The 144,179-nt window shown below is 44.7% G+C and overlaps 2 protein-coding genes across 4 annotated transcripts in view; one reads left to right on the top strand and one right to left on the bottom strand.

The window, feature by feature from the left end:
- LOC147634382 (RNA pseudouridine synthase 4, mitochondrial-like) overlaps window positions 1-17,056 on the top strand; it is a 125,721-nt gene extending 108,665 nt beyond the window's left edge. For 2 of the 3 annotated variants that reach the window (XM_086805523.1, XM_086805524.1), the window contains exons 8-10: window positions 15,590-15,701; window positions 15,790-15,836; window positions 16,013-17,056. In XM_086805523.1, coding sequence (XP_086661649.1) covers window positions 15,590-15,701; window positions 15,790-15,836; window positions 16,013-16,468 — 615 coding nt within the window. In that variant the 3' untranslated portion in view covers window positions 16,469-17,056. The remainder of the gene's footprint in view (window positions 1-15,589; window positions 15,702-15,789; window positions 15,837-16,012) is intronic. The other variant, XM_086805525.1, reaches the window with a different exon arrangement.
- A 21,195-nt stretch (window positions 17,057-38,251) lies between these two features.
- Window positions 38,252-99,153, bottom strand: LOC147634381 (putative serine/threonine-protein kinase At1g54610). Its single transcript, XM_086805522.1, has 9 exons — window positions 98,738-99,153; window positions 98,225-98,614; window positions 97,639-97,923; window positions 75,390-75,707; window positions 74,918-75,145; window positions 74,695-74,795; window positions 40,531-40,636; window positions 39,739-40,272; window positions 38,252-39,497 (listed from the first exon to the last, which is right to left on the bottom strand). The coding sequence occupies exons 1-9, from the start codon at window positions 98,774-98,776 to the stop codon at window positions 39,303-39,305; spliced, it is 2,196 nt and encodes a 731-aa protein (XP_086661648.1). The 5' UTR covers window positions 98,777-99,153; the 3' UTR covers window positions 38,252-39,302.
- Window positions 99,154-144,179: the final 45,026 nt, after the last annotated feature.

The raw sequence follows: 144,179 nt of genomic DNA, 5'->3' as shown, positions 1-144,179 counted from the left end.
TTGAGACTTTGCGTGATAGCAAACAGTCTACATTTATGCCAAGTTGTACACAAGCTATGTGGATACACCTCTTGTTGCCACCGCTTGTAATGAGGAACCCATTTCTCATGTTGATGCATTGGAGGGCAGTTGCACGAAACCCAATATTTCATGCCCGCACAAAGCATATTGAGGTTCACTATCATTATGTCAGGGAAAGGCTCCATGCAAGAGAGATTGACTTGGCTTATGTGTCTACTCGTGCCAATATAGCAGATGGGTTTACAAAGCCTCTTTTGAGGGAAAAGTTTGAAGCTCTCCGCAACGCTTTGAGCTTACAGCCTCTACCAGGGTAGTCAACTACACCCTGTCTCCGTTTACACCATTCACTTGAGGGGGGTTTGTTGGTCATGACCACTCTCGGCTAGTTCACGTGTGAACACAGCTTACTCACAGGCACTTTTTCCCTGTGGCTGGACTCAGGTTTTTCCCCGTGTGAATACACTTGTGTGTGTTGGGCACTTTGCCCTAGGCTATATTTTTGTACGCATTGTACTTTTGTACATTCATTATCGTTAGAGTACTTTCCAGCAACTAGCTCTCTCACGTGTGTTGTTCAAGCTGTGTGGTGTGTGTGTGTGTGGTGGTGTACTGGCAAGCTCTCCCCAACCCCAACAGTAGGAAGAACAACTTTCTCAGGGCCAGTGGGAATGGTCTGCCTTTCAGCACCTTTGATGCTGCTTCCCAGCATTGAAGTGCACTTGGAAGAATGTAGCCTCAGATATTGAAGTGGAGTGTGAAGTTGGAGGGCAACGCTGCAAGTACCCAATCATGGGTCTGGAAATGGGATGGATGTGACCTGAAGATTTTGGGAATAATGGTCATCTTGACTCTGATGGGAAGTGTCCCGTGCTGAAGACTGCAGGGGAGGAGGGATAGAAGTAGGGAAGGCAAGAAGGAGAGGGCATGCAGCAGAAGAGGATGGGCGCGGAAGAGGAGGTGGGGCAGTGCGGGCAGCAGGGAGGAGAAGGGTTGGCAGCAGAGGCAAGGGCAGTGAAGTGGCAGAGAGGGCAGCGGGAGAGGAGATGGGCAGGCAGTGAAGGGCGCAGGTGTGCGCAGCAGTCAGGTACAGGGAGTTCCAACCTCATGCAAGATCTTGCTACTTGATTCCTTTGATGTCCCTGATTTGTGATGATGGGACAAGGGTCGGCCACCTTGCTCTTTGGAGCATAGTCACAGGAAACGCCATTACCTGTGGTCTGGAACAGCGGAAACCCTTTCATATGGAATGCAGGAACCATTGGGAATGGATGTTGACCTGGCATGCGTTTGGGAACGGTTTGAGCCGTTTTGGGAACGGCTGTTCCATGTGACGGTCTGGCATGCAACGGCGGTCATGCTGCGATTTAAGGTGCCAAAGGTACTAAAGTACCTTCAAAAGGGTACTTTCCCAGTTGATAAGGGCTGAATGAAAAAAAAACAGGCTGCTTCTTTATGTGTGCTGGCCGTCCCTCCCTGGGATTGAATAGAGATCGAGCTTCTTCAAAGTTCATAGGCCGTACACCATAGTAACATGGAACGCCGTTCCATAGCCTTGGGAACGAGGGAATGCGTTCCATAACCTGTGTCGTTCCTGTTCCTGTTCCCGTTCCACAAATGTGCATCCTTGGCTAAAGGCATTCTGGGTCTAACTTTTTAGTAAATGAGAATTGTATTTTTTCTATGATCATATTATATCATATGAGAGTGGTGTATGGCCTTGCATCTAAAAGGTTTGGCAATATATGCCCTTGCATCTCCTTAGCTTGCAAATGGTAGCCATGTGGTGATGATGTGTCGTTCCCATTTTCTTTCCGGGTTCCTGTCCCTGTTCCAGAACAGACCCCTGTTCCATTTGTCCGTTCCCGTTCCATGTGACTATGCCGTACATAGCAAGCAGTGATCGGTGTTTTTCCTCCTCCTCATCACTTTCATCTTCTTCTCCTTCAATCATCAATCATTCGATGGCACCTAGAGCTTCAGGCAACAAGTGGTCCATGAAGCAAGCTACTTGGTCATGGTGGGAAGAGGTGGACTGTGATGAGGCATGCAAGTGGAGGTGCCAAGAAATGGAAGTGCAAGTATTGCAAGTAAGCAAAGACACGAGGTGCCAATCATGTGTGAGCTCATTTGATGCATGAACCTGGCCATGATGTGGCCTTTTGCCAATCAGTTCCAACAGAGGAGGAATTACAGGAAAGGCTCGATGCACAAGTGTTTCGAGCTCCACCTGCAAGGTTTGGGGCTGTAAATCCCTCTTTTTTTGCTTCTAGTGCATCTAGTGGTACTTACGCAACACAAGCTGGGAGTTCTAGCTCTACTCTGGTAATCCTTTTGGGCCTTTTGTTGTTCCCACGACACCATCATCACAAGGTGGCTAGAGAACTACTCTTGGTTCATGGGATCCTCGGAAGCGAGAAGCTGTGGATGTTGTAATGGCCAAGTTTTTCTTTCATGATCACACTGCATTCAATGTGGCAAGATCATCATATATCCAAGAGATGATCCATGCAGTTGCTGGGCTTGGATCCACATATACTCCATCATCAGAGACTTTGAGGACCACTTTGCTGAAAAAGGAGAAAGAGGCCATTGATGCAGCATCAGAGAATATTTGTGTTGGGTGGAAGAGAAATGGGGTGTCTCTTATCTCTAATGGCTGGAGTGACTCGTTCTCACACCATCCATGGTATTGTGGCTTGCTTATTCATGAGGTAGTGTGCATTTCTCATCCTCACATGATGCATCTGAAACAGGGAAGAGCTCTGATGTGCTTGTGGAGGAGTGGGCAAATGCTGTTGACATCATTGGTCTAGAAGATGTGATTGTGGAATCGTGATTTATTTCTATTTTTTACGAGTACTCAAGTCTCATGATCAATGGCTATGTATAATGTATCGTGTTTTGTCATGTTTTAAATGAAAGATCAATAGCTTTATATATATATATATATATATATATATACATCCCATTCCCGTTCCCTAATCTCTATTTGCCGTTCCCGTTTTGGGCAGCATGGGCCGTTCCCGTTGCGTTGTGGACTATGCTTTGGAGAGAGTGTGCGTCCTCTCTTTGGTTGGTCGCCCTGTTTTTAGCTACAACAGAGGATTGTACCACTTCTTTATTGTTGTACAACCTCTGTATTGGCTGCACCAGTCTTTGTACTTTGTGTACCGACTGTAGTGTCCTCTCTATGGATGAGGTTATGTGGGACTTTATATCATGGTTATTATTTGTCATTTTTCATAGTTGATTATTTGCAAAGGTTGGCCTATGTATGTTTTGGAAAAGAATCAATACATGCACTCGATAGTTGGCCATGATTCATGGAATCGTTTGTATATGGTATTGTATGTGGGTAATCTGGCTCGCCCGAATTTGGGAAGCCCCCAAAGCCCGTACAGTTGAAATACTTCTTGGAAATAAACATATCGTTTTTTTTTTGAAGGGGGGGGAGGGGGGATGTCAGCCCATGTCGGCCTGTGTGATGTCCTCTCGCCATAGTTGTCACGGTACGAAAATACGATACCGTACGGGAATTTTCGGTACGATATGAAATTTTTGGATACTGTACGATAAAATACGTTTTTTTTTAATAACACTTACAGCCTATGGAGCTTCAAGCTTGAATGTGAGGGAAGGTTGGGAGGGGAGGAGTCTACAGTGCTTGAGGAACTAGAACATGGATATGTGTCTCTCCCAGTTGGATCTCCCGATTGTCTCCAAAAAAGAACCTGGATGGGTAATGCAATACCAAAGGTCTCCCAGTGTAGCATTTATGACTAAGGGACCGTCCTTGCACAAATACGAGCAGGGCATCTAGGGTGATAGGTTTAGGGACTCCTCTCTAGATCAAAATGGCCATGTCCAAATCTTCTCCCTCGTACATAACTTGAGAATCTAATTGTCTAGCCTACCTATACCAGGGATCTCTAAGTGATGTAGCAAGATTCTCTCATCCTACCAATCAAGTGTACACTATAAGTCTACCTTGCCAGATTTTTTAGGTCTCTCAACAACCCCATATGGAATACCGAGTGGACACGAAAGCTGCGAAGTATTGTGAGCATTTGGGATCTTTGTTAAGCAGGGTTTCTATATTTTTTTAAAGCATTTGGAAATTTTTTTTCAAAAATTTTTTTTAAAGGGGGGGGGGACTTGTACCGTACGGTACGAGTGGGTTCGTACCAGTACGAGAAACAACTATGCCTCTCGCATATGTTTCATTTTCAACATTGTGAATATTTTCTTATGTTGAATATGGTTAATTGGCTGTGGTCAATGTTTAATGTTTATTATGTAAGTGTGGTGTCAAAGGCCCTAGTCCCCTGGGAAAGTTTGCCTGCAAGGCAATTTGAGTGCTTGACTGAGGTGCTGTCCCACTCCGTCTTGGGGGTGCACTCTCAAGGGAAAAGAGAAAACAACCGCTCCAGCTTCTACGGGGGTTTGGGGGGGGGGGAGGGGGACAACACTAACCAAGAGAGGCACCACCACCTCCACAAGGGAACTGGTGTGGAAGGGATAGTCCACTGGGTGACCCATGAGATGGGGGAGGTGTGCTTGGACTCTGGGGCGAGCATCAAGACCGGGGAGGGACAGATGATGGTCTCAACTGGCTTAGAGTAGTGTACGAATATTGATATCAGGTGGGAAGCGCCCTTGGCATAGTCACAAGGGACGGGGGACGGTGACGGGGACGGGACGGGGGACGGCCATAAGTAGGGAACGGGGACGGGGGAGGGAACGGCACTCAAAAAATACTTTTTTTTAAATTTTTCTACTCTACACTTATTCTACTTTGGAAGTACATCAAAATGAGTACAAATTTACACTAAAATGGTAAGCTTTTGAGTCATATTAATAATTAAGTAGATACAAAATGAGTCATGACTCAAGAGTCAGGACTAAGTCTTAAGGAGGCAAAATACATGGACGGACTCAAATGAGTCAATGACAAAAAAGTGCTGAAGACTAGAGGCTAGAGGCTAGAGCTAAGTAGTAAGGCCCATGAATCATGATCCATGAATGATCATCCACGTGAAGTGCTCGCCTCATGGTCATGGGTAGCTTGTGCCAAAGAAGCATCAAGCTCATCCTCAGTCTCATCCTCACTGGCATGCTGCTCGTGCACCTCATCCTCTTGTTGCTCTTCTTGTTGACTCATCTCCCACTCGGTGAAGGAATGTGCCTTCTTGGTCACGCTCTTGCAAAGCATTCGCAAGTTCGTGCTGACGAAGACAAGGTCATTAGCATGCTCTACCCCGAGTCGGTTCCTCTTCCTAGAGGCAATGTGGCTGTAGGTACTCCAAAGTTGCTCCAAGCAAGAGGAGCTGACGGCGTGGCTAAGTATGCGGATGGCAAGCTGCTGCAGCTCCGGTCCATCTGAACCAAAGTCCTCCCACCATAGAGCAGCACCAACTTTGGAGCGGTCAACCTGTGCATCATGACAGCCATAGGAGCCATGAAATGACCTGTACATCGAAAGCTGGTCCGTGATCTTGCGCCTAACCGATGCATCAGGCACAAGATGATCCAAGATGATCCTCCATCCAACGCTCACCTCTCGGTCGCTCTCCTGCTTGTTGCCTTGGAATTCTGGGTCCACCACATAAGCTGCTGCATGCAATGGAGAGTAGTAGGAATTCCACCTTCCTAGACACAGATCTCCTCGTATCTGTCTTCGTCAGGCACGAAGTCTTTCAACTTCTCTATCATGCGATCCATGGCCTCGTAGACCTTGCCTATGCATGGTTGCATAGCGTCTACAATCCTCAATAGGTGGACTATGGGCCTCACCATAGCATCTGTGGTCTTCACACGCTCCCACCAAGAGGCGTCATCCGCCCGTAGCCTACACTCTTGGCCAGTGTTTGTATGGGACTCTTGCATGGCGACAAACTCGTCGTCGCTAAGGAAAAGCCACCTCAAAGCACCGCTACAATCCTTCAACCGGCCCAACATGAGAAAGTCGTAGGCAAACCGGGTGTCGGAATATTTGAGGAGAGAGAGACAGGACCTCTTGTTGAACTCATGCCGAAGTCTTTGGTGGTTGAGGACAAAGGAGACCATGGTGTTGGCCTCCTCAATGAGCGGGCTGATCCATGGTAATGCCCCGATGTCCTTGAGGAGGTTGTTTAGGCAATGAGCCATACAAAAGGACACCGTGACATGTCCATACATACTTTGGAGAATAGCTCCCGCCGCCCTATTGGAAGGCTCTCATCCGCAACAAAGCCCACTACATGCTCGGGGCCAACGATCTCCATGGTGGTAGCCCACTCCGCCGCAAGCACATCCGCGCTCTTCCCAGTGCCGGATGCATCATGAGATGAGATGAAGTACATCTCTCCGCGGGAATATGCAACCATGCCGTGAATACTCCTCTTGCGGGTGTCACTCCATCCATCCACAATGAGGGAGACTCCATTCCTCTCCCATTGCCTCTTTGTGTTGTCGGCCGCTTGCTCTACAATGCGCTTCTCCTTGTCGAGCAATGTAGTGCGCAAGCTCTCGGATGAGGGGGGCGTATAGGTTGAGCCATACTCCCCAATCTTCTTAACCATGATCTTGAAGTATTCCGACCTATTCAAGAAAGTAATTTACTAATGAGAAGGGGACATGAAAACATGAATGATGAATTGGCAATGATCGATTGCACTTACCTAGCCGCTTGAAAGGCAATGTGGTCGTGGAAGAAGAAGCGGGCCACCGACATATCCACCTCCTCCTTCAACTTGGGGTTCCAATTCTCCCCAAGTGTAGATTGTCGCCGTGGGCCACGTAATGATTGCGAGGCCGTGGAGATTGAGGGTGCCGGTGTCGTGGATGGAGTAACATTCCGACTTGATGGTGAAGGTGATGGTGTGCATGATCCCGATCCACCACATGACTCCATTGTAGAGGCTTGAGTTCCTCTCCCCATCGTCGCGGGATCCACGGCCACTCGTGGTGTCCTTCTTGTCGCTTCGACCGCTTCGTAGACGCTAAGCTTGTCAAGAAGTTCCCGTCTCTTCTCGGGCGTGACATTCGTGCAAAACCTTACCTCATGCCCACTCTCATGCAAGAGGTGGGCTCGCACTTTGTCGGCGCCACCCGTTCGCCGGTACGGGCAAAGCTTGCATACCCATGGCCGAGAACCGCCTCCATGAACGGATGTGGTGTAGTTAACCTCCTCCCACCATGTCCATCCCGTTGTCCTTCTACGAGAAGCCCCGGCACGTGAGGAGGATGCCATGGTTGAAGATGGCTTGACTCTTGAGCCTTGAGGAATGAGAGAGAGAGAGAGAGAGAGAGAGAGAGAGAGAGAGCCTAGAGGCTTGGAAGTTGGAAGACTCGAAGAGTCAAGACTCAAGAGGCTTGAGGGAGAGGTGAGAGCCTAGGCCCTAGAGCTTGGAACTTGGAAGTTGGAAGAGAGAAGATTCAAGAAGCTTGAGCAATGAGCCTTGAGAGTTGTGAACTTCTGTGTGCTTGTAGCCTTGTAGAGGCTTGTTCTTATATAGATAAGCAAGAGAGAGAGAGGGCCAAGCCTCAAAGAGCCAAGGCCCAACAGCCATAAACGGCTAGAAGAGCGGCAGGCAGGCGCAATGGCCAAAAACGCAGCAACGGTAGGCGCAACGGCTCTCTGTCGTCCCCGCACAGCGCCGTCCCCGACAGGCGTCCCCCATCCTTGCGACGTCCCCGTTGCCGTCCCCTGTGAGAAACGTCCGTCCGTCCCCATCCCTGCGCCGTCCCGTTTCGCGATCCCGGCGTTCCAAGGCTCCGTCCCCTCCGTCCCCTGTGACTATGGTCCTTGGACTCGGGGGTGAACATCAGAACTGGAGAGGAACAGATAATGGCCGTAACTGGCTCTGAGTACTGCTACCAAGATTGGTAACATGTGTGCTGGGGTTTGGTGCTTTGGGTGGACAATCCCCACCTCCTTGTGGAGGGCAAGAGATGTGGGCGGAAGGGGGGGTGGTTGTAAGAGAGGAGGGTGAGGCGGTGGAGAGGCTGAGCAGATGGGGACCTGATTTGGAGTCAGGTCTGACGGGCGGAAGAAACTGGAGGGGGATGGGGAGGAAAACCCGAGGTGGGGGACGATTTTCAGGACCTTGCCCAAAGAGTGCCTCAATACTAGGAACGCATGATATATTTTGGGAAGGCTAGGGAAGTGTACTGTCACAGAGAAGCTGGTAGTGCCCGCTCGGAATTCGCCGGGGAGAACCTGTATTTCCATGGTGTGAAGTAAACTTGGGAGCTCCAAAAAAGAGGACCCCCGCTCGCTGAAGCTCCCGCCCCCCCCTAGCTCTGCGCACCTTCGTTCCCCCCCCCCCCCCCCCCCTTTGCCGCTGCGCCCCCCCCTCTCCTACCTCGCTGCTGCGCCGCCCCCCCCTTCTCGCCTGTTTCGCCCCCTCCCCTCTGCGCCATTGCGCCTGCCCCCCCCCCGCTGCTGCCTGCTCGCCATCCCCCCCCGCTTCCGCCTGTTCCCCCCCCCCGCTGCCGCCTTTTCGCCATCCCCCCCGCTTCCACCTGCTCGCCATCCCCCCCCCGCTTCCGCCTGCTGACCCCCCCGCCGCCTCGCTCTCATCTCGCCCGCCTCCATTCAGCAGCGCCCCCCCCCCTCTCCTTCTCGCGTTCGCCGCCCCCCCCCCTTCCCTCCTCTGTCGCGCTGCCTTCCCCCCCTTGGGGGTTTGTGGTTTTTTCTTTCCTCTTCGTCATCCGTCTTCCGCCTCTTGGTGTGCAGCCCGCTTCTTGCTGGGGTTTTTCGCTTTCGCCTCGCCTTCGCTTGAGCTTCAGACTCTGATGGAGACTCCTCCCGCCTCGCCTCAGAGGGACTCTTCCGCAGCCCCCTCGCCCGCCCCCGAGGTCATCCCCATCAGGCTTTCTCTTTCGCCGGAAGAGGAAGCGAGCCTCACCGCAGAGGTGGAACGCCTTCAGGCTCACTCCACCATCTGCCGTATAGTCGGCACTCGCCCCAGCAGAGGGGAGATCAGGGATCTACTTCAGGCTCGCCTTCTTGCAGATGTGGGCAAGATCCTTGATGTACAGCTCTTGGGCCGGGGACATTATCAGATCGAGTTCGAGGCTGCCCAGAGCGTTGCCAAGGTCCTTGCCATGAGTCCTCTGGATATCAGGGGTGCTCGGGCTTTCTTCAGGCCTTGGCAGCATGGATTTGACCCAGCTGCGGCGGAGCAGGGAGAGCGCCTCTTCCATATTACAGTTTGTTTCCCTGGTCTCCGCCGGGAGTATCTTCCGCTCCTCTCCAGGCTCGGAGCATTGGTGGGCTCGGTTCTTGAGACGGGCCCCTCAGCAGCTTCAGTGGTGGCCAGAGCAGCTGGGCTACCTTCGGTCAGAGTGTTGGTATCTGACATCTCCTCCCTTCCTAAGGTCATTCAGCTACCTAGGATAGGGGGGGGGTGGATTGATCAGAGAGTGGAGTTCTCGGGGCTCCCGAACCAGTGCTTCATTTGCAGGCAGGTCGGTCATTTGGCCAAGGCCTGCCCTCGCAGGAGACCTCGGCCCTCACCACAGCAGCAGGCCACGGATGGCCCGCCCACAGATTCGGCTCGGCAGGCTGCCTCAGGGACACCTGCTCAGGCCACAGAGACCTCGGAGTGGCAGCCTGGACAGGGGCGCCGTCGAGGGAGACAGCCACAGCAGCACGCCCCGGTACCGCTGCAGCAGCAGCAACAGTCTCAGCCTCACTGGGTTCCCGTGAGGAACAGATTTGCTCCCCTTCAGGAGGAGACCCCTGCAGCGACCGAGGACCAGGAGATGCCAGCTCCCCCTCCTTCACCTCCCCCACACCCATCCCCTCCCACCGCCTCGCTTCCACCTTCGCCTCCTCCCGTCCCCGCTCCGGCCTCGGCAGCGGCTCCCTCTCCTCCTCCCTCACCTCCCCCTCCTCCCCCTCCGCCCGCCTCGCCTTCCCGGGAGGTTCTGGCAGCTCCCTGGCGCTCACCTGCAGTCCGGAGGGCGCTGAGCACTGACCTCGCTCGAGCATCACAGAGGAGACCTATGCCGATTAGGGCCTCACGGATTTCATCTATCCGCAGTCGGCTGAGTCGTCTCGGCATTCGACAGCGCTCGGCGGCGTTTGATTATACCTTTACACGGCTTTTTGGAGCAGAGGGCCCCCATGAGCCAGCACCCATCCGAGTGCATGTAGTGATACCCCCGGCCCGCGGGGAGGAGGCACTAGACTCAGCGGTGGCCTTCTCGTTCCCTCTATGTGGACCTTGTGATCGGGAGTGGACTCTAGAGCTCGCTCTCAGCACGTTGAAGACTCAGGCAGTTGAGTTTTCTCACCACATGAGCGACTTGGAGGTTACAGATGTGCTAGGCCGACTTTGGGAGTTGGCTCATTTTGTCTTGGATCCCGAGGGAGTGGATACATCCGGGATTCGGCATTTGGTCGTGCGCATAGTTGCAGATTTGGCACGCGACCCAGGATATGTGAGTATTCACGAGGTTACTATGTCCGAGCAGGAGGCAGTCGTCATGGGTCACAGCCACTGGCGCCTGATCCGGGATACTTGCAGTACACCGGGTGGGCAGACTCGCAGCCGTTCGGATGGGGACTACTCTCCATCCAAGCCGCTTGCGAAGGCCCGCCGCACGGCTGAGACAGCCTCCACCTCAGTAGGACATCCATGAGGATCATCTCATGGAATGTACAGGGCCTTGGCGGAGCACACTTTATACGCTATCGAGGCTGCTTGAGGCAGGAGCTACAGAGATGCCTGGTTGGTGGCAGCATTGACATTCTGATGATGCAGGAGCATCACTTGGGTGAGAGCAGGATCCGGAGATATGGTTCGGTGATGCCTGGTAGATGGGATACTTTCTGGTCTGCAGGGTTTGGTCCTTTGGGAGGACAGGGAGGAGTATGCATGGTTATTGCAGATGCATGGCGGCAGGCCATTGTGGATCGAGGGATCATTGTGCCTGGTAGAGCACAGTATGTCATTCTGAGGATGCATGATGAGCTATTGGGTGTGCTCAACATCTATGCGCCCAATCATGCTAGTGCCAGAGCAGAGTTCTGGACTCAGGTTACAGATGCATTGCCAGAGGCCGCACATTGGTGTGTTGGGGGAGACTTCAACATGCTTGAGGACCCGGCAGATAGGGTGGGAGGCAGTCATGTTACAGTGCACGGCACGGAGCTTGCAGCTTGGGACCGGTTTTGTATGACATTGAGGATCACTGATGCATGGCAGCATGGGGCTTTCTCCCGGTCTCAGGACAGTCTTAGTTTCTCTCGGTCGGACCGCCGGCAGGGAGGGACTAATCTATCTCGGATTGATCGCTTTTATGTGGGCGATTGGTTGGGGGAGCGAGGGGGCTCCGTCGGCATTCTTGCTGGCACCTCATTTTCAGATCATGCGCCAGTTATACTGACTTTGGAGGAGGGGACACGGGAGCCCAGCTTGCAGTTGAGGATCCCAGAGAGGGTACTTGCAGACCCCAGTCTCGCTGAGGACATTGAGAGGATCTGGCATGATAGTCAGTGCTCTGACCAGGATGCAGCGGGCCAGTGTGCCCAGGGACTCATTGATCTTAGCTCTTTTCTTCACGCTGCAGCTTTGACACGACTGGGAGAGATTCGCGAGCGGGAGCAACGGCTGAGACGCAGCCTTGCTTCGCTACAGCGCCTTCAGGAGCAGCAGCCTGCATGTGAGTGGGTGGCGTCCCAGCTGAGCCAGGCACGCCAGGAGGTTAGAGAGGCAGAGGAGCAGAGACATGAGTTTTATTATCGTCGTCAGGCCTCTCAGTGGACGCAGCTTGGTGATAGAGTGACTGGGGAGTTTTTTGAGATCACTGGACCCCGTCATGCGCGAGCAGGGGTTCGCCAGCTTGGTAGACCGGATGGATCGATAGCTACTGAGCTCGGGGAGATCAGAGCCATTGCCACTGCTTTTTATCGTGACTTGCTTTCAGCGGAGCCAGCCACTGAGGATCGAGATGTATGCAGACAGACAGTGTGGGCCCATGTGCAGAGGAGGGTCACAGACCATATGCGCACAGTTCTAGGTGCGCCTCTGTCAGAGATTGAGCTTGCCGAGGCCTTGAGGGTCCTGCCGCGACATGGTTGCCCAGGGGAGGACGGACTGACGCCGGCCTTTTTTATGCGCTATTGGGACCTTTTGGGGCCAGGCCTCCGCAGGGGCTTTCAGCATGTTTTGGACACTGGGGTGATGCCGCAGAGCTTTTCAGAGGGCTTGATCTATCTTATCCCCAAGGGGGAGGGAGTATCGGATGACATTCGGCATTGGAGGCCTATTACGATCCTCAATACTGTATACAAGGTCTTGGCAAAGGCCTTGAGTTTGAGGATCCAGCCCTTCCTGGGGGAGTTGATTCATGCTACTCAGACAGGATTTGTCAAGGAGCGCAGTATCCTTGACAACATCTTTACTTTTTGGGAGGCGACGGCCCGAGCTAGGTTTCTTGGCGAGGACTTGGTCGTGATGCTTCTCGATTTTGAGAAGGCATACGATAGAGTTGATTGGGGATTCTTAGAGGGCACTATGCTGCGCCTGGGCTTTGAGCCAGGATGGATCAGAGGGGTGGCAGCTTTGTATTCCACAGCTCGCAGCCAGGTGCTGATTGCAGGAGGTCGGGGGCCGAGTTTTGAGCTGACCAGATCAGTCCGTCAGGGGTGTCCTCTCGCCCCTTTCCTTTTTCTCTTCTTTGCGGAGGCTATGAGTATGTATTTGACGGCAGAGGAGGTTGGTTTGAGAGGACTTCAGCTCCCAGTCCGGGGGGAGGATTTGCTTGATGCAGAGTTTGCAGACGACACGGGCTTATTTTTGCATGGCCAAGAGGCCAATCTTATTCGGGCAGAGCAGTCGCTCCAGGTTTTTAGTGCAGCTTCGGGAGCATTGATCAATTGGCGCAAGACAGTGGCCTTTTGGATCAGTAGTGCTCCCACTCCGGCATGGAGTCCGGACCCCGGTTTTAGATGGATTCCTTCCGGCACAGCAGTGCGGTATTTGGGATGCCAGATTGGCCTCGATTTGTCACCCGAGCAGCAGATTGCCCCGCTTCTTCTGAGCATTCGGAAGAAGCTATTGTATTGGAGTACAGCTCGACTATCCTTGGCTGGGAGGGTGGTGGTGGCAAATCAGGTGCTGTTAGCGACTATGTGGTACATTACGTCTTGCTGGATTTTCTCGAGCTCTTGCATCAGCCAGGTACAGAGGCTGATCAGGAACTTTCTGTGGTCTGGGCGGGACGGTCAGCCAGCCCGGGCAAAGGTTGCATGGGCAGTTATTACACTTCCGTTGGCTCAGGGCGGTTTGGGCATTATAGATCCAGTCGATCAGAGTAGAGCCTTATTGGGGAAGCTTATTGTTCGGGGGTTGCTTCCAGGCGCTGAGCCTTGGAAAGAGCTCCTCTTGCAGCGACTGCAGGCTCGGGCGCCTCCTGCAGGGGGTACTTGGGCACCAGAGATTCGCTGGATATTCATAGAGATGAGGAGGACAGGCCTCAGTAGAGGATGGGAGGACAGATTTGCTTTGAGTATCCTGCGAGCTTGGGAGCTACTGAGACCGGGGCTCTTTCAGCGGCCTCCGTCTTGTGTTGAGGAGCGGGCCAGGCAGCCGCTCATCTGGAGCCCAGCGGTTCGTACAGAGCAGGGTCATATGCTGGGTTCTCGGCCTCGTCTAGCCTGGGGACCTTTAGCGGCAGGCCCAGCTCGTAGTTTTGGAGACTGGCAGGCTTTCTGCAGTCTACCAGAGGAGACCCAGGTGGAGAGGCTGAGTCACTTCAGAGGGGGGTTGATTATGAGGGATGATATTCGGGAGGCACTTACAGAGGAGTGGTTCACACCTCTCGAGCCAGTGGCCCCACGGTGGATGGGTGCCTTCACACAGTTGGAGATCCTGATTGCTGTCAGAGCTAGCACTGAGGATGGCAGATGCCTCTATTATGAGATTCAGGATGAGGGCCGACTCCAGAGAGTGGAGGTGGAGTCGCCTTTGGTTGCAGAGTGCACCTTTCAGAGGATTCGGGTAGTGGCTGCCGCTTCTCGGAAGTGGCATATTGACCCCGACCCTGCTGACGTGCTCCCGGATTGGCGCATATGGGCATATGCAGCGCGCCCCTTGGCCCGACTGCAGTGGGACCCCGGAGAGTACGAGTGGCATGATCCTTATGCATCCCTTGAGGCCACAGAGATCACATTTTTCCAGTATACTGTTCGGCTGGGACGGCATATCTTGACGGCGAGGAGGACGGTTTCTCCAGCGGCATCGGGGCATTGGCGATTGCAGGGACTATCACAGGAGTTCCTGGAGGATTTCTGGGCTCGGCTCTGGGCTAGTCGACAGGCCCGCAGGATCTCGGCTTTTCAGTGGCTGGTCGCCCACAGGGGCTCAGCAGTTGGCACTTGGCTTGTTTACAGCGGTCTCCCGGCGGCCTGCGTCCGATGCGGCCACCCTATGGAGACACAGCGACATTGCCTTTGGGACTGCCCTCAGGCTCAGCAGATTTGGCTGCGGATGCTGCGTATTCTGGCCCCCCTCTCTCCAGAGGGTATGTTTACGTGGGGTGCCGCTGCTTGGTCGACTTCGTCAGGGCCTGCTATGGGCTATGAGATGGAGCAGGGCAGTCAGGCCATCAGCTTTATTAGGGGCCAGCCTCGCCTGGTTCCGGCACCGGATTACTCGTCCGCCAGCTGGACACAGGAGAGGGATTTACGATGGGAGCTCCTCAGCAGCCTCACCATCTGGTTCACCTGGAGGGCCCGGTGCTTCACGGCCTTTGAGGGGAGATTGGAGCCACCAGCAGAGACTGTTCGAGGGATTTGGCAGGAGTTGATCCACACCCTGCGAGGACAGTACGACCGCATCCGGGGAGACTCGGATGAGGCGATCTTACGGCGCCAGGCCTTTCATACCACTTGGCGCTGCGGCCCGTTCTACACCCTACACACGGGATCCCCCCGTTGGCACTACAGGCCTCCTGTTTGGCTCTTCCCCCCCCCCATTGTATGATTTAGCCGTTCAGTCCTTTAGACTGATGTTTGTATTTTGCAGCACCTAGGGAGAGTCTCCCGGGCTGCCATGATGTATTCACTGCTCTTCTCTCTGTTAGGAGCAGGAGAGATCTCTTTTGTAGCCCTACGGGCGTTTTTTACATAACTAATGAAAGGATCTTTTCTCGAAAAAAAAAAAAAAAAAAAAACTTGGGAGCTCCACACTAGCAGGTTGTAATATAGATACAATTGTCATCCGTAGAGCTCCAATGGGCAGGTTCACCAGCCCTGTGGGGGAGTCAATAAGCCTAGGCAGGGCCAAGGGCCACCTTCGCTACCAGTTGATTTGGCCATTAGGAGATATTTAGAACTATCTCGTCTTTGGCTACAACACAAAACAAACGGGTGAAGCATAGTAGGTAGAACCTAAAAAGCCCTATTGAATTTGGCTGTAATGTTGGGTTGGGCTTTGCATGCTGCTAGATTTGAGAAGTTTTTAAAATTTTTATCAACCAGTAGGGTTCTCCTATTTTTATAGAATGCAATTGGCCCTGCTCATCACACAGTTGCTGTTTCTGAATTTTCTCACCTATATTGGGACACTTGCAGGTGGTGTTGGATGGAGGAAAATCAGAAGCCATTGTGGTTGCTGACGACAGCAGCTCAGAGGATGTACAGCAAGCTGTCACTGAGTACAGAGTCTTGGGCTCTTCTTTGCGTGGTATGACACATGCTTTTTAACTTTCGCATCAGGAAATGCTCCAAGAGAGCGATATTTGAATGGTGTTCTTGGTGCTTTTTGTGGATAGGCTGCACCTGGCTGGAGCTTCACCCTCACACAGGGCGAAAGCATCAGGTGCATGGTTGCTTTGATTCATATGGATTTTAAAGCAAAACAAGAGAATCAGTTGCAAAGATTGAAGTCTTAAAGCCCATTAAGGAAATTGGTTGAAAGTAGGGTGTGTTAGTTTGCCTTGAACAGTTACTCTTCTTTTATCTCAATTGTAACACATTCCTCTCCTATTTTTGCAGATCCGTGTGCACTGTGCACAAGCCCTTGGGATGCCGATTCTGGGTGATTACAAGTATGGAAGGCAAGTTCATGAAAATTGGTTCAGTGAGGCTGATGAAGACGGTGCTCCGCCCGAAAACCTGAGAGAACATGGCCAGGGTGTGAATTCGAAGAGAATCAATCTGTCCACTCTTACAGATGTGAGAGGTAGTGTGACAAGTGAAAGACCATTTCTCCACTTACACAGCCGCCTACTAGCTATACCGAAAATAAGGGAGCTCAAGAAAAAGAAGCCATTGATGACAAGGGGTCGGGTGAGCCAGGCAAAACTTTCGTTCGTGGACAGCTTACGCATTCTTGCGCCATTGCCACCACACATGAAAGCAAGCTGGAGCCTTGTACCTCCCACTCTCAAGAAAGACCTACATAGCAAGTTTGTAGAGAGGTTGTATCTCAAAGATGAACCCAAAACATGAGCAAGTCGTGGTTTGAGGTTGTCTTTTTTTTTTTTTTTTTGCATTGTTATGGTGGAATATGCTCAATGCTAGGCTTCTTTAAGCCAGGAGCAATTCAGATTTGAAAGCTACTCTGCATGCAGGTGGTAGGTAGTCAAGGTTGGTGGGGCTTCTCTTTTCTTATAAATCATCCAAATGAAGCCCACTTATGTAGCAGTGCTGGTTTCAGTTTGAACTTCAAGGCCTACCGTCTAGTATTGGTGACGGAAGGCCAAACCTCTTGGTCATTTGAGTTAACAGTACTTGTGCTCTCATGTGGATTCAGGTCCGCAAAATGGTAGCACTTTATATTTATTGGTGCCACAACCTGCCCAGTGCGGACCATGTAACCAGAGCCAAGAAAGAAGGTTCTTTTTGTTTTGTTTTGTTGGGGAAGAATGTTTGTGTATTTTTTTAAAGATTGGCTGTATGCTCCCCAGACTAATCACAATGGGTTTGACCTCGCTCTGGAATCCTTGTGGCACAAAGATATTGGCCAACATTGGGACCGCCAAGTTAAATACCAGGAACATTAGTGAATTTAATGGTGAGAATTATACATTACAGAAATGGAGAATAAAAATGTTATCAGATGAATGTGGATGGTCCTTGAAGAAGAAATTGAGAGAAAATTTCGAATTGTAGTCTGCACAGTATTTTCTCACATTAAACATATTCTGTACAATGTGTACAATATTTTCTCACCGCTTATGAGATTAAGAGTGAACGACTAATGTTTGTGGGATGTGGTTTTGTAGGCGCAAAGACTCAGTGTTGTGTACCGTGGGGGTACCAGCAGGGACACATGGGCAAATGAGTATTGTGTGTGGCCCCGGTAAGGTACACAATGCTGAGGTCACTAGTACTCCATTGATTGAAGCCTTGTTTGTCCATTTTCGCCAACGTTGGAAACTCTCTATTGTAGTTCGTCCTTTAGTTGTCCCATTCTGTTGAAGCTCCATGTGCTTGTGTGCCACAGCCAACCGCTATGGACAAGGTCTTGGCTAGGCCAACCACAAAGCAAAGAAGTGCTTCTCCATGTGGTCAACCTCTTTTTCTCTTCGTTGTAGTTTAAGTCAAGATCTTACCTTAGCCTTGCTGAATCACGTGTTGTTGGGTCTTGCCGTCGAGTTGCAAGTCAACTCCTCAATGCAGGTGCACTAGCTCGTTTGTTATGTCCGTATTCTATTCACACCAAAACGCTTCTTTGCTAGGGGAATAAGGCTATAGCTCTCTGTGCCTAGATGGAAGCAACAAAAGGATGTACATGGTTGTGGTTTGCTCTCACAAAAGGTGGGGGAGGAAGAAGCCAATGAGGGAGCAATCTACAATCAAATGAATTCAAGCAAGCAACCATTAGCATGCAAGAATCCACTAGTAATAGAGAAGAGAAGAGTTCATAAGTATTCTATTGCAAGGGAATGCTTGTGACTTAAAAATGGTCTGGCCATGATTATAGTCTCAAGTATGTACATGAAGTTCTTAGACTTTTCCTATTTGACATTAAGCTCAAGGTGAGACCGCTTTCATGTTTCAACGTTGTCTTACAAAAGGTAAATGTCTTGGAGTTGGTAAGATAGAAAAGCACCGTTTGGTAGGTCAAGTGTGAAACCATATTGAACTAGGAAGCCGTAAACATCTCTCTCTTCCTAATGGAAAAGGCGTCCTCACGTAACCCAAGCTGGGTGAGAAGCTATTGTCATCGGGGTGAAAAGGTGTGGTGGGTCTTTTGTACGTGATGAAATTGGTGTGTGAGGTTGAGTGACAATGAGATGTAGGGTATATTGGTAATGGGTATTGGGTAGCCTTGGTGGTACACAGCTTGTGATGTAGAATTTTTTCATGCAAGGTCTTCTTTTGTTGTGGAAATAGCTTGAGCCCTTAAAGTTTAGGTGGTTGGTCGAAGCGGGCTGCATCCTTTGAATGGTGAAATGAGCGCTAGGAGTGCCAATGCATGATTGGCATGGGTAGATGACAAATCGGATCTTCTTGGTGTGACATGATATTATTTCTTTATCTCATAGTGTGATGTTTAGAGAGTGGGCTTCTTAGTGGCGGATACGTCAGCCAGAGCAAGGTTTGTGTGTTGAATTTTAGTCGAATCAGAGGTTGCTTGCATTGAAGTTCTTAGGGGTACTTATAAGGTTGATGGTTTTCTAGGTAATGGGTCGTAACATGGGTCAAACTTATGTCCTCCATGGTCTCTCCCATCCAAAGATTTACCTAGAGGGTTCGCGTTGATAAGACTAGTTGTAGGTGCATGGGTCCATGCATGTCGTGATATTGAAAAAAAAATGTGATGCCCATAATGAAATATGCATGTTACGTGTATGCAGAAGAGGTGTGTACTCCAAACTTGAAGATTTCTTCAACTCAAAATTACTTTCTTTGACTCTTTTTGCTTCTTTCCTAGACATTCACTTGACATTCCTCTCCTGGGGAGTCAAGATCGTAATGCGTGACAGCGAGCTTTGCCCATAGTTGTGATAGAGTTGGGTGGTCTCGTTGGCTCAAAGGATTTGGCGCTATCGAGCATTGAGGATAGACACAATGCACATCAAGAGTTGGTGTATAGTTGAAGAAGAGGCCATGGAAGGTTCTTGGTGATTTGAGGAGGATCTATGCGATGGGATGCACCATGGGCCATACTTGCACTTGCCATGGTCTTCTTATTCAAAAATGTGCTTGGACGGTTGACGTTAACAAGGTTAGTTACAAGTGCTTGAGCTAGTGGTGCTTATTTTTGCTAAAACTGTTTACTAAATGTAGAAGTCGTGTGTATATATTGCAGGTGTCGTTGTGCATGGGCATGGGGCTTAAGGTGATGTAGAAGCTCTTGCTAGTGAAAACAACACATGGCTTTCTTTGACTATTTTTTTTCTTTCTTTGACTCTTTTTTATGCAGCTTGTTTTGGTATATCACCTCTGGACGAGGGTTTTGTACCGACTTTGGACCCATAAACAATTGGAAAGTTGTAGATGGGGGGTGGCATGAGGGTGAGACTTATCATCCCGCATTGGTTCCAAAGATACGGTTGGTCTCATAGAAGGATGTGATGAAGGGCTTTGGGGAAAGCCAACGATAGGACTGCCACACACTATATCAAAGAGTTTGCAAAATTCAGTATCTAGCATGTCTTGAAAGTGACCACCTTATGAGCGTTGGGAGTATTTGACTATGTCGTAAAGTTTTATCTGCTGCTGTTGGCGGAAGTTGGGACCTTCATTGAGGTCAAATAAAGACTAGAAGCTCTTTTCTTGTTCATTGGTTCTTGGGCATCTCCTTAAGGATGAGGATGATGATTTGGAAGAAGCGGCATGTGGTCACTATAGCGGGGTCAAGGACCTTGGTGTAGTAGAGGTCATTAAATTTCTTCATTCGGAGTTGCATCTTCGTGGTGGACAAGCCCCTTGCCTTCCATACACAAGCACTTGTGCCAGCACCACCTTCTTTTGGTTGGCATGAACTTAGAGTCGATGCAGACTTCTTTGGGTGCGAACATGTACTCTCGTTACATTTGTTTTTCATTGATGAGATAGGGCATGTGCCACTTGGGTTGGGCTCTTATGTGACCTACGACTAGGTAGTCCTTGGAATCAACAAATTGTCAGCCTCATCTGGTGTATCGTGGGTGATCAATCTTCCACTAGGTAAATAGGTGATCCATATATTGATTCACCAGAGGAATTTTGACCATGTTGAAGGGTGTATCAAGGCTATTAATGAAGTTTTCTCAGAATGTGAGATCTTGAATTTCGGCACTTTGTTTCTCGTGAAAAGGTAAGAGTCTGTGTTAGAGTAAGAGACACTATCAAAGTTGCCACAGCTTGAGGTCCTTGTCAATTTGTATGTGAGGGTTTGTATGTGGGGTGCATTTTGGGCAAGGTGCAACGGACATCATTCCCGAAAGATGGATCAAAAAGGGTTGTCCAAAAATTATAGCTTATACATAGTCATGTATGTGGTCTTATGAGGATACTATATCGATCTGGGGATATCTTGACTCTGTGACTTTTATTGATGACTACTCAAGACATTGAAGGCGAGGTTTTTACATGCTATAGATACTTTGTTTGCATGATAATTATGCCATTTGAAAAATGAATAGGGCCAAGAATCCCAAGGTTTCCTCCCTTAGACAGTGGTCAAAGCATGTCAGAGGCCACAATGTTTCGAACTTTTGATGTGTGGATCCGAAGCTCGAATTAGCCCAAGGAGACCACGACCAACAAGCAATCCAACAACCACAGTTTTATGGCAATTGGGGCATGTTTCTTACTGTACCATTAGGGATACATTTTCCTTAAAACACATAATAGAAGCACACATAGTGCAAACAAGAGTCCTACTTTCTACTGGAGCTCATTATGCATACTAGATAGATTTGTTTGTAGGTTGTCCTCTTGCATTAGCTTCCCCTTCAGCCCTCGCCTTTTGTGAGACAGAACCATCACGAGGTCTTGAGGCACACATTCAGTCGGATTCTCACCCACCACGGGAGCCAGATGGATCCCCATTGCACAAATCTATAACCTCAAGCAAGAGGAGGGTGAAACGATGCAAGACTATATCGCTAGAACCAAGTATTTCCACAAGAGATGTAGCTCCCCTATGAGAAACTAGATGACTTACCACTCACTCATTGCTCGATTTATGATTGGTCTCAAGAGTAAGGGGCTTCATGACCATCTCTACAGGTCTAGACACTACATGTTTGATGAGCGTTGTCTCTCAAGGCAATAGACTTAGTAGAGAATATAGAAGATAAGGATATAGAAGTCATCCACCCGAACCAAGAGATAGGAGACGTGCCATCCAAAGCCTCAATGGCTTAAGGGTACCCTACCAGCACACCAGTAGAGTCCTAGTCAAGGGCATCATCATGGACAAGTTGGCAGAAAATCAGCTTAATTGTTTAGGCTAACAGTGGAAGGTCTCCTAGGGAACCTTCAAGGACAACCTAGTCAATTCCTCAGGCTGGACACCCACACTTATTTCCACGGATATATATGGTGAACCCACACACTTATTTCCATGGAGGTGAACCCACACACTTATTTCCATGGAGGTGTATGGTGTAATGTTCAAACACCCACACTTATTTCCACCAAAAGCATACAAGTACGGAGTGTTAGATATTGAGGTTTGGACAAAAACAATACTATGCTCATTGCCAGCGCCATGGGAACCTTTATATAACTCATTTGTTGGTAACATCGAAACTCGGCACTACAACCTATGCTCCTAGGCAAAGCAACCACAAGCCTGACCACCCACCCATACCGAATTCTTCTCAACCTATGCATAATCTAGTGGCGATTTATATTGAGAGATGTATAGACCACCATGAATGCCATATCCACCTTCGATACTACCACCCCAACCGGTTTCTTCTAGAGTATCATTGATATATATATATACAAGAGTACTCGATGACATTGCTGATGGACTGCGAGAGTCTGGAACAGGAGAGCTATCAGTCATATGAGTAATACAATTCATAAGAATATCCCGAGAAACTCGGAGCCATTGACTATGCCTCATTGTTTGAAGCTATGGTGTAACAACGAGCGAGAGTCTTCAATAACATGTCACGCATGCCATCTCTTCAGTATTTCCATTATAATAAGGGAATACACTCTGCTATTGAGTAGTGTCCTCATAGAGCCACACTAAGTACCCCAACTCCATATTTGAATCCAATGCTAAACCCCAATGTCATTCCATACGGAGGTACATATTACAAGTGTGGATTCGAACAAGCTTTCAAGGATTGTCCCAATAGAGTGACAATCACCCTAGTGGCCAAAGATTTGACGAGTCTTAACTTGTTAAGTGCACAAGGTGGACTTATTCATATAGTCTCCCCTAATGCCATCACAAGGCTTAAGTGCATGTGACGAAGGCAATTGCCAAGGAAACATCCAAGGCAACTAAGAAGAAGAAAGCTTGGGCTTCAACCACAAAGTTACAACCAAAGGCATAAGCCCCAAATACTTAAGATTAAGATGATGAGGATAGTTGTCAAGGAAACATCAAAGGTAGCTTCGAAACAAAAAGCACATGTTTCAACCTCAAAGCCAACAACCAAAGAGCCTGATCCACAAGGTTCAAAGGTCTTAGTAGACCCTGAAAAGGCTAAAGGAATAGATCCATAGGTCCAAAAGAAGAAAACCTTGAAGAGCACGTGTAAACCAATGCATGATGACATCGTGACTATTGAAGTCTAGAAGATAGCTCCAAAGCTTCCTCCCTCGTGTGGAGAGATGAGTGATCTCCAGCTCAAACTAGCTCTTTCCAAAGAGAAGAAACCCATCAACTCTGCAATTTCCAAAGAAACTCAAAGATTACCCCAAACCTATGTTGGAGCGAATGAAACAAGCCTAACAACTTGTGTAAGGAAGGTGCATACCGAACTAGAGCTAGTATGATTCCTTGACCTAGCATGAGAGTATCCTAAACCCTATTCAAACGTCAATCATAGAACCAGTAAGGGAACCTTAGAGCATGCCAAAGGCCGTAGTAGTTGAATTTATGACCATTCTTAAGAAGTAAAAAAAAAGAGCCAGTTTTGGAGCCTTTATCTTTGGAACCAATCCAATTAGATTTCACTTCATAGATGCCATGAAGGACTCACTGCTGTGAGGTGAAAGTTAGTCTTCCACATTATAGTCGCCACAATATCTTCTCCAATGTGATAGGTGACGAATTCATTTCGACCTCATCAGAGGCACTGTCTCCTCTAGTAGGGAAGGATCAATGCACATCCCCTACACACTAGTAGGTCCAATCCCACCTCCAAGTCAGTACGAGGGAGATAAGTGAGCATGAATATTGCACCAGGGACATGGCAAGCCTCATAGGCTTCTTATCCTTGTAAATCTAAGGCTCAATAAGCTCTCTTTTATAAGGAAAACTCTCAACTTTTGAGGGACTTATCAGATTGGATGATTGGAAACCTAAGAGTCCACACACCTAAACGTGAAGAGGAGGATGATGAGCTAGATAGCTAAAAGTGTCCATGAACAAGTTATGAAACTATTTTGAAAGTGAGAAAATGAATGGCATGTTACATGTTGTTTATAATTGCACAATGGTCTCTGTAATCGTGATAGTGGGGGAGCCCACCACTTGTAGGCACGAGCCTCATGGTGAAGCTTGCGAATATGGGAAAACAACTAAACCTTTGGGCATCCTTTAAGATGCAAAGGTTAAGACCATCACCAAAGAATCATAAAAATAAAAAATCTTTTAAAAATACATTTTGATTAGAAAGATAGAGAGAGAGAGAGAGAGAGAGAGAGAGAGGGAAAGAGAAAGAGAATGAAGAGAAAGAGAATGAAGAGAAAGAGAGAAAGAGAATGAAGAGAAAAGGAGAGAGAAAGAGGGCGAGAGTGAATGAGCATAAAAACCTCCTGAGAACCATGGGAAGAGAACCTAAATGGGAAGAAGACCCCGCATTGTCGACAAACTCAACTAGGTTTTGTTTGCCTCTCTCCAAGGCGCAAAGTTTTCCCACAACCTTGCCCACAACCATGCTAATCAAACAAGGTAGAGATGCCCAGGTCATTGGAAAGAGAATGCCATGGTCTTATCATTGTCCTATAAGCTATTCATTGCTCACAGTTTACCAATATGCATGCCATATTGGGTGTCCTAAATTCTTCCACTATTATGGACAACCCAACCTTGTTTACACTTGTCTTATCGGCCATCCTTGCTACACATCAACACTTAATTTCTTATCTCCAACCATGTGTGAGAGTTGAAGAAAGCAGACAAATAAGCGTTCAAGAAAGCAGTGTTGGAGTTTTCACTGGAAGGAGATTTTACACCGTCCCACATTTTGCCTAATGTTGATGCACAACACCTGTAATAAATACACACAAGCTATGCATCTCGGACACATCAATAGGCATTGATATTCCAAGCGCCTGCATCAAGCCTTATTAATGTCCCAACAATAGCCACCTCCATGTATATTTTGAATGGGGGGACCATGGTCCAAAGACCATATTAGAGACTTTGGTAAAATCCCATTACTTTGGAAATTTGATTTTCAATCTACTTTTTGGTGTAGCTTGAGCATACCAATTCCAAAGTTGTTGAAGAATATGGATCTCGAACCGACTCTTCAAGAGCTTTTTAATGATGTCACATGAGGGGTTTTTGACAAAATCTTAAAAGAGTTTACCGTGTCCCGATTTTTTAATCTTCCATAATGGGAATTGGGATTTTTTCAAACTCTCTAATATGGTCTTTGGAGTGGATGTGGCAATCTATTGTGGTATGATAGAGAGAGAAAGGAGCATTTGCTGGTGCTTGATGTGGTCATGAAGCTCTTGCTGAGTGCCTATTAGCTTGGACATGATCTCTAGTTGTATGAGGAAGAAATACGTGAGTAGTGTCCGGAGATTTTTACAGCTAGTGTGCTGAGCATCATCAAGAAACAAACAATCTTCCACATTGGAAGGTCAATTATGATAGCTCTAAGGAAACTTTTACACATGAGGATAAAAGGATGGCCACCAACCACCACCTCAAAGAAGTGAGAGAAAAGAATCATAAGAGAATCTTAACTATGTCTCTATGTTGTGCTATAAATGGAGAAAAAGATCATAACTATGGGACTTTCTTAGATGGGTTTGTAATTTCCACTCTACACCATCACATGGAGATGATGACAAGTCATTCAAATGGGTAAGATGGCCTAGTTGTACACTAGTTATGAGCATTTAGGTGTACTAGCATTATTCGTGGTTATAACTTCAGATTCACACTGGACCAAAAAGTTCTAGGACATTTATTATTGTAGTTATAATTCTTATCAATTTTATCCATCTAATAAAAAATCGTGGGGTTCTCCTACAACTCATGGGGTTATATGTTGAGTGGTTAGAGTTTGCTACAACTCATTTAATCTAATTGCTTATGTTCATGCTCTTCCCACATTGGTCATAACTTTTATTTTTATTGAATCCTTAATATGGACCTCTTATAGTGCATACCTAGTTCAACTAGGGGAAGGTGTCAAAGTTGCAAGCAATTTATAAAGTGAGTTGTAGACCACCTTTCCAAGGGAGCTTGAAGACCATACTGTGCAGTCTTCAAGTACACATAAGGGACTTCATCTAGAGAGAAACCAACTAGCTAGAACATTTAATTATATAGTCCCCTATTCTGATAGTTTTACTGTGCAAGTGGACGACACCTGTATAAAGCTGCATTCCAAAAATAGGTATGCAGTCTGGTAGCAGTAGTGTAGACAGAGTTGAAATAGTGGTTGTATTTGCATTAGCTTGATTGGGAGTCAAGTGGCAAGTGTTTAGTGAGTTGTTTTGCAAGTATATTGCAGAGATCAGATTTGTTGGTGTATGCTCAGTTGAGATGGAAGAGAGGCAACCAATTTGCTCACTAGGAATAAGCTTGACAAAAATAACTATCAAGCCTAGAAGTTCAGGATGAAGAAATTCTTTATGAGCAAGGAACTATGGGAGCTAGTCACAAATGAAGAGCTGCTGTTGAAGGTGAAGAAAAAACAAATGTTAGATTGTACAAGAAGAGATCCATGCAGGTGTTACACTACATATCTATCTTTAGTGTGCTGATGCAATGATTGGACGCAGGACTAAGAGTCCCAAGGTTGCATGGGATGCATTGGCAGCATTGTTTGAGTCCTCTTCCAAACCCAAAAAGCTACAACTCAAATAAGTGCTACATGAAGTTAAGAAGAACAATCTCAACATAAATGACTATGTTCTAAAGATCAAGAAAATTATGTCAGTTGGGATCCTTAGGTGTTACAATTGAAGGTCTAATTAGCAAAATAGTGGTCAAGGTAGATAAGGGCAAGGCCAACAAAGCTGAAGAGGAAGGGGGAGTTTTAGAGGAAGAGGAGCCCGCAAAGGCTTAGAAATTGTAATTATTGTGGGATCAAGGGCCCCCCAAATTCATGACGAGATGAGGACATCTCGATTTCTTTAAGAGGGGAAGGATGTAACATGCCCATCTATGCATCAACAGATCAACAAAAGGATATAGGAAAGAATGGACATCTATTTTTGATGACTCACATGACTACTAATAAAGAAGACCTATGTATCATGTGCGTTCAAGGGGTATTTAAAAAATCCCTCACCTGTGAATTTTTCATGAATAAAATGACCCCTTTTTCTTTATGGACTTACGTGTTTTTAAAAAAATCAATTAAAAAAACCCCTTTTGTAAATGTATTTCTATAAATTAACCTTAAAATTTTTAAATAAAAAAACTCCTTAATTTGAACTCACATGCTATACTTACATACTTTTCGATGAACCCGCCGAGCACGATGAGTAACATGCATGCAGCCCAACAATGAATGGTACATAGATTCAGGGACATTAAATCATATGACTTCACATGGTGACTGGTTCAGTAGCTTGGAACTAATGTCTGTGGGTGTGCTGATGATTCTTCATATGCTATCACTCATGATGTTGGTAAAGTGCCAGTTAAGATGTCGTCCACCACAGGAGATGTAAAGGACGTGTTTGATATATTACATGTTTGTGGGATGAACAAAAATATAATTTCAGTTAGTCAAATGGTTGACTAAGGCTTGCAGATTAAATTCAACTCCGAAGGGATGTTTTATGGAAGATGTAGAACATGGTTGTAGGAGGCTGATTTTGCAAAAGGCGAGAAGGTTGGTAGAATCTTTAAGTTCGATGTGTGTTTTCTTGAGTTAGACACAATAATGTTTGCCCAATATGTTAGGGGCAAGTTTCAAAAATAGAAATGTGGCATAAAAGGATGGGCCACATGGATTTCTAGAGACCAAAATACATGCCATTGTGACTGGGTTGCCCAAGTTCAAGATAATAGTTCCACCAAGTGTATGTGAATCTTATCAGATTAGGAAGTAGACAAGGCAGTCATTTTCTAGGAGTTTTCATAGGGCTAAAAAGGTCCTAGAGTTGGTACATACAGATGTATGGGGTCCTACCAAGCATGCCAGCATAAATGGTAACCATTACTATGTGACATTTATAGATGATCATAGGAGGAAAGTGCGATGATCATACTAGAGTGGGAGTTTAACTGGCATCTGAAAACCAACCACAAGCGAAAAAAATCATTTTTCCTTGGTTGAGTCCCTTCACCAACAAAAGGTAAAGCTCTAATACCACTATAACATGCAGAAGCTTATAAATATGATTATACTTTAATAGGGAATATTCAACAACTTGGTTCTTGATGATTGCACAATGTCGCACAGAGAGAGAGAGAGAGAGAGAGAGAGAGAGAGAGAGAGAGAGAGAAGAAGAAGAAGAAGAAGAAGAAGAAGAAGAAAGACAAGTACACCCAATTGGGTCCCACATACACTCTGAAGGGCCCCCACCAAGGACTTGTGTATTTTCTTTATTGAATGATGAAAAGGATTGACTTTTTGTGGATATTTCTTGGATGTATATTTATAGCCTATAGATGACCTAATTCCTTTACATTTCTTTGAGCATCGAAGCATAATGATTGGTTGTATACCCATTATATCCCAACTTGTCCACTAGGTACCTAACCCTTGTAGACTTGCAATACACCTTGATCACTACCAAGTGTTCTCAAAACGGTTTTGGCTCTTTGTACACGTGATGTAGCAATAGGCGAGATCCCAAACTCTTCATCAAGACTCTATTTAGAGCTACTATCCCCACCATTAACAAATGAATGGCCTATTTTGAAACATTAGGTATTATGAAAAGGCTGCTCCACCTTCTCTTTTCCCTTTTGTGGTACATGTGAATTTGTTAAATTTTTAGCATATGTAGTATCACCAAATGATACGAATTTGTTAAAATTTTGGCATATGTAGTACCACCAAATGATGTGTCAAAAGTCTTGGCATTATGCCCGCCTCAACCTTCCTGACCAAGGTTAGACAATAGACCCATTGCTAGAGGACTCTCTTGACCAAGGTTAGACCCATTGCTAGAGGACTCTCTTGACCAAGGTTAGACAATAGACCCATTGCTCAAGTCCACTAAGTCCATGTGATTGATGCTCTCCATTTGTTACATCCACATTTTTGTTTACATTAGCCTATATGAAATCCTTCAATAGCATATACCAAGTACTCATTCCATAAAAAATAACATCCTTGTTATGAAGTCCCTCCTATAAGTATTTCTAGTATTAATAAATAAATTTAATTATAAAAATAATTTTAGAGAATTATCCAAAATTAAGTTAAAAAATTAATCTAGTAAGGTAAATAATTTATTTTATTAAAAAGTGACCCTAGAAGAAAAAAAATAAACTAACTAGGAATCTTAGTAAAAAGTTTTAAGTGTGAAGGAGAAGGTCTAAATATGTAAAGATGTGCAAAATGTGCACATGTGCACGATGGTGACACACGTGACTATGCCAAATGTGCATGAAAATTATATAATCCTATAAACATATAAAGATTGATATAAAGAAAATTAATGAGAGGAAAAATCAAGGTGCAAAATGTGCACAATGGATTTTCTTAAGAAAATTAACCCATGTGAATTTTACCACACATGTGCATATATATATATATACATATTTATGCATACAAACATGGGCTAAAAATTAATTAAATTAATTAGATCTTATAAAATAAATTAAAATGGGGATTGTCAATTAGAAACTAAGGTTAGAGTCTAGAAATATTAAAAATTAAAAGATGTGTTTGGGAATGGTTAAAAAGGAGCTAAAAAAGTTAAAGGTCAATTTATTCAAATATTAAATTGATGCATGGGAAAATAATGGGAAAAGCTTAAAGTAGTTCAACTGTGCTTGCATGAGATAAGATTTGGACTAGATTTTTTTTAAAAAAAGAATGGTCCAATTCAACCAAAACCATGCAACTACATACTTTTACGTGCATGTAGGAGATAGTTAATCTTTTTTTTGGTGTTAATAGAAGCTCTCTCCCTCCTTTAAATTTCCCAAACTTGCTAGAAATAGGTTTAAGATGGTTTTATTATGCTACTTTTCCTAGTTTTTGTCACAATCAAGTACATATTGTAAGTGCATAATTGTTAGTCTACATCCTATTTAGTTATTCCCAAGGCTCTGTTTCCAAGGAGAAAAACTTATGGATTAGAAGAGGAGAGGATAGAAACTTGTAGATTAGAAGGGGACAGGAGAGTACCCTATATCACTACTGTAGAGCAAATCATATTCAAATTAAATCCCTCTTACAAGGAAGAATTAGCTTATGCTTGAAAATTATCATAAATTTGTATAATTGGTACCTTTCTTCTTGTTTTCTATTACTTTCAAATAAATTTTATCCTCTTAAAATTTTGAACCTCTGTAATTATTTACAAAGATTTAAATTAATACATTTATATAAATATACAAATCCTTAGTTGAGAGCTATTCATATATAGATTAAATGACTATAGAATTGATCAATTCTCTTATTTTTTTAATTGAATAGCTCATTGTATTATTGTATAGAGTTAGTAGTGTCGTAAAATATTTCATTATATCTTCTTATTAAATAGACATGTGATCCTTAGTTAATCTTTTGGAATTGTATAGAGATAGTGTCTGTGATGACATGGCAAAGAGAGGGATTTTTCAAGGCCTCTTGACCATTAGAAGACTTGAAAAATGCACATTGGGTAAAGTTGTTGAAGATGAGCTTGAAGATACGATGTCGAAGATGATGACAGCCCTGTTTGCACACCAAATGTTGCTTTTGCTGTGAAGAATACCTAGAATTCGACAAAAAACATTTCGAACTAACACTCCCTGAGGATGCCTGTGAAGAGCCCCAAAATGCACCCAAAATGCTTTGAAACGTGAAAAAATGATGTTGAAGGTGTTAAAGATGAGCCCAAGGATACAACATTGAAGATGACGATGGTAATATTTGCACAACAAATGCTACTTCTACTGTGAAGAATACCCAAAACCAAACAAAAAATAGTTCGAACTTGAGGATGCCTGTAGAAACCTTACAACATGCAAACGTGTCCGAAACGCTTCGAAACATGTAAAAATATAGTTAATGTAGTTAACATCACACTATAGGGTATATCGACACCACACTATAGAGTATACCCTCGGGGGGTGCACTACTAGAAAACTCTAGGTATCACGTGTGTTCAAGAGGTATTAAAAAAACCCCTTAACTAAAATTTTTCCCCCAATAAAACAACCCCTCTTTACTTATGAACTAACGGATCTTTTTCTAAAGTTGAATTAAAAAAACCCTCCTGTTAATGTAATCTTGTTAATTTTTTTCAATGTATCTAATTAAAAAACCCCTCCTGTTGAACTCACGTGGTACACCAACATTTTTTGAGGTGAACCCCCCGAGACCTTCTCCACCTAAGAGACGAGCTCAATCTGAGACAAACAAAGGAGAAATTCCATGAGAAGATGACAAGGAGACAACAGTCGAGAGAAGCTGCTCTGATACCAATCATTGGAGTGGAGATCAAAGTAGTAACATACACATAGATGCCATAAGCAAGGAGAGATAGATGGAAGCACAACACTCAAAAGTACATTGATGAGAAATAAGTGAAGTACAAGTGAAGTGATATGATAAAGTCACTTACACACACTCATGAGAGTGCATACATACACTCGGGGGAAAAACCTCTTAAAGAGAGAAAAAGTTCCCCGGTCCATTATTAACCTACGTCCACACATCACTACCACATATAAATGGCTACATAAGAAATACACTTAATTTACCTGCTCGGCGTCATCGTGCTCCTACTCTAGCGGCATCCCAAGTTGTTTCTGCCTAGGGTAGATCTACCTTCATCCATCCCCTATGCTAGTATCTAGTGTTGTGGGGTCAAGGTCCAAACAACCCTCCTTGTAGACTCTCAAACTCCACATACATTTAGAAGTATTTGTAAGGAACTTTGTTATCTTACCCATATATGTTGTTAATAGAAGTCTATCTTTTGTAAGAGGGTGTTGGAATATATGAAGCAGCCTCCTTACCTTGTGCTTAATGCCAAATGAAAAAGTCTATGGCTTCGTGTATATACTTTCTTAAGGGTAGGCATAGTGGCCATGGAATATTTGTTAATTATGGCTAGCCAAGTGTGAATGCTAGGCATTTGTGGCCATGGAATATTTGTTAAAAATGGCTAGCCAAGTGTGAATACTAGGCATTTGTATGTAACATAATTTTGACATTAATCAATATGCAATTATTCCCCTTGCAATAAAAGACTTGTGAGCTCTCTATCCTCTTCTCCTTACTCTCTTCTTATACTTTTGTTAAGTCTCCTTGCATAGCTAGATGGATGCATACATGGGTAGGACTGTTTGTAGGATCTTGCTCTCATGAGCATCCCCCCTCTATCCACCTCTTGGGAGATTGATCCATAGTGTAGGAAATTTACTTCTTGCCTTCATCTAGGTAGATAAAGATCTCCCTCCACACCCACGGCTATGGAGCTCTCTATGTGAGAATAGAATGAGAATGCGGATGACGAGCTAGCACACCGAACCAAGAAGTTGCATTTCCCAGCTCTAAGGCAAAGCTCCCACAGTGACACATGTTTCAGCAAGGCTAGGTAAGCTTTTAACTTGAACAGACCTCTATCAAGTTTTATTTTCTTGATTGGGGATGCATGGGCCCCTTCCTAGACACTCATTACTTCATTCTAAAGAGACCACGCTTCAATCCAAGACACTCATTACTTCATCCTTTCAAAATGTAGATTAAAGTGAGTTGGGGAGGACATTGACTCAGGGAGACATTACGAATTCAGGGTATCCCAACCTGTCATATATGCCCCTTGGAGACCTTTTTAATCCACCACCCTAAAGCTGCCTACAAGAGTAAGGATAGAAGATGTCATACTTCTAAAGCTAAGTGCCCACCCACTTACTGGCAAAGATAAGCAACTTAGATCCAAAGTGGGTATCCCACTACTTCATTTGATGGACCTAGGGGAACTTATTATTGAGGCTTATGATAGAAGGCTACGTGATTATATCTAGGTGACCATGTGTTATTCATTTTCTTTTTCAAGGTGTGCTTATGGTTGAGGCTCATGATCAAAGGAAAAATGGAGATACCCTTACTTAGAGCTCCAACAATGAGGAACTTGGCTCCATACATATTTTCAAGAGATAATAAAAATTCATATGAAAAATAAAATAAAATTCCTACTGAAATCTTAAGTCTAAAATCTGAGATTTTGCGACGGATATAACCTAAGAAGAAAAAGGCTTACCCTTGCAAACTCTATCCGAGAAAAAAAAAGTATGCAATCGCCTGTCCTTTTCTTTCTCTAATCAATGCTTAAAAACTTGAATCCCCATTTCTCAGGGGACAAGCTACAAGCAAGAGAGAACTAGTAGCCCCTATTTTTTATCAAAGCGATACTTCATAAGTTGATTACTTTTTTCTCGTGTCAAAATTTCATGAAATGAATAAGGCACTAAAATGTTGTTTTGCATTTCTATTAAATATATTATGTGAGTTTTTCAAGAATTAGAGTGTTTTTCTAAGGTTTCATTTTATTATGTAATAATTAACCCTTGAAAAAGTCAATGAAATGATGACCCTTCATGCCCTTTCTATTTGCATATACTCACCCATATTCTTTCTATTTAAGGTCACACAATTTATTCAATATGCAATGATTAATGCTTAAAAAAGTCAATGAAACAATGACCCTCTATGCCCTTTCTATTTGCATGTATTCACCCATGTCCTTTCTTTTTAAGGTCTCGCAATTATCTATAAAAGGCTCATTCCACGAGAAGAGGGAGGGAGAGAGGAGGACAGGGAGGGAGAGAGAGGAGGAGCACAGGGGGGGAGAGAGAGGAGGAGGAGGCAGACACCTTATGTAGTAAGGTTGTATTAATTAAATGCCATGTCAGTGGCATTTCATACATACACCTACGCTATTTATTGATTTTCCTTTAAAAAAAAAAGGGATAGCTACCCCTATTTATGTGCATACTCTAGGATCAAGCTTTGCATTCTTTTTACAGCTACTTTGCCTAATGTAATCATCGGTTCTTGGTTTTGTTGTATGCCATGATGTATGTTAATGACATATCAATGTCTTATAGACCCCCATATAATTTATACACGTTTTATTTGCCACTGCATATTGAATGTATGTTAATGAATGATCTTATAGACTTTTGTTAAATAGGAATCTTTAACTCTCTCTCTCTCCCTCTCTCCCCATAGACACGTGTCCCACAACATGAGAATTTCCATTGGTCAACTAAGGATATTGTACCACCACCTTCAAATTGAGATAAGGAAAGCAGAGGGCATCCACAAGACAGACACATATGTAAGGTACACAACACTACGGAGATTAAATCTGTGGAGCATTACATACTTAGTTGCCCAAGTAATGTAGTACTGGGGAGATTAAATCTAAGGAGCGTTACATACTTAAATGCCCGATTTACTATGAATCTCATGAACACTACCACTATCTCTTTAGGGAGAGGTTCAAGCCCTTGTTACTAGTGATGCATTACATCGATCAAAGATGCCTAGGACTATATCTACTAGAGTTTAAAGCAGCACAAAGGCAAAATAGTCAGACTTCAAGAGCTCGAGATGCATGATACCACAATAAATATATTTGTCATTGACTTCTTCAATCCCTACTAGTGTGCCTCGCTCAAGCATTCAACCCGTACCAGATTCGTGAAGACGGATGGACCATGACAAAGCTAGTTGTCCCCATCCCCCTCCTAGACTTGTGAAAAGTTAGCACCATGCACCCAGAGAGTCCTCCAAGAGAGCACGGTTCCTCATGAGAGCTAAATGCATTTGGTCTCGAACAACCCACACCCTCCACTTGCCAGCACTCAGGACTAAGTGCCATGGGGTCTCAAAGACCCTTGCAGGTGACACCAATGGATAGCATTGATCAAAATCGCGATGCCTTTTTTCGACTGTCAGCGGATAAAGTAAACTAGGCCGAGTAAACTAGGTTATTAAGCGATCATAGTTTACTTTCTAGTTTACTAAACGAGCATAGTTTACTTCCTAGTTTACTAAGCGATCATAGTTTACATTCGAGTTTATGAAGCGAGCATAGTTTACTTCCTAGTTTACATCATGGAATGAGAGTGAATTTGGGTTTGGGACTTAGAAAATTTTGGAGCAAGATGTTATGTCCAAAAGAGGATTTTAACTTGAGACCTTGGATCACCATTGAAAACATCTTACCACTACAGTATACCTTCAAGCAACAAAACCATGTGGTTTCAAGCTGTTATATTCTATGTTTTTCACCCCTAGTTTACTTGGCCTAGTTTACTTTATCCAATGATCGAAAAAAGGCATCACGATTTTGATGAATGCCATCCATTGATGTCACCTAACAAGGGTCTTTAAGACCCCATGACACTTAGTACTAAGGCTTGCCAGCTTCAGATCTAGGACTCCCTTCAATGACATAAAGAGGCAACCCCACAAGCAATGGTTAGTGAGGTAAGACCCCATGACACTTAGTACTAAGGCTTGCCAGCTTCAGATCTAGGACTCCCTTCAATGACATAAAGAGGCAACCCAACAAGCAATGGTTAGTGAGGCGAAGTACACGGTTCATGAGGAGAAAAGCACATTATGCGATCTAAATACATGACTTAGTAACATGAGGTTCTACTGCTACCTATCCTTTCGACTAGTGTTTTCCTTCTATAATTTTTCCTCTTGTCTGGACATCCAATTTACTCCTGGATCACATGTACCAGCTTTTTGGTCTCATAGACCATTTGGGTCTTTTGTAGACATTAATACGAGGTTTAGAGGGAGCTCCTATTTTCTTGGATGATGATCTCACGAGGATGTAGCTTGAGCATAGGAGAGCTTGCATGCCACGAGTCTTACACGCGAGGAGAGAAGGCTAGAAGGCCTTCTATCGAGATGGTCGGGTCATCATTGATGGCCGGCCCATGGATTAGCGGTTTGGGGCCTATGGGACACAGATCGGGCCACTGACAAAGATACACATGGCAATATGGAACTGTAATGGTTCACTATGGGTGCAGCTTGGACGACTGGAGCATGTTATGGTGGGGAGAGACACCATAGTTCTGACAGAGACACATCAGAGCCCAAAGAGAGGGCTACCTCGAGTAGAGGGATTCCAGTGGGAGTCAGCATACAGGAGGACCACACGCCAGGGTACCTCGAGAGGGTTGGGGGGAGTAGCAGTTCTATTCAGACGGGAGCTATAGGGGAGACTGAGAGTGGTAGCACAGGATCCAGAGGCCAGATACATGTGGATCAACTTACAGCTCTCACAGGACAGGGTTATATACATAGCCCTATGTTACTTTCCTCCATCAGGATCCTCCTATGTCATTACAGAGGACATGCCACAGGAGGAGGAGACAAGAGCCTCGCCATACACTTATATGTCAGAGGAGATTATGCATTATTCTACACTAGGGGAAGTATTTCTTACAGGCGACTTCAATGCCCACACATAGAGCAGACAGTGTGAGGTGTATGACTATGATGACATGGAGATCCTCCATGTGGATCCCGAGGAGATAGGGGCTAGTCAGGCATTAGAGGACACTGGACCAGATAGAGGACATTATGGGGACCACTTACTAGAGTTGAGAGCCAGGCATCGTTTCGTTATTTATAATAGGATGCTACAGTGGCCAGGATCAGGAGGGCTAACATGCTTCCCACATGGGGGTCATACACACGGACCGGAGGCATGGTGGTAGACTACATTATGGGGTCTTTGGAGGCATCACAACTTGTCACCTCATTCTCCATTCCACCTCGTCCTATTGGGACAGATCATACATACTTGGCATTTTCACTAGCCGGATCACCAGTATCATCAGCCCCCCACATACCGACGCCACACACTACCATCTACTTCACACATCACATGGCAGACATATACACTGGCAGAGTAGAGGATGGGCTCCTACTCATGGATCCCCTGGCACCTATGGATACCATTACAGCCCAACTGGCATCACTCCTACACACGGTTGCATTACAGAGCTTCCCACATTGTGTCCACTCAGGAGAGCCTGCGAGATCTGGGACTATGCCCCAGAACAGATGGTATGATGACGAGTGCAGAGCCCTATACTCACGGCTCCACATACAAAGAGCCTTGGGAGCCATCACAGAGCAGGAGTCGAGGAGAGAGATGAGGAGACTTACTCACCGCAAAAGACGAAGGGGTGGCTATTTGACACATTAGTCACACCGCAATTGATGTATGGAGCAGCGGTATGGGCGCCAGGCCTTGCTACCCATTGGTGGACACAGATAGAGAGACCACAAGCCCTCATGATGGCACGCATGATACACAGCAAACCGTCAGTACCTCATGACGTTATCCGAGCAGAGTTTGCTGCACCTCCTATGATGGTAGAGGCCATATTCCAGACTATATGCTTGCTAGACAGATTCAGAGAGATGCCACAAGACAGATTGTCATACAGAGCTTTTGAGGCATCTAGACAGCTGGCTGAGGCAAGAGATAGAGGATCATGGTATGCACAGGTCACACATTGGTTCTCACAGCATGGCCTAGACATGGATCATCTACCACCATTCCAGTATGACAGGGATGCACCACATATCCGTCTCTCTCATAGTGAGAGGAACAGAGTATTGAGACAGGACCTATGGCAACTCTATACACGAGAGACATGGATATCGCCTACACAACTTCTTCCACCGAAGATGTACTACTACAAAAGATCACTTCATGAGTATCACTGATGATGGATTTATAGAGAGGCCTAGATACATGGAGGGCTTTTTACCACACGGCTCCCGAGTAGCTATTGGTCAGCTTAGAGTCTCATCACATCGGTTGGAGATCCAGACTGGCAGAGCAGCACGGATCCCCCGAGAGGAGAGGGTATGCAGATTGTGCAGAGAGGAGGTGGAGAGTGAGGAGCATTATGTATGCAGATGCAGAGCATATACAGCCATCAGAGAGAGATATCCCAATTTATTCAGAGAGCCACATTTCCTACGCCAGCTCTTTGAGTTAATAGACCAGCGCATACTAGGGAGATTCATTCTAGACATACAGAGAGACATCATTACAGGCTCAGACAGCTCCAGAGGGGGGACGACAGACACAGATTACAACAATTTTTTCAGAGATCCACCCCACTCCCAACCCCTACACAGCAGGGAATTACTCTCCAGAGAGTAGAGACACTCAGAGCCCGCAAGAGACAGAGGACACCTGGCTTTCGGACACCATGCCTATACCAGAGAGAGATGATAGAGATCAAAGCTCAGTTCCACAGAGAGGGTGTGAAGCGACTGGCTCGCTTCAGAGCAGACCCAGGCATGTTCTTCAAGGAGCTGTGGACACCCCCTTCATTGATGTATACCATTTTATACCCCCAGTATGGTACAGGATGGAGCTAGCTAGGTTGCATATCATGATTGTATACTCCATGCATATAGCTTTGCATTCTCCTAGTAGTAGAGCTCCATCCCCTCCCCCACTACTTATTGCACACCCAGATTCAGCTTTTTAGTTCAGTACTTTTTCATTTTGTTGGGATGACAGAGGATACCCCATACAAGTACACCGATTTGTCTCATAGGCCGAGCTCGGTCTTTTGGAAGACGTTAATAAAATCTCTCTCTCTCTCTCTCTCTCTCTCTCTCTCACACACACACACACACACACACACACAAAATAAAGTGGTCAATTATAATACAATTTAAGCGCTTTCTTTTCTTATTGCTGATCAATCATAAAACTATTTTAGTGGTAATCAATCATAATCCGATTGCCATGCTGCTTTTTTAAAATCAAGACCACACACCAATCATTTGTTTGCTGACAAAAATTGAACACGTTCTCAATGGCCTTCAAAGGTGAAGGCATGTCACCTTGATTGGAGGGGTTTTTGAATTGATTTCAAACCTCAACTATCAAGAAATATTGTAACTTCTACTTCCCATTTGGTGAAACATTTTCATCCCCCTCAGTTTCTTCCATCAGGACTTGGATTTGCTTGAGACATTGGCTTTTCACATTTACACTAATTTTTTAGCTGATGGTCAAGTATGGCACATGCAAGGCAAGTTTTAATGGAACAGAGATGTGATATTTGTTAGCTCTCCTTGATTGATGCCAAGGTCTTTGTAGTTCGCCCAAATCACTTTGTTAGTGCTACAGCTGCTGTTGCCTGACAGTATCTATGTGGCATCACATGCCTTCTAAAATGCATTGGATCAACATAGATCAAACCCACAATTACATACAGAGGATGCATAACTGAGAAGGGCTCGAAATACCACCATGCTTCAACAGCTGCCAACAAAGGAAGAAGTAACTTGTTTGTTCAAGGTAGATGGGATCCTTGCAATGGTCTGGGCTGCAGATACCTTCAACAAAATTGTTTTGGCTACTGGTTAAGAAAGGATAAATGTTGGCTGGACTTTATCAATGTTTAAGGTTCTTTGCAGACTGTTTCTTTGCCCATCAAATGGTGGGAGATGGGACGTGGGAGATCCCCAGATCCCCTGCTCATGAGGCTTACGAGGAACAAGCCAGAAATATCGCCAGTTTTGTGGGCAGACATGTCTGTCAATCCATCAACTCTTATGCAAGCCACAAAGCTCATTGTGTGCGCAGGAAGGAGATCCAAATTCATTACTGGAGAACTACAATCAAGACTCTGGGATGCAAGGTTGATATCACTGAAACCCCGAAGTACCCGGTAAATAATGTAATTTTTCTGTTCTCAAAAGATCAATGCTAATGATGGTTGGATCATAAATGTCTCCCCCATCAAAAGCTTCTCAACTACCGTTGAGAATTTTTAGCCCGTTGAGTCCGATCCGAGTCCGATCCGTGGAATTGTTACCTCCTGTTGATCCTTACCCTTGTCACGGTGTGCTTGGCGAAGCGCTTTTTGAATGTAGCCTTTGTGGTCATTAATCGTGTCATTAAGATTTACATTTGAATGCAGAAATGGCCTGGAAAAATGCATTCTTGCTGTTGAACCAGCACATCTCTGTATGGACAATTATGGCACCCAAAAAAAATAAAATTAATATCATTTTATAGCTAAACTCATCGTCTCTTTCTCCCCATTAAGTAGTGCCATTTACTATGCATTACATGATGACCCACCCTCACTTCAGTTGAAAAATAATTAAGAGCCAGTGGTTGCAAGGGAAAGTGTATAAGCAATGAGTGCATGCAAGCATTGATGTGTGTGTGTGTGAGAGAGAGGTAGAGAGATAGGTTATTACCAGAGACAAAGTATTCTCCAGGCACACATTGACTTGTGAATCATTATGATTCAGTTCTTTTTTTCCTTGGTGTTTCAGAACCTCAATCTTGTCTGGTTGTTCAGATTTTATTGTTTTAAACCCATTGTAACCTCTGTCCTTTTGCCTACCACTAGCTAAATCCTTATGATCTTGGCTGCCATTGTTTCTTGCGGCAACCAACATTGAGAGCTTTGAAAGATCAGCTGTTTGTTGACTCCCGTATGTCCCTTCACACTTCAGACCAGACACACTAGCATGGCTGCTACTCCTTGGCATTGGTGGAGGACTGATAACGTTAGAACCTTCTACCCATCGCTTCCTGTCCCATGCTCTTGCCCCACTCGCCAGGGAATCAGACTTCACTGAATCTAGGGGTAAGGTGTGTATGTCATTTCCATGAACTCCTGCATCCTTTAGGCCATCTGCAAGCATTACAGTAGCAGGCTCCTTTTTCTGATGACTGAAACTTAAACTTCTAGCCTTGGTGATGGCTTGAACTTTGGTGTGCTGTTTCTGCATAGAAATTAGATGTCTCTTAAAACCAAAGCACTCCTCTCTTAGCAGTTTACAAAGACAATATGAAGAAAAGCCAAACGTCAGTCATCATCAAGTGCAAGTAGTTAACACTTCAGCAAAGATTGACAAAAAAGGGTTTTACTTGCCTAGTGTCAGACGATAAGCATGAAGACAGCCCAACATAGACTACTTAAGCAGTTATGATCTGATTGTGTCTGATTTGGCACTTGCAAATATACTTGAATGCTGTCATACCTCAAATGGCGATACCAAATCAACATTCGTTTCTTTAACAGCAGCACCCTTACTTGAGCTTCCCCTTCTTGGAGCATCTAGTTTATGTGCTTTTCTGCCTTTTCCCCTGCACAGAAGTACCATGTAGTGAAGTGCAACAATAAGAAGAATGTATGTACTTAAGTTAATGCAAAACATAACACATCACCTAAATGACGATTTATACTGTTTGACAACCAATGATGCATTGACTCTTAAAAAATTGGAGCGAAATTATTTGAGAGCTCATATCTGACCCTAAAGCTTAACCCCTCTATGCGTTCGTCAGTCTATGGATTTAAGTGTGTGCCTACAGGTCTCATTCACTGTAGCATAGATCCAAGGCATTTAAGTGTCTATTTTAGATAAGGACAGGACTGATTTCTTATGTGGGTTCCAAGATTGTTTTTCCGGGTCATTGCCAGGGGAACTTCCTCCGGAGAGGCCAGAAGATCATGCCATTGATTTAATTCCTGGTAGTACACCAAATAGACCGCCGTATCGTGTTAGTGCAGCTCAACAAGAAGAAATTAAGAGTCAGGTACAGGAGCTCTTGAATAAAGGGTTGATACAGCCTAGCTCATCACCCTTTTGCTCACCTGTACTCTTAGTGCAAAGAAGGATGGTTCTTGGCGCATGTGTATTGATTACAGGGCGCTGAACAAGAATACCATCAAGAATCGATTCCCCATTCCGAGGATCGATGACATTTTGGACCGCTTTACAGGGCTCCACAGTTTTCAGTCGGATTGATTTGAAAAGCGGGTATCAGCTTTCTAGGATTGTGTTTCTATTACAGGCGGTACATACGGTATTTTGCTGAAATTGCTTCGCCTCTTCATGCCTTAACAAAGAAGGCAACTCCGTTTAGATGGGCTGATCGGGAAATTACAGCCTTCAAAAAGCTTAAAGAAAAGCTTACTTCGGATCCAGTATTAGTGTTACCGGACCTCCGAAAGGCTTTTGTTGTCCAGTGTGATGCATGTGGAAGTAGCATTGGGGCAGTTCTCATGCAGGAAGGACACGTGATAGCCTATGAGAGTAGAATATTGCAAGATGCCGAGAAGCATTTACAGGTTTATGAGAAAGAGATGTTGGCTGTAATTCATGCTCTTTCTACATGGAAACACTATTTGCTTGGGGCTGATTTCACTGTGCAGACAGATCATCAGACCTTGCGTTATTTCCTCACGCAGACTAAGCTTTCGAGAAGCATATGCGATGGGCAAACTTTTTGTCTATGTTTCACTTCCAGATTGTGCATGTGGAAGGCAAAAAGAATGTAGTGGCAGATGCTTTGTCACGCAAGCCACAGGTCTCAGCAGTTTCACTTGCTTATCATCATGAGCTTGATAAAATGAAAGAGCAGTATGCCCATGATGAGGACTTTGAAAGGTTGTATGATCAGATGTCTGAGGGTCAGCGGCATGAGCACTATACTCTCAGAGATGGGTTTTTATTGATGCATGGCAGACTGTGTGTTACCAGTCCATTGCGCCTCAAGGTATTGACGCCACGGTAAAAGCAGTGGAGACTTTCTTTTATTGGCCAACCTTGAAAGTCATGCTCCACCGTATGCAGGTCATAGAGGTATTGACGCCACTGTAAAAGCAGTGGAGACTTACTTTTATTGGCCAACCTTGAGAAGAGATGTTGATGCTTTTGTAAGGCAATGCATCGTATGTCAAAAGGTAAAGTTTGACCGTCAAAAGACACCAGGGTTACTACAGCCTTTACCTATTCCAGATAGACCTTGGGAGAGCATTGCCATGGATTTTATATTTGATCTTCCACGGACACAAACGGGTAATGATGGCATTTGGACTATCATATGCAGGTTCAGTAAGCAGGCTCATTTCATTCCCGTGCGTAAGACGATCAAAGTGGATCATATGGTGAAGTTGTTCATGGCGAACATCTTCAAGTATCATGGCTTGCCTACGTCTATCATTAGTGACCATGATCCACGGATGATGAGTTTATTCTGGAGAGGGTTGTTTGACAACATGCGTAAAACTCTCAAGTTTTCATCGTCATTTCATCCACAAACAGATGGTCAGTCGGAAGAGGCTAACTCTACAATGTTAGATCTTCTTAAGTGTTATGTGTCAAAGCACAAACAACAATGGGAAAAGTATCTTCCTTTGGTGGAGTTTGCATATAACAACACTGTTCATACCTCGACGGGAGCAAGGCGCCTTTTGAGATTGTGGAAGGGGGGAAGAAGGTACCACCCATTTTGCATACAAAGGATAAGATCTTTGAGGCTGATCAGTATGTGGAAAACATGGATGAAGCTTATCGGAGAGTTAAGTTGGCACTCCAGAAAACTCAGCAGAAGCAAAAGAAAGCCGCAGACCATCACAGACGTGCTTTAGAGTTTGCATTGGGTGATTGGGTTCTTTTGCGCTTTGAAAAGGCTAGACTCAAGAAGATGAAGGGTAAAGAGCGCTTATTCCCTAAGTTGAGCATGCGTTATTATGGGCCTTTTCAGGTATTGGAAAAGATTGGTGAGGTAGCCTATCGTTTGAAGCTACCAGATCACTGGAAGATTCACAATGCTTTTCACGTGAGTCTCCTTAGACCTTTCCGTGGGGATGTGCCTGAGGATGTATCAGATGAGGCTCAGCCGGAAGTTGAGGAACTTGATGAGGTTCTTATTCCAGAGCAGATACTGGCACATAAGGAAAGAAAGGTATGACGTAAAGTTTCCCGTCACTATCTTGTGAAGTTCAAGAACTATTCACCGATGGATGCGAAGTGGATGGAGGAAGGTGACTTAACAGATTCACCTCAGGTTTTGCAGCTTTATCTCGATGCCTTTGAGTTAGAGCCGACTCTTGTTGTGGCTCATTCAAGTTCAGCAGAGCATGGGTCTGGAGCATTGCCTAATGCTCAAGAGGGGGGTAGCACCTCCACTCCCTTGATACAAACAGGCTCAGATGACATCTAGAGATCGCTTGGTGCAGTTTTTGTCTCACCCGAAGGTACTGATGGCTGACAGTACATCTGTTTATGGGACTTCTATGATATATGTGAGTCACATGAGATGTTGTGGTTGTGAATAGTTCACAGTGGTATACAACTTGGACTATTACTATGCCATTGGTTTGCAATGAATGTTGATACATGTGCTTGGCTTAGAGAGATTGGGACGCTGATCTTGCCATATTGTATATTTCACTTTGGATATTTTGCTGTATCACCAGAATGCAATCGAGGACGCTTGCCATTTTTCAAGAGGGAGGTATGTCATGACCCTGTGAAAATGGAATAGCACAAGTGTGGGCATGGTGATTGCTGAGCAAAAATATTAAATGATTCACATTTGGAGTGCCCGGACAATGATGTGTGGACATCTCCAGGTGTGAAGGGGGGAACAAGAACATTAATGTTTTAATGTTTTATTCATGGGTTGCCCCTAGGCCTTAGTGGCCCCTAGGGAACTTTAATGTTTATTAAAGTTGGGGCCCTAGGACAATTTTGGAGAGAGGCCACTCCACTTTTGGAGTTACACGCCTCTCTCATCTCTCTCTCTCTAGCTTTTTGGGAGGCGTGCAAGTTCTCATGCGTGGGAGAGAAGCTGGTCGACTGCATATGCTTGCTGTTGTGTGTGAGAAGAACAAGCTGTTTAGACAGGCCGTACAGAGCTGTACGACAGCAAGTACAGGTGTATGGACTGTTGCAAGTACAGGGTACAGTACGACTGCCGCAGGTTCTTCTGCTGGTACAGGCGGTGCTGACAGAGGCTGAGAGCAGGTAGAGGCTGCGCTGCAGGTTCTGGCGGCAGCTGTGCTGCAAGTACGATCGTACGGACAGCAGGTACAGGCGGTTGTACGACTGCTGACACGCGGCTGGTTGCAGGTACAGAATTGTACCAACTGGTACAGTTGGGTACAACAGGCAGACTCAGGCGTGCGCAGAATAGTCCGTACAGTTCTGTACAGACAGATTCAGTCGAGTGTTGAAGATTTGTACGGACAGGTGCAGAGTGTCAAGGACTATACTGTCCAGCAGGTACAGGTGGCAGCAGCTGCTGCACGCGTAGAGACTGTACAGACAGTTGCAGGCAGTGTTGTATCAGAGCTTATTTGGTGCATCAGACAGGTGGTTGCAAGAAGGCAAGTACAGATTGGTATGATTGGCTTCACGAGTGCAGAACCACGAGCTGATTTGGTAAGCTCTGAACTCGTCCATCTATCTTTCTTTCCATTGGCTTATGTCTGCTGCAGAGTTGTGCTATCTGGTCCCTTGTGAGAGGAGGGGTATGGCAGATTGAAAGGGTGGAAACAGAGATTGGACAGTGAATGTACATATATACAACGCTGTGACATTTGTCAAAAGGTGAAAGCGCCTCGTGGAAAGAAGATAGGGTTGTTACACCCCTTGCCAATCCCTAAGGGTCCTTTCTAGGACATTTCGATGGACTTTGTCACAAATCTGCCTCCCAGTCCGAGTAAGCGTAATACGCAGTGCTTAACTATTGTTGATAGGTTTAGTAAATTTGTTAAGCTTATTCCTTGCAAGGCCAATGTGACCACCGAGGATGTTGCCCAGTTGTTCATTCGGCATTGGTACCCGATTGGCGGGATTCCTAGGACCATAGTGTCAGACCGAGATGCCAAGTTTACCAGTCATTTTTGGAGGGCATTCTTTGATAATTTTGGTACTAAGTTGAATTTTTCCAGTGCATTCCACCCACAGACGGATGGCCAGACAAAGATATACAACCAATTGGCCTTTGATGTGCTGAAGTGTTATGTCCACGATCAGCAAGGTAAGTGGCAAATCGTATTTGCCTTTAGTTCAAGCTGTTTTGAATGACTCTTTTTCTTCACTATTGGCAGGACTCCATATGAGGCAGCGTTTAGAAGACCTTTCCAGTCGTTGTTAACCAGGACTTCGTCTTCAGTACCGGAGGCGAATAGAGTGACGGAGTCTTACCAGGAGATCTTAGAGTCAGTAAAAGACAGATTGGCTAAAGCGCAAGAGACCTACACTCGACAGGCCAACAAAGACCGAAGGGATATGAAGTTTTCGGAAGGGGATTGGGTTTATCTTCGGATTATGAAGCAAAGATTGAAACAGGTAGGCAAGCGATGCCCAAAGTTGTCTTTCAGGAGCTTTGAACCTTTTCCCATCAGGAAAAATATTAATGAGGTGTCTATGCAGTTAAAGCTACCTCCGAGTTGGACTATGCACGATGTATTTCATGTCAGTTGGTTAAAGCCATATGCAGGTCCATCCCCTTCAAAGGTCAAAGACGAAACGGAACCAGACATTGTTGATGAAGTAGAAGTTATGGTTCCAGAACAGATCCTTCTGCACCGTTTCAAGCATGGCTCAGGCCGAAGACTATGACAGTTCCTCACAAAGTTTCAAGACCGAGGAACCCATGAAGCGGTATGGCTCGACAAAGAGTTTCTCGAAGACTATCCGACGTTATTGACGGATTATTTGGAGGCTATGCAGCTTCCGTCAAGTTAAGCAGAAGGGGATGTCACGTGCATCCCGCACTTGGATGCCACGTAGACATTTCTATACAGAAGGTGCAGGACCTGGGATGGTGAACTAGTCCCATGTGAGCCCAGTCCAGGACGAGTCAGCCAGGGATCCATCTCAGATGTCCGAGGTCAGGTGTGCATTGTCCTGCGCAAAAGGCTAAGGTCAGGTGTGCACTGTCCTGCACATGAAACAGTGCCAGTCCGCACTGTGAGTCTCTCTCTAGAATGATGTCAGTGATTCTGTATATCAGGTATGGTACCGGATGCCAGATCACTGAGTAGTTAGTGTTTAGGACAAGGGGCCAGCCCATAGGGCTACCCCGGATCTTAGCATGGGCATGGGAATGGTGTGGAACCACCCCCATGAGGCCCAGGCTGAACCCACCAACCATGGAGGGGCTGTGGGATTGCCCTAGGGCAAGACTAAGGCAAATTCCAGGAGTTTACAGCCTTTTCATGGCTGTAGGGCAGGTATGGGGAAGCCCATACAGGCCGCCCAGCCCTTGGAATGTGTGCAAAGGCCTTGCCTAGCCATTGAGAATCAGGCGCACCACCTTTTTCAGCCTGTAGGGAAAAACACAGCATTTTATGGGATTTAATTCAGCATTTATCGCTGAATTTTCAGAGTCGTGGGACATTAAAAGCTGGCCGCCTGGTTCTATGCTGGCCGACTGCTCCTGTGTGGGTAGTATAAATAGAAGTGTCCATAATCCCATTCATTCATCTCATTATTCACCAAGAGCTCAAGCAAATCAAGGGCTAGACAAGCCAAGGGAGTTGCTAAGCAAAGGGGTGGAGAACTGAAGATCAAGGGCAGGGATTTTCCAGCCAAGAAAGGTCAAGAATTCTGTATTTTCTTTTCAGATTCACATCATTCTAATTCAGCAAATACACCATCCGTGGTGGGGGCCCTACAGAGGGTAATTGGGACCCAATACTGTGTCCTCTCCATCTCTCCCTTTCTCTCTCTATTTTCTGCGCATCTCCTTTCAGTTTGTGCGTTAATTTCTGTCGCGAAAAGAGTGCTGAATTCTGAGTATTGAAGTTACCGATTCTTCTCCGAAGCTTCCGCATATTACATCCTTCATGTTATCATACGCTTAGGTCCAGGCTGCTCCAAACCCTGCAAATCTGCCCACTTCTGCTGTGTGTTTTGCCTCCACTTCTCTGGCTGCAGATCAGTCCATAAAGTTGCTGCATTTTCAGTACCTTGCTGTGTTTCTGGTCCAGCCCTCTTCTAGTTGCTGTCGGCCAGCCCTACAGGCTGTGTTTTGCTCTTCAGAGGCAGATCTTGAAGTTTTTTGGCTGCATTTTCTCCTACAGAGGCTATCCGGCCAGTTTTGGTGGCTGCGTTTTCTTCTACAGAGGCAAACGGTGGAGTTGTGGCTGTGTTTTCTGCACAGGCATCAGATTTGGTGAGTTCTCTTGCATGTGGAGTTGCCATACAAGTGGCTATACATTTTCTTCTTCCTCCACGAGTCCTTGCCCTTCCAATAGGAGATTCCCGGTGGATCTTGGACTGTTTTGCTGCTGTCCCGCCTCTTTCTCTCTACGGTTTGAGAGGGGGCTGATTGTTCCTAGTGCCTCGCTTCGTTGGAAAGCACTTGAGAGAAGTGTTTGAGAGCTGAGATTTGTTCTTTGCTGCTTTGGATATGGCTCCCCCTTGTACAAACAAAGATGACAAGTTGAAAGGACCCAACTACGCTCATTGGAAGCTTCAGATGCGGGTCTGGTTCATCCACAAGGGTTTGTGGGACATTGTTCAGGGCACTGAAAGGAAGCCCGAGCGTCCTCAAAACTCCAAGAGGTGGACTCTGGCTTAGGAGGATGAATTTGTTGTGGAATTACAAGACTGGGAGAATCGGGACTCGAAGGCGTGCAAACTCTCACCAGTGGTCATCAGGTATGGTCAAAATTGGAGGATCTCTTTGCTCGAGATTCATCGATGAGGGCAATTACCTTGCAGGGGCAGCTCTACGGCTTGTTATTTCCTGAAGGCAATTCAATGCAATCTTTTCTCATAAAGGCCAAGGTTATCCATGACCAGTTACTCGCTATGGGTGCTACTTTGTCCTCTTCTCAGCTGGCTGCTCTTATACTCACCAAGCTTCCTCCGGATTATGATGTTATTTCTCGATCTTTGCGGTGCTAGGTCACTTCCACTCAGTTGGATTTTGATAATCTTAGCTCCCTACTTTTGGAGAAGGAGTCCGTTCTCATCTCACAGTGTAAGTTGAAGGTGTCAGTCAACAGTTCTGACCATGCACTTTCCTCAGTTCAAAAGAAAGGTTGGAGTCACTGCTTCTCTTGCGGGAAAAGAGGACATCTGTCCAAGGATTGTTTGTCCAAGAAGAAGGACAAGACTAAAGGCAAGGCTTCATCTCAAAGAAAAGGCAAAGACACGACACAGGATAGTAATACAGATTCTAGTACCACTTCTAGGGCTCCTAGGGCGCTTCCGGCTCAGGAGACCCCAGATGCTGTGCTTCCCTAGTACACATGCAGTTTCCGTCCCATGTGCTTCCAGCCAAAAGAGGCTTGTGGGCGGGAGAGGGGACTGATTACAGCTCCACTTACTGGTGCATGGGGACCATGATTCGGAGTTCCAAGCATTAGACATCTGGTAGGACGTGGCTACCTTTGGTACAACAGAGATTATGAACTGGATTTGTTCCAAGTTCATTGTTCAAGGCTTTTGGGACGTGATGTGTTCCGTCCATTGTTGGGGATTATGGGTGCGGTGTGTCCAGCAGCTCATCATCTATTTTTGGAGTTCACTGCACACTTGTGTGGGAATTCGTGGCCAAGCAAAGTTCCTTGTTGTTCGTGGTGGCATTTTTGTTTCGAGGAAACAGGTTGGTGGGTGCTCTCTCCGAGGTGATTCCAGTATTCGCGATGCTGGAGGGTCCATGGTTGCATCTTCATCGACTTATCTTCTTCCGACTCTTACACACTATGAGCTGCAGAGGGGGTGTTCAATGTTCTGGGGCTTCTACTATTTATTTGACATTTTATTGTATTTCTCCTATTTATTTGTCCTGTGAGCAGTTGGCCAGCTCTAAAGGCAGTTGGCCAGCTCACTGAGGCACTATGTCATGACCCTGTGAAATGGGTGCAACATAAGTGTGGGCAGGGTGGTCGGTGAGCAAGATAAATATTTTAAAGATTCATATTTGGGGCTAAGGTTTATTAACCCATGTGTGGACAACCCCAAGTGTGAAGGGGGACCAAGGAATTAAAGCACATAAGGTTTTATAACCTTAAGCGGCCCCTAGGATATTTAGGGGGGGGGGGGGGGGGGAAAGGGGGGGCTACTCCACTTTTGGAGTACACACTTCCCTCTCTCTTTCTATGACTTGCTTTTTAGGAAAAGTAAGGCTGGCGGGCAGTGCAAGTTGGAAGAGGAATTTCTGAAAAAAAAATGCATACAGGCAGGGCTGCAGGGTTGCGCCTCTCTTATGCTTGCTTTTTGGAGGGACTATAGGCGGGGCAGCGCAGATTTCAGGGCTGGGAAGAACAGTTACATGCGCCTGCGCATCTGGTTATACTCCTGTTTTTGGAAGAAGGCTGTGGGCGAGCTGCGCTTCTCTGTCTGGTTACTGTACTACAGAGAGTTCAGGCGCTGGCTGGGCTGGTTTCATGAGGGAGAACACACAGACTGGCTGCTGTGCTGTGCTACAGAACAGAGATACAGGTCTCCTTTCTTTCTCTCTCTCTCTTTAGCTCTTGAAGAACTGGTTGGCTGGCTGCAGAGCATACAGGCGCCTGCTGCAGGTTCTCTCACTGGTTTTTCTCTCTCTCCCGACTGCAAGACAAGAGGACAGGACAGTACGGGGTTTTTCCTCGTGTCTTTTCTCTCTTGTGGAAAGCGACAAAGATTGTAAGTTTCTCTCTTTGTGAGCAAGTGGGACTGCAGGTGATGTCTTATGGAGTCTCTCTTTTCACTGGCTCAAGACTGTTCTAGAGTGGTTCTCTCTGGCCCTTTGTGAGAGGAAGGGTTTGGCAGTTCAGAGGGTGGAAACAAGACAAGATTGTGGGCTGTTTTGGATGAGTTTATGGACTGTTTTCATGGCTGAGTTTATGGCTATGTGCATGGTTCAGCCAGATGCATATTCAAGGCCTCATGGATGTACAGACTTAGCACATTAGAGGAGATAACAATGTGGTGTTCTTGGGACACAAGGCTGTGTAACCTCTATGCTAAGAGGTCCTGAGGATTGGCATATTGGACTTGCAGACATACAAGCCATGAATGGCCATGTTGTAATCATCTAAAACTTTTCGATTGAAATTGAATAAAGAAATACCGAAAGGGGCGCCAAGCTTTGGGGCCAATAGGTGTCGTTCTCTCTCTTGTTTTGGAGCACTCACTCCTGTTTATTTGTTTATTAGCTGGACTACAATTGGATTGGGTGAATGCTAGTCTACCGCACTTTGGTTTCTACCAGAGGCCGCCGGTTTCACACTATATAAGGAGTTCCCCTTTATTCACTTCTTCATCCAATCCACTTGCACATAGTTCAACATCCAGTTGCTAGCCATTGCCATTGCCATTGTAAAGCTTTACTGCTGTTTTTATAAAAGGTGATCTTGTCCAACTCTCTCTATCTCCTTTGCACTCTCTCATATGTTTCCTGTTTATGCTTCCGCCTGTCCTATCTCCTTCACAACGGCGGAAGATTCCGGAGCGCACCACTCCAAGGCTTTCAAAGCACCGCGCCCTAAGAAAGGAGATGCGTGCCACTACATCTAAAAGTGTTTGGCACCTTCCAAAGATAGGAGATGCTCACCAACGGGATCTTCGTGACTCTCCAGAGTTATAAGGCATTCTACCACGTTCAAAGGGGATAGGGGCTATTTTATAGTTCCACCTTGTCCATTCCAAAGCTACGTTGTACTACTCTGTGCTATCCCACTGTACTTGAGTTCTGTGTTCACTGTGTCATTCCGTGTCATGTGCACAGTGGGTATCTACCGTGTGCTATACGCATGCAAGACTAGTTTCGAGGCTTGGGGAAGCTTGGAACTAGGCAGGCTGATTGACGAGCTGAGTTAGGGATATACTGACGGGCGGGCACCCAAGTGTGGACGCCCGATGACCGGCCAAGAGCCTATAAAAGGGTGGCCAAGGTTAGTTATTGAACATAGAGAGTCTCGCGAGTTTGTGAGAGCTCTATGGTCTTGGAGCCTGGATCTAGTGCAGACGTGCACCTGCTTTGTGCAGCCGAGGCCGGCAGCAGTCTCGAGGCCCGCGAGGGCAGCTTCGTGGCGGTATGGGACGTCACGAGGAGGAGATTGGTCGGTACGTCATCCTAGTTAGCTCAGCTCGTGGCTCGGTGGGGACAGCCAAGATTGTGGGCTTGCCCACGGCTGTCATGGTTGGGAGGTGAGTCAGGCCTGCACCCCCTTTGTTGTTTATTGTTCGTTTGTTTGCAGGATTCGAGTTTCGAACCAAGATCGATCACGAGGGAAGATTCGTGGGGATTTGACAGTGGTATCAGAGCAAAAGCTGAGCCTAGCTTTTCGAGTTTTTTTGGCTGTCAAATCCCCACGGATCTTCCCTCGTGATCGATCTTGGTTCGAAACTCGAATCCTGCAAACAAACGAACAAACAAACAAGCAAGGGGGTGCAGGCCTGACTCACCTCCCAACCATGACAGCCGTGGGCGAGCCCACAGTCTTGGCTGTCCCCACCGAGCCACGAGCTGAGCTAACTAGGTTGACGTACCGACCAATCTCCTCCTCACGACGTCCCATACCGCCGCGAAGCTGCCCTCGCGGGCCTCGAGATTGCTGCCGGCCTTGGCTGCATAAAGCAGGTGCACGTCTGCACTAGATCCAGGCTCCAAGACCATAGAGCTCTCACAAACTCGCGAGACTCTCTATATCCAATAACTAACCTTGGCCACCCTTTTATAGGCTCTTGGCCGGTCATCGGGCGTCCACACTTGGCCGCCCGCCCGTCCATACTTGGGTGCCCGCCCGTTAGTATATCCCTAACTCAGCTCGTCAATCAGCCTGCCTAGTTCCAAGCTTCCCCAAGCCTCGAAACTAGTCTTGCATGCGTATAGCACACGGTAGATACCCACTGTGCACATGACATACTCCCCTTCCTCTAAGAGCTCACTCCTGAGCTCACTAAAAAGCCAGGGTAATCTCTCTGAAGAGAAGTCAATGTCTCCCATGTAGCGTCCTCCTCAACACGATCCTTCCACTTGATCTTGTATTCCGTGATAAGTGTATGACGCAATCTTCGTTCCCGAAATCCAAGAATCTTTTCAGGTTCGTGCGGAACAAATGTCATGTCCTGGACATCTATAATTTCTTGAGGAGTAACTAACTGATCTGCTCCACCCAGTACTTCCTTAAGTCTACTGACATGAAATACAGGATGAACTTTCACATGAGAAGGCAAATCCAATCATATGCAACTGAACCAATCCGTCGTGTAAGGGGTCTTTTTCGCTCGCTGAAGCTCCCGCCTCCCCCTGCTCTGCGCGCCATCGCTCCCCCCCCCCCCTCCTCGCGGCCTTTCTTTCCTTCCGCCCCCCGCTTGCTCCCCTCTGCTCGCCGCTGCGTCCCCCCCCTCCTTCCTCGCTGCTGCGCCGCCCCCCCTTCCTTCCTCGCTGCTGCGCCTCCCCCCCCTCTTCGCCAGTTCGCCCCCCTCCCCTCTTCGCCATTTCGCCCTCCCTCCCCGCTGCCGCCTGTTCGCCCTCCCCCCCCCGCTGCCGCCAGTTCGCCCCCCGCCTCTTCGCCTCTTCACGCCCGCCTCCCTTCAGCAGCGCCCCGCCCCGCCCCCCTCCTTCTCGCGTTGTCGCCGCCCCCCCCCTCTGGGCCTCTCCTCCGTTTTTCGCCCCCCCCCCCCCTCCCTCCTCTGTCGTGCTGCTTTTCGCCCCTTGGGGGTTTTTGTTTTTTTTCCTCATCGTCACCCGTCCTTCCGCCTCTTGGTGTGCAGTCCGCTTCTTGCAGGTTTTCCGCTTTCGCCTCGCCTTCGCTTGAGCTTCAGACTCTGATGGAGACTCCTCCCGCCTCGCCTCAGAGGGACTCTTCCGCAGCCCCCTCGCCCGCCCCCGAGGTCATCCCCATCAGGCTTTCTCTTTTGCCGGAAGAGGAAGCGAGCCTCACCGCAGAGGTGGAACGCCTTCAGGCTCACTCCACCATCTGCCGTATAGTCGGCACTCGCCCCAGCAGAGGGGAGATCAGGGATCTACTTCAGGCTCGCCTTCTTGCAGATGTGGGCAAGATCCTGGATGTACAGCTCTTGGGCCGGGGACATTATCAGATCGAGTTCGAGGCCGCCCAGAGCGTTGCCAAGGTCCTTGCCATGAGTCCTCTGGATATCAGGGGTGCTCGGGCTTTCTTCAGGCCTTGGCAGCATGGATTTGACCCAGCTGCGGCGCGGAGCAGGGAGAGCGCCTCTTCCATATTACAGTTTGTTTCCCTGGTCTCCGCCGGGAGTATCTTCCGCTCCTCTCCAGGCTCGGAGCATTGGTGGGCTCGGTTCTTGAGACGGGCCCCTCAGCAGCTTCAGTGGTGGCCAGAGCAGCTGGGCTACCTTCGGTCAGAGTGTTGGTATCTGACATCTCCTCCCTTCCTAATGTCATTCAGCTACCTAGGATAGGGGGGGGGTGGATAGATCAGAGAGTGGAGTTCTCGGGGCTCCCGAACCAGTGCTTCATTTGCAAGCAGGTTGGTCATTTGGCCAAGGCCTGCCCTCGCAGGAGACCTCGGCCCTCACCACAGCAGCAAGCCACGGATGGCCCGCCCACAGATTCGGCTCGGCAGGCTGCCTCAGGGACACCTGCTCAGGCCACAGAGACCTCGGAGTGGCAGCCTGGACAGGGGCGCCGCCGAGGGAGACAGCCACAGCAGCGCGCCCAGATACCGCTGCAGCAGCAGCCACAGTCTCAGCCTCACTGGGTTCCCGTGAGGAACAGATTTGATCCCCTTCAGGAGGAGACCCCTGCAGCGACCGAGGACCAGGAGATGCCAGCTCCCCCTCCTTCACCTCCCCCACACCCACCCCCTCCCACCGCCTCGCGTCCACCATCGCCTCCTCCCGCCCCCGCTCCGGTCTCGGCAGCGGCTCCCTCTCCTCCTCCCTCGCCTCCCCCTCCTCCCCCTCCGCCCGCCTCGCCTTCCCGGGAGGTCCTGGCAGTTCCCTGGCGCTCACCTGCAGTCCGGAGGGCGCTGAGCACTGACCTCGCTCGAGCATCACAGAGGAGACCCATGCCGATTAGGGCCTCACGGATTTCATCTATCCGCAGTCGGCTGAGTCGCCTCGGCATTCGACAGCGCTCGGAGGCGTTTGATTATACCTTTACACGGCTTTTTGGAGCAGAGGGCCCTCATGAGCCAGCACCCATCCGAGTGCATGTAGTGATACCTCCGGCCCGCGGGGAGGAGGCACTAGACTCAGCAGTGGCCTTCTCGTTCCCTCTATGTGGACCTTGTGACCGGGAGTGGACTCTAGAGCTCGCTCTCAGCACGTTGAAGACTCAGGCAGTTGAGTTTTCGCATCACATGAGCGATTTGGAGGTAACAGATGTGATAGGCTGACTTTGGGAGTTGGCTCATTTCTTCTTGGATCCCGGGAGTGTGGATACATCCGGGATTCGGCATTTGGTCGTGCGCATAGTTGCAGATTTGGCACGTGACCCAGGATATGTGAGTATACACGAGGTTACTATGTCAGAGCAGGAGGCAGTCGCCATGGGTCACAGCCACTGGCGCCTGATCCGGGATTCTTGCAGTACACCGGGTGGGCAGACTCGCAGCCGTTCGGATGGGGACTACTCTCCATCCAAGCCGCTTGCGAAGGCTCGCCGCACGGCTGAGACAGCATCCACCTCAGTAGGACATCCATGAGGATCATCTCATGGAATGTACAGGGCCTTGGCGGAGCACACTTTATACGCTATCGAGGCTGCTTGAGGCAGGAGCTACAGAGATGCCTGGTTGGTGGCAGCATTGACATTCTGATGATGCAGGAGCACCACTTGGGTGAGAGCAGGATCCGGAGATATGGTTCGGTGATGCCTGGTAGATGGGACACTTTCTGGTCTGCAGGGTTTGGTCCTTTGGGTGGACAGGGAGGAGTATGCATGGTTATTGCAGATGCATGGCGGCAGGCCATTGTGGATCGAGGGATCATTGTGCCTGGTAGAGCACAGTATATCATTCTGAGGATGCATGATGAGCTATTGGGTGTGCTCAACATCTATGCGCCCAATCATGCTAGTGCCAGAGCAGAGTTCTGGACTCAGGTTACAGATGCATTGCCAGAGGCCGCACATTGGTGTGTTGGGGGAGACTTCAACATGCTTGAGGACCCGGCAGATAGGGTGGGAGGCAGTCATGTTACAGTGCACGGCACGGGGCTAGCAGCTTGGGACCGGTTTTGCATGTCACTGAGGATCACTGATGCATGGCAGCATGGGGCTTTCTCCCGGTCTCAGGACAGTCTTAGTTTCTCTCGGTCGGATCGCCGGCAGGGAGGGACTAATCTATCTCGGATTGATCGCTTTTATGTGGGCGATTGGTTGGGGGAGCGAGGGGGCTCCGTCGGCATTCTTGCTGGCACCTCATTTTCAGATCATGCGCCAGTTATATTGACTTTGGAGGAGGGGACACGGGAGCCCAGCTTGCAGTTGAGGATCCCAGAGCGGGTACTTGCAGACCCCAGTCTCGCTGAGGACATTGAGAGGATCTGGCATGATAGTCAGTGCTCTGACCAGGATGCAGCGGGCCAGTGTGCCCAGGGACTCATTGATCTTAGCTCTTTTCTGCACGCTGCAGCTTTGACACGACTGGGAGAGATTCGCGAGCGGGAGCAACGGCTGAGACGCAGCCTTGCTTCGCTACAGCGCCTTCAGGAGCAGCAGCCAGCATGTGAGTGGGTGGCGTCCCAGCTGAGCCAGGCACGCCAGGAGGTTAGAGAGGCAGAGGAGCAGAGACATGAGTTTTACTATCGTCGTCAGGCCTCTCAGTGGACGCAGCTTGGTGATAGAGTGACTGGGGAGTTTTTTGAGATCACTGGACCCCGTCATGCGCGAGCAGGGGTTCGCCAGCTTGGTAGACCGGATGGATCGATAGCTACTGAGCTCGGGGAGATCAGAGCCATTGCCACTGCTTTTTATAGTGACTTGCTTTCAGCGGAGCCAGCCACTGAGGATCGAGATGTATGCAGACAGACTGTGTGGGCCCATGTGCAGAGGAGGGTCACAGACCATATGCGCACAGTTCTAGGTGCGCCTCTGTCAGAGATTGAGCTTGCCGAGGCCTTGAGGGTCCTGCCGCGACATAGTTGCCCAGGGGAGGACGGACTGACGCCGGCCTTTTTTATGCGCTATTGGGACCTTTTGGGGCCAGGCCTCCGCAGGGGTTTTCAGCATGTTTTGGACACTGGGGTGATGCCGCAGAGCTTTTCAGAGGGCTTGATCTATCTTATCCCCAAGGGAGAGGGAGTATCAGATGATATTCGGCATTGGAGGCCTATTACGATCCTCAATACTGTCTACAAGGTCTTGGCAAAGGCCTTGAGTTTGAGGATCCAGCCCTTCCTGGGGGAGTTGATTCATGCTACTCAGACAGGATTTGTCAAGGAGCGCAGTATCCTTGACAACATCTTTACTTTCTGGGAGGCGACGGCCCGAGCTAGGTTTCTTGGCGAGGACTTGGTCGTGATGCTTCTCGATTTTGAGAAGGCATACGATAGAGTTGATTGGGGATTCTTAGAGGGCACTATGCTACGCCTGGGCTTTGAGCCAGGATGGATCAGAGGGGTGGCAGCTTTGTATTCCACAGCTCGCAGCCAGGTGCTGATTGCAGGAGGTCGGGGGCCGAGTTTTGAGCTGACCAGATCAGTCCGTCAGGGGTGTCCTCTCGCCCCTTTCCTTTTTCTCTTCTTTGCGGAGGCTATGAGTATGTATTTGTCGGCAGAGGAGGTTGGTTTGAGAGGACTTCAGCTCCCAGTCCGGGGGGAGGATTTGCTTGATGCTGAGTTTGCAGACGACACGGGCTTATTTTTGCATGGCCAAGAGGCCAATCTTATTCGGGCAGAGCAGTCGCTCCAGGTTTTTAGTGCAGCTTCGGGAGCATTGATCAATTGGCGCAAGACAGTGGCCTTTTGGATCAGTAGTGCTCCCACTCCGGCATGGAGTCCGGACCCCGGTTTTAGATGGATTCCTCCCGGCACAGCAGTGCGGTATTTGGGATGCCAGATTGGCCTCGATTTGTCACCTGAGCAGCAGATTGCCCCGCTTCTTCTGAGCATTCGGAAGAAGCTATTGTATTGGAGTACAGCTCGACTATCCTTGGCTGGGAGGGTGGTGGTGGCAAATCAGGTGCTGTTAGCGACTATGTGGTACATTACGTCTTGCTGGATTTTCTCGAGCTCTTGCATCAGCCAGGTACAGAGGCTGATCAGGAACTTTCTGTGGTCTGGGCGGGACGGTCAGCCAGCTCGGGCAAAGGTTGCATGGGCAGTTATTACACTTCCGCTGGCTCAGGGCGGTTTGGGCATTATAGATCCAGTCGATCAGAGTAGAGCCTTATTGGGGAAGCTTATTGTTCGGGGGTTGCTTCCAGGCGCTGAGCCTTGGAAAGAGCTCCTCTTGCAGCGACTGCACGCCCGGGCGCCTCCTGCAGGGGGTACTTGGGCACCAGAGATTCGCTGGATCTTCATAGAGATGAGGAGGACAGGCCTCAGTAGAGGATGGGAGGACAGATTTGCTTTGAGTATCCTGAGAGCTTGGGAGCTGCTGAGACCGGGGCTCTCTCAGCGGCCTCCTTCTTGTGTTGAGGAGCGGGCCAGGCAGCCGCTCATTTGGAGCCCAGCGGTTCGTACAGAGCAGGGTCATATGCTGGGTTCTCGGCCTCGTCTAGCCTGGGGACCTTTAGCGGCAGGCCCAGCTCGTAGTTTTGGAGACTGGCAGGCTTTCTGCAGTCTACCAGAGGAGACCCAGGTGGAGAGGCTGAGTCACTTCAGAGGGGGGTTGATTATGAGGGATGATATTCAAGAGGCACTTTCAGAGGAGTGGTTCACACCTCTCGAGCCAGTGGCCCCACGGTGGATGGGAGCCTTTACGCAGTTGGAGATCCTGATTGCTGTCAGAGCTAGCACTGAGGATGGCAGATGCCTCTATTATGAGATTCAGGATGAGGGCAGACTCCAGAGAGTGGAGGTGGAGTCGCCTTTGGTTGCAGAGTGCACCTTTCAAAGGATTCGGGTAGTGGCTGCCGCTTCTCGGAAGTGGCATATTGACCCCGACCCTGCTGACGTGCTCCCGGATTGGCGCATATGGGCATATGCAGCGCGCCCCTTGGCCCGGCTACAGTGGGACCCCGGAGAGTACGAGTGGCATGATCCTTATGCATCCCTTGAGGCCACAGAGATCACATTTTTCCAGTATACTGTTCGGCTGGGACGGCATATTTTGACGGCGAGGAGGACGGTTTCTCCAGCGGCGGCAGCGGGGCATTGGCGATTGCAGGGACTATCACAGGAGTTCCTGGAGGATTTCTGGGCTCGGCTCTGGGCTAGTCGACAGGCCCGCAGGATCTCGGTTTTTCAGTGGCTGGTCGCCCACAGGGGCTCAGCAGTTGGCACTTGGCTTGTTTACAGCGGTCTTCCGGCGGCCTGCGTCCGATGCGGCCACCCTATGGAGACACAGAGACACTGCCTTTGGGACTGCCCTCAGGCACAGCAGATTTGGCTGCGGATGCTGCGTATTCTGGCCCCCCTCTCTCCAGAGGGTATGTTTACGTGGGGTGCCGCTGCTTGGTCGACTTCGTCAGGGCCTGCTATGGGCTATGAGATGGAGCAGGGCAGTCAGGCCATCAGATTTATTAGGGGCCAGCCTCGCTTGGTTCCGGCACCGGATTTCTCGTCCGCCAGCTGGACACAGGAGAGGGATTTACGATGGGAGCTCCTCAGCAGCCTCACCATCTGGTTCACCTGGAGGGCCCGGTGCTTTACGGCCTTTGAGGGGAGATTAGAGCCACCAGCAGAGACTGTTCGGGGGATTTGGCAGGAGTTGATCCACACCCTGCGAGGACAGTACGACCGCATCCGGGGAGACTCGGATGAGGCGATCTTACGGCGCCAGGCCTTTCATACCACTTGGCGCTGCGGCCCGTTCTACACCCTACACACGGGATCCCCCCGTTGGCACTACAGGCCACCTGTTTGGCTCTTTCCCCCCCCCATTGTATGATTTAGCCGCTCAGTCCTTTCGACTGATGCTTGTATTTTGCAGCACCTAGGGAGAGTCTCCCGGGCTGCCATGATGTATTCACTGCTCTTCTCTCTGTTAGGAGCAGGAGAGATCTCTTTTGTAGCCCTACGGGCGTTTTTTACATAACTAATGAAAGGATCTTTTCTCGGAAAAAAAAAAAAAAAAAAAACCAATCCGTCGTGTAACACGAAATGGTCCACAATATCTAGGGGATAATTTCGGAGATCTACCTGTCCGTAAAGTCTCGGAATCTTTTGGAACTCGCAAATACACCATCGTTCCTTCCCAAAAGCCAAAAAACAAAAGCTAAAGCAAAAGCTGAGCCTAGCTTTTCGAGTTTTTTTGGCTTTTGGGAAACCTTTATAAACCCCCTCACGTGGGCTTCTTGCCACACATCTCTCGAGTTCTCAAGTTCTCAAGTTTTCAAGCTCTCAAACTCTCAAGTTCGCTCGCACTTTCATTGTGCAAAGATCGAATTTTCTCTCCACGTACCCTCTTCACGATGTCGACCCAAGAATCAGAGTTGGAGCCCCTCGTGGAACGCGAAGGCTTGCCGGCTACGGAAGGCACTGATGCCGATCTTTTTGACGAGTTTGTGGCAAAATCAGATTTCCAAGAGTTCAAAGTAGCTCTCGAAGCTTCTTCGACGGAACGTCAGGCACAAATCGCAGCCCAGATGCAGGCTTTGCAGAACTCCATCGCTCTATTGACCACTACCCTCTCTACTTTCTCGGGAATGGATACCTTGGCTTCAGCTTTAGGCCCCAATATTACTCCGGAACCGTTCGGGGGCGAGCAAAAGCAGAGAACCAAGGAGATCGTGGACACTTGGCTACACAAGTGGCAAGTTCACTTTCAGTTTCATCCATATGATGATGGAAAGAAGATACAGTTAGCAGCAGGTTTCCTGTCCGGCAAAGCTTTGCTTTGGTGGAAGGAACTAAACCCAAAGCCAACGACTTGGGCACAATTTGAAGACATTTTCAAGAAAGAATTCCTCAAGAAAGAGGATGATTATGATGTTGTTGCCCGGTTTTCAGCTTTGACCATGACCTCGCAGCACCTCACTTATGAGGTCTACCTCCAGAAGTTTCGTGACTTGCAGATGAAGGCTACAAAGATGGATCCCACTACTCTTTTGGGGTTTTTCGTAGCTGGTTTACCCGACTCGTACCGATTATAGGTTAAAAATAATAAATGTAAAACTTTGGACGAGGCCATTCATTCAGCTCGTATCTATGATGATACGATGGTCTCTTCCAAGTCAAAACCCGTTACCGAGCAGGGGAACAAGCATAAAAGAAAGTTCTCCGCACCTATGGCTAACACGACTGAAGGCAAGTCTTCGGACCAACCTTCGAAGAATTCAAGTTCGACACCAGCGAAGAAGAAACGATTCCTTAGGGCTTTGAAGCCCAAGAAGGAAGGACGTTGTTTTATCTGCGAAGAAAAAGGACACATGCGTAATGAGTGCCCAAAGCAAAAGGGTACCAAGTCAAACGCAGGACCCAAGCCAAAGGCAGCTAACCAGTTGTCTTTGACAGGTACGTCAATTACTGTACTTTCTCGCCCTAGTACTTGTTCTGATTGTCTGTTCAATTCTAAGGTATTTGGCATGCATGATCTTCTCCGAGTTTATGGAGAAGTGAATGGCCATAAAATTCACATTCTGTTAGACCCTGGCAGTTCGCATAACTTTGTTAACTACAAACTTGTGCAGAAATTGAGTCTTGATACGACACTCAGCGACCATACCTATGAGGTACGTCTACCTGCGGGCAGACAAGTTTGGGATCGCAAAGTGGAGATGCTTCCAATCCAGATTCAGGACTACAAAGATACTCTGGAATGCTATGTTATGCATCTGGAAAATGTAGACTTGTTATTAGGGATTGAGTGGTTTAAGACTCTTGATGTCCAGATAGATTGGTCTAGTCATATTTTTTCTTTTCAGCATAGGGACACCAAGTATAGTATTTTAGGTGATTGTATCCATCCCTCTCAGGGACCTCTTGTAAATACAATTGATTTTGGAAATATAATGAATTCTTCTTTGTACACCGCTTTCCATTGTGTCTTGATTCCACTTTCTTCTTTTCTCATCCCTTCCATGGATGTGAATGAATTAAGTGTGTTTGAAAGCAAAGAATTACAGAAGATACTTGATTCGTTTCAAGATGTATTTCCTAAGGAATTGCCATCGGGTTTACCACCTGAACGGGCAGTAGATCATCGTATTGACTTGATCCCTGGTGCTTATCCTGTGAGTATTCCACCTTATAGGATGAGCCAAGCTGAGGAAGATGAGTTGGCTAAACAACTCGAAGATTATCTGAGGATGGGCCAGATCCGTCCAAGTAAATCACCTTGGGGTGCACCTGTGTTGCTTAGGAGAAAGAAGGACAATACTTGGAGAATGTGTATAGATTACAAAAGATTGAATAAGCTGACAATTAAGAACCGTTATCCTCTCTCTAGATCAGATGACCTAATTGACCGGTTAGCAGGAGCAAAATATTTCACGAAGATAGATTTGCGTACTGGCTACCACCAGATACGTATTCATGAAAGGCATGTCGAAAGAACCGCCTTTCGGACTAGGTATGGCCATTACGAGTTTCTCGTATTACCTTTTGGGTTAACCAATGCTCCAGCCACTTTCCAGCAAATGATGAACGATCTTTTTCGTGAACATTTGGGAAAATTTGTGGTGGTGTTCCTGGATGATATTTTGATTTATAGTCGTACTCTTGAGGATCATGTCAGACACCTCACGATTGTCTTATCTCTTTTAAGACAGAATCGACTATATGCTAAATTGAGTAAATGTGAGTTCTTTATGACCGACATCATTTACTTGGGACACAAGATCACTAGAGACGGATTGAGCATTGACTATGACCGAGTTCAGAAGGTTTTGGACTGGCCTATACCGCGAACAGTGAAACAACTTCGTTCTTTTCTCGGTTTTGTAGTTTTTCTAAGGAAATCTGTACGGGAGTACTCTCAGCTCACACTACCGATGACCGACTTATTGAAAGGTCGTGGACGTAAGTCCAATCAGCCTATCACTTGGAATAACGATTTGGATATGGCCTTCAGACTTTTGAAAGATAAAGTCAAGGAAGCACCTATCTTAGCATTGCCTGATCCTAGTCGGCCTTATGTTCTTGAAACTGATGCCAGTGACTATGCTATCGGGGCTGCTTTATTTCAAGATGGTAGACCGGTTGCTTTTGAAAGTAAAAAGCTAGACGACACTCAATCTCGTTGGCCAACCCTTGAGAAGGAGCTTTATGCTGTGATTCATGCTCTCAAGGTTTGGAGACATTATTTATATGGCTCCAAGTTTGTGGTATTGACTGATCATCAGTCAATCAAGTATGTGTGTGATGCGGATGATTTGAGAGGCAGGAAAGCTCGTTGGGCAGAGTTAATGCAAGATTTTGATTTTGAGATCCGTTATCGGAAAGGGTCCATGAATAATATTGCAGATGCGCTTAGTCGGATTAGAGAGGTGAATACTTTGTCGTTCACTTATCGAGCAATTGTTTAGACTGTACGGGTTACCGCAGGACATAGTCAGTGATAGGGACTCTAAGTTTACGAGTGACTTTTGGAAACTTGTTTTCGAGAAGTTGGAAACAACTTTGAATTTGAGTTCCTCAGATCATCCTCAATCTGATGGCCAGACTGAAAGAGTGAATCAGATTTTGGAGGATATGCTTCGAGCATATGTATCCAAAAGACAAAGTTCATGGGAGGATTATCTTCCTATGTTAGAATTTGCATATAACTGTACTAAGCATACGAGTACAGGGTTTAGTCCTTTCATGCTTATGTACGGTTTTCAACCAAGATCACCTGTTACAGTAGGATTCTCAGGACTTCAGCATGATGCAGCACGTAATTTTTTGCAAGATATGTAGGAAATGTTACAAGTTGCGAAGGAATCTATTAGAAGTGCTCAAGACCGAGACAGGTTTTATTCTAATAGACATCGTTCACCCAGAGAGTTCTCTGAAGGAACGATGGTATATTTGCGAGTTCCGAAAGATTCCGAGACTTTACGGACAGGTAGATCTCCGAAATTATCTCCTAGATACTGTGGACCATTTCGTGTTACACGACGGATTGGTTCAGTTGCATATGAATTGGATTTGCCTTCTCATGTGAAAGTTCATCCTGTATTTCATGTCAGTAGACTTAAGGAAGTACTGGGTGGAGCAGATCAGTTAGTTACTCCTCAAGAAATTATAGATGTCCAGGATATGACATTTGTTCCGCACGAACCTGAAAAGATTCTTGGCTTTCGTGAACGAAGATTGCGTCATACGCTTATCACGGAATACAAGATCAAGTGGAAGGATCGTGTTGAGGAGGACGCTACATGGGAGACATTGACTTCTCTTCAGAGAGATTACCCTGGCTTTTTAGTGAGCTCAGGAGTGAGCTCTTAGAGGAAGGGGAGTATGTCATGTGCACAGTGGGTATCTACCGTGTGCTATACGCATGCAAGACTAGTTTCGAGGCTTGGGGAAGCTTGGAACTAGGCAGGCTGATTGACGAGCTGAGTTAGGGATATACTAACGGGCGGGCACCCAAGTATGGACGGGCGGGCACCCAAGTGTGGACGCCCGATGACCGGCCAAGAGCCTATAAAAGGGTGGCCAAGGTTAGTTATTGAACATAGAGAGTCTCGCGAGTTTGTGAGAGCTCTATGGTCTTGGAGCCTGGATCTAGTGCAGACGTGCACCTGCTTTGTGCAGCCGAGGCCGGCAGCAGTCTCGAGGCCCGCGAGGGCAGCTTCGTGGCGGTATGGGACGTCACGAGGAGGAGATTGGTCGGTACGTCATCCTAGTTAGCTCAGCTCGTGGCTCGGTGGGGACAGCCAAGATTGTGGGCTTGCCCACGGCTGTCATGGTTGGGAGGTGAGTCAGGCCTGCACCCCTTTGTTGTTTGTTGTTCGTTTGTTTGCAGGATTCGAGTTTCGAACCAAGATCGATCACGAGGGAAGATTCGTGGGGATTTGACATTCCGTCCTAAGCAGAATGTGTATCCCTCACTGTGACCACTGCTGAGTGTGCATGGTGCAATGAGTGGTGTTTGTTAACTGCTGGTTCCTAGTAATACAAGTGGACATTATTATTGTGCACTGTTGCTTACCTGCTCCAATTTAATCAAGTATTGCTTGTTATGCCATCGTTTCTTCCTATGTTTCTTCCTAATGTTCTGTCCTAGGACTCCTGTGTCCAAGAGTGAACCACCATAACCTCTTAGTGTACCTGGGCAACCCAACCTGACAGGTACACTAAAATTTGGCATGCCCGGTGGGACACTCTAACCACAGCGGGAGTTCCTAGCTTTCTTTCTGTGAGCTTACATTGTGTGTTTTCTGCATGCCCAACACTCGTTCTCGTGTCAATCTGGTTGGTCCAATCCGAAGTTCTCTCTCTCCCCATTACTACAATCATAGGAGGCTAATCAACTTTGTACCACCCCAAAATCCTCCTCCACCCCTTCCCATGGCACATGCACATCTAGGAAATCCTACTGGCAACAACCAGGGTGGAAATCCCCCTGTTCAAGAACCATTGACCACTGCGTGCTGGGCTGGGTCAATGTCAAGCTTCAGGTTCTGCCATGGAAGACGTGGATGACCAAATCAAGTGGGGAGTGTGACACGAGCTAAGTATGTTTTTACCTGGGATTTAACTTTACAAAACACCAAAACCCTAAAGTATGCTTTTTTTCTGCCAAAAAAACTGCTTGCCACCTCCTCAGCTTTCTCTCTCTCATTTGGCACTGACCTGCATGCATCAGGCCCTACACGGCCACCTACTGTTGTACGGCCTGCTGAGTAGCGCCGTCTGACTGCTGGACACAACATCTCTGCTGGTCTGTCCTGTGCAGTACTTGCCCCATCAGATGTAGGCATGCCCATTCCAAAGCTCATCTAGCCTAAAATAGCAGCCTGCTGCACTCATGGGAGCCTGCACATGGTTGCTCTTCCTCTGCATGCGTGGCTGCAAACCACGCAACAACCTTGCACACCATGAAACAACCCTAAACTGCAACGCTACCAAGAGAGAAGAAAAGCCAAGCGTTAAGAGTCCAAAAACCAGGGCTTTCCCACGACAATCCTGCCCGCACGCATGCATACAAATCTCCCCATTCTTGCCCTTCTCTCAGAATCAACATGAACCTTACCCTACCAACAAAACCTAAAAAAGCAGCTACTTGCAGATTCAAAACGCAAATATGGTAACTGAGGGATAACTGGTTTAGGCAACCTTGATAAAACACAACGACACAGAAACCTTGCTTTTTTCCGCCTCCGCAAGTAGGCTTGCTCTGATACCAACTATGAGGGACTCCTCCCAAGGATCACCTAATACACAGGCATAAACAAGATTAGAGAAACCAAATAAAAGGGGTGCATGCAAGCTCACCACCCAACAATAGGTTCATGTCCACAAACCTTCCCTGAGCGAGGGGCTAAGGTGCCACTCTCACAACTCCATGCCAGTCAACCTTGGCGTCCCATACCGGCAGTGCCTGCCCATAGGGGCCCTCGGCAAAGATTCATGGTAGGAGTAAGCCTCTTGGTCCAGGTCCAGACCACAATGAATCAATAATAACCCAAGACTCACTTATATAGTGTTTATTGCCGCTATAAATAACAGTCCAATCATAAATAGCCAACCTCAGTTTTATTAAATCTGAACACTAGCCACTTGAATCCGCCTACTTTCGCTAATCCCAGGGTTCCCCTAACCCACTGGATTAGTCCTTAACCCCAAGGGTTAGCACTAGGTACATAACATTTGCAAATGAGTGAAAAGGCCTCAAGGGAGGAGACTCTATATGCCAACAAGAGCTCGAGGTCTGCGTCAAAGAATAGGTAAGGGGCGGTGGCCTCTGTTGGGGATGACGGAGTGGCTGCCATGGAGTCCTCCTCGAAGCCGACTCTTGCGGAAAGATCAACAACCCGAGCGCTAAACCTGCAAAGACAAGAAAGAGGGGGGGGAAGGGGGGGGAGTGTTCGGGCGATATGGAGGGCGGAAGTGAAGAGAAGGGGGGGTGGAGGGGAGTGCAAGAGGCAGAGGGCATGGACGGCCTCACGTGTGATAAGGAGGGGGGAAGGGAGCAGAAGGGGGGTGGAGGGGAGTGCAGGAGGCAGGGGGCAGGGGGCAAGGACGACCTCATGACCAGGAGGGAAGGAGGCGGAGGGGTGCGCGAAGAGGCGCAACGAGAAGGAGGGGCGGCAGGCAGCGCGGAGGGTGGAAATGAAGGTAGAGGGTGGAAGCGGGAGGCGGGCGAAGGTGGGATTAAGTCCCTAGGAAGAGGGAGGAGGGGGGCAGTGCAATGGAAGAGGGCGGAAGCCGGAGGTGAGGGGGGAAGGAGGAGGAAGCACAAATGGGGGGAAGGAGTGGATGGAGACAACGAGGGAGGGAGGGCAATGGCGAGGTCGGGGGGGGGGGGGGCGAAAAAGGACTGAATTAACAAGCTAACACACCTATAAAATCAAACAATAAGGAAAACTCACAAAATAACAAAAACTAACGATTTTTTGTCTAGGAAATACACAAAATTCAACCCTGGGAAAAAAAAGAGACAAAATACTTGGTAAGAATACTTAAGAGCTCCATTTGATCCATTGAGTTGGTCTTGGGGGCTTCAACCTCTTCAATATGAGAGACTGCACCTTGGAAGAGGGTGGAATCAACCGCGCTACCCCTCAATCAAAAACAGAAACGAGAACTCGATGAGCTAGGCAAGCAGGGTGATTCTGAGTAACGGATCTCAGAAAGCATGGCACTGCCCACATCCATCTTTCTAGCTAGTTAATCACCATTCATCTTCCCATCAAACTTGGGGGCTTCAACCTCTTCAACATGTGACACTGCACCTTGGAAGAAGAGGGTGGAATCAACCACGCTACCCCTCAATCAAAAACAGAAATGAGAACTTGATAAGCTAGGCAAGCAGGGTTATTCTGAGTAATGGATCTCAGAAAGCATGGCACTGCCCACATCAAAAACGGAAACGAGAACTCAATGAACTAGGCAACCTGGGTGATTCTGAGTGAAGGAATCACAAAGTATGCTTTCAGGAACTTAATGTCGAGGGTAATGGAAGCGGGCATGGCCCACCTTGCTTCCAAACTATGCCCACAACCTTGCTGATGGTGCTGTGTCACAATCTGTGTGCTTCTCAACATAAGAAAGAAGTTTCTCTTCAGATGTCATGAAAGCCCATGTGCTGGACATCCAGGTATATAAAGCAGGTTGGATTTGGTCAAAAAGGACATCTATTAGCCTAAATTGCCAACTGATGTAGAATAATGTATTGACAATGATGTCAAGTTAACAAGGTTGAATGCTTGAGACAAAGTGGCTTATCGCATCCATTGGAAATTCCCACGAAGAGGGGAATGTATCTCTAAAAACTTTGTGCTTGGATTACCATGGAAGGGCATGATAACACTTGAGTGAACGCCCCATTCCATTCATCAAATATATTCTGCATGCTGGGATAAGCAACTCGGATATATAATGCTACTTGTGAGAAATTTTGCACAATATTTGAAAATTGCTTCTGGTTTGTGAGAGAGAAACGAATTTGAACCTGAATTTCTCTTTCAGTATGATGTTAAAAGACTGGACTAAACCTTGCCCAAGGTGGCAGAAATAAACTTATAAGGTCTGCTTTACCTGGGACAAAGCTTGTACACTCTTCCAGATGTTGGAATTGTAAGGTAAACCATTCAAATAACCTTCAATACACAAGGTAAGTGGTCCTAATTCGCTTAAAATTGAAGACTTTCTAGAGCGACTTGCAACATCTCTTGTTGGTCTTGCAGAAAGTTGGAACATTTTTGCCTTTGATTTTCTGCAAACAAATGGACCATGAATGCTAGGTTCAAGTTTGATATCTAAACATACGTAATTTTCTCAAAAAGACTTGTAGAAGCATAGGCATTTAGAGCATATTCTTCTACATCTATTTAACCTCCTTTGTTTGACCATTTGATTTAGGATGATAAGTCAAACTCATTTTCAATTGTGTATTCATTTTCTTGAATATACTTACCCCAAACGTTGGGATTGTGATTAGTAACAATGTTAGTTCGCAACCCATATAGAGTGAATAACTTTTTAATGAAAAACTAATATACAGCTATTAGTGTTATGACTACGTTAACACTAGATAGATGTCCAACAGAAGTGGTGGTTAGAAACATTGTGGGTACAATACACACAATACGAGTACAGAAAGTACTAATAAGATAAGGTACGCCACTCTTTTTCTAGTTTGAATAGTATAAATATCAAACATGGTATATTGAAAACAATTGTGTACATGTAATGCCTATAGGTTGCATGTGAAAGCATATGGGATGTGCATGGCTGAGGCACAGGGGCGCCCTAATGAGGTCAGGACATACAGGAACTTCCAAATTCATATAGAAGCTTATACATTTTGTAGGACGTATGGAACGTCCTGTACGGTACACGTGCAGTACGCAAAGTATCATACGGATCACAGATTATGAAGTTAAGAATGCCACTATGAAGCGCGCATGCATACACACACACACACATGCACCGATAATTGTAACGTTAATCTTTGTATTATGTACAATGAATGAAAGAACAACTCAACGTTCATTGTTTGAAGGAAGCTCTGAAAGAGTGCACAGAGCGGAAGCAGAGTGGCACTAGAATGTGCTGAACAGAGAGTGCAAGAGAGAGAGAGATATGGAGAGAACTATGCTGAATATATTCAAGCAAAACAGTCCCAAGCAAGAGACACTACAAGTCTCATAAGTGAGGGAGTAAAATATGTACAAGACTGAATGAGAAAAGAGAGGCCAGCACACTATTTATAGTAGGGGAAGGCTGGCTGACTGGAGCTGCAAAACAGGCCGACTGGAACTACTGGACATGGCCGACTAGAAAATGCCAGAAAGGCTGGGAAAAATCCCAAAAAAATACTAGAAAAAGGGGTGGCCAGCCCACAAGCAAGGGCCATGCAAAAAGGACCAAATGGGCACCATAAAAGAGCAGAATTTGGGGATGAATGTGCTAACACCCCCTCTCAGCACCAGATGCTGAACAAACTCCGCGAATCTGAAGATAAGGAGCCAAGGAAGCTTGAGAAACCGGCTTGGTGAACAAATCTGCAGCATTCTCCACGGAAGGACAATACTCCAAACGCAAATCTCCAACAAGAACCCGTTCACGAACATAGTGATACTGAATCTCAATGTGTTTCGTACGAGCATGAAACACTGTTCTTGGCGATGGCGATGCAACTTTGATTGTCACACCAAAGAAGAGTAGATCCGGTAGGAGGACAGCCAAGCTCCTCCAATAATCTCCACAACCATATCGCCTCACATGCAGCATAACAAACTGCACGGTACTCCGCCTCGGTAGAGGAAAGTGCCACAGTAGGCTGCTTTTTACTACTCCAAGAAATGGCTCCAGTGTTAGAAGTCATCTCCTGTCTATTTGTATACACCAGGGCCTCTGTTGTGGGTGTGCCCGCCCGTATATCATTTTTCCACACTCCCCGTATTTTTTCCCTATTTTTTCCCATTTTTCCTAGTGGTGGGAGGGCTGCCAGATGATGCCAGGAGCACCCCATTGCTGGCCGACTGGATCTACATCAGTCGTGGGCTTCAGGGCTGCTGGCCGACTTGTTTTGATCAGTCGTGGGCATCAGAATGCTGGCCGACTGCATTTATTCAGTCGTGGGATTATTTTCTCCAGTCGTGGGCACTCTTGCTGCTGGCCGACTGCCCTCTAGGAGATGTATATATAGCCCCTCAGCCCCCACCACTTTCTCATTCAGTTTTGCCGGGATCTTGTGTATATAGAGAAGAGTTTACACACCTATCTCTCTGTGTTTCTTGTGCTGATTATTTTCTGCAGTCTACTTGCTCTTGTCTACCCAAGTTTGGTTATCGTTTCCGTTGCATATTCTGACATGGTATCAGAGCCCTAGGCTCTAGGAGATCTTGGGCGTTTTTCTGAGCAAGAGGGGGAGCAACAGGTTGCTGATTGGTGGACTGTTTCGGGCTGAACGGGAAGAGAAGGTGCAAGAGGAAGGCGGGCAAAGGTGCTGGACAGCCACTTGCAGATTTTCAGATTTTTTTTTCCCACCCACCCACCCTTTCAGGTTACTCTCCGCGATAGCAGATTTACTAGAGATGGCTGAGAAGCACGTGAAGATTCCGACTCTCCCCACGTTCCCAGTGGATCATTAGTTGGACGGGTCCAATTACGGCATCTGGAAGGTCATGATGGAGTCAGTTCTGGAGTCATATGACCTTGCTGATTTTATTATCATAGGGATGCCACGGCCGGAAGCTGAGGAAGGGGAGTTATTATCTACGAGGAAGGACCAAGAGGCACAGGCACACATGTGGGATCATGTCAACGCCAGGGTCTGGTCCTTTATTTTCCTCAATTGCACACCACAGGTGATCAACCATGTGAAGCACATGACGCTGGCGAGAGGCATATGGGAGCACTTGGCTTCTTTGTATAACAGGGTGTCACCCATGAAGCGGATATCCTTGGAAGTGCAGATGCGGGTTATGAACCCTACAAAGTCTTCGACGATGCGGGAACACATTAACAAGCTGCAGGCCCTTCAGCAGGAAGTCCTTCAAGCTGGGAAAGAGATATCATCCGAAGATATGGCCATCACGTTACTTTCCCACTTGCCTGGTCAGTATTCTGCTTTCTATTCCTCGTTGATCACGAGTGGCAGGCTCAGCACCATTACTTGGGAGGAGCTTGTGCCAATGGTCTTGGACCAGCAGGAACGTTTCACGAACCCTCCTCACGGCGGAGGTTCAGAGGCCTTAACTGGCCAACCGTCGAAAGGCCGTAATACCAACAAGGGCAAAGGGAAGGCTTCACCGGAGAAGTCTTCTGAGAAGAAGCCTGATCCAGAACGAGAGAAGCTGAAGGCCGAAAGATCTTGTAATGATTGTGGCGAGACAGGCCACTACTAGAGGAAGTGCCCTAAGCGAACAGGGAAGAGTGCTGATTCCTCAGCCTCAGCTGCGAAGACTTCGGCATTTGTGCACTTAGAGATGGTGGACTCCGATGCTTCATCATCTTCGAGCGAGGAGGCAGTTGGCTTCACCGCGAAGGATACCCGGGAATGGATTCTCGACAGTGGTGCTTCGAGGCACATGACTCCATCCCGTGACTTCTTTCTGGATCTGAAACGGCAGTCCGGTCGTATCTTTATTGGCGATAACTCCACTATTCCGATACATAGTGAGGACCGGATGGAGATTATTCCTGACGGCAAGGGGAGCAAGCATGCCGCTGCATATTCTGACATCCAGACCCAAGTGAAAAAACACAACCAGTGGTCGAACACTGTGTATTTGGATCTCCAGCCTAGTTTGAGTAGACCATCCAACAAGAGTGCGTCCTTGGCCATAAAAGATGCCAAAATCCAGAGTGCCATGCAAGTACCGAAGAACTCTGAGAGCACACCCCCAATGCTGCTGACGGGGTTTGGATGAGAAGGAACTCAATAAACTGACTGCGAAGCATATGTCCAATCGGGAGTAGGTCCACCATACCAAACAACTGACGAGAACCCGATATTGTCCCTGATCAGTCCCTGGAGAAGCATCAAGTGAAGAAAGCTTCTCACCAATATCCATAGGAGAAGATACTGGTTTGCACCCAGTCATCTGAAATTTGTCGAGAATCTCCCGAGTGTACTTTTGCTGAGAGAAGAAAATGCCCTTCGAGGTTTGCCAAATCTCAAAGCCAAGAAAATAATGCAAGAGGCCAAGATCCGTCATCTCAAACTCTGTCTCCAAAGCATCCATAACAGAACGGATCCGCACAGAATAAGAACCTATAAAGATGAGGTCATCAACATAGACCACAATGATAACAATCAACCCCCTCTCAAGGAGGATATAAAGGTTCGAATCTGCGTGAGAATGGCGCAGGCCGAGCTTCTGAAAGAGCTCATCAATCCGCTCGTACCAAGTCCGCAGAGCCTGCTTTAGACCATATAAAGCCTTCTTCACCCGGTACACATGATCCTGTTTGCCCGGACTAACAAATCCTGGCAGCTGATCAATATAAACCTCCTGTGTAAGCTCTCCATTCAGGAAAGCCGACTTGACGTCCATCTGGAAAACGGGCCATCTATGATGTCCTGCAAGCGCAAGAATGGTGCAAATGGTAGTCATCCGGGCCATCGGAGCGAAGGTCTCATCGAAGTCAACACCAGGGCGCTGAGCATAACCCTTGGCAACCAACCTCGCCTTGTGCTTGTCCAAGCTGCCATAAACTCAGAACTTTGATTTGAAGATCCAACGCACACCAATCACCTTACGCTGCAGTGGCCGAGGCACCGAAATCCAAGTGCCATTCCAGTCGATAGCATCCAGCTCTGCCTGCATAGCACGACGCCAAGGCTCATGTGAAAGAGCCTCGTCTACAGAAGTGGGATCAGAAGGACCATTAATGATAGTAGACATAAGAGCATAATTAACAAACATGTTAACCTTATGAATTTGTTTCCCTGTAACTTTGGAAGAACGCCGAAGAGAACCAGGCGGCTCACGTAACCCAGAATCACTAACTGTCTGATAATACCAACCAGGTACAGATCTGCTCGAACTCGCCGGAGGAGGAGCAGGGTCATCATCATCTAACTGAGTATCCTCAGCTGGAGGTGTAACAGAAGCAGCGGGAGCAGGAGGAGGAGAAGGAGGCGGAGACGGAGTGGAACTGCTTGGGACTGAGGCTGAACTTTTTCTCATGAGATGAATGATTTACTGAGGAATGAAGTGCTTGCTTGTATATGCTCCTAGGCTTCTGGTCGGCCAGCAGATGTTGTCCGCCCCCAATAGCACTTGGACAAAAAAAAGAGAGCATTAAATGCTATTAATAATGCTGCACATAGAAAAATACCTTTTTTAATGCTGCCCGACTAGAAATGTTACCCGGCTGCATGCAAAGCAACATATTATGCTGGCCGATTGAGTACCCATGCTAGCCGACTATTGCTGTGAAGCATATGATGCTGTCGGCTGAGTACCAGTGCTGGCCGACTGTTGCTATGAAGCATTAACTGCTGTCGGCTGATGCTTTTAAGCGTCTAATGCTGTTGGCTGATGGTTGTGGTCATGGACTGGCTTTTCGCTGGCCCATAGGCCTGTCTACTATGCAACTACATGCACTAATGCAACTCTACTGCTAAGGCTTGACTTCTACATGCATGAACTGATGAATTCTCCAAGTGGGTAAAAGAATTGACACATGCAGACTCTCTATGGCTGTGGAGACTGACCTACGTAGCTCGTGCCTGGACTGGGGCTCACAATGGGGCCACGGCATACAACAAAATATTCCTAAAAAGGTAAATCCTACTGGTGAATGATGCACTGATGTAGAGCCAATTTGCCACATAGCACTCCAGTGCAGGGTGCATGTGATAGGGAACATGTTATGCGCCTAAAGGGCATAATAATGCTGTCTTCTATGATGGGAATGGGCTTATAATTATTGGGGCAGTGTAAAGTGACTTAAGGACATTGCTTTATTACTAATCCCATGCCTATATAAGTGAACAGACTGCTCATAACAAGGATTTCACCAATGGGAGGGCTCCCGAGTCCCAAGAAGCAGGACCTGGATCAGACATAGGACAAACTCTAGCCAAACACTTGGGTATGGGTTTCGGTGAGAGCATTCATGCTCTTCACGTGTATGACATAAATAAAGGGTGGGGAATCATGGCTTCATGCTGGAGACAACTCTCAGAGCCCTATTGGTTTTTTGCCTCAGCAACTGCAGATTAGGGGCTACAAAACCCTCGCTCTCCCTCCCACTCTGACATCTGCCCTTTCCTCTACTTTGCATTCCAGCAGCAGCAAGCAGCCCAAACTCCTTAAAGTAGGTGAGACCACCTCCATCATTAACAATCCCGCAAGCCATCTAAGTTCTCATTAAAAGAGCCAACAGCTCAGCCATGTGCAGTACAAGACTTCCAGCAGCAAAAAGCTTATTCTCGAGATATTTCACTAGTGCAACTTTTACAGATAGGTGAAAATTTGTCTTATATCAACTTTTCTTACAGCCTTTAAACTCCAGCATGGATATCAGGCTGTCAAACCTTAGCAGCACATGCACAAACAACTCCGAATTATGTTTCTGCTTGTCCATGATGATAGAAATAGGAGGCTCAGCAAATCATGCTACCTTATGATCTAGTTTACTAGATATGGCCTTTTCCCATAAAAGACCATAATCAGCTTGCAAAACGCCTCAATTCATACCTTATTACTATCTGAATATGATACTATTTACAGGCTTTGTTGAGCAAGTTGGTAAACAATTTACCTCCTGGCTCTGTCAACAGTTACTCTGGTATCACTCTCTTTTTCTGCTGAGCATTTTAGTAGACTGGAAGGATCGCATGCTACGGGCTTGGAAGTAAAAAACTGCCAATTCGGGCATTCAGTTGAGAGCACTTTCATGAAGCACAATGGACAAAAAAAAATACGGTTATTCACATTTTTATCATCTCCTTAGCATGCTTAGTTAAGGGCAAAATGTTACACACTTCACTTTTCAAAGCTTCTGATGAAGTTCCCCGAGCTTGTGGATCAATTGCAAGTAGAGCACCCAACAGATCCAATGCCGTTCGTGGGAGATCCTTGAAAGTTTCTTCCACACTCCTTATGTATGGGTGTTGCGGTTTAAAGATAGTTGCATGAGGAAGCTTATACTTCTGCCAATATTCTTCAGATGGTGAGCCGCACAGCTTAAAAATTTTGTGCAACTGTTCCACCTGTATAAGCAGGCCTTTAGATTATTCAGGTAAACTGCATAGTGAACAGTATTCAGGTAAACTGCATAGTGAACATGAGCATTCATGCAAAACCTCTCATTGTTTGCTGTCTTTTTTCATGACATTGTTTACTGTCTTTTCTCATGTAGATGGTAATTATGAAGCAACAAATTTATCTAAAAACCTTGAAAAGAAGGGGTTTCTGTGGAGTAGCAAATTGGAATGGAGGCGCTCTAAAAGTTACCTCTGTTCGACCAGGCATGATCGGCCTGCCAGTAAACAGCTCGCCCAAAATGCATCCTGTGCTCCAGAGGTCTACTGCCACCCCGTACTCTGTGGCTCCAAGAAGAAGCTCTGGAGGGCGATACCATAAGGTAACTACCTGAGCGGTCAGTTGTTGCTTTCTCCCCGATTGAAAGAACGTGGCCAGACCAAAATCAGCAATCTTCAGGTTCCCCTCACCATCCAAAAGAAGGTTGGATCCTTTCAGGTCACGATGGAGCACACCTCGGCTATGGCAGTGATCCAGACCCCTTAAAATCTGTGATAAGCAGCACTTCACCTGTAGCATACAAGCGATTAAACCTGAAATTTTTGAAACAGGAAGAAGCATTTGAATATTGCAGGGCTAATCCAAAATTGCCCTGGCTAGGCAGGACTATGTCAAATCTGTTGTTTTTGGTCCTGCTAGGAAGGATCATGACGTTTACTTTGTTCAATAACCATTGAAGCTTTACATTCACAAATTTCATGGCCAGGAAACCGCCTTATGGACGATGTCAACCTGTCAAGCCCACTGGACGACTCTACCTACCTCCATTGCAAGCCCGACCACCTACCTCCTTGTTTGAAAGAAGTAGAAACCTCATGGTTACGCACAATAGGTTTAATTCAAGAGTCAGGGTTTGAACCTCGCGTGAAGCTTCGCTGCTGTTTCATCGAGCCGTTGTTTTGTAAGTTCGCTGCTATTTCTACGAGTCGACAACCTGTTGTCGACCAAATAGGCCCAGCTGGTTTTTTGTCCGTTCTTTTCCATGCAATTCTTTTTTTTTAAAATTGGCTAGAATTAGAAAGTACAACACAACACATACCACCCTTGGAGAGGGAGGGTTTGAACACATGACCTTGGGACTCTGAAACAACACCACTTCACTAACTTGTGGCGGTCAGTTTCCAATGCAATTCTGTTGTTCTTCACTTCCAGAGCATGTAGGATAGGGCTCTCTTTGGGTCACCCAACCCACTTGTTTTTTTTTCACATTCTACCTTATTTTTGATGACCGCTCTAAATTATTTTACGACAAAAATACATAAAAACAATAACTGACTATATTTTACGACCAAAATACCCAAAAACGGGTTTGACGTCAGTCACAAAAAGCAACCTTGCTCTTGACCATGTCTATCTAGTCACCCATTCCTATCCAGAAACCATGTGACATGTATGTGTGTGTGCATGTGCATGCGTCCTAATAGAGAGAAAGACCCGAGAGAGAACCTTGCTCCGCAGATCCTGGAACGAACAAGGGGGTGCTAATGAGGATTTCTTTAAAGATATAACCTTTCATTAAATATCAACGTGTAAGCACAAACATTTAATGAAAGGTATAAAGAGAACAACAATTTTAGTGAATAGTTTAACATAACAATTGAGAGCAGGTGTGGGCCAACCAATTTTGAGTGCCCGATATGGGGGTAGGCAACCTTCATGATAAGGTTATAAATTATAATGGGTTGGAACGATTTAATCAACCAACCACAATCTAGTGAAAAACACTCTTGATGAACCCTTCATGATAAGGTTGTAGATTATAATGGTTGGAACAATTTAATCAACCAACCACAATCGTGGGCTAGAACACTTTAATTAACCAACCATAATCAAGTGAAAAACAATATATATATATATATATACCTTCATAAGGTCAGAAAAATCTGAACTTGCGAATTGAGAGATTTGAGAAAGAAATAATGGTGAAGAAAGACAAAGACTTTTACAAAGCATTTGAAAGATAAAAAATAAATAAACTAACAAACCTAGCTACTAAGGAGAGGAAATCAAAAGATAATATCAAACGAAGACTTTTAATTAAGACATTAACCCAAAAAAACAAAACAAAACAAAATAAAACAAATAACAAATAACAAAAAACAAAAACAAAACAAAACAAAACAAAAAACAAAAAACAAAATAGCAAAACAGAGAACTGTAAACTCTAGACCTAAAGCACTAAGAGCTAGAACCAAACATTAAGCTAAACTTTAAAAAAGACTTCGACTCAAAAGTGTAACCATTAACTCCAATGTCTGTCCAAACAATCTTGATGAACCCTATAAAGAGACCTCTAACTCTCCACAATTGACCATCAATATTTTTTAGTTCAAGGCTTCTCAATGCACTTGGAGAACACATGTTTGAAAAGCAAGGACAGATCTAAAGCTGTCATTTGCTATGAGTGTTTGCTTTAGCATATGGGATTAACAGCAACCTGGGCTAAGAGACCAACAAGTAGTTGATCATCTTCGTACTTTGAATAATTTGGTTATAGTTTATTCATTGTACATAATACAGATTAGTGTTAGGATTATTAGCATGTGTATTGTGTTTACTTGTCTCCATTGCACATCTACCTCTGTTAGGATTATTAGCATGTGTATTGTGTTTGCTTGTCTCCACTGTACATCTACCTCTTTTAATGCAATCACACCTTTGCCTAAAATAGTATTTTCCATCATCTCATCTCGTGTGTGTAGTTATGATTAGATAACGGAACATTAGGTTTAGAAATAGTTTGTTTTGGTATCTTTATTAATACTTAGGTTTCAATTTCATTATCGTGTCTTATACCCTACCACTATCAGATTTGTATAGATAAAGGAGACATTTTCAAGACTGTCTCTAGAACCTAAACTAGCCACTATGAGTTTTTACTTATATAATTTTGTTTAATGCTCCAACTACTTTCAGTAGGATGATGAATAGAATATTCTTGAAGCATCAAAATTTTATTGTTGTGTTTTTCAATGATATCTTAGTGTTGCATTGCCCATAGGATGCCACCAAGATGAGGAAGGAGAGGAGGGCTTTTGTTCACCACCCAGCCGCCGTAAAGGAATGTGGATAAGAATCCACACTATCGGGCTTATGTAGTGGTCTGCCTACCCACACCTTTTCGGTTGCCTGTGATCCTCTAACTTGAGGGCCTCACCCTTGAACCCTGGACACTCCCGTCGATCGCTCTCCAGAAATCAGGCTCCATGTCTGGTCGAGCCCTACATAGCCAATTACAAGCTACGTGACATTACCTCCTCCTTAAGGAGAGTTTTCGTCCGCGAGCGAAAACAAACTAAGTATACTTAAGCGTTCCTAAGTGGATGCTTCCTCTTCTTTGTTCTTCCACTTGACAAGTGCCTCTCGGTACACAGTATGTTCCGATCCCTAAATCTAAGAATCCTCTCAAGTTCATATGGAAGAGACGATGGTTCAATAAGTTCCACCAAAATGTGTGAGGAGTAACAGTGTTCTGATGATCCACTATTTTTCGTATTCTATTGACATGAAAAATAGAATGTACTCGAGAGCTCTCTGGTAACTCAAGTTTGTATGCTAAACTACCAGACTTCTTAAGGATTTTAAACATCTAGGAGAAAGCTTTTGACACTTTCCCATCTTGAGAGTCTCCGACTTCATAAAGTCACCCTCTTCAAAGGTCACTTCTCTACAGATCTTGTCAACGTATGTTTTTACATGATCTTATACACTACAAATGTTATCTCTTGTTGCTTTTATCATATCTCACATGTTCTCAAGAAAATCCTTTGACAGACTGAATTTTATCCTTCTCTACCCTTATGGCTATAGGAGATCTCATCTGAAAACCATACATAAACATGAACAGGCTAAATCTAGTCTCATCGCTGAATGGTTTGAACCATTATAAGTAAATTCCAAAAGTGGTAGGTATTCTTCCCAATTCGATTGCTTTTTACTGACATACGCTGAAAGCATGTCTTCTAGCACTTGGTTGACTCTTTTTGTTTGACCATCAAATTGCGGATGGTCACAACCGTACTAATATTGAGAGTAATATTCAACTTTTTGAAAACTTCTCTCTAAAAGTGGCTATAGAACTCCATATCTCGATCAGAAACTATATTTGCGGATAAGCCTTATAGCTTCTAGAGATGTTCGATAAAAAAATTAGTTTTTACCTCCTTTTTAGTAGGAATAGACTTGGCCATTTTAGTCAACCTATCTACCACCACCTAAACCGAATCATATCCTTGACTCGTTTTAGGTAACCCATTGATAAAATCCATGGAAATATTCTCCCATTTTCCTTTGGGAATATCCAATGGATGGAGAAAGTCTCCTTTGAGATGCTCATGCTTATTGACCTAGCACTTCTTGCATTTTAGCACAAAGTCTTGGACGTCCTTGAACAAACTAGGCCAATATTGTCTTGTAACTAGTGCATAGGTCTTTTATACCCCAAGGTGACCAACACTTGGACTATCGTGACTTTCAATAAGAATTTAGTGCCGAAAGCCACCAATAGAAGGTACACAAACTCTACCTTTGTAAAGCATACCCATCATATAGAGAAGTTCCTAAACCTTTCCTCGTAATGAACTTTATCACCCCCATTTGAAACAATGTCAAATGGCACCCCCAAGCTCTTTGTCTTAGCACATAACCCAAGAGACTCGTCTAGTCTCTTCGGACTAGAACTCCCTCTACTTCTTGCTAAAACCTCAGCTAATCTCTCCAAATTAGCACTCCTTTCTAACAAGGAAGGCAATGGCTACTACTGGCAAATGTGCATGTGTGTACAACAAGCCAACCCTCTGAATAAGATTAATCATGCTCACACAAACCACGTAGTAGTGAATCCAAGAACTTGTTCTTGAATGTGGTGAAGCTCACCTTGTTCACCAATGGCATGTGGCTCACCGCATCCGCTACTACGTTAAATTTACCTCTTTGGTAAGGAAGTTGAAGGTTAAACTCCTATAGGATCTTTGCCCACCTTGCTTTTCTACCTTTCAACTCATTTTGACTTGAAATTTCAAGCTTTCATGGTCCATATGGACCTCAAAAGTAGTGCCATATAAGTAATGTCACCACTTTTTAAGAGCATGAACTACTACAAGTAACTCTCGTTCATAAGCCGAGAAGTTACTCTGGGCACGGTCAAGCTTTTTGCTTTCAAATGCAACTGGGCATCCCCCTTACATTAAAATGACCCCAATGGCTTTCCCACTAGAGTTTGTTTCTATGATAAATGATTCATTAGGGTCCATTATGTGCATTTGTGAGGATTACAACCCTAAGTTTCTCAAGGTAGGTGCATCTGCGATTACAACCCTAAGTTTCTCAAAACTTCTTGATTTGCAGATCCTCTCGGCAATGGATAGTTTTGTCTTTGGTTCTCAAAACTACTTCATTTGCAGATCCTCCCAATAACGGACAGTTTTTCCTTTATAGTTCTCAACTGATCTGTCAACACACAGGACTGCGATCTTCGCATGATCATTTATATATTGTTGGTAAAACCTTGATAAACCTAGAAAAGTTTGTAGTGCTCCTATGTTTTTTGGCTCAATGTAGCATGTAGAAGCTTGGTAGATAGAATCGGTAACTGCAATGTTCAAAATTTAGTAATCTTTCACATGACAAAGATAATGCACAACATGGAGAGAGATGTGCAAAAATAGAGAGAGAGAGAGAGAGAGAGAGAGAGAGAGAGAGAGAGAGAGAGAGAGAGAGAGAGAGAGAGAGAGAGAGAGAGAGGGGAGTCGGACGACATAGTATTGGGTGCTGAATTCCCTCTGTAAGGCCCCCACCACAAATGGTGTATTTGCTTTATTATAATCATGTACAAATAACACAAATCAAATCTGGTTCTTAATCTGCACTCTTCACCTTGGTTGAGAGCTTCCCTTGGTTTTCCTCGCCCTTGGAACACACAACCCCTTGTGAATAATGAGATGCCTGACTGAATTCTTACCTAAGCTTCTTATAGCTCCTAAAGGTGAGATGGTCGGCTGGCCCAAACAGGGGTCGGCCTGCACGACTTGCTGAAGTCCTTTTTAATAGGCGATTTCACACCATGCTTTGCTGGCCACCCTGTGCACTGTCTTGGTGGCTGGCCTACAGGCAACCACTATGGCCTATGTATGGCTATTGGGTAGCCCATAAGCCTTAGCCACTTGGCTAGGTTAGCCTACAAGCAGCCACTATGGCCTATGTATGGCTATTGGGTAGCCCATAAGCCTTAGCCGCTTGGCTAGGTTAGCCTCGGCTAGCTGGCCAAGCCCTAATGGGCTAGCTGATAGCCTACCAAACCCATCCTTGGGCTGGCCGCAAAACTGAGCCACAACCTCCTTGGCTGGTGTGCAAAAGCCATGGGCCTCTTGGGACCCTTGGGGTGGCCTAAGGCCTACCTCTTCCCCATTTACGAGATACAATACCTATTTCTAGGGTAGCCCTAAGGGCTACCCCACTTCTACAACACCTGAAATCATTCCCCAGAGGGAGACTTACAGTATGGACTGGCACTACTTCATGTTGTGTAGGATAATGCACACCTGACGAAGACCATGTATAGGACTTGTACACCTAACCTTGGATGCTTAGAGTGGAACCCTGGCTGAATCATCCTGGACTGGGGCTCACATGGGACCGGTTTCCACTCCAGGTCCTACACCTGCTATTCAAATATGTCCACGTAGCATCCAAGTGCGGGATGCACGTGACACTCACACCATTTGAGAAACACATCCCTTTTCTTAGGATCCATCCATGTTCCCCCAATGGATATAATATGGCCTAGATAATGAATTTTCTTATCTAGGCTTGGTGAAATATTCTTTATTGTGGAGCTTCATACCACATTAACTAATGTGAGCCGAGCAGATGTCATCTGAGTGGTGAATCTTATCGTCGAGGAAGATAGTCAACCCATATCAGTGGACGTGGGTGTTCTCCTGACATGCCTAGTGTGAGGATAGAGGCGCCTCCTCAGTGTCATTAGGCTAGGCATGGTCTAGGCTAGATGTATGTGCCAATCTTTAGATACTTGTGTGATCATGACTTGGAGTGTTCGTGTCTTAGGAATGGTATGGCCACTAGAAGCGACTCTTGCTAATTTGGGATACGATTTGGGATGTGAGACTTTAGGACTTCTCACCAGACAATAGCACAAGTTGGAGTGCTCAGGCTCAGTGGTTCATATCTTCTTGGGTTGGAGGAGAAGAGGTGTGGCACGGGGAGATATTTTAGATATATGTGACATTGTTTTAGTAGTAGTAGTTGGATGGTATTCCAAAGTTTCAGTATGAGTTTTAGTACATTTTGATGTATAAAAGCTTTAGGTTTAAATGTCAATTTTCAAAAGACTTGTATGTCATGGAGTGTGCATAAACTCGATGACTCCATAGGCCCAGTGGTAATGGGGCAGCATGCTAGATCCTCAGGGGGTTCACCTAAAAATATGTAAGTATACCACATAATTTATAGAAACACATTTACAGAAGGGGTTTTTAAAATCGATTTTGGAAAAAATATGTTATTGCATAAAGAAAATGGGGTCATTTAATTTATGAAAAATTAACAGGTTAGGGGTTTTTTAAATACCCCTAGAATGCATGTGATACATAGGGTTTCTTAGTAGTGCATTCCCCAAGGCTGCATCCAGGGGACTGGATGGGGTTTTGGTTGTGCCTATGGATTTGGTTGAAGTAGAAAACGGATACACCACTAGAAAGTGGGTGGGGTGGACCCAAATAAGGGGGTTTGTTTGAAAAACTTAGAAAAATGGGTAAATATAAAATTAAACGCTAAGAAATGACCATGATAGCACATTTTGGTTGCAACAATGTGTGACCCATTTGCCTGGTTTTCAATGTGTGACCCATTTGCCTGGTTTTCAATGTGTCATGGCCTTAAAGAGCCCCCTGAAAATTGGGACTTTGGCCTACACATTGGAATCAAATATGCTTCTATGGTGACCAAACTTTGCAAGAGCGATGATGGTGTCCACATATACACACTTGTAAAGTTTGGTCACCCATCGAAGTACATTTAGTTGTAACGTACACGCTAGATGCTTAGTTTTTAATGGTGTCCACATATACATACTTGTAAAGTTTGGTCACCATTGGAGTACATTTAGTTGTAATGTATGTGCCAGATGCTTAGTTTTTAATGTGTTATGGCCTTAGAGACTTCCCTCAAAATTGGGCCTTTGGTTCACACATTGTAACCAGATTTCCTCCAATGGTGACCAAACTTTGCAAGAGTGAGGGTCCCCACATATACACACTTGCAAAGTTTGGTCACCACATGGAGCACATTTTGTTCATATTTTGCAACTAAATGTGCTTTGATGGTGACCAAACTTTAGTAGAGAGGGTGGGGTCCACGTCCATGTATAAACACTTGCAAAGTTTGGTTATCATAATTGGAGCACATTTGGTTGTGATTTGTGGATAAAAGGCCTAATTTTGAGGGGGCTTTCTAAGGTCATGACACATTGAAAACTAGGTAAATAGGTCACACATTACAACCAAATGTGCTTTAATGGTGACGAAACTTTGCAAGTGTGTATATGTGGACCCCATATACACACTTGAAAATTTTGGTTACCATCAAAGCACATTTGGTTGCAATGTGCAGACCAAAGGCCCAATTTCGAGTGGGCTCTCTAAGGCCACAACACATTGAAAACCAGACAAATGGGTTGCACATTATAACCAAATATACTCTGATGGTGACCAAACTTTGCAAGTGTGTATATGTAGATCCCACCCTCACTCTTGCAAAGTTTGGTCACCATCGGAGCATATTTGGTTGCAATTTTTTAGCCAAAGGCCCAATTTCATGAGGGGCCTCTTTAAGGCCATGATACATTAAAAACCATGCAAATGGGTCGCACATTGCAACCAAATATGCTCCGATGTTGACGAAACTTTGTAAGTGTGTGTATGTGGACGTCATATACACACTTGCAAATGCTGATCAACATTGAAGCACATTTTATTATAAAAATGTATGGACCAAAGGTCCAATTTCGAGTTGGCTTTCTAAGGCCACGACACATTGAAAACCAGAAAAATGGGTCACACATTACAACCAAACATGCTATGATGTGGTGACCAAACTTTTCAAGTGTATATATGCATGCCCCACCCTTACTCTTCCAAAGTATGGTAACCATCAGAGCACTTTTAGTTGCAAAGTGCAGGCTAAAGGCCCAATTTCGAGGGGGCTCCAAAAGTGCACAACACATTGAAAACAAGGCAAATGGAATGCACATTGCAACCAAATGGAACACAGATTGTAGGCGTGTATATTTGTATCCACCCTAACTCTTACAAAGTTTAGTCACCTTAGAGTACAATTGATTGCAATGTGTGGGCCAAAGGCCCAATTTTGAGGGGGCTCTCTAATGCCCACATGACACATTAAAAACTAAGCATCCGGCACACACATTACAAGAAAATGTACTCCGATGGTGAACAAACTTTACAAGTGTATAATGTGGCCCCCACCCTCACTCTTGTAAATTTTGGTCACCACCATCGGAGCACATTTGATTACAATGTGTGGGCCAAAGGCCCAATGTCGAGGGGGCTCTCTAAGGCCATGAAACATTGAAAACCAAGCAAATGTGGTCTGATGGTGACCAAACTTTGTAAGTATGTATATGTGGATCCCATACACACTTAAAAAATTTTGGTCACCATCAATGCATTTGTAGTTCCAATGTCCAGTACAAAGGCCCAATTTCAAGTAGATTCTCTAAGGCCACGACACATTGAAAACTAAGCATCTCGCATGCACATCATAAGATGATGATGCAATCAAACTTTATGTGTGTGTGTGTGAACCCCACACTCACTTTTGTAAAGTTTTTTCACCATCAAAGAACATTTGGTTACAATGTGCGAGTCAAGTGCCCAATTTCCACGAGGCTCTCTAAGACTGTGGCACATTGAAACTGAGGTGTCTGGCATGAATATTGCAACCAATGTGCTCCGATGTTGACCAAACTTTGCATATGTGTATATGTGGATACCACCCTCACTCTTGCAAAGTCTGGTCTCATCGAAAGACATTTGGTTGCAATGTGTAGGTCGAAGGAACAATTTCGAAGGGACTCTCTAAGGCCACAACACATTGAAAACTAACGACTAACCCATTGAAAACTAAGCATTTGGCATACACATTACAACTAAGCATTCGGCATACACAACTAAATGTGCTCCGATAGTTGACTAAACTTTGCAAGTATGTAAATATGGACTCCACCCTCACTATTGCAAAGTTTGGTCACCACATGAGAGCACATTTGGTAGCAATGTGTGGGCATTTTGAGGGGGTTGTCTAAGGCCACTATACATTAAAAATTGGAAAAATGATTGCACATTACACAAACAAATGTGCTCCGATGGTGACCAAACTTTGCAAGTGTGTATATGTAAACCCCATCCTCACTCTTGTAAGTTTTGGTAATCATCGGAGCACAACTAGTTTCAAAATGCAAGCCAAAGGCCTAATTTTGAGGGGCTCTATAAGGTCATGATACATTGGAAACTAGATAAATAGAATGCACATTACAACCAAATGTGCTCTGATGTGGTGACCAAACTTTGCAAGTGTGTATATGTGGACCCTACTCTCACTCTTGGAAAGTTTGGTCACACTTAAGCTCATTGCCCCATTAGGCAAGAATTCTCAGAGACAATCTCTGTGTAACTATGATTTGCTATAAATTTGGAATAATAAAGAGGCTCCAGCTATGTGCATCTATGGCTCGGGGGGTTCGCCTAAAAATATGTGAGTATAGCATGTGAGTTCAAATGAAAGGATTTTTTAATTCAAAATTTTAAGGTAAATTTATAGAAATACATTTACAGAAGGATTTTTTAATTCAAAATTTTAAGGTAAATTTATAGAAATACATTTACAGAAGGGTTTTTAAAAATTGATTTAAAAAAAACCCATAAGTCTATAAAGAAAAAGGGGTTCAATTTATTCACGAGAAATTCACAGGTAAGGGGTTTTTTAAATACCCCATTGAATGCATGTGATACATAAGGTTTCTTAGTATTGCATCCCTCGAGATCTGTGTCTACATACCTTATAGCTCATAGATGAATTTTTGAAGCTATTAGCTTCTTTATCCCTAGAAGCCAGATCCTTACTTCCCCTAATTTTAATAACCACAGACGGTATCATAGGACCTGTCATGTGAGAAATGAAGTACTAAACCTAAGATATATGTGACGACGCAAAAGACGATGTTGTGCATAAATAAGATTGATATATAAATAAAGATTTTTCTTTTGTTGAGCAATGTGTTTAAATTCAAAATATTAAACGTATAGTTGTGCGACATAGTAATAGCCCCTAACATCAAATTGAACATTGATAATAGCCTAATGAGTATTAGGCTATTAGCATCTCTTTCTAGTATATGACAAATGATGATAAAGAAAGGATAGCTACATATTGTCTCAAATTTAGGGATTATTAATTTGGATAACCTTACGAAGAACTCCTTATGTGGCCTCATCAAACTCCTTATGTGGCCTCATCACTCGATTGACATTGAAGAAAAATTCATCATCAAGGTTAGCTTAGATTTTCTCCCATTTTATACTTTCAAATTGAGTTTAGTTATGATCATACCGAAAAACTCAGTTTAGTTAAAAAATATAGGATTAAGGGATGAAATCATTACCCCTAGATGGATATTTATCTAGATTAAATCATTTAGGTTCATATCTTTGCTATCAAAACTTTGTAATTATGGGACAATATATAAATTTTTGCTTGTTTAGAATCAAGGATTAGATAAATTCCCTTTTGACATGTAATAAGAGATTTTGAGTAAATAAAAAAATCTTTTCTTTTGCCTTTACTCTGCAAATCACCTCTCTCAAAGCTTTAAATGCATGATTATCGTTTTTTAGAATAGTCACCATAAGCCGTATAGATAAATCTTTCCACTTGGTAGAAGAGCTTGATAGTGACATTCATGAAGCTTTGCACAAATCTCAACTAGCACCTTTTCGTGGTGAAGGGAATAATTTGGCCAAAGTTATTCGTAATTGGATTGTCTAGCTCGTTCAAGTTGGAAGAACCATGTTGAAGCCAACCACCTTAATCAAAACCAACTAAAGTGGGACGATTTGAAGATGTATTTGCTCCAAAGATATTCTCCACCAGGGTACAAAGAAGATAAGATAAACGAGTTCTTAGAACTATCCCAGAATGGTAAATCTATCGATGCATATTTTCAGGTCACAAGCAAGAATTAAGCAAGCTTACCTTAAGCGCACACACACTCATGCACTCACACATGTAAGTAAGCAACTCAACAAGACTCGATAGCATTTGATTAACCTAAACATGAAAGCGTGCAAGAATGAAAGCATGCAAGAATTAATAAAAGATTAAGACAGGCAAGAATGAAGGATGAGCTCAAATGTAGATTGTATTATAAAAAAAGTCTACACACACTCCCATAAGTCTCTTATATACAAGTGGGCTTTGCCTAGCTGCCCACACTTATGGGGTGGCCAAAACATGTTCCTCATACAACTCGAGCCTTACATGAGCTGGCTTTTATTACAGTGGTAGGCCTTTGGCTTTGTATAATGTGAAACACCTAAGATAGGGTGGGGATTATGAAGAGGTACATACAAGGAGCTTCCTTCGTCGGAGGTGGTTTATCAAAAGACCATCTTGTTGGTAGAAAAATTGTGGAGAGATTCAAATTAGAGGAGTGGGTTGATAGAAAATGGTTGGAAAATTCTCGACATTCCTGCTTGCAAAAAATTTGTCAAGAAGCACTCCTCGAAGGTCTGTAGATGATGGCTTGGAAGGTATCGGACTTGCTTCGTAGTACCTGTTGTAGATCTGTTGGTGGGTTGGGCCGATGGCAAAGTCAAATGCCAGTTGTTGGTGAGAGGATGCTCATAATAAATATTCCATCCCTTGTTTATCTTTACATTCTCATAATTTTCCAAGAAAATTAGAAGATCTGCAAAGATTTTGTAGGTCATTTGCACATGGAAATCCTCTGAATTGTAATGTTCTTCCAAAAGGAATCTCATCACTTGTTGCATCTAATACTTATCCATTTGTTCTCCATGTGCAATGATGGCAGCTTCAGAAAGCTTCAGAAAGTTGACTAGATATTCATTGTATTGGAGCTTATTTGAATACTCACTCTAGTTGTAGATCGTGGGTATTTCCATATATTGTGGATGAATCCTTTAGGCGGTAGGGGGCATGTCTGTAAGTGTCTTTGTAAACTTGGCCCTTGTTGTTGCGGAACCAGAGAAGTCTCCATCTTGGCTAATTTTGTATGGTACCTTGTAAGTGTCTCTTTCCTTGTAAGTGTCTCTATAAACTCAGCCCTTGTTGCGGAACCAGAGAAGTCTCCATCTTGGCTAATTTTGTATGGTACCTTGAGTATAGAAATTTGCCTTTGTGGGTTATGTGAAACGAGCCCTCAGTTGATTTAGATTATTTTCCCATAACTATTTCCATCGGGCTCCTAGATAAGCCTTTAATAGTGGCATGTCCATTCGTCATTTGTGCTGGGTGGCCTCTGATGGGGCTTATGGTATTCTGCAATTGTATAGATTAGCTTATTGTACCTTGTGATGTTGTCATGCTATAGTACCTGATGCCTTTTGGTGGCATCATAAACATCCTCCTTAGAGGTTTGCTCATCTTCAGTCTGATACCATTCAGTGGGCGGGATGTTCCAATATGTCATTACTAGCCATGGGTCTTCCTTGGGTTTGGTAGTCTGAATTTCGGGTCCCTTTCTTTGTGGGTTTGGTCTCGGAGAGTTAATTGATGGTGGCAGCTCTCAAAGAGTGTCATCTCCTTTGTCCAACCCTCTCTTTGCCTTTATCTGTGTGTGAGCCATCTATTTTGTGTTCTTCTTTGCTTTGCTGGCTAGAATTTATCGTGCTCTCAGCTTCCTTGGCTTCAATTTTGTGCTTTGGTTTTGGCCCATTGCCCTCGTCTTTCCTAGAATCGTCTAATCCTCTTTTTTGCTTGGCTTCTTCGGGTTCATCTTATCACCCCCTTATGAACCTTTGTCCTTCCTTGGTGGCCCATTTTGATCTCCATTAGCGAGTCATCAAGGTCATTATGCTCACATCTAACTCTAGATCGTCGTGGTATGCAACCTACTCTCTGTTGAAAAAGTAGGCATTGTCTTCTCTTTACTTCTCCATTTGTTGGCAAATTCTTATGTACAACACTATTAAGGAAACCCTACCCTAATGTGTCGTGGGAAGTTGCCTATCTGTCGCACACTCGAGCATGGCTTAAAAGCTCCACCGTACCGCTCATCACCGCCATTCTCCCGCACGTGTTGTCACACCGAGGCAGTTGCTCTAATCCTATGGGTGATGCAAGCTCTCTCATGAAGATTGTGTGGGATCTCCGCGGAAGAGAATCGCGTTAGCCTAATCACTCAAGAAAGAGAGGGAGAGAGGAAGCAAGAGGGAACAAGTGATCAACACTAATCACTCCCAAACCCTAACCCTAAGCACACCACACATGCTAGATTAGAGTTCCAAGAGAGAGGGAGAGAGAACACTCCACTTGTATTGCACAAATGGGAGAATGAGTTACAAACAAGAGAAATTGGCTTTTATAGTTTCCAAGCCTTTTCCCACTAGGCTTCTCGAGAGTAAGTAACCCGAGGCGCCGAGAACATAGTTACAAGGCTTTTCTCTATGGTTTGATCAGCTGACCAAGATCGAAGCTCAATACTTGGGAGAATCTTTAGGGATTTTTTCTCATCAAATGATGAGATTTACAATATATAGTGCCGGATCCCATTACATAAGTGTGCGGACATAGTCGTCGTAGGAATGTGTTAACCCAGTATGTGGTTAACATACTCCCCTTTGTAAAGTCAATCGTGTCCTTGTGATCAGTGAGGGGTTGTCGAGGCATGTAGGGAAGTGTCGCACTTGGTTGGTTCTCCTGTCTCTCCGGAAATGAGAGGGGGTGGGGGAGTTAGTATGATGGAAAGAACTTAGTGGAGTACTGGTGACGATTAAGTATCCAGCTAGTCTGATGGGCTCTTATCAGTTTGCTTTTTTGGATGTGCCCATTAGTACACTTTATTTGCACTTGCTTGGTTCTCCCGTCTCTTCGGAAATGAGAGGGGGTGGGGAAGTTAGTATGATGGAAAGAAGTTAGTGGAGTACTGGTATCTAGCTAGTCTGATGGGCTCTTATCAGTTTGCTTTTTTAGATGTCCCCATTTGTACACTTTATTTTGTTTTTTGTGTTTTTTTTGCCGCCTTTGTGACGGGACATCTCATTAGAGGAGTAAGAGTACTTAGATGAGCATGTAATACTTAAGGACCAGTATCCGAGTGGTGGTAGGTGGTATGAGTAAAGAGGAGTTAGTAAAATAACGGTGTTAGTAAGTAAGTGGCGAGGGAGGAAATCTGGAGGGACAAGGAGGCAACACGCATGGAGATTGCTTGTGCTCCGAGATGTTGTATGTCGGGAAATGTTCATGAAGCTCTAGCATCTTTGTTAAGACACCGTGATGGGTATCTTGGCTCCCATGGTGGATGTTGAGTCATCAGGTTGCGGTGTTCTCTCTTTTTCTTTTGGGGTTTTGTCTTCTTCTATCAGTGAAGCTTTGGGATCCTGTGGTGATAGGAGTGGTAGTCGATGGCTAGGATGGAGCCAAAGAAAAAGTTAAGGGTAGGATTGATTAGACATGAAACAAAGTTATTCGTGTGAAGCAGGGGTGATTAAGAAGATCCAGGTGATGGGTCATACCATTGACCAGGTTTGTGCCCACCATAGTCTCCCCATCTAGAGATGTACCTGGATGGCTATTGAGGATGAAGCTTTGTGCGGTGTGTATGCATAGGACAAAGCCCAATGAGATTTGTGGGTGTTGTGCATGGGCGGGGGAAAAAGGTATGCCCGTGGTCCTAATCACCTAGATCCTAATCACTTAGGTACTTAAAAATAAATAAATTATAATGTGCATGGGCGGGGGAAAAAGGTATGCTCGTGGTCCTAATCACCTAGATCCTAATCACTTAGGCACATTATAAATAAATTATAATGTGCCTATTGGTCGCAACCTAAAAAGGGTTTTGTACTGAGTGGCCCATGTGGTGAGAGTTGTGAGTTTACCTTTGAGTGGTTAGATAAGCTCAGCCATGTGTAGCACTGCCCCTTGGTTTGGTGATGAAGTCGACGGGGAGGGGTGGAGCTTTTTGGATGAGGCTCTGTTAGGTAAAAGGGGTGGGAAAATTGAGCTTTTGAGTGCCCATGGGTTGGGCGTGGGCAAGTCCGGAGGATTTTATCAAGGAGGAGGGGACTTGTCTGCCCGTTGGTCGACAAAGTTTGGAGGATTTTGTCGAGGAGGGGACTTGCCTGCCCGTTGGTGGCTGCCAAACCATGTTTGTCGATTGGATAGGTATTGGCATGGTGGGTGTGGTTTGGGCAAACTACTGAGGGGTATGACATGGGAGACAAATGACGGAATTGTCATCATGGAAGCCTTGGGCTTCTAAGAGACATTGGGGACCCAACGTTGCCGAGTGATGAAGGTCCGTGGTTGTCGAGGCTTCCGGCTTTTTTGTCGACAAGGCTTGGAGCTATGATTAGGTTGTCGACGTGGAGGAGAGGCTTTTGATTGTGGCTTTGGGAGCCACAAGTGTGTGTTTCCTTCATGGAAGCCTTGAGATTTAAGCACATTGGTAGGCACCCCACGTTGTTAGCTTCGTTGTGCTTGGGATTGCCAAACCGGTGGTCGTGGGGCCTTTTATCGTTGCGGCTTCTTGGGGAGTTGGTGTGTGGGATGAGCACAGCCGGCATGCTTGGGTAGCTAAAGGCGACCGAATGTTACCTTCATAGTAGCCTTGTGCTCGTAATAGAAGGTGGTCGGGGACGAGCCAACATTGAAGCTTTGGCTTTGGGTTGGTTTTTGTTGGCTTAGTTTGCTTCTTGCACTTGGGTTTTAGAAATGGACGTCTGGGAATCCATAGATTTGTGTAGCCATTGTAGAATCCTTGAGTGGCAAGAAGATTCTTGGGCACCCACCATTGAGTATCATGATAAAGATATGAGGTCGGGGTGCGTGCAGTGTGGGGGGCCGATGTAGCGTTGAGGGTTAATGTTGGCGACGAGGCTTGATGGTCATTGATGGATGGTGTCGACAGTGGTCGATTGACTAGATTTGGTGAGGCATGGGGTGTGGGTACATGGGAAAGTGCAAGTGATGAGGATGCGGCATGAGGGGGAAGGGCAATCCCTCGGGGTCGAGGGTGTGTGTATGATTTCCTCTTGTGGGGACACAAGAGGATTGTGGCCTTCTGGCCCTTGATTTCCATGGTGGCCATTTTTTCACGCCAATTCGTTTGGTAGTGAGTGGCATCAATCCATTCTTTTCTAATGATAATCCGGCCATGGAGTGCCTCCTGCATCTATAACATGAAATCTACACTCCAACTGGTTATTTCCAATAGAAATTTTAGGAATGAAATACCCCACTCATTAGACGCATTTCATGTGATATTTGAATGTAAGTGTCTTCTTTTATTAGTGTGGGTTTTCCAAGAGCTTTCCATGCCTCCAAGAATATGAGATTGGTGTGGACCATGGGATATATGTGGGCTTGCCACCATTGTAGATCATTTTCGATTGGGAGTCCAATCCATATTCTTGGTGGGTTGAGTTCTGGTGGTAGTTCAGTGGTGGCAGGGGAAGACTTACTAGGTCGTGGGGGGTGTGAAAATACTTGTTGTGGAAGAAGTTGGTAGGGCAGAGGATCAAAGTCGAGAGCACTCCCCGTCCCAACGGATCATGGTTACCTTGCCGTGTGTGAGCAGTTGGAAGCGGTAAGCACACAAGGAGAGTAGGAGAGAGAGACGACACAACCTTTTTTTTTTGTGGTAGCAAAAACTACCTTATCTTCTATTATTCCATTTATATATGATGGGCTAAGATACCCATATACAGGGACCTTTATCCCCAACAACCTCCCACTTAAAGGCCAATGTGGCTCTAAGCGAGAGTGGTACATGCGAGCATAGTGCTCACCCAATGCCCATCATCTCTCTGAGACATGCAAATCTCTCAGATGCTAGACCCTTCGTCAAAAGGTCTGCAGGATTATCATCTGTATATGCACCTTAATAAGCTTAAGCCGCTTGTCGTCAAGTACCTCTCTGATGAAATGATACTTGACCTCTATGTGCTTGGTCTTTGCATGAAAGACCGGATTTCATGCCAGCTGTATAGCACTCATACTGTCACTATGCAACACAGGAGTATCAACTATAACTCCCAAATCTCCCACTAGCCGACTAAGCCAAATGGTTTCCTTGCATGCCTCTGTGGCTGCAATATACTTAGCCTTTGTGGTAGAGAGTGAAACACACTTCTGTCCACGTGACATCCATGACACTGCACCTCCAGTAAAGGTAAACACATAGCCAAAAGTAGACCTCCTCGTGTCAGGGTGACCTGCATAATCTGCATCTGTGTAGCCCAGTACACATGCATCTCGTCTACCAAAGAATATGCACATCTCTTGCGTACCTCGCAAGTAACGCATCAAACCCTTCACTGTCTCCGAATGCTTCTTGCTTGGATTTGCCATGTACCTGCTAACAACTCCCACTGCAAATGCAATGTCGGGCCTCGTAGCTATCATAGCATACATCAAACTGCCAACTCTGCTGATGCATAAGGAACCTTAGCCATCTCTTGCTAGAAGTTTAAGAGCACACAAACTCACTAGATTAGAATGAACAAATGTGTGCCACATACAAAAGATAAGTATACACCCCAAAATGAGTAGATAAGAGGGTGTACATACGCATAGGAAAAAAAACCTCCTAGTGAGGAAAAAAGTACCCCGAAGGTCCTAAGTGTGTTCACACACATCACTACCATATAATGCTACAATATGGCCGAGTGCGTGCCTACCCAATTTGAAGTACTTCGGTGGGCGGTGGCTTTGGTACACAAGCTCTGAGAGCTTATTGGCTATTTAGTTAAGGACAGCTTCTTTGTCTTCATCTAGCTCTAAAGATGGACAAAAGAGAGTTAAGGGGCTTCCAACTTCCTTTTTCTTTAGTGCCGCCACCTCTACCTCTAATCTTCTCATTCTCTCATCCTTGGCTTCTAGATAAGCCTTCATGCTTACATTTGTGATCTTAAGAGCTTTTTGGATAGTTTCTAATTGAATTCTTAGCCCTAGATAAGACTTCATGCTTGCATTTGTGATCTCAAGAGCTTTTTGGATAGTTTTTAATTGAATTCTTAGCCCTAGCTCAGCTTCCCATAGGCCTTGTTCAGCTCTATGTTGAGCTTTCTATTAGTCTCCTCCTTTTTTTAAAGATAGGCATTGGCCTTGTCCAGGTGACTTTATAAAGTGTCAACCTTTTGTGTTTCTACAGAAACTAAAGTCTATTATTGGATATAAGAATGCATAAGTTTCTCGTACTTGGTCTCCAATAATTCTTTTAAGCCCTGAATGTGTTGATTTTCTCTTTTCTCAACCTGTGCTTCAAACTATTATGTTTTAGAGGTGTGGGCTTGCAGTAATTTAAGAGTGCTAAAGATAATTGATTCAGCATAGGCCTCTTTCACCTTTGGCTCTCAAGTGGAGGGGGTTGCCTCCTCTTTTTAGACCTGTTTTGCCTCTTTGGAAAGCATTTTGAATTGGCCAGACCATTGAGTTGGGATCCTACCTTTGTCTTCTACTTTGGTGTCCTCTTGGTTCTTCTCCTTGGTCTCTTGTATATATCTATAGGTTGCAATGGAACTTGGTTTTCTCCCTCTACTTATACTTCTTTGAGCCTAATTGTTCCATGATTTGGCCTCTTCTGTGTCAATATTTATCTTTCAGCCTCTTCATTTGGCCTTGCTTATTGATAATGACAAATAACTTTCTTCTTCTTTTGTTTGGATGTGGGATGTTAAGACACATCGTTAGGGGAGTGTTGTGTCTCAGGTAAAAGCACCAATGTGAACAGGTGCGGACAAGATGGAAGTGAGTGTCTCTTCCTCTTGGAATAGGTTGTTCAGACTATGATTATGGACATTTGGTGAAGATTTTGTGAACATTGGGTAATTGGATCAATAAACCCATGGACGTGTGCCTTCATGTTCACTTTTTTTTACTAGGCTCCTATTCACCTGTAGGGGTTTGTTGGGGCTTCAATTCCTCTATTGGAGTTGGAACTAGTTGGCCTTGGCAATGGTGGGGGCAACCTCTTTGTGCCCTGCATGCCTTGATGAATAATCCAAGTGAGTAGAGCCTTGAGATCCCAAGATACAACTCCTTGGGGTTTTTCAGCTTGCATGTCCTCACTACCTCGTAATGGATGCCCCCCACAAAGTTCTCCCTTGCTTGTTGGGGGTTCTGACACATCCTCAAGGCTTTATTGGACCTAGTCAAGATGCTCACATTTGCTTAGGTGGTCTTGTAGGATTTGTAAAATGATAGATATGTATGATAGATCTTGTAGGGCATCACCACAACTGATGGTAAGATAATTTCACTCCAGTAGGGCTTTTGCTGAGTGGTCTTGAAGAACTCACTCTTCTCAGCCAAGGTGCTAATTTTCTTGTCCCAATCTTTGGTCATTGTGGGCATATTCAACACCTGCCAGACTAGATCTAGGGTGATTTTGATAATATGTTTCGGTGCCTCTTTTTCATATGAGCTTATGGCCACACACTTTGTCTTTTAGTTGTAAGTGGCTTTGGCCTCAAAGCATCTTTCGAGGTCCACGCCCCATGGTGGCAGAGCAGCTCCAAGATAGGCAGCATCCCTATCTTGTCCAAAGCTTATCTTGCTGTTGGTTTTCAAGTGCAAGCTTCCTACACTCTGGTGTGGGCACACAGTGGGCATAGTTGAGCTAGGTGACGGGATACCAGAAGTGGAACCTAAGGATGCTACCCCCCACCGCTTGTAAGCTCTCTTTGTCTATGTAGCTATCCTTGGCTTCATTGAGGCCTATAGTAGTGTATGGTTCTGCATTGGGCTCTTGGACCTTCTTTTCTCCCTTGGGGTGTTCCAATGCAGCAACTTGTGCTTCCAAGGACTTTTGTAATCCTCGATTAATGTAATGTATCCACCTGCAATGGCCAAGGCATTCAATCTGCAATGCCTTGCTGTTCCAATGCGGTTCCACTCTTTTCAATCCTGTAAACAATCACTCCCTGGAATGACTGCCTTGATGGCCAAATCTGCAACGCCTTGATGTTCCAATGCGGTTCCACTCTTTTCAATCCTGTAAATAATCACTGCCAGGCATCCAACAGTGTATGCAATGCAACGTTGACAGAAATGTAATCACAACGGACATCCTATAATACTACTTTTGCAATGAGGGCCCTGTACGCGGCACACTAGCAGAAAATAAGCGCAACAAAAAGCTCCTCTTCTTACTGGAAATACACTGGACCACACACTACACCAGAGGGCAAGCGGCCTCTCTGTGTATCCAAGACCTATAAATGAAACTACAATACACCCTAATTCTTGTGCGCGCGTGTGATCTTGCACCACACACAAATTACAATCCAGCCACAGGTCCAAACACTACACTATTATCCAATAATACAGCATCGAAAGATCACTACCTGGTCAATCGTCTCTCGACGGAGGTGGTGGGGCAGGATGCAGCATTTTCCACTCTTCGATCGCTTGCACGTTCGTGTTTTTGTATTTGGCTTTGATGACGTGGCATAAGTGATGGAAGGCAATTGGTCGATCGATCATATCGCTTGGCTTGACTAGTGATCGCATGGTGGCATGTTGGGGCGGACGATTAGACTTAAGGTGATTGGAGACAACGATCAGCCGATTGGAGACTTGACGATTGAAGTTATGCTAATGAGTACGATCCAATTTGGCGATTGGCGATTGGAGGTGTAAAAATTGGAGATTGGAGGCGATTTAAGAGCAGGATCGGACGATTGGAGAGTCGGATCGTCCGATTGGACCTTCCCGATTGGACTTCTTTCTTTTTTCTCTTAATTAAAACTCTTAATTAAAATGAAACATCTAGTTAAAGGTTTTTAAATTTTTGTCAAGCACTAGGCAAGGAAGGATTTAAGATTTGAACTTGCATGTGATTAGAAGCAGTACAAAGAAGGGGCTTAAGGGTACTTAGAGGTTGGATCAACTCAAGCATGGGATGTGAATAGTAGGAAGAAGCCCTATGCGTAGTACGTTAATCATCTATGGTCAATAGAAGGAAGAAGCCATACGCGTGCTATGTTAGCAATCTATGGTCAATAGAAGCAACATAAAAACAATTAAACGAGGCTAAATCAAAGTTGGATGTAGGGTAAGATTTCATAATATATCAATGTGCAAATTTATTTTAATTTTCTTCAAGAAAACTTCTACCAGCTAGCTGTGCAAATTAGTAAAGGGAAATGCCACTACTAACCTGTGCTTCTGTAAGAGTGACGCCAGGAGTGCTGACGATGGCAGACAGATCATAGTCCATGTACTCAAACACTAGGTAAAGACTGCACGACATTCTGGATGTGGCAAGGCCTTGTAGCGCCACTACATTAGGATGCTCTAGTCGCCTTAGTATTTTGATCTCACGGGCCATGAATCGTACGCTTCGAGGCTCCAAAGTATTGAATCTCACTTTCTTCATGGCAACCACCTTTCCATTCTCGATATCACGAGCTTTGTATACGTTGCTGTAAGCGCCTTGCCCAATCTAGTGCAGAAACGGATCAGGATCAATATAATAATTCAGTCTTTACTTGACAAAAATCATCCGTAATTGCAATAGAAGTTAAGACCAGGATCAAAAGGCCATGACAGGCATCCAATTAATCATGGTGACAGGTAATTAGTCATGGTGACAGGTCTTGTAAAGTTACTCATTATGGTCAAAATTTGATAAGCTACGGAATCATCTGCTCGTTGAATTAAAACATTTGATCATCAGCTTAACGATTTATTTGATCAAGTAGCTCGCAGCAGTGGCAGAAGCCAGAATTAATTAGCAGGCCTACCTTATCAATCATCTGAAAAGCATCCGCTCGCCTGGGGATCCAGCCTTTGAGAGCCTCACAGGCGACGGCGGTTAGCCACGAAGGCCATCCAGCGGCAATCTGCTCCCCTTCATTCTGCTTGGGAAGATTGCGCCCCAGTCTGGGGTTCTCTTCAGCATGCAGGCTCAGCCGCCCAGCTCTGTTTGTCTTGTTGTGATGATCCTTCGTTAAAACGCCACCTGCTTTGCTCTTGGACGTGGGTTGATGATTAAATCCTCTACGATGGAGTCCCGTGTTGGCTGCTTTTACAAAATTCGCTTTGCCTGCTGATACAGTCTGATCAGGCCGCCTTGCTGATGATCCCAAATTAGAAGCCTTTTCTTTCCTCTCCTCGTTATCGGCGAAGACGTCCTGCTAACCAGAAAGAAAAGGAAAAAATTAAGCATGGAGAATCGGACATGAAGAAGATGTGCATGTATTATACAAGACGCAAAGGCAAGACTTGCTAGAAATTAACTTCCATGGCTCTCAGACCTTCATGTTAATTGATCGGAAACGGAAAATCTTCTTCATCTTCGACTAGGGTTGTCATGCTCAAGCGTACTCGCCAGTAGACTAGCTAGTGTACTACTGCAAAGCCCTAATAACGATCCTGTCTATGGGAATCATGCATAGACGCCGGCCTTATACAGATTTTGTACAATATAAAGAAGCCCTTCCCTCAAATCTGCAAATTAATGTACTGCTGCACTCTGTGAACTGCAGCAACCTTAAGCTTTATCAACGCCCACGGTTAGGGCACATGTTCTAAGGGTTAGTCATATGTGCAGCAGATCTTGCTTTCTTAATCCAATGCAGCTTCCTCAAACTCGCCGCAAAGGTAACGGCATGACCTTGCTGGGGATCTAGAATTAGTGTAGGGTTTAGTTCGTTGCATTCTTGGCTGGCACAAACAGGTTTCTTTTCGTGGGAAAAGGCGATGAAGAGAGCATATCTACCTAAAGAATCTCTGATAAAAATGGTGGAGGTTGAGCTTTTGCTGCTTTTCAGAATGTCGAGAATGATGATGATGCGACCAGCGGGGCCTGCAGACAGAAGCATCTTGTTGTTACGTTCCTAGTGAGGACGGTTTGAGTGCCTGATCTAGGTGGCGATTCCGAAGACAAGAAGCTGAGAGTCGCATTTCATGCGGTGATCTCGTCGACTAGCTGCCAACTCCATCCATGGCCGGCAGCGCCACTGGTGAGTGACCTTCCTTAATCCTTTCTAAATTAGAACTTCTGCATCATGATAATCCTCCCTTGATCTTTTCTCGGCCGGCATCAATTGATCCCCTTAATTTTCCCAAGGGTTTCACCGATACCTTAAGAAACTCAAAATGAAGCCCAAAAATGATGGACAAGGTGTCATAAGAGATATATATATATATATATTCACACACGCATATATATAAACTAAATGCCCTAAGAAGGAGATAACAAAGAAGCGAGATTCTATATTTCCTTAGCCTTCATAAGTCGGGAAGTCCCTTTCTATACAAATGCGCCAATTAGGCATTACAATCCCTTTGATTATGGGATGGCTCAGGCACCCCTCTTATCTTTCCTTGCTCACATATTGATTGAGTCAATTACAACCAACTCCATAACCATGGGTAATTGCCCTTCTACACTTACTCCGGCTCATAAGAGTTCATTGTCATGGTCAATAAGCAATATGAATTCTGTACAAGGATAGCCATGATTGACTAGAGTGTCACAGAAGGAGTTCCATCTTACACCCATTGATTTTTGTTAAGGGTGTATCTATGCATGGTAAAGCCCATCACCAAAGCTTAGATCCAAGACACACCACTCACCCTATTCAACTCATCCACTTGGATCTTTGTGGTCCCATGGGCACCCAATCTCTTTCCTTCGACTTACACATCTTGCTTTAAATTATTTTATTCCTCCTTTGTCAAAATGATGAAATTGTCCTCTCTTAAGCCTCTCACTCGTTGCATATTGTTGATGTAGAAATTTCTTTTTTGACCTTACTTCATCTCTAAAATGCTCCCATGAGGCCTTAGCTAAAGTTGGTGTGGTGGATGAGAGAGCTTCTTCACTTTTGTAGTTTTCCTTGAGCTTCTCCTAAATTTTTTTAATATGGACAAGTTATGGCATGTTATGAAATTATACATCAATACTATCACATAATTAGAGAAGGTGGAAAACAATAATAACCAAATATTTAGTTCCACCACCCGCACTCATACCTTCAAGTTGCATATTTATACACACATGGACACATACATAGACGTTGAATATGTATGTACTCACACACACACACACACACACACACACACACACACACACACACATAGAGACATTGAACATGTGGTGGGACCATTGGTTTACTACTAATCATAATAACATCATTGTTTACAACCTCTCTATGTTCCTCTCTTGGCTTACTAATAATCATAATAACATCATCATTGACAACCTCTATATGTTGCTCTCTTGGGGCCCCCAAGAGGCTGCACCATACATGGCTATTGGTCTTATTAAAGTGTCAAAGAGCCAATACTTATACATGTCTCTAAGAAATCTACTCTTAGGTACTATCTCTTGACATGGTATATGAATGCATGGTATGCCTATGCGTCCATGACACATATGCATATCAAATAAGCACGCAATAGGATACTCATGCCAAGTGAAAGATGCTTATTCACTAAGCATCTTTCCAAGGATGTATATCAATAGCTCTCCTTACGTGCGCATGCATGTATGAGAGAGAGAGAGAGAGAGAGAGAGAGAGAGAGAGAGAGAGAGAGAGAGAGAGAGAGAGAGAACTATTTTTTACTAATACATTCATTCTTTAGGATAGTGACTCTAATTCCTCTATGCACATGCCTCCTAGAGCACCATCAGCACACCTAACCCTTATCTTAGAGAGTCATCACACGAAGTCTCTTCACTTGATTCCGATGATCAGCGTAAATTTCAAGATCAGAGGACATGTTGGTGTCATGATTATCAGGGCCAAATTTAACATTTAGGCCATGTTTGTACCATACGTGTGTCTCAAAGAGGCTTGTTCCAACAACCTCAAATAGTCTAATTGCTTTTTTTGAAGTTTTGTTTTCTTTCTATAATTAAGACTTTGTTGATGATTTTTTTTCTTATAGTTTTGTTTTACGTAAAAGTAAATGTAGAGCCCACTATACCACATGCCTCATACTTGAGCAATTTTAAGCTTACTTGAAAACTATGAAGAAAACTTAGCTGGGTCCAAGGCTTGACAGGAGCGTGGTCCTTTCTATGCTAAACCTTCTAGTCAAGACACCATGCCATTATCACTTAAGCTTCATAAAGGGCGGTCTATCAAATCTAGCTCTAAAGCTAGTTGCGGCTTATTGCTCGAAAACTTAGTGACCCACACCATTTTTAGTGTATTAGAAAAAATTATGAAGAAAAGCATTGTTGGGTCCAAGGTTTGACAAGAGAGTAGTTATTTATATGCTCTACCTTCAAGTTAAGATGGCTTATCATTATCACTTAAGCTTTGTAAATGGTGGGCATGTCAAAATTAGCAATATTAATGTTAGGTTGCACAAATGATTTCTAGCCATAGTGATATATGTTGTATCTTCAGTAATTTCACCATCTCCCCTCAGTTCTATCAACGTACCCCCAACCCTGCAGCTGTGTCTCCCACCCCATCTACCCCCCACCCCATCAACATACCCCCCCTCCTGCCTGCCGCCACCATGAGGTCCCTAGCTACCCCTGCCCCAATGGACATGGCTTTCTTCGGCTTGCACGCTATCTCACAGGACGTAGCATGCAAAGGGTGGCCATCTAGGCCTAAACCATGAGAGGTAGAGAGCCATGTCTCGGGCTAGGCCCCCATTTATCACAGTGAGCTGCCGCTCGAGCCGTGAGACATGATCAAGGATGGCGACAACATTGCCCGCTTGAGCAAGTATGAAGCATGTATCGATATTGAATGGCTTGAACTCGGTGTCTATAAAAAAGAACCATGCGATGATCAACTTGATGGGGCAATACATTTCCCTCGATAGGGCCATGTCCAGACAATGGAGTTGTGTGTTGGCCGTCACCCCTGTGCCTCACCTCGGGTCAATCTTAGGATGTTCCATGATGGTAAAAGTGGCCTTGAGAAATTTTTAACCTAAAAAGCATTGAAGAAATCATTCTCAAACCATGTACATGTCCACATTGCATTCCCATATAATCATTTGCTCCATATATACACGTTGTGTCATTAAGCATCAAGTAGCCCAAAAATTGTCTTGTTAAATTTATGTAAGCTTCAAATCAATGCCCTCTTATAACAACCCGTAAATCACCTTCTCAAGAGCTTTCCAATACCATGTAGCAATACCAAATGCTTTTACCAATAGCAATTCATACATTCCAATTTGTCAAGTTTAGCCTGCAACATACCATCAACACTTCAACTAAATGTTGTAGCAGGCATCCCAACTCTACACCCTTATTTTGTTATGTTCATAACTTGAGCTACAGAATTCTAAATCCAATGTTTGAGTAGTCTAAATAGATCTACACAAAATAAGCTTTCTGTCTATTATGACACAATTGGGTTATGAGAAGCACAACGAAAGCTATCATTGTTTAGGCAAATTGTAATGTTTTCATCATATGTTTGGAAATCAACACATTTCATATATTCACTTGCAAGCTTCAATAGAGAGCTTCAACTTTGCTTACTGCTTTGGCTTCCAAATATGTATAATCCACAAGGGAAGGGTTTGTTTAACTCACCTCTTGGCCAAGGACTATGATTTGCTTCTGGTTTCTGCTTTATAGCTTCTTCCTTGCTCCAAATAAATTCTTCTTCACCACTTTTTCTCACACTTATAAAACCCTAGAATGAGAGCACCAGGCTATGATACCACAAAAAGAGAATAGATGAGACTAGAGGAAACACACATAGACCCTAATTACTCTCATTTTAATATATCTCACACAATGTAGAGAAGATCCATAGCTAGCTTCATTCCCCCTTCACAAAAAACAACACATTCTATAAGTGATAAGTTAACCTAGTACTAATGTCCACACACACTTGGCGAGCTGGGCATGACCATTATTATCCACACACTGCTAGACTACTATCTATACATCTAATGCTATCTAAGAAGCTACTGAAGTGGCTAGATCCCTAGCAAGTGTGTTATCACTTGTTGTAAGCCCTACCCTCAATGAAGCTTCCTTTAGCTATGCCCCAATACTTTAATCTCAAGCCTTAGCTCCAGTAGCGGGGCAACCTTGCATAAGGCACTTTGTCTAGCTTTGGTTGTGTTGTTCTTACCCTTGTAAAATTATACCTATACCTATACCTGCTTCCCTGGAGGAGTGCTTGTTGTAGTGTGCAGGTTATATCTCGTCTTCCTCCCTAGCTTTAGTTATGGAGATGGTTCTCGGGATTTTTTGGACTGACCCCCCTTGGGAGCTTTCTTCAATCATCCTTTTTTTGCCCTCGTCCTCAACTTCTTTTCTTGTTTTTTTGGCTGAATCACCCTTTTATTTTTTCACTTCTTCCCTTTGGTACTTCCGCTTCTCGTGCCTTTTGCTCAGCTTCTTCTTTTTCTCTCTCTTGAGTCCTTTTTCTGCCCTCCTCCTCAACTTATTTTCTTGCTTTTTTGACTTCACCCTTTTCTTTCTCCACCTCTTCCCTCTGGCACTTTTGGTATTCTTGTGCCTTTTGCTCAACTTCATCTTTTTCTCTCTCTTGAGATTTCTACTCATCCTCTCTTCTTGCTTGTAGTAATTTGCTTATCCTCTCTTCTTGCTTGTAGTAATTTGCTCATCCTCTCTTCTTGCTTGTAGTAATCTACCCGGCTTCTTTGTTGGCTTGTTCTTTAAGTCTTACTTGAGCTTCCTTCCTTTCTTTTTCCTATCTTGCCTTGGTCTCTTTGATGATCAATTGCTTTAAGCTTCTGACCCACTATTTTTTCTTAGCTTACCGAGGCTTTGGATGTGATTTCCTCTACTCTATTCTCGTCTCTCCTTGCCTGATCTAGTATTTGGAGTGCTTTTTATAGGTTCTCCCTTGATTTTTCAAGTTTCTCTTGAGTTGTTAGTGGTTGTGTAGTGTCTCTCTCCTCTTCCCTCTTTTTGTCAGCTTCTACTCGGACCTTTCTTTTTCTTCAAGTTCTTTCCTTCAGATTTCTTCCTCTATTTTCTGTCTCTCTATTGCAAGATCTTTCCTTCAACAAGCTTCTTCCTCTATCTTTTGTTCCTATGTGTTTGGGCTTCTTCCTTGATTTTACGTTCATGTTCTTGTTATGCTCTCTCCACTTCTTCCTCCTCTCTCTCTTATGTTTCATTTTGTGTTTAATCTTCTTCCTACAATAACTTCTCCAGCTCAACTTTCCTTTATGCTTCTTCTTGTGTTTTCCTTTTTCCTTTTTCCTTTTCTCGGTCCTTCCTTTTTACTTACCAATCTTTCCTTTCTGTGTTGTCTTCATCTTTCCTCTCCTTTTCCTTTCTCTTCTTCTTGGTCTTGTTTGCAACCTTTTCTTGTTCCTTCCTTGACTTCTTGGCCCTTGTCACCACCTTGGTCTCGACTGCTCTCTTCCCTTTAAGATAAATTTTTTTCTCATTTAAGACTAAATGATTGGAATACATTGATCATCTTGAGAAATAATAGTACCCAGTGCTTGGATGCATCTGCACAAGCACTTTGCCCATTTTCTTTGATATTTCTCCATCTGCATTTCCCAATAAATAGCATCCTGGTAAAATTTACTTTGTTTCTGAGTCTTTGTCTCCTTACCTTCCTGAAGACTTTAACCAAGATGGTCGTGATCTGAGGAGTATTAAGGTTGTGACTGATAAACTTGTAAAAAGATGTGATATCTTTCTTGAGGAGAGTATCAGACCTATAAAAAGAAGCCTCCCACTACAAGAGCTTGAGGGCATACCGACGCTCAAATACCGACGCAAATGTCGAGCGTCGGTATGCCCGTCGTAATATTGGAGGATACAAGTTTGGCGGGGTAATTTTAAATTTTGGTTTACCGACGCTCATACCGACTCTCATACCGACGCTCATACCGACGCTCATACCGACGCTCATACCGACGCTTATACCGACGCTCATACCGACGCCCGTAAGTTTTTCACAGCCGAGAGCCTATTTTCTGGTTTTTTCGCAGCGTTGCTCTGTTCGAAGGTTTTGTGTCCAAACTCCCTCTCTCCTTCACTTACCATCCTCCCTACACACCATACTCCCTCTCTCCTTCTCTCCTAACTCCCCCCTCCTCCCCCCCTATTTCTCCTACCCCTTATCTTCTCTTTCTTTCTATGGTTATGTTGATTTTCCCCTTTTTTTTTGCTATGGTAATGTTGATTTGTGTTTTCTTGTTTTCTGTTTGTGTGTTTTTGCAGGAGGGCAAGTATTCTCTACACGCGTATCTTGTTTGAGGTAAGTGCCCTAAACTCTAGCTCTTTTTTGCTTCTCTCAATTTTCAATATGCCCCATTGTGGGAGTTGGGGTAGTATAGGCATGCCTTTATGCATGGGCATAGCCATGCCTAAGCTTGGCTATGCTTTTCCTTATGCATGGGCATAGTCAAGCGTAGGCCAAAGGCAAGTAAGGCCACACAAGGGTTTTGTGTTTAATCTCTATGCTAGCTCCCCCTCCCCTTCCCTTTCTCCTACCCCCTTATCTTCTCTTTCTTGTTGATTTTGCCCTTTTTTTTTACTATGCTAATGTTGATTTTGTGTTTTTTTGTTTTCTATTTTTGCATATTTTTGCAAGAGGGCAAGGGTATCTTGTTTGAGGTAAGTGCCTAAACTCTACCTCTCTTTTATGCTTCTCTCAATTTGAAAAATGCCCCATTGTGGGAGTTGGGTAGTATAGGTATAGTCATACCTTTATGCATGGGCATAGGCTAGGCATGGCTATGCCCATGCATAGCCAAGCCTTGGTCAAAAGCAAAAAAGGTCATGTATGGCCTTTTTTTCTTGGATATGCATGAGCATAGCCATGCGTATGCTTTTCCTTACGTATGGGCATAGGCCAAAGGCAAGAAAGGCCTAGCCATGCATAGATAAAGCCTAGGCATAGCCATGCATAGCCAAGCCTAGGCCAAAGGAAAGCAAGGTCACACAAGAGGCTACGCAGCCGTGGTTGCATAGCCTCTTGTGTGGCCTTATTTGCTTTGGCCTAGGCTTGGCTATGCATAGCCAAGAAGTTTAGGCCAAAGGCAAGCAAGGCTTAGCCATGCATAGCCAAAGCCTAGGCATAGCCATGCATAGCTAAGCCTAGGCCAAAGGAAAGCAAGGCCACACAAGAGGCTATGCAACCAACGATTGCATAGCCTCTTGTGTGGCCTTATTTGCTTTGACATAGCCATGCCCATGCATAGCCTAGGTCAACGGCAAGCAAGGCTTAGCCATGCATAGCCAAGCCTAGTCCAAAGGCAAGCAAGGCTTGGCCATGCATAGCCAAGCCTAGTCCAAAGGCAAGCAAGGCATAGCCATGCATAGCCAAGCCTAGGCATAGCCATGCATAGCCAAGCCTAGGCCAAGCCTAGGCCAAAGGAAAGCAAGGTCACACAAGAGGCTACGCAGCCGTGGTTGCATAGCCTCTTGTGTGGCCTTATTTGCTTTGGCCTAGGCTTGGCTATGCATAGCCAAGAAGTTTAGGCCAAAGGCAAGCAAGGCTTAGCCACAAGCCTAGGCCAAAGGCAAGAAAGGCTTAGCCATGTATAGCCAAAGCCTAGGCATAGCCATACATAGCTAAGCCTCGGCCAAAGGAAAGCAAGGCCACACAAGAGGCTATGCAACCACGACTGCATAGCCTCTTGTGTGGCCTTATTTGCTTTGACATAGCCATGCCCATGCATAGCCTAGGTCAACGGCAAGCAAGGCTTAGCCATGCATAGCCAAGCCTAGTCCAAAGGCAAGCAAGGCTTGGCCATGCATAGCCAATCCTAGTCCAAAGGCAAGCAAGGCTTAGCCATGCATAGCCAAGCCTAGGCATAGCCATGCATAGCCAAGCCTAGGCCAAAGGAAAGCAAGGTCACACAAGAGGCTACGCAGCCGTGGTTGCATAGCCTCTTGTGTGGCCTTATTTGCTTTGGCCTAGGCTTGGCTATGCATAGCCAAGAAGTTTAGGCCAAAGGCAAGCAAGGCTTAGCCACAAGCCTAGGCCAAAGGCAAGAAAGGCTTAGCCATGTATAGCCAAAGCCTAGGCATAGCCATGCATAGCTAAGCCTAGGCCAAAGGAAAGCAAGGCCACACAAGAGGCTATGCAACCACGACTGCATAGCCTCTTGTGTGGCCTTATTTGCTTTGACATAGCCATGCCCATGCATAGCCTAGGTCAACGGCAAGCAAGGCTTAGCCATGCATAGCCAAGCCTAGTCCAAAGGCAAGCAAGGCTTGGCCATGCATAGCCAATCCTAGTCCAAAGGCAAGCAAGGCTTAGCCATGCATAGCATATACACTCCCTTAGACACCCCCATATACACACCCCAACCTTCAGGCATGCCCACACCACAAACCTTACGCCCATACCAATTTTACCATTTCATTTTACAAATTTTGTGCTTTACTGGTGCTGTCTGTTTGCTGTTTGATCCTGTTCATTTGCAGGCAGTCAGGCAACAGCCAGGCAGCAGCATTTTGCCCAAAAAAAAAAAATTTGGTACAGCGTCGGTATGAGCGTCGGTATTAGCGTCGGTATGAGCGTCGGTATGAGCGTCGGTATGAGCGTCGGTATAAGCGTCGGTATAAGCGTCGGTATGAGCGTCGGTAAATATCCCCGACAGTTATACCGACGTTACGGTACCGACGGTTATACCGACGTTTATACCGACGACGAGGCTTTTTTACACCCCGTTATATTTCGTCGGTATAAACGCCGGTATTAGGCTAACATGTAGTAGTGTCCCCTTGGTTTTCCATTTTGTTAAAGTTGGTACCTTGATGCCATACCGTTTTACTTCACTTGAGTACTTTTGCCAATAGACTATCATCTATGTGTCTTTGCTTGATCCTCATCTTGCAAAAGTAATATAGTCTTTGATGCTTTTCATGGACAAATCCACCTTATGCCCTATGATAATAAGTGTAGTGTATTTCCCCTCTAGTTTTAGTTAACCCACTATCTCTTAAAAAATCTCTTAGCAATATACAATTGAGGTGAGAACCATTGCAAGTTGTAGAAGTCTTGGAGGTAACCTAGACTACAAGTAGTATTTTTCCATTCTCTTATACTCTTGCCTTGGTTATAGGTAGAGATAGACAACACTATAACTACATAATGATACTCACAAAGCATTTAATAGCTTGATAGAATTAGTAATGGGAAATAATGTGTAAGGGCTTGTAACAAAGCGAGCTTATGTGTATGGTGAGCAAATAGATGGAATAAGTATTACACACATAGAAATACTAATGAAAGTGCTTTGATATTCATATCTATGCTAGACACGTTGTATTTGCTTGTTGGTTCATGTCACATAGCCATGTGACTTCAGCAATGATTCTAATAATGTTGTGACATGTTGTTTGCAATCTTTTTATGTCTTTTCTGTTTGCTCATGCACATTAATAAATTTCTCGCACTGCCTTGCATTGAGCACTTGATAATTATGGTGGATCTGAAATACATTTCTTTATTTTTTACACAATCTTGGTTAGAATCCCTTTGAGTGTTTTATTTATGCCTTTTGCTTTCCCATTACACCTTGTGTAATGCATGGTTGACTTCATGTACATTATCATGAATTCCCCTACCAACTCTTCTATAGATTTGTTTAGGAAGGGATCACCTTGATCAGTGACAATCTCAATAGAGTAGCCAAACATTGTTATTATTGACTCGAAGATGAACCAGGTTTTATTCCGACCTCGAGTTATCAAGAAGAGCTTTTGCTTCTGCCCACTTTGTAACAACATAGTTAGTTTGTGACTATGATGTACTTCTTTCCTCTTGTGTGGCATTGAACATGTTCTAAGATTTTCCAAGACGAGTTGCGTCAATACAACTCATCTCACAAAATACAACTTAACATCTTAAGTATACAAAATGGGTAATTGTCCATGGTGCCCTTGAATGTGCTTACACGTTTACAAGACAAGGCATGAAAAACAATAAAAAAGAATGCAAAAGACAATACCTCAACATGGGTAGAAGAACATGATTTAAAGCAGAACCCAAAAGAAAAAGCAAAACCTTTAAAGGGGACATAAACATAAAAGAGCCAAAAGCTATACATGATGCAGAACCACCTCAAAGACAACCACACAAACCACAAAACCCATATGTACGACACAGGATACAAAAGCCCAAAAGAAAATTCAATCTCGTTGTATGGGTAAACATAATGAAAAACTGAGAATCCAAAGAAAGTTAGAAAATGAAACAAGTTCTAGTACGTCACTAAGTGAGGATGAAATAAGTTCTGACTCTTCACTCAGTGCACCTCATAGACCAATCAAGAAACTAGAACCCACCCAACCACCCCAAATGGATAATAATGATCACATGACATATGTGGAATGCAAAAAGCAAGATCAAGAGAGCATGCTTAGCTTGGTTGAATGTCTTACAGAGTCACCGGTTGTGATTGAGCTTCATAATGCTAATCCTAAAATAGCAACCAAAATACAAAGCCCAGAGGAGGACTGCTTCCCCTTTCAAGAGGAAGATATACTCTCTACAGAAGAGTCATTTGAGACAGATTGCACGAGCTATACACTTGAGAGAAAGCACGTGAGGAATTCGATAATTCCTTTACAACATTAAAACAGTCTCTCAAAACCTCATTTGGAGGAATGCTCTTCTCTCATGATGAAGCCAACATCACATCAGCACTTGCATCTTCAACAAGGGCTCAACCTAAGTTATACCAAGACATACAGAACTCCATAGAACAGGATTGTGAGGGTTCGCAAGTTTCCAAACCGACCTCATTAAGAATTGTCAGAGGGCCAAGTGTGCTAGTGTACACATTCGGTACTCTTGAAAAAGTTGAGAGCCAAAATGAGGATGAAAGTGAATGGGAGTATGAAACAGAAATGGGATCTGAAGTCGAAACAAAAACCGAAACATCCATGGTTCCTTTGGAAGATTTTATCATGGTATGGTTGGATTTTCCTACAGGCAATGATGTTAAGCATAAACGCGCATTAATTAGCCCTTGAGCTAGTCATAACATTGTTGACAATAGACACTTGGGTGTCATTGGGACAGCCTACACTCATCCCTACAGATAATAGTCTTGCAAGAGGAGCCAATGGACAAAACATTGAAGTTCCAGGTTACTTCAGATACACTACTCAAACAATTGATGCAATATGGAATTTACATTCCATGTTATCCTAGATTCCCTTGAGTATGATGTCGTATTAAATAGATGAATCCATGCAAATAGTCACCTTGAACACTCCTGCCAAGCAATGTACAATTGCTTATGGGAGGAAGAGACCTTGCAGGAGCTGGAACTTCCAACATATCTTGCTGAAAAGATCCCTAGGATTTTGGTTGGATTCGAAATTTCAAATAAAATCACCATAGCTCAAGCATAGCTTTATCCAACACGAGAACAAAATCTCACGACCCTCGAGCTATGGGATTTGTTAGGGCAACCAACACTCCTGGCATATCCTGAAAGAATTCCCTTTACACAAGACTTAAACATGCCATGTTTCAGGTACTTTGAACATACAATGTATATTGAAACTTACCCCCTTACTTGTTAGTTTTTTGTGGTTGAGTATGTGTTGGAATTAGATTTGATTTTGGGGTATAAATGGACTATTGCTGCCCAAGCTCCACTGTGCTTTGTTAGCGATAGAGTCATCATGGTGGTTAACGACAAAAAGTTGACACTACCATATTGCAAGGAAGAGGATCCAACTTTAATGGATTTCTATGATGATGAGTGCAAAAGGATACATGCCTCTTCCACAGAAGCCTCTCTACATAATACATAATGACCTACCATCTGTGTCGACCAACTCCAATAAAGCATCTACTCCTTCAACCCCATCCTCACCTACAAAGTTCGATGCCAAAACCTCGCAATCAATTTAGCTATTCCTGAAGAAGTTCCCACAGTCCAACCATCTATCTCTAACAAGGAACTCAAAGGGAAGGCCCTGGAGCCCATGCATCTTTATCGAGACAAACCTCATCAAGGAGACAACCACATGCTCAAAGGCCTCGTCATTCAACAACCACTCCACAAGAGACTCGAGCCTCATCATTATCAACAGTGCCCATGAGTCTCAAACCTATGGCCTCAGTGCCAACCAAAGTCAAGGAGGGCCCCTAACCTTCCACATCAACCCAAAAGAAAACTCCACTACCACGACAACCACAATCAAGGTATCTTAATAGTATCAAGATGTACTTGTAGCTCAAGGCTACCATGAAGGTGCCAATAAAATTTGGGTGCCTCAACAGTCAAAGCCTCTTGCTCAGTGTAACACTAAGGGGCCAAGGAAGAAGAAAAGTACTCCACAATACCGTCCACAAAAGCCTATGCGAGTTCCTCAAAGAACTCCACCAAGTCAACAAGTGTGGGTACCAAAAACACTACTGTAGACACAAGGGTACTACCAAAGAAATACCAAAGCTTGGGTACCCAAGTGCATCACAAAGTCCCCACAACTTAAACAAAGAAGGAAGCCTCAACACCAAGCACATCAGCCACCATCAGTTTATAATGTTCATCAAAGATATCAAAGATGGGTGCTTGTGCATGTGCAAGGATACTTGTGCAAGGATACTATGATGGTAATTCCATCATATAGTTGCCAAAATCAATGTGAAGAAAACCTCACCACCAACTTCAACCCCAATAGCTTCACCTAAAATTCAATAAGAATGGAGGCCCAAGCAACAACAAGCAAATCAATCAACCACTCTCGTACATTCGACACCAACATAAGAGCTTGTGTGTTCAAACAAACAATCACCAGTCTTCCCTACTGCCTTGCCACCGTCGCTCTACTGCCTCGCCGCCACCGTGCCGCCACGCAATAATGCTCGATCGCTACACACACACACACACTCTCTCTCTCTCACACACACACATACACACGCTAGAGAAGGAGATGGAGAAGATGAAGCAAGAGCACTCCTTGTATTCAACACTCTGAGAATGAGAGGTTTTAGGCTACATTTGACTTTTATATGTGACCTGGCCATTCACACATGGACGCCCACACATGGCCGACCGATCCTAACCCTTATCTTGATGAAATTCGAGGTGCGCCTCTCATCGACGATCACCCAATCCCCTTACCCTTTACATGTGATGCCGACAAGCCCGGCCCATGACTCAGAATACGTAAAATAATTATATGACGTAAAAAGTAATACGTCTCAATGTCTGCCATAGGTTAACATGTCCCCCTTCTTGATGTAGATTCCGTCCTCGGAACCTATGGTATGGTAAGCTCAACAGGGTTTGTTGTGGTAGACTGTATCTGCAAAACAGGGAAGTAGAGTGAAAGCATGCTTGGTCTTCAAAAGATATAGAGTGTATCAAAAATAAAATCAAGCATGTTAGACCACAATGAAAGTATGCCATGAGAACCTAGTTTAAGAGGTCACATTAAGGAGCTAGCGTAGAAAATTAACAGGATTTTAAAACTATTGAAAGTAATTCAAGAGTTAGCAAGGTGTCGAAGGTTAATTAAGGTCTACAACTGGCCTAAGTCAAGGAAAATTACCAAGCTTAATAAATAAACAGATGACCACAATGTGTCTATTCTAAGAACGAGCTAATCCCAAGAGCCTAAGGACACAAGAAACATCAGAGTCATAGGAGTCTTTTGCCTTTATTTCTTTTATGCACGTGATAATGTTTACAAACAATGGTGACCTCCCTAAAGCAAAACTAGCATCGACCCTGGTGCCATGTTTACCACAAGGCCTTCCCCAGGAATCTACTAGCTCACCTTAGGCAAGGCTACCCCCTACCCCAACCCAGGGCATTGGTCTAGAGTGGAATATTCCTCACCTACCAAGTGCTGATAGGCCAATATGAAAGCACATAACAGACATACATTGCCATTTTTTGTAGGCCTTTCTTTTAATTTTTTATTTATCTCTTTGGATTTTTGCTCCCAAATTATCATGCATTCTTACATCCTTTCGACAAAGGGTTAGAAGCTATGTCTTAGAGGTCAACACACACGGCTAGGTTGTTCAAGCATTAAGATGGTTTTAACCCTAGACCTAAGATGGTTTTAACCCTAGACCTAAGCTATGTCTTAGAGGTCAACACACACGGCTAGGTTGTTCAAGCATTAAGATGGTTTTAACCCTAGACCTAAGACAACCATATTCCAAGGTTAACTAAAGACATCATATGCATCACCAAGAATATCTAAAATAAGGTTAACTTCAATTAATGATTTACACTAACACCTTATGCAACTTCAAAAACTAAGTAGTGCTTGACAAATTCCATGTGGTCATGCATTATAGTTCATGCAATTAATTGCATAGTAAAAATGAAAGAGAGTGGGCATGGAAGAATTACACTTGTATTTTGGAGATCTCCTTGATTTGATGAGAAATGCCCGTAATTTGATGTAGATATCCATGTATGAACATTGCGGCAGTCCCAGGACTATGAAAGCGAACCCACCTCAAACTTTTCAACCTGTACAATTAACTAACAAGCACTATACTTGGAGAGGCACATCAGTGGTGGGAAAAAATAAGGACTCGTTTAAGGACACAAAACTAGAAACAACTTGAAAACACTAACCTACCTACCAGTCCACCACACTAATACTGAGGATCAAGGTAAGAGGATGTTGTAGAGTTCTGGATGTAGCCCTAAGGCTAAGCCTGTATCCGCATCATCCAAATAAATAAAATCGGTCTCAGTAGTGCCATGAGTCTCATCTGTCCATTCATCGTCAGATATATCTTCTTCGTCCTCCCATCCACATAGACTCGTCAAGAATGTAACTATGTGAGGATAGTCATCTTGTGGAAAAGTAAAGACTTGGGCTATCGGGGATACGTCCTCTACTACAGAGAAGTAGGGGTCAGTTGTGGTCAATAGGCAAATTAGCCATTCTAATTCCTCAACATTTCCCTCGCTGGCTAGTACATCTATATGACCCAATTTAGTTTTAATTACAGGATAGCACATGTGAAATATCTGAGAGAGGTACAGATGATACCTCTCACCAAAGGTGGGAGTGGATGAAGTGTGCATCTGCCATATCTGCAAACACAGAAATATCTGAGAGAGGTACAGATGATACCTCTCACCAAAGGTGGGAGTGGATGAAGTGTGCATCTGCCATATCTGCAAACACAGATATAGCATCAGTAGGTTCATGAAGACAGGTCAATCTTGTTTCTAATTTTGTGCAGATCACTCTCCTCTTAATGTGCTCTTGCTCTTTTTACTTTTTCTTTTCTTTTCTTTTCTTTTTTGTGTATGAAGTTATATATATACATTCCTCGAATTTGGGAGTTACATGGTCAGGGGAGAAGGTTAAGGAGGAAGCAATAGAATGTCGAATGTGAGTATATGCTCCCCCCTTCCTTGGGTAGATCCTTTTTTTTGCAATGATGTTGTAGCCCCTTGGAACCAATTTGTCTAGTGGGTTATAGGTGGTTATGTGGGCAGATAGCTTTTTATGACCCTTGTGGCCACGTCAAGTTTTGCAGAGATGGTAGTGTACGCTCCTATGAACGAACGGAGGATATGGCTTCCGACGATACATTTACAAGGGGAGACATAGACTCATTGGTTTCTTGGTAGGTATTGACAAGGGTAGGTGTAGAGCGTGCAGAAACTTCTATATCAACGTGTGAATGGCATGAGGAGCTAGAAGCTTCTTGTGACTCCTCCCTTCCTGAGCTAGGTGGTATCGATTGATATCGTTTGGGAATCCAAACTAGCTCTCGAAGAAGTGGTGTGGAGTACTCCGTTACCTTTTCCTTACCACGGTCTTGAATTATCGTTGGGGTGGCAACATTTGGCTTACAAGATTTTACAAGCGATGCAAAGGAATTCAGCTTATGTTTAGGGACCCAAATCTGGTCATTCCCTTCATAGTACCCTTGGGCTGCTAATAATATTTTAGGAATCCAACGTGATGTTACCTTGCCTTTTCTAGGGCGGGTATCTGCTTTCCTACTATGAGGCTTCTTGTCTGAACGAGATTGAACAATACAGGTAGCCGTTAACGAAGCTTTTGGGACCCATTTGTATGTACTCTTCGGTAAAGTAAGCGGAGCCTTGGGTACCACACTGCCTATCTCCACCCTTGGCGTTGAAGCGTTAGAGGGGTGGCAAACAATCAAAGATGGTGTAGCCATTTGACTTTGTGATTTTTCCTTATCTAGCGTTTTGTCCCTAGAGTTGATGGCTTAGGTGCAGGACCCTGAGTGATCAAGTTGAGAGCTGGTTCTTGCGTTGTAACTCGCCTAGTTGCCCAATCAATATTGCACTTCGTGGCTAACATCCATTTGCGCCCTAAGTTTATAGTTCCCTCCATGGTACCATCAGGCATAACCAAAAAGCTTTGAACCATAGTCCCTTTGTCATAGGCAACAGGAGTGTGCAAAATTCCAGAGCCACACTCCATATGACAGCAAATTGTGTTGAGCTCCCGTATCCATTAATGCATTATATAGCACCTTCCCATAAGGACTCTGTAGCTCGATTGAGTATTGTAGAGGCGGGTCAGGTTCTAGTGAATCCTCCTCTACCTCCTCGAAAAATGCTTGCGTAATCCCCAAGTTGGCCTCTTGTTGGCGCCTAACATGCTGCTGACATTCTTTAGCTTCAACTCTCACTTGTATCTTTTTAAGCTCAGCCTATTCTTTAGCTGCCTTCTTCTCATGGATTGCATGTAATTCCTCTTGGCTTAGGGGTCATAGTATCTTTTTAATTTACTCCCATTGAGGAATGCAACGGTTTCAACTCCGTCGAGAGTTTCCACTCGGTTGGTACCTTGCAAGGTAATTTCATATACTTTTTACGGTACCTTACCAGCATATTTTAGCTTCTTATTTTCGTTACGCACTCCATACATCAGGACTTTATCCCCAACTTTGATGTCCCTGTTACAGGTGGCGATCAAACCATTTCTTCCTTCTATCCTTCTCTACAAGGGCATTGTATACCGCCAATTGTCTTTCTTCTTCTAACCGCTCAAGGATATACAAACGCTCTACTAAGGGATTACCATCCCAACCCTCTTGAGTAGCAACACGAAGACTAGGAATGACAAATTCCCATGGCATGAGTGCTTCTTGGCCATATACCATCTTGAATGGTGTGCAATTAATAGCCATTTTGTACGCAGTACGATAGGCCCATAAAGCTGACGTAAGCTTTAGATCCCAATCCATGCGATGAGCCTGAACTGTCTTTGTCACAGAATAGAGATTAAGGTCTTGTTGGTACTCTTGGCTTGGCCATTCGCTTGTGGATAATAAGGAATAGATTTATAATGGGATATCATGAAATTTGTTGTGAGCTTCTTAATCACTTCATTTATAAAATGCGTACCATTGTTGCTCACAAGTTCAAAAGGACAAACGAAGCATGTGATTATATTTTCAAAGAGGAACTTGGCTGTTGTCCTCGCATCTGCCTAATGTGTTGCTTTCGCTTTAGCCCATTTGGTCACATAGTCAGTGGCCACAATAATATAGCGAGATTGTGTGTTACGGGCCACTAGGCTAATTGGACCTACAAGTCTAAACCCCACTTTTCAAATAGTTGGTTTACTTTAATTGGATGTAGGGGCATCTGATCTTTCCGTTGGGGTTTCTTGTAGCGTTGGCATTCATCACAACCCTTCACAAAAAGTGATGCATCTTCGAACATAGTGGGCCACCAATACCCTAATTGCAATATCTTTCACGCAGTTAAGTCTCCTGAAAAGTGACCACCGGCTACGCCCATATGTGCCTCTTGTAAAATATATAGATACTCAAACTCTCAGGCACAACACCTAAGAACATCATCCTTTCCTCTTTTATAAAGAGTCCTGGCTATTAGGCAATAGGGTTTGCATTCCTTAATCAGCTTTTGAGCTAGATCTTTACAAAGCTCTTTGGGTGGAAAACCATTAACCAAGAAGTTAACAATCTTCTCACTCCATTCAGGCATTATATCCACCATGAACAAGGAAGTGTCAGGTAAGTCATCATAAACTCCCGTAGGAGCTTCATCATTAGGTATGTGAGACAAATGATCAGCGATGACATGTTTTTTGCCAGGTCTCACAGCAACACAACAGTGAAATCAAACTCAAGAAGAATCAACAACCATCGTGTGATTCTTCCTGTGGAGCATGGTTTCTTCACCAGATACAACAATGCTTGATGATCCACATAAAAAACAAACTTAGTGGCAAGAAGGTAATAACGAAATTTCTTTACTGCATATATTATTGCCAACCCTTCTCGCTCCGTAGTGGTGTAGTTCATTTCAGCATCGTTCAACTAGCGCGACTGGCAAAGCTAATGGGATAGTCTAGTTTATGTTCTCCAGGTTGAGTTAGTACACAACCAATAGCAAAGTTTGATGCATCAATATGCACATGGAAGATTAAATCCCAGTTAGGCATTCGCAAGATTGGAGCACTCGCTAGGGCCTTCTTTAATAACTCATATGCACGGTCACAATCTTTGGTCCAAATAAACTCGATGAGAAGCTTGTACAATGGTCGAGCTATCTCAGTGAAGAATAAAATAAACCTTCGATAATAACCAACATGGCCCATAAAGCATTGGACTCCCTTATAGTTGGTGGATGGGGGCAGTTCTAGAATGACCTTGATTTTACTTTCGTCGATGGAAATCCCATTTTTGGACACTATATGCCCTAGAATAACTCCGTGTTTAACCCAGAATTGGCATTTGAAAGGATTCAATGAGATGCGATATAATCTACACCTTTCAAATACTTTTCGTAAACACATCAAGTGCTCATCCTCCCAAGAGGAAGGAACACAAAGATCATCTAAGAAGGCTTCACAAAAGTCCCTTAGATATTCCTTAAAGGCCGTGTTTATCAATCGTTGGAATGTTGCAGGTGCATTGGTTAAGCCAAAGGCCATGACGTGAAAGGCAAAAACTCCAAACTCTTTTACAAAAGCTGTTTTAGCTTGGTTTTCTACTGCAATTGTGATTTGATTATAACCAAAGTACTTGTCTAAAAAGTTATAAGCCTCCTTTCCTGCAACTCTTTCAAGGACATGTTCTGAATACGACAAGGGGTAATGATCTCTTCTAGTGGCTACATTAACCTTTTTGAGATCAACGCACACTCTGAGTTTCCCATTCTTCTTTGGTACAATGACTATCGGAGAAACCCATTCTGAGTGCTCAATAGGGTATATGAATCCACATTTTATAAGCTTTTCAATTTCCTCTTGTACAATCGTTGCATACTTAGGATTCATTGAGTAGGGACGTTGCTGGACTGGTTTAGCGGTGCTCATTGGAATTGTGTGTTGCACCACAGAGGGTGGAACACCCTTCATATCATGGTATGTCCAAGCAAATATATCATTGAATTCTTTAAGAAGCATCTTAAGTGTAGCTTCTTCCATCTTGGTGAGGTCTTGAGCAATAAAAACTAGTTTAGAATCCTCACTTGGATCTTAAGAAGCATCTTCTTCCGTCTTGGTGAGGTCTTGAGCAATAAAAACTGGTTTAGACTCCTCACCTGGATCTGCTAGTTCTATTTCCTTAACTATGGCCGGGACACCGCTACTCCCATTGGTAGGCATTCGTTGGGATTTTGTGTAGATGACTTTACGTTCCCCCATCGTAAAAGATTCGAAATGCTCGGGTGCAAGGTGTAAGTCTACCGGTTCTTGTTGTGCCATGCTTTTTTCTTTAAATTTCTCTTCCTTTTGTTGCTGAGCTAACTCTGGGTTTTGACGCCTTCTTGCAGTACGACTTAGTTTCGGCTTCTCTTCGATTTCTGATTGGGCGATGTCATGAGGTTGCGGACTACACCACATGACACTTTGGAGGTATTCTCCTCAATTATCCACTAACTTCCGATGAGCGTCATATGCTCCTACATAACTAAGCCATTCTGCAGTGGATCTCTCTTTGTTTATTCTAGCTCTCATACATTTGCGCGATAGCATTGTCGCTTATGTCTCGTCTTCTTCTTACCTAGTTTCTGTTTTTTGTTTATATCAGATTCAGACTCACTTGATTGATCTTCACTTGTGTCCCCCTTGGATGAATTGCAAGAGGCTACTGTCCTAGGCTTTGAGCACGTGGCTTCCACACTTGGGTGAATATTCAATTCATACCCCCTATCAGGCTCAGAGTCAGTTTCTTCTTGAGATTTAGACTTGGAGTCGCATTGGTTAGATTCTTCGCTACTTTCAGTGTCAAGGGAGTTTGCCACTTTCTTGCCATCAGAAGTCAAGTGCATAACACCTATCATGTTTACTGGCACTAATGGTGGCATATCTTGCTTCTAAGGTGTTACCCAACTTGTGCCTCTATTTTCCCATGTGTCTATGGTTGCCGCTAGGTGTACCCAATCTACGTTATTTGACTCAGTCATGCTCGGTAGTAGGACATCCATATAAGGAGAATCTTCCCCATCATCGGTCTCTTTTTTCATGTATAGCAATACTTTAATGGGGCTAAGTGAATAGTGGTATCCGATCGATTATCAATGATAATCTTGCTTCCTAAAGGATGCGCAGGACCATTCTCAAGATCAAATCAAATGACAGAGTCCTGGAATTGTAAGTAGACATGATTTTTCGTCCAGTCATGCACCATTTGTGCTTCCCTCATGAAAGGACGTCCTAAGATCATTTGATATGACATAGGATGCTTAGAGAAATCCATTACAATGAACATATGCCTTACCTTGTATCCCAGAACCTTGATCTTAAGGTCCCTTAGCATTCTAATAGGTTTAGCTATATAGTTCCATTTGCCATCTTAACCACTATGTTTGTGACTTCTAGGTGAGGTCTTCCCATAGATTCCCAGCAGTTTTTAGTCACAATGCTCACTCCATCACCACCATCAAGGATTCCCTTATCCCTTGGTAGTAATGGGGAGGGTTGCATTAGATTCGTCACCTTCAAAGTATTGTCCCAACTTGTTAACAGGTATTTCAACGACGATCGAGTCTTCATCTAGGTTGGGGGCTGTAGATCCCAATGTTCCTCCACATCTTGAAGTGTATCGGGTCTATCCATATTTGCAAATTGTGGTAACCCCACCTTCAGTTCTCCATTGAGAAATACTCGAAGAGCTAAGAATAGCTTAGGATCTCCATATAACTTGGATATGATCGTGGTTCTGATTTCAGAGGATATGAAATCCATTAGTTTGGACACATTCAACGATACTTTTTGAGATATTGGCCCTTGACTAGGGACTGGTGAAGATGGACTCACTTCCTCTTTGATGGAGTCAGGCATTCCCTCACTAAACATTCTTTCAAGTAGGAAGGGTGTCTGCCCACTTCTTGATGTCCTATCCTCACTTTCTTCCCGAATGATACTAGGTATAGCTAATGGTTTATGGCTCCTGTGAGGCTGAACTCGTGTAGGAAGCACTGTGTCTAGGATCTTGATTTTTCTAGGTTCTGGCTCTAGTTCTCTTTGTGTTTCTTTCACCAAACCCCTTAAGTGTTGCACTCATTCAATCTCCTCTACTGGGTTTGGGTAAGTCCCAATCTTTTTCTTGAGGGTTTTTGGCCCACGTGGCTTGTCTTTGAGAGTCTCAGTCAGTCTGGGTAGCTGAGAGGGTATTAGCTAACTTGGTTGTGGGGCAGGAGGAGTTTCCTTTTGTTTCCCCCGATTTATGACTTTGCTTGATTCTCCTTCGTTGCGCTCCTGAGTGGGTTCCTCCCTTAAAGTAGTGGCTTTGGTCTCCATGGTTTCTATTGAATCAGAATCATCTTCAGGATCATTCATATACACAGGGTCGTCTCCTGTCCCTATATTAGTCTTTGAACTAGGTTTGGAGCTTGTGGCATTAAGCGATCTCTTCCGTCGCATTTTCTTTTTCTTTGCTTGAGCAATTGATGCAGTATCCCTCTCTTCAAGAATGTAGTTTTGATTTTGAAGCATTGACCTTGTGACTACATTTGCGGGTACAACACGTGTGGTTCCTAGTGCCTCATTGGTGACCTCAACCAAATTCAATGGCGTAATCTTGGGTGCACTTGGATTATGTGGACATTGAGCAATCAGATGATCTATGCCACAACGATGACATGTAAGTATCGGCATTCCCGATGTGCTCCCTTGATTTGGTTGCATTTGAGTAGCGATCTTCTGTAGCCTATTAGGGCACTCCGCTACATGATGCGGTCCACCACAATCGTAGCATTGAAGAGGTGGTCTCTTGGCAAAGGTATTAAGGTTTTGCCCTCTTGTGGCGAGAGCAGCTGCTTGATATACAGGCTTGACTTGCCCGAAATGATCCTCATGGAGTCATTTCAAACGTATCAATCCCATATGGAACAGTGGGGTCTATATCCTCTTCATAATCCCCACACGCACTATGTGACTCACAACCCATCTGGTTTATAGGGGTAACCCTCGGAGATGCGGAGGTTGTGGTCCTAGCATTGGCGGTGGTAACGGCACAAACTGGACTAAATTTGGGTTCCTTGAAACTAAGTGTTGTGACGGTTGCTTGACAGGTGGTGCAGGCATCTGTGCGGGTACTTGAGGTGTGTTTGACAAGGCTAGTGGTGCCTGATTTACTAACATACGCTTAAGTACTAGGCAATCCTTAGATTGATAGCCATACTTACCACATGTATTGCAAGTCCCATTGAATTTAACTCTGAATGTGGGACATTCACTCGTGCTATGTGGTCCTAAGCAAACCGAACACAATTGTTGCTCTCTTCTTGGGTATATATGGCTATTTTGAGGAGCTCGATTACCCCTAAAGTATTCTTGGAGAGCCTTAGTAAGGTCAGCTATAGACATTTCGAATATCTTGGGCTCCTTGGAAATAGGTTTTACAGTCATTAGCTCGTGCCCAGATACTTGCGAACTAACAGACTTTGTCTCTGCTGAAGACACCTTTTTACTTGCAATCATCAAGTTGTCTTCTAACTGGATTGCATTGGCAGTGAGTGCTTCCCACGTCGTAAGACCTCTAATGACTAGGCCATTGTATATGTCCTCGTGGCGTAATCCTCGAATGAATCTATCAAGAAGCTGGTTGTTATTGAAGCACTCATCTCACGGGAATACACTGATAATTTAGATGCTTTAGTCGACTAATAAAGTCTCTCACTGACTCTCCTTCCTCGCATTCAGCTTTTTGGAGTTGAGATGCTACACCCCAAAGCACACCCTCACGTATGTATTCTTTCAAGAACAATCTCTTGAGAGTGGGATAGTGAGTACACTCTTCAACCCTTAAAGTTCGATACTAATCTCCGGCTTTTCCACTCAAGGTCAAGCCAAAGGCTTTACACTTATGTAGCTCATTGTGCTCTTCCAAGGAATCACACACGTGTTCAAAAACTTCAATGTGCTTTCTAACATCTTCGTTACCACCACTAAAGTTTTCAGTGAGCTTGGCAACTTGTACCGCCTTGCTTCTAGGCGGCTCTCTCTCAGGTATGCGCTCTCAGGTATGCGACGCATGTTTTCCGCAATAGATCGTCCGATGTTTGAGAAAACACTGCTAGATCACCTAAGTAAGCAGGCATAGCTGGTGGAGGTACTTCTGGGATGGCCTAGTTTGACAGGAGTTGGCATTGGTCTTGGTATGTGTGCAGCTGATGCAAGATATGATATGTGACTAGGCATAGCTCCTCTTGGATAAGGGTTTTGATAAGGCATTCATGGAGCATATGCCATTGGCATAACAGGATATGATATGCGACTAGGCATAGCTCCTCTTGGATAAGGGTTTTGATAAGGCATTCATGGAGCATATGCCATTGGCATAATAGGAGACGTAGGAGCTACATGAGTATGAGTAACGATAGGTACATATGGTCGATATGCACTGGTACGCACTGTTGTAGGTACTGTACCACTAGATAGCAGTGTTGTACTAACTACAGTGGTAACGGGTGAACTTTCAGTCATACTCATCATCGGAGTAGGCATTGTGGATTCCCTTATGGAAAGTTGAGCCAAAGCTAAAGTTACTGCTCGTGGGCTCAACCTACATTGAGACTCCAGGTGAAACAACATACGAAGGATCTACGGGACTCACTGAGAGAGTCTCCAATTGCGACAAGGTTGGTTGTTTAGCCTTGCCCGTATCCAAAAATCTCATAGGGCTAGTTGAAACTAGGTTCACTCCCCTATTCTGCCTCTTGAATTGGATAATTTTATGGATAACTTCACATATCATTTGTTGTTGTTCATCTAAATTGGTGGCACTAGATGTAGATCGTATGACTTCTAACCGGCCTACATGGTATGTGTAACCCATGTATAGGTCAGCCAGAGTCTCCGTGTGTAAGTCATATTCCCAATTTTCATTGTGAGAAATATCCCATCTAAACTTGGCGTGCCAAAAGGTTCTCTCGAAGTGGACACAATGTCACTTCTTATGGTTTGACTTCTAGGGGCCTCTACTTTAGGAAGAGCGTCAGAAGGTGGTAGCTCATCAATAGGACCTTCATTACATGAAGTGGGTAGAATATCCACATGGACACTCTTTTTTGGGAGGGTAGGGTCTACATGAGATGTGAATGGCGAATCTACTTCCCCACCTCCTTCGTTTACTTCACTTGTCGTCGCAGGTTCAGAGCAGGTAGCTCTACTAAAAGTCTCCCTATTAAACGACGACTAAACATGCTAGATCTGGGTTGTGGGGCCCAAACTGGCACATTTTGGCTTGCTTCCTTAGAGTTCTGGGTAGGAAGCCCTTCCATGACTTCTTCAGAGTCAAAGGACGAGTCACTAGCCTCTATTCGTGGATCTTGGGTTGCACTTCCTTGGGTTCCAACTGAAGGCCAAGATGCTAACGTGGAGGGATGGTGTGAGCCTACATAAACTGAAACACTTTCTAGTTGCTCAGACTCTAGCACCCAATCAGAGCATAGATGCATGTGATGTGGGTATCCTACGGGCATTGGTAACTACCCTTGAAGCCCACACAAGTGGTTTCTCAGGTATTTCACACCCTGTTTTACTTGTTTTTGTCTTGTTTTCAACCCGTTTTTACCCCCTTACTTATGGTCAAAACTGGACTAAGGCATGTGATAGCTCAAGAGACAAGTGTATTGCTCAAGGGGTCCTAGCGTGATTTACAGCACAGTGTTCACCTATCCGGAGATCCCGTGGCCCTCAGAACACTCTATTTGTGCCTAGGTGTGAGGCTTAAATTAGAAAGTCCAAGGGTGCCTGTGGGGGGAAAGGTGAAGGCTTTGTCCCACATGCCCACTCCACTCCTTGGAAGTTGGGGGGGTATACTATATATAGAGCTTCACTCCCCTTAAGCGTTCACTTGAGAGAAAGCTATGGAGGCTCACTCTCCTATATATATATATATATATATCAAAAGATCGTTCGATTAGGGGTTTTTTCTTTTTCATTTTTTTTTTCAATAAAAAATTTATTTCCACACGGGTCGGGTTGATTAAATTAATTAATTAATTTTTTAATTTTTTAACTTAAAAAATATTTTTAGAAACAAAAATCTTAAGGATAATGTTTTAGCTCATGTGCACCTAGGGTTGGCCGCTTGTCACCGCGGTGCCCTCTGCGACTACCAACACAGTAGCATAGTGCGCAGCAGCTCTTCTACCCTCTGTCTACACGCGCACATGCACACGCACACACTAACACTAACTAACTTACTACTCTAACAGCTAACACATAGAACTGAAATGTGTAGAAAATGAAGAAAATAGAACTGAAAAATGACTGAAGAACAGTAGCAAACACACAAACATGCCTCTCTTTGCCTTTCCTAAAGGATAAAATAGACTTCAAATAGCAGCATGAGCTGCATCTGGAGCTTGGTACAGGGCAATTCCCCGACAGAGCGGTGCCAAAAATGTGCGCTCTTGCTGCACGTGTCGGAGCTAGGGACTTACCAAGCACCGTGTGCGAGCCCACGAATGGCTATAAGCACACAACCAGGAAACCAGCAAGCTCAAAACAGGGAGCAATGGTGTGTCACTCACCGCTCAGACCGTCGTCATGAAGGATTCTCATGCTGTGATGAAGAAGGAGCCACCGTCGCCGCTCTACCGCCTCACCGCCACCGCCGTGCCGCCACGCAATGCTCGATCGCTACACACAATCTCTCTCTCTCTCTCTCACACACACACACACACACACACACACACGCACGCGCTGGAGAAGGAGATGGAGAAGATGAAGCAAGAGCACTCCTTGTATTCAACACTCCGAGAATGAGAGGTTTTAGGTTACATTTGACTTTTATATGTGACCTGGCCGTTCACACATGGGCGCCCATACACGGCCGGCCGATCCTAACCCTTATCCTGATGAAATTAGGTGCACCTTGGCAATCACCCCCAATCCCCTTACCCTTTACATGTGGTGCCGAGATAAGCCCGACCCATGACTTAGAATATGTAAAATAATTATATGACGTTAAAAGTAATACGTCTCAATGTCCGCCACCATAGGTTAACAAGGACCTAGTTGTTCCATAAAATCAATTAAAATAAAAAAACCCTTGAGGTTAAAACCTACAACTTCACGGGGTCAAAACCTGCACTTTCATGGAATTCCATCTCACAGAATTCCAGTGCATGGCCTGCACTTTCATGGAATTCCATCTTACGGAATTCTAGTTCACGGCCTGCACTTTCACAGAATTCCATCTCATGGTTCCAATTACATCTCACGAAATTCCAGTTCACGACCTGCACTTTCAAGGAAACATCATTTCATGGAATTACATCTCACGAAATTCCAGTTCATGGCCTGCACTTTCATGGAGAATTCCATCTCACGGAATTCCAGTTCACGGCTTACACTTTCACAGAAACATCATTTCATGGGATTAACTCTCACAGAATTAGGCCATCTCACAGAATAACCCTTCATGGCCCAAAAACCTATGATCTTACGAGTTCAGGTTTCTCACAAATTACAGTCTCACGGCTTAAGAACTTGCACTTTCACGATTTAAGCCTCATCACAGATTAAGCCATATCATGTAACGATATTCAATAGCCATTATTATTTGTTAAGCTTATTGCTTACTATGCTTTTGGCTAAATTAATGTAGCAGGTGCTCCATGAGTACATATTCATACTCATGCACTGGAGAACATTTGCACCAAAGCCTCACCATTGACAACTTCTAGGTACATCTCTGGGGGGCCATGGTGGGTGAATGCCTGGTCAATGGTACAACCCATCACCTGAAATTTTTCTTCAAATTACAAACCTCTCCAAACGACGCTACCATCTTCACAAATCAATGATCTTAAATCCTTAGTGAAGATATCTATATTAGCCTCCAAGTCGACATAATTCTTTCAATCCTCACCAACAAGTGGCTAATTCAACACAGAGTAGTTCAATAAGAGTCTATATGACTCAATTCTTGGACTTCATGTAAATTTGCTTCATAAGAGCACTTAAATATACATAAAAACATAAAAAGTACATAGATAGAAGAAGACATGAACAAGTCCTACTCACCAACATTTGACAAGAATCCTGCCACACAAAGGGACATCATCAAAGGCCAATTTCTTTAAATGATAAATGTCGCTTCAATGAATCAAATGAGGAGCTGAGAATTACCATCTCGTTCTGATGATTAAGTCTATGTTCCTTCGGATCCTTCCCTCTCTTATCTCTCCCATTATTAACATCTCTAAGTGTCCCCACACTAACAAAAATCACATGTAACCTTGCCGATGATTGCCAAAAATAAATTGAGACAAAAAAAGGCCCTCACACAAATATAAAAATGTAATCATTTGCAAAAAACCCCACCTCCCACCCCGTTAGGAATTCCCAATACACCACTAACCTCTTCATTTATTAACTATCTTTTCTTATTCCTTCCGGAGAAACAAAGACCATTGAATGTCACTCAACTTCAAAGCCATCGACAAATCTTGTTCATTCTCCCCACAAAAAGGTCTTCAACACGATCACGAGAACATGATCGCCATCAGCAACAAGGGAGGGATGTTAACCCAACTATAGGGTTAACAAGATCTACCACCATTATCTTACATCAAAGAGTCACAGATAGATACACCAAAGGGTTATACATTCAAGATATGAAGCAATAGTGTCCAAAGCTACAACTTGGACGGGCACTCGTAATGGTGTGACGAAGTATTTATGGTAATTTTTACTTCAAGAGCGTGTGGTAGTAAGTAAGGATGAAGTCCTAAGTTATGTACTTCATGGATATATTATGAGAGTAGCCATTGTAATAGCATTAGGTCTCTTATGAGCCTAAAGTGCCTGGTCAGCCACATTTTAAGTCAGTGTGAACACTTATGGCTATGTATATAAGTAAATTTCTCTCATAATACAATGGACTCTCCCATTGTGCAATTGGGTCTTGCTCTTGCTAATCCTTTTGCTAATCTCTCTCCCTAATGCATGCTAGCGAGTGTGAGTGAGTGAAGTGAGGTGAGAGGAGGGACGAGTACCCATAGTGCAATAGGGCGGTGTGACAATGCTCGCGACGGGAGGCGTGGTGGAATTGCTTCTCAAGGAGTTTTAGAGCTTGGAGACCTCAAGGGTTACGTGTTTGGCCATTGGAAAGATCCTCATGACAGTTGCGATTCACCAGGTAATCTTGTTTTGGATGTGTTTCAAAGAGGGTGTTACATTTCCGTAACGCCGCTATGGGCATTACCACAAGAGGGAACGGCCTCTGGCTCACCACCAAGCCATAGAGGAAGAATGAGGATTGCCCCTCATCCCCTAGGCTATATAGTGTGTGGCCTGCCGTCCACACTAGCCTGGCCGCCCATGACTCTGCATGGGCGTCCTCTCCCACTGAACCCCGGATATAGCCATCCGGTCTGCCGTCGGTCATAGGCGTTACAGCCTACGTGACATTACCCCCCCTTAAGAAGAGTTTTCGTCCTCGAAAACAAACTGGGGAAACCTTATGGAAATTGCACTACGGCATTCCTAGGTAGCTACCTACTTATCCCTATCTATCCATTTAACAAGTACCTCCTGGTACACTTTATGTCAGGTTTGTCTGTCTCGATACCCAAGAATCCTTTCCGGTTCATGTGGTATCTTTGGTGGAGTGATCAATTCCACCAAAATATCTAGAGAAACTACGTTCTCTAACCCGTGAACTGATTTCTTTAGTTTACTGACATGGAAGATAGGATGTACTTGAGAACTCTCCGGTAACTCAAGTTTATATGCTACGTCCCCAATCTTCTTAAGGATTTTAAAAGGACCACAATATCTCGGAGAAAGTTTATTACACTTTCCCGTTTTCATGGTTTCTGACTGCGCAGGAACCTTGAAGAATACAAAGTCACCTTCTGCAAAGGTCACCTTTCTTCGTCCTTTATCCGCATAAGTTTTAGCGCGATCCTGAGCGCTACGAATGCTCTCATGTGCGGCTCTGAGCATATCATTCATATCTTCAAGGAAATCCTTGACAGATTGAATCTTCTCCTTTTCTAGGCCTACAGCCATCGGAGATCTCGGCTGGAATCCATACATTAACATGAATGGTGTAAATCCAGTCGCTGAGTGTTTGGAGCTGTTATAAGCAAACTCCAATATGGGAAAATATTCTTCCCAATTTAATTGTTTCTTACTTACATAAGAACGCAACATATCCTTTAGAATTTGGTTAACTCTTTTAGTTTGATCATCAGACTCTGGATGATCTGCCGTACTCATACTCAAAGTAGTATCCAACTTTTTGAAGACTTCCCTCCAAAAATGACTGTTGAACTTTCTATCTCTATTCGACACTATATCTGCGGGCAGGCCATATAGCTTGTAGAGATGTTCAATAAAGAGTTTTGCCAACTCTGGCGTTTTTACAGTTTTCTTCGTGGCAATAAACTTTGCCATTTTAGTCCTGTCCACTACCACCCACATCGAGTCATTCCCTCGACTCGTCTTGGGTAAACCGGTAATGAAATCTATGGAAATGCTTTCCCATTTCCCTTGAGGAATCTCCAGTGGATGGAGTAGTCCTCCAACCTTAAGACGTTCATGTTTATTGACCTGGCACTTACTGCATTTCAGCACATAAGTCTAGACGTTCTTAAACAAACTAGGCCAATAAAACTGTCTTTTTACTAGTGCATAGGTCTTCTGAATCCCAGGATGACCACACTTGGACTATCATGACTTTCTTTAAGAATTTGGGCCCGAAAGTCACCAATAGTTGGTACACATACTCTACCCTTGTAAAGTAAGTACCCGTTCGTCAATGGAGTAATTAGCATATTTCTCCCACGTGTCCGGTCGAGCTCGACCGCCGCTATCTACGGGCAATCCGAGGTGCCGTTAACTGGGGAAGTCATTGGTAAGCAAATGTCTAGTAGTACTCACGCAAGCCGTGATTTGGTATTTCAACCAAAACCCCAAGGCAAATTTCATGCCTTGATTTTGCATCATGTCATTATCACAGAAGCTAATGTACTGGAGAGCACTATAGTAGCACAAGTTTTTAGACTATGCTACTAGATATTTGTAGACTACGTTACCATGTTGCATCACCAACTTGTTAAAACTTCTCCTTGGAAAGCTCTACGGCCATAGGAGAAATAAACTAGAGCCAATCTAATCATGCATCACAAGGATTAGCTCCAAAGTTGAGAGATACTTTTCTCTTAGAGTAACATCTTTGCACAAGCATATGCTCTAGAATCTTGTTGAGTTTCTAACTACCATCAATCTACGGATGGTTACTCCACTCTAACTCAGAGTAAATGTAACTTTTGAAAATTTCCCTTCAAATATAATAATCAAACTTCTTATCTCTTATGCCATACTATATCTGCGGGTAGACCATATAGTATGTGGAGATGTTTGATAAAGATTCTTGCACCACTACGGGTGTCTGGAGTTACATCTAATCACTTACAACTCTTTGTTGCTATTACCAGACATATCCCTTCAAGTATTGTCTGGACTTACACAACTATTTGAGTTTATGTGATATTTGAGGATATCCCTCCTTTCCCTCAAGAAAGGTTTTTGTCCTCAAAAACTCTACTCTCAAGCGGACTACGCGCTAGTGTCATAGGTCCAAGAACAAATCTAGACCATGTTTAATATCATATGTTATATTCTTGAGTCCTTCCAAGAAACTTTTAAACATCTTGCAACAACGAAGATGTGGTATAGTGTCTACGCACATATGGTGGTACTATTGATAAACTGCTTTGCAACAGATCAGTGGTTTCACACTTGTAACAAAGTGCTTCATTGTTGCATATTATTACCCTTCATAAGCGGTTACACACTTATGAATTATTTGGGTGGGTGGTACCATCTATCAAGAAAAATTCCAAACTACTAATAACCACATTATCAATCCACAGATAATGATTGAGCTTGCTGCGAAGCCATATGTTGCTTAATTGATGGTAATTACACAAGCCCAATGTCTCATTACATCATACATTCAATATAAATGCAAACATCATAGTACTTCGTGATGATGAACTTAGGAATTTCATCCTATCCCTGTTTGGTGTTGGTATGAAGTATAACTATGAGAACATTATTTGCTGCCTCCTCATTATAGCGGCAAAGCTACCTACCCATCACAGGTGGCAATCTCTACCAAGCTATAACCAATGACAAGCAAATAAACGAGTACTCTTGTAAGAACTTCATAACCATATGTCACACCAAACTCATAATCACTACGGATTAAATGCCAGGGCTTGCAAAATTGAATGTTATCTGATAGGTAGAGGGGATCATCAAACTACGGATGACCTCGACAACTCACTAGGACTAGTGATGTGTAACTTTTAAGTTACTCCACTCTCTTGCTTATTCCATACCATCGAACAAATCGGTCCCTCGATTTGAGCAACATCAACATATTTATGAGTACCTCGATACTCATGGATTGTGGTTCGGTTTTAAAATGTTGATCTAGAGTATCTTTCACTTGAGGATCTTAATTTTATTAGCAGCTATGTATTAGTAGTGAGTAACTACGTACCCACTATCATCACACTAGTAGCTCCATACTAGTCTGTGAGTAACTCCGTACCCAATGGCGTACCTCCCCCGAGTGGGAGTACCATATACAACCATCTATAACAAGATGCTTAAGTCACTTGCTGCTAAGAAGTGACTATACAAATTGACCCTTCCATTGCACATTACAGTACAATCTTTTGTATTACAACACGAAGTTTTGGACGTCCTTATCATAGAGGTCAACTTAAAAACTAGTGCATAGGTCTTGTGGAGTCTCGGCTGACCTAACCACACCACTGGTGACTTCCTACAAAAAATGTGGCGCCGAAGTCACCACCTATGTACTTTAACTCCGTAAAGTACATGGTGTTCATCTATCATCTATGGAAAGTTGTAAAACATTCCTGCGATGGATTTTTATCACCCTAAAATTATTGTGCACTATTTTAGTGTGAAGAGCTTTTTTCCTGGGTACCATGGTTCACCCCAAGCTCATCTTTTGCTAAATTCTCCGATTTAACAAAAGATATGTCTGCCTCCGAACACTCCAGTTCAGCCCCAAACTTTGAGTTTACTTCTTAACACTCTGGTTAAGTCAAAACTCACCAGATATAGTAGGATTTACCACTAAGCTCTCCGGCTTAGCCTCCTATCCTAACTCAGCCTGAGTTTATGTACACTACATATGTCAGATCCGATACTAACAACAACCAGGCTCGTCTGGAGTGAGATACTACTCACTATTGCCATGTAAAACCTTATTAAATCCATGGAATGCTCCACTCATTCCCAAGGGGTCTTACGACTTATAGGGTTTACACGCACATGAACTTTGTAAGCAAAATAGCCGGTCATGCAATATTACAATTGCTTATGTACGAAAGTAATATATTTTCCAAATTCATATGGTAGCAACTAAAATGTGCTCACAATCACACACTTATGTTGAACATAGGCAAGACTACGCTTGCAAAATGCTATAGGGCATCCCCCATGCATGAAACTGTCCAACCAAACTAGTCTTACTGCTAACCTCTAGATTTAGATCACTCCGGAACTAAATCACTCTGTTAGCACTAGTACACCATCATGGTCTTGCTACCTAGAGCTTCTCCGAGCTCTGTAACTGGGTTTTATCCCAACTTATGGCTATATTTGGTAATTTTCAAAGTTCAAATTTTATCTTGCACACTTTATCACTACAGACAAGTGTACATACAGACCTGCCGAAGAGTCAAGTTACATGCACAAGCCTTGGCGTCCCATTCCACCAAGACTACAATCGATTCCATGAGAATTTGATGTCCCATACCATCAAATTACCACCAAACCAATTGATGTGACATATAAAAAGGCTCTTTCCCCCCTCAAAAGATCACCACCAACTCTCGAGCAGTGGGATGTCGACGCATGGCAATAAAAAAGAAGAGAAATCCATGCTAGTAAGTTTAAGAACAATTTTCTTCGATCAACTTTTATAAGGGCATTGAGCATTACATCTCAAGACTATACTCCTTCAGATTTACCTTTGATTTCTACAAATCAATCCTAAATGCTATTATTATCTAGGCGTGTACTAATCACTCAGATTAGTACTCGTAGATAAACCATTCAATTGAGTACTGCTAGCAGCACTGCTAGCCCCGTTATCCCAAGTAATACACACCTTAGGGATTACTTTTACTAGGCAATCACGTGACTAAATCAAACTAGTCACTAATTTCTAGGCCCAAGTAGTGACACTATTTTGTTACTACCAACAAGGGCCAGCATGCCTCTACGGGCCAAGGCTCTTTGTTGCTACAAACAGTAAGCAACTTGTTTGGACACAAGGCATAACCACATCAAGACTACGCTTGTACATGGTTCTCATTTGCCAAAGTTTATCACAATCTTCTAGCATCTGTTAAAAGATTGTGAAGGGTTATGAGCACTACAGCTCAATTAGGCTTACCTTGATTTCTCGTGATAAGCACTTCGTCTAATTTGGGCACAACTGACGCCATTGCCGGTCCTCTAAAACACACCGCAGTTTTAGATTTACACTATAGCCAAACTACGTGACTTTGATGGTCAATACTAAGTCTATGCTCAGCTTAAATTTAGTCTCTCTGAACCAAATGTGTGATCTCTACATGTGCTACTCTCGAGGCGCTATGGTCATAGACGTGTTCACTAGGCACAACGGCCATAGAACGGCTCTCTCTCGAAGGACTCGGCACTACGGCCGTGGGATTTGTCTCTCTCTTAGCACGCGGTGCTACGGCCGTATGCGGTGGGTCTCTTTCGTGGAAAACGGGCACTACGGCCACACAGCACGACAACCGTGTTGGGTTTGTTTCGTGGGGTGTACCGTTGTTTTGTGTTTTTTTTTTTAAATAAAAAATAAAATAAAATAACGGGCTGGGCCGGCCCTCGCTGCTTCGGGCGTGGCCGCCCGCCCGTGGTGGGGAGTGTCCTTTTGGCAGAGTCTGGCCGCCGCTTGCTGGGCTGGCCGCCCGCTTCATTTTTAATAATGAATAATTAAAATATATATATATATATATATATATATATATTCTTTTCGTGCGCTGGTCGGCTGCCTGGTGGTCTGTTGGCCGCCTGGTCGCCGCTGGGCTGGCCGCCTACCTGGCTGGCCGCCTGGGCTGGCCGCCCGCTGGGCGCCTAAGGCTGGCCGCCCACCTGCCTGGCCGACTGGCCGCCCGAGCTGGCCACCTAGCTGGCCACCTAGCTGGCCGCTGGGTGGCTGGCTGCAGCGCCGGCTTTAACGCAAGGTTTGCCCTCCTTAACGCAAGGGTCTTCGCCCTCTCAATGCACGCGGCCGCCTAAGGTTGGCCACGCAGCCATCGCTTTTGACTCTTCGCTTTGGAAAGGCAAGCCCATCCCCTTCGCACAACAACCCTCACCGTAGACAGTGAGTCCGTGGGCTGCTGTTCTCTTCGGCGACCATGCCTCGGGTGTCATTGTGAGCGCTTTTTACCGGACGGCACTGGACAACGCGCCCACCTTAAAACACAGTATTTTCTCGCCATTGCCATGGGGCTGGTGTCGCCCCCCCACACACAATTGTGCTCTTCGCCCCACGTCTCCCACACACAAAACATTGCCTTCGAAACGCTTTCGTTCAGACAAGCTTCAACGACTTCTTCGCAGACAAGCTTCATTATCAAACAAAATTTATTTCACATAAAGCTTCAATGCAGAGAAAAAACGAGCTCTTACCTGCAATTCGTATTATTGTGTGTGACGGGGGGAGAGAGAGAGAGAGAGAGAGTTCTTCCCTTCCATTCTTCCTTGGCCGCCTCCCTCCACACCCTCCATTCGAGATAAGGATGCGGAGATGAATGGTTGAAAACCATTGAGTGGCTTCGGTCCTCCGGTCACGCGCGGACCCTGATGACCCCATCGAACCACGCTCTGATACCAGTGTTACATTTCCGTAACGCCGCTACGGGCATTGCCACAAGAGGGAACGGCCTCTCGCTCACCACCCAGCCATAGAGGAAGAATGAGGATTGCCCCTCATCCCCCACGCTATACAGTGTGTGGCCTGCCGTCCACACTAGCCTGGCCGCCCATGACTCCGCATGGGCATCCTCTCCCACTGAACCCCGGATATAGCCATCCGGTCTGCCATCTGTCACACAGGCGTTACAGCCTACGTGACAGAGGGTTAGGGTAAGCCTTAACAATAATGCTGTTGTCTGATGGTGGCCCTTTGTTGAGATCAAAATGCACACCTTCCCTATTGTAGCTATGGACATAATCATCTTGAATTCCAATGAGAAGGATGATGAGTTTGAAAAACCTCTGACAGTAGCTATGATTGTAAGATCAGGAATTATCTCCCATGCATGGAAAGTCATTAGCATAAACTATCGTTGTGTTGGTTTAATGAATCAAAGAAGTTGTGCTCAAAGTAAGGGAATTTATAAATGATGTGGAAAATGTGAGAACTTCTTTCTTGGAACTCCTGGCCATGAATCTTTATTTTAGTGGCAGGGGGTCCACATGCAGATGCCTTGGAGATGCCATGTATATATCTGCATATTCTTTGATGGTGGTGGCAAGGAAGGGAAATCTCTAGGCTGCTGGCTGGATACCAAAGTTGGAAAATCACAACTTGGCCATTTAGCATTCATCTGTATTTATTTATAGTCACCCCGTGACTCTTGACTCTATGCTAGTATGCTCGTGCCGCCCACCACCACTTATAGGTATGGGCATTTGTGAATGTTACTATTCGTATTTCAAGAAAGTCCACCAGCCATGGGTTGGCAAGTATAGAGCCTTTTGCCAACATTGGACCACCACAAGGACTCTTACCACAACTCTCTTGGATGTGGCTTGTCACCCGCTAAAGGGTATGGTACATTTGGATGGCTAGATCCCTGTGGCATATGCTTTGGCTTGCATTGGCGTGGTGAGGTTAAACAAAGTTATTTGCATAAGAGCTTGTCGCATTAGATGAGATTTGAAAACTGGATTCTGGATCATTATGATTTGCTTATACTATGGAGTTGGTAGATCAAGGATGGGGTTGATAGTAGAACTTGCCGCGTGGTGTTCGTGGTGTGTGTTGCATGCAAATGAAGATCAATACAAGGATGCCGAGGATGCAACAAAAAAAAGATACTTAGGGCTCTTGTAAAGAGTTCCACTTTGTAGATGAATGTGGGAGAGGGTTTGATAATAATCCCACATGGGGACTTATGGGAGTCCTAGAATTTTTGTATAAAAGGTGGCTCATTTGAGAGCTTAGACACTTTGGGCTTAGTTCATGCAAGAGCTCCTTTGAGAGACCTACTCTCCCTCTTCTCCATAGAGGTGAAGACTCTTCTCTCACCCCATCTACATCATTGTATGAGGTAAATCTCTTCATTGAATCATTAGCAATGTCATGAGTCATTCTCATCCTCTTCTCTAATCATTTTACTCTTATGCATGCTTTTAGTATTTCATTTTTGAGTACATGGATTGATTTGAAGCTTTCATGGAAGCTTGATGCTTGAATGTATGCATGCTTGTAGGAAGATAGGAGTGGAGTGAGATCTTTCTCTTTGCTTGAGTGCATAGTGATTGTATTCCTCTTGCTTGTATTTGTGAATGAATGGGTGTGTAGGAATGAGGACAAGTTGAGCTTGTGTGTATGCTTAGTCTAGTGTCAAGTGATAGTAGCCATGAGCATTCTCTCCATTTGTGGATAAGCTCTTGTGCACCGGTACGGGTCGAATTCCTAGCTCCGAAAGGGATGCAAATCCCATTGGATTGAGCTTAGTGTGGATCGTACTCCTCTTGCTACAAGAGAGAGAGTTTTCCGTCTCTCCATTGGCGCCGCTGCCGGGGAAAAGACTCAAATCCGGTTGAGAGTGTGTGGAAATCACCACTATTTCCTCTTTTGGTTGCAAAACCATTGAGTGATTAGGATAAGTTCGGGTGTGCGATCCCGGTGTGAGTAGATAAGGTTAGGATAAGAAAAAAACTATTGAGCGGTTGAGGTTTCTCCCGCATTGTTTTTTAAGTTTTATTGATTTTATTCCTTTTCAAGTACCGTTCATTATGCTTACATTCATTGTTTTCTTTTGCCATTTCATGCTTTCATGCTTTTCGCTAAACTTGTAATTAGTGAAAAATAAAAAAAAATAATAAAAAAATAAAAGAGGTGCGTTGCTAAGCTCTTCCATAGCTTATGCAAGCTCCATGGACTCTCAAGCGTGAAGCCCGCTTAAGAAAGAGAGGAGAGAGGGAAAGAGAAGGGAGAAAGGAAGAGAGGAGAGGTTGAAAATTTATTTTTATTTTTTATTTTGTTTGAGAATATTGCATTGATCTTCACTCTAGCCGCACGTCACTCAAGGCGCAGCAAAAAGAATTAAAGAAGTGAAAGCCTGCAGAGAAGGCGGCCTTAAAAAAAAAATACATATATATACATCTATATATATATATAGATTTATATTTCTATCTTTTACAGTGGCGTTGAAACGCAGCATCGTGGAGGAGAGAAAAGTCGTCTGGCTAGCGAAGGTGTTGAAGGCGGCTGGAGCTGAGGAAGCGGGCAGAGCAGGCAGTCGGCGGCAGCGTTGGCAAAGGTCTGCAGAGCAGACGAGAGGAGAGCTTGCTGCAGCTGCTATTGCAGGAGTACCTTCTCTCTTCATGCGGCTAGGGGTAATAACTAGGCGTCTCACAGCTTGAGACGTGGTGGTGGGTGCAGTCTTGGTGGCAGTCTCTGGAGTTGAGCATCTGGAGCAAGTACTCGAAGAAGACGGCCTCGCAAGGGATGGTGAGGGCAGACTTTCGGGATTGATGCTATACGGCTGAAAGGAGTAGGCGCAGCGGCGAGAAGGAAGAGAAGGCGGTGAAGCTGACTGTAAGCGAAGGTGACAGCAGAGGTGGTGACGGCAAGGAGGCGAAAAAATAAAAATAAAATTTAAAAAAGCCACCTGCAGCTGACGGGCTGCGTGGAGGCGACGGCTGGCAGCAGCTGTGCGAAGGCGGCAGCAGACGTTGTAGGCCGTCGAACAGAAGCGAGCAGCAGGCGGCAGCTATGGGCAGCCGGCAGAAGCTGCAAGAAGGAGACGCTCGCATAGGCTGGTAGAAGCGCTCAGGCGAGCTGGTCGTCAGCCAAGCGGAGGCGGCTGCTCTCTGCAGGCGAGGAGAAAGGTCAGCGTGGGTTGTAGTAGGCGACGGGTTGCAGCCGACGTGGAGCTGCGTGAAGGAGGGCTGCAGAGCCAGTAAATCTGTGGGAGGTGTGGAGTGAAGTCGCCTGCAGTAGAAGGCGGTGGACGAAGGCCAGCTGTGAAGATTATCAAAGCCAAGCATGTGAAGGTGCGTGGGTGCAGCGACGAATCCGGGCGGTGAGCGGCGAGCAAGACGATAAGGTTAGTGGATTTTTCATTTTTTTCATTTTTTTATTTTTTTTAATTTATTTTTATGTTTTTTTATTTTTAAATTAAAAAAAACAAACAAAAAAATAATAATATTTCTTATTTTTAAAAAAAAGAAAAAGAAAAAAATAGATTTTTTTAAAAAAGGAAAAAAAAGAAAAAAAAGAATAGTGGAAAATTAAAAAAAAAGGGAAAGAAAAAAAGAAAGAAAAACAATTACATTTAGAAAAAGAAATTTAAAAAAAAAAGGAAATAAAAAAAAACAAACAAACAAAAGGAGGAAAAAACAAACAAAAGAAAATTTTTTGATTTTTTAGGAGTCTATTATTTTTCGCATATTTTGTAGTTCTTCATAATCAGTAGATTTATATTTTTTTTGTAATTAGGCACGAAATTTATTATTTAAAAAAAAACAAACAAACAAACAAAAACAAAACAAAACAAAACAAAAAGAACAAAACATTAGGCAAAAAAGAAAAAGAAAAAAGAAGAAAAAACATTTTTTATTTTGAAATCATTGTTTATCATTTAAAATTTTGCATAATTAGCTTGCATTTTTCATTTTTTTATTTTTTATTAATTTTTTGTAAATGATGCATAATTAGTATAGTCATATTTTTTTTTATTTGGCACGAAATTTATTCATTTTATTAAAAAAAACAAAAAAAACAAAAAAAACAAAAAAAACAAAAAAAAAACAAACAAACAAAAGGAGGAAAAAACAAACAAAAGAAAATTTTTTGATTTTTTAGGAGTCTATTATTTTTCGCATATTTTGTAGTTCTTCATTAGTGTAAACTGCATTTTTTTAATTTTTTGTAAATTTGTGCATAATTAGTATTTTTTTTAAGTGTGATTCATAATTTTTGAGTAAATTCAAAAAAAAAATCATAAAATCATAAAAAAAAACATTTAAAAATAAGAAAATAGGATAGATAGTTACATACTCCTTTTAGTTGCCTTTAGTGGTTAGGTAGGGTAAAAAATATATATATATATATACAAATATATATATATTTTTATCAAAAAAAACAAAACACAAAAAAACCAAAACCAAAACGAAACAAAAACACATAAAAAAACCAAAAAAAATTTTGACCTTATGCACTTACGGTCAGGACGTCTGATAGATTCTGCCATAGGGCCTAGGGCACCTTCTAGACTGCCTACGCAAGAAAGTGGGACCCAATCGGTAGGCAATTTGGCAGATATTGCTGAAACCCTTACTGAATCCCAATCCGATACCCTTTCCTCCGGAACAACTAGTTCATTGTCCATGGACAATCTAGGGCCGACAAATAGTCATCCCTTAGCCCCAAATAGGACACCCTCAAGATCCTTTAATCCATTTGAAGCCGACACTATGGGGTTAACACTCAATGTGAGACTCCAATATGTCTACACAAATGCTCAGGGAGCTGAGATCTTTAGGGACCCACAACAACGGTATCTTGTTAAGATCGCCGACATATTCTCAGAACTTGAAAGAGCACCTCTAGTCAATGACCAGGGTAACATGTACATGGGTGGAGATGGTGTTCGCTACGAAGTCACCTACCATCCAGAAAAGGTAGACAAATTAGGGGAGCTCTCTAAAACCGAGTTCTTAGACTTATCTGAACTTTCCAGAGCAAGGGTGTCTAGAGATGACTGGCTTATCGAGCCGGACATGCCTGGACCATCCAATGCCCAATCCTCAAAGCCATCCATAGATGATTTACTTCTTGTAAATCTAAATTTGGAAAGGGATAGGAAAGGTAAGAGCAAACTGGATCAGGGGGTTGAATGCCAATGGGAGTTTGTACGACAAATTCCTGTGACAAAGGTCTTAGAGGATGACCCACTTCAAGAGGTCTATAAGGACTCGTTAGAGGGATACTATGCCACAACTAAATCGCCAGAGCTGGATCTTCCTCTAGCTTATGTAGTGGTAGTTGAGAAGTGTGCAGGACACATGAACAGAATAGTTGATAAATGGGCCAATGAATATCGAACGTTAGATTGGAAAGAGATTAGGGAACTCACGTGGAAAGGACAACCATTATTTATGGAAGTGTTCTCAACAATTACAGCCAAACCAGGAGAGACAGCCTTTCTTGGAGAAACTGTTGCTCCTCCCCTACGAGAGTTCACTAGAGAGGGACCTTCAACATCTAAGTGGACCACTGCTAGTAGCCCAACTCTAGCACCAAGATATCGTCCTACACCAAATGTGCGACCACAGGTCACACCACCACAACAACATCTATCCCACTATGACAATCGGATGAGAAGGGAGCCAACTCGGCCTCCTATAAGTGCACCTCCTGAAATGAGGGTGACAAGATCTTTAGAGGGGTTTGGTGAGGCTGGTAATAGGGTACCCACACCAATTTTGGAAACATGTGGACCATCTTTCCAAAGAGAGGAACAATTTCCACTGAGAGTGAGAGGCCGTAGGCCCTATGATGAGTATTCACGACAAGTAAGGCCATCAACTCTTCAGAAACTGGTAAAGAAATATGAAGGGTCGGGAGATCCATACGACCATGTAGCAGCTTTTAGGCAAGCAGTTCGAGCTGAGCAAGTTGCTGATAAGCATACTCAAATAGAAGGGTTTGGACTCACTCTTGAAGGAAAAGCCCTTGCTTGGTTTCAGGCATTAGAAGCTTCAGACAAAACTTCTTTACGAGTTTTGGAAGAGAGATTCATTGCTGCTTTTTCCTTGATGGGAATTCAACATGACACAGTAGCGCATATCTACTCTTTCAAGCAGGGCAAAAATGAGAGTGTTCGAGACTGTGTAAATAGAATGAAGCAGTACATTAATCGTTGCCCAGAAGATGAGAAGCCCGCCCAAAGTCGATTGATTTCTCTCTTCTTAAAAGGCCTCAAAAATTCGACACTGCATACACATCTCTATGCAAAGAAGCATACAAGTTTCAATGAGTGTTGCCATGATGCTATGGATTTCACCGATAACTTCAAGTTCCAAGATGGTTCTGGCCCTGAGGTGAAACCTAGAAATCAGTGGGGTAATGACCAAAGTTCAGGGTCTAGCGCGCTAGTAAATCCTGACCAGATAGCCAACCTAGTGCTAAGGAGATTAGGACAAACCTATCGTCCACCCATGCAGCCACAACAACAGCAGCTGAGAATGAGGAGTATACTTCCTACAGGTCCTCATCTTTGTGGAGCATGTGGCGGTGACCATAAAACAGAGGACTGTAATACCTTTTCTCCTCTAGTCACAAACCAACCCACGAAAAAGTGGTGCCAAGCCTGTGCTTGGAACTTTACTCATACCACACAGGAATGTACTCACATTGCGAGAATGAGACAGGAACGTGAGCAGCCGAGGGGTGGAGTGGCTCCACAAATGTATCAACAATATACAAATTTTGAACGTAAGCCACCGATGACACAAGAACAAGCACGACCTGTTCTTGGTGCCCAACCTCCTGCTCCAGGGACTGCTCCTGTGAGGGTTGTCGACTATGACAATTCAAATATGTGTAGAGAATTGGTAAACCCAGGCTATGTGGAGGAAGAATATGTATCATATTCATCCAAGGATAATATCTTTGAAAGTCCCATATACCCAAACCAAGCACTGGAGATTCAACCAGGGGAACAAAACTCTTTAATGTTGCTAGGCGGCTACCAACCTAGGACTCCAGGCCCCTCAGGTCAATGGCAGCCAAGGAAAGTAGAGGCCAAACCAATGGGCCCCTGTTATGAGTGTGGAGAACCCCATTGGGCTCGTGATTGTCCACATCGCTCAAGGCAAGCATCTAGATCCAATACAACAGCACAACAATTTCCACCAATAGAAAGATATTGTCTGGGGTGTTGTGTCGAACACTTCCCGAAGGATTGTCTGTTGAAACCACATGAGGAAGGCACCTCTCAACCAAAGGTTTCACTTAACCTTGTAGGGGCAATTCCATCACCACCTTCATCTGAGAATGAGGATGTCGTGCCACTTAGAGTCATGACTCGATCACAGACACGAAACGCTGAAATACAGACTGATGAGACACCTCGAACTAGGGATGCAAAGACAAATCTAGTGGACAAAACCCTACAGTCCAGTAGAAAAAAGACCACTAGGAGGAAGAAGAACCGAAACAAACAAACTAAAAGTACATCCACTAGTTCTCAGGAGACCTCTAAACAAAACATACGGGATAAAACTTTTACATCCCAGGAAGTGCGTGAGGAACATCAACCTCAACCTGAGCCTAGTGTTAAACAAGATAAGGCTAGTACGACTGAGGATAGTTCTGGGGGTTCTGTTTTTGTGGATAAAGTAAATGAGACTCTAGAGGCCATCATTGATGCTCATAGAAGTCGCATTGCAGCTTTATCTGAGCTACCCAAAAAGCTTCAAGAATACCCAAACCCTCGTGAGGAGAAGATCAATCTAGCTGTACACCAGCAACTCATTAGGGAAGCTCAGTCAATACTTGAGGGACCACCACCACCTATTCCTCGTGGCCCAACCTCTCTTAAGCCAACATTAGAAACTATACCAGAAGTGTCATCAAGTAGAGAAATGAAAAGTGAGCTCATTTCACAAGCTCAGAGCGAAAGGTCTGTACCAATTGACACTCCATTAAAAGATGACATTCTGCCATCACCCAGCCTTGTCTTCCCATGCAATGATGAAATTATTGATGCTAATGAGGACATGGCAAATGACATGTGGGCCGCTGTAAATGAGAAAATAAATGAGAACATGTCTTCTGTTAGTTCGCCTCCATTCTCTGAGGTGGATTTTACCAGAGACACGGAAAACAACTTTGGACGCCCAAGCATCCAGGAGGAAGGTCAAACGATGGTTTCTCCTAGAAGTAAGCATACAATGAAAACCTTACCATCCTATCTGGGAGAATATGAGAACTGTTCTCAAACCTTAAGGATACCCTCCATGCATAAAAGGTTGACAAAGGAGAAGGATATGAGTATGGTGCAGGCTATTTTGTCAGCACCAGTGGCTTGTACCTTACCTTTGCTTGAGTTGATAAAGCTTAAACCTGAGTTGTGGAATGATATTGCCACATGTTTGTCAGAGCAGGTATTGCTACAAAAGGGTCACCATGAGTGTACTATACATCCTGAGACAAAGCATGTAATGCCAGTTCCTATCAACAAAGTAGGAAAATTTTGTGAGGACGATCAGGGAAATGCTACCCTTCCATTAGAAGTGCGAAAAGTATCTTCAACTGCAATACTTGATAGTGGCGCAGGAGTGGGCATTGTGACAAGGTCCATTTGGGAAAAGTGGGGCAAACCAGCTATTAGGAGTACCAGGATGCGCTTGCAGCTAGCAGATGGAAGCTTAGAACATCCCCTTGGGCTGCTTGAGAACATATTGGTCACCACATGCGGGATTGAATATGAGCATACCTTTGCAGTAGTGGATTTTGGAAAACATCCAAACTACGAAGTGATATTGGGTAGACCATTCATGCGACAATTTCAAATGTTTCAAGATTGGGGATACAACTACTTGTACCTCCGACATGATTCTGTCATCACAAGGGTCAACCTAAGTAATCACTCATATCGTGATGTAACAAGGTCTCCAATAGATGAGTTTGATTCTGCTTCATCTGAGGGCTCAAGAGTTACATTATCAGAGGGGCGAGAAGATCTATGGATGTGTGGAGCCTCATGTAGGGATTTCAACACTGACTTAAGGGTAATCGAAGTGTATCAGACGAGGCATACATTCCACAACCCTTCCCTGAGCATTTAATTGATCCATTAGAATGGAGTCATGTCCTTGCAACATTATCGATATGTGCTTTACCGAAGCCAATTCAATTCTGTGACTCAGATGGATATGATATTGTTCCTATACGAATGGTACAACCACGTGCCCTTCTAGATGATTTGTACTATAGGAATGCATCCACAACAGCATGGCATGTTAAGGAAGTCTCGGCTACTCCACAAGCTTTATCGTGTCAA

Source organism: Cibotium barometz, chromosome 11, assembly GCF_041138505.1.
Source record: "Cibotium barometz isolate CiBa-2024 chromosome 11, ASM4113850v1, whole genome shotgun sequence".
Lineage (NCBI taxonomy): Eukaryota > Viridiplantae > Streptophyta > Polypodiopsida > Cyatheales > Cibotiaceae > Cibotium > Cibotium barometz.
This window is presented reverse-complemented; position numbering and strand designations above follow the sequence as displayed.

What these genes read in the sequence shown, in the direction of transcription:
- LOC147634381 (XM_086805522.1), bottom strand. Translation starts at nt 98,776, where the DNA reads ATGAAGAAGATTTTCCGTTTCCGATCAATTAACATGAAG. An exon ending in TCACTCTTACAGAAGCACAG is followed by an intron (nt 75,708 to 97,638) that starts GTTAGTAGTGGC and finishes TGTATGCTACAG; the next exon opens with GTGAAGTGCTGCTTATCACA. An exon ending in TCATGCCTGGTCGAACAGAG is followed by an intron (nt 75,146 to 75,389) that starts GTAACTTTTAGA and finishes CTGCTTATACAG; the next exon opens with GTGGAACAGTTGCACAAAAT.